General features: G+C 37.7%; 20 protein-coding genes, 1 long non-coding RNA gene, 1 other non-coding gene and 2 pseudogenes across 29 annotated transcripts; 16 read left to right on the forward strand and 8 right to left on the reverse strand.

Moving 5' to 3' along the window:
* Positions 1-2,104: 2,104 nt before the first annotated feature.
* On the forward strand, positions 2,105-3,003 carry LOC141826394 (putative CCR4-associated factor 1 homolog 11). The gene has a single exon (XM_074713641.1). The coding sequence runs from the start codon at positions 2,105-2,107 to the stop codon at positions 2,888-2,890; it is 786 nt and encodes a 261-aa protein (XP_074569742.1). The 3' UTR covers positions 2,891-3,003.
* Positions 3,004-10,821: 7,818 nt separating this feature from the next.
* On the forward strand, positions 10,822-13,192 carry LOC141826395 (uncharacterized; annotated as a pseudogene).
* Positions 13,193-27,031: 13,839 nt separating this feature from the next.
* Positions 27,032-28,130, forward strand: LOC141828387 (uncharacterized). Its single transcript, XM_074715813.1, has 2 exons — positions 27,032-27,529; positions 27,617-28,130. Exons 1-2 carry the CDS (start codon positions 27,065-27,067, stop codon positions 27,977-27,979), a joined length of 828 nt encoding a protein of 275 aa, XP_074571914.1. The 5' UTR covers positions 27,032-27,064; the 3' UTR covers positions 27,980-28,130.
* Positions 28,131-35,454: 7,324 nt separating this feature from the next.
* On the forward strand, positions 35,455-36,812 carry LOC141826396 (uncharacterized). Its single transcript, XM_074713642.1, has 3 exons — positions 35,455-35,622; positions 35,721-35,782; positions 35,879-36,812. The coding sequence occupies exons 1-3, from the start codon at positions 35,455-35,457 to the stop codon at positions 36,810-36,812; spliced, it is 1,164 nt and encodes a 387-aa protein (XP_074569743.1).
* Positions 36,813-36,950: 138 nt separating this feature from the next.
* Positions 36,951-37,910, forward strand: LOC141826399 (uncharacterized). The gene has a single exon (XM_074713645.1). It carries the CDS (start codon positions 36,951-36,953, stop codon positions 37,908-37,910), a length of 960 nt encoding a protein of 319 aa, XP_074569746.1.
* A 2,406-nt stretch (positions 37,911-40,316) lies between these two features.
* Positions 40,317-44,980, forward strand: LOC141827883 (protein THYLAKOID FORMATION1, chloroplastic-like). The gene is given in 6 exon segments (XM_074715222.1): positions 40,317-40,611; positions 41,275-41,545; positions 41,921-41,958; positions 41,961-42,118; positions 44,050-44,165; positions 44,636-44,980. Coding segments are annotated over 6 exon segments (846 nt in total). The 5' UTR covers positions 40,317-40,436; the 3' UTR covers positions 44,724-44,980.
* A 1,352-nt stretch (positions 44,981-46,332) lies between these two features.
* Positions 46,333-52,214, forward strand: LOC141826895 (uncharacterized). Its single transcript, XM_074714214.1, has 6 exons — positions 46,333-46,613; positions 46,795-48,112; positions 48,409-48,678; positions 49,692-49,847; positions 50,741-50,884; positions 52,037-52,214. The coding sequence occupies exons 1-5, from the start codon at positions 46,585-46,587 to the stop codon at positions 50,852-50,854; spliced, it is 1,887 nt and encodes a 628-aa protein (XP_074570315.1). The 5' UTR covers positions 46,333-46,584; the 3' UTR covers positions 50,855-50,884; positions 52,037-52,214.
* A 2,310-nt stretch (positions 52,215-54,524) lies between these two features.
* Positions 54,525-59,936, forward strand: LOC141827742 (equilibrative nucleotide transporter 3-like). The gene is given in 11 exon segments (XM_074715057.1): positions 54,525-54,657; positions 57,055-57,129; positions 57,229-57,333; positions 57,705-57,860; positions 57,938-58,081; positions 58,158-58,168; positions 58,170-58,261; positions 58,778-58,953; positions 59,039-59,196; positions 59,331-59,589; positions 59,677-59,936. Coding segments are annotated over 11 exon segments (1,350 nt in total). The 5' UTR covers positions 54,525-54,591; the 3' UTR covers positions 59,785-59,936.
* Positions 59,937-60,222: 286 nt separating this feature from the next.
* Positions 60,223-62,544, reverse strand: LOC141828678 (cytochrome b6-f complex iron-sulfur subunit, chloroplastic). Of its 2 annotated transcripts, none has more exons than XM_074716135.1 (5): positions 62,355-62,544; positions 62,009-62,220; positions 61,806-61,923; positions 61,011-61,193; positions 60,223-60,483 (listed from the first exon to the last, which is right to left on the reverse strand). In XM_074716135.1, exons 1-5 carry the CDS (start codon positions 62,394-62,396, stop codon positions 60,382-60,384), a joined length of 657 nt encoding a protein of 218 aa, XP_074572236.1. In that variant the 5' UTR covers positions 62,397-62,544; the 3' UTR covers positions 60,223-60,381. The 2 variants fall into 2 exon arrangements, with proteins under 2 accessions (XP_074572236.1, XP_074572235.1); XM_074716134.1 differs by having other exon boundaries at positions 62,009-62,259; positions 62,355-62,505.
* A 1,842-nt stretch (positions 62,545-64,386) lies between these two features.
* Positions 64,387-65,622, forward strand: LOC141827438 (cyclin-D6-1). The gene is made up of 5 exons (XM_074714681.1): positions 64,387-64,623; positions 64,687-64,782; positions 64,861-65,062; positions 65,136-65,266; positions 65,373-65,622. Exons 1-5 carry the CDS (start codon positions 64,387-64,389, stop codon positions 65,583-65,585), a joined length of 879 nt encoding a protein of 292 aa, XP_074570782.1. The 3' UTR covers positions 65,586-65,622.
* Positions 65,623-70,208: 4,586 nt separating this feature from the next.
* On the reverse strand, positions 70,209-71,861 carry LOC141826401 (uncharacterized). Its single transcript, XM_074713647.1, has one exon. It carries the CDS (start codon positions 71,859-71,861, stop codon positions 70,209-70,211), a length of 1,653 nt encoding a protein of 550 aa, XP_074569748.1.
* Positions 71,862-74,788: 2,927 nt separating this feature from the next.
* Positions 74,789-80,029, forward strand: LOC141827439 (universal stress protein PHOS32-like). Of its 3 annotated transcripts, none has more exons than XR_012601686.1 (3): positions 74,789-75,615; positions 79,592-79,649; positions 79,756-80,029. XR_012601686.1 is itself a non-coding variant. In XM_074714684.1 (3 exons), the coding sequence occupies exons 1-2, from the start codon at positions 74,841-74,843 to the stop codon at positions 79,597-79,599; spliced, it is 783 nt and encodes a 260-aa protein (XP_074570785.1). In that variant the 5' UTR covers positions 74,789-74,840; the 3' UTR covers positions 79,600-79,619; positions 79,756-80,029. The 3 variants fall into 3 exon arrangements, 2 of the variants coding, with proteins under 2 accessions (XP_074570785.1, XP_074570783.1); XM_074714684.1 differs by having other exon boundaries at positions 79,592-79,619; XM_074714682.1 differs by lacking the exon at positions 79,592-79,649.
* A 1,935-nt stretch (positions 80,030-81,964) lies between these two features.
* Positions 81,965-85,573, forward strand: LOC141826402 (receptor-like serine/threonine-protein kinase SD1-8). Its single transcript, XM_074713648.1, has 7 exons — positions 81,965-83,252; positions 83,623-83,757; positions 83,843-84,006; positions 84,077-84,287; positions 84,397-84,634; positions 84,753-84,903; positions 85,277-85,573. The coding sequence occupies exons 1-7, from the start codon at positions 81,965-81,967 to the stop codon at positions 85,571-85,573; spliced, it is 2,484 nt and encodes an 827-aa protein (XP_074569749.1).
* Positions 85,574-98,152: 12,579 nt separating this feature from the next.
* LOC141826279 (uncharacterized) lies at positions 98,153-100,388 on the reverse strand. Its single transcript, XR_012601630.1, has 8 exons — positions 100,152-100,388; positions 100,025-100,085; positions 99,692-99,766; positions 99,338-99,415; positions 98,801-98,863; positions 98,642-98,724; positions 98,274-98,347; positions 98,153-98,177 (listed from the first exon to the last, which is right to left on the reverse strand). It is a non-coding gene; the product is annotated as an uncharacterized LOC141826279 (long non-coding RNA).
* Positions 100,389-102,910: 2,522 nt separating this feature from the next.
* On the forward strand, positions 102,911-103,309 carry LOC141826403 (peroxidase 66-like). Its single transcript, XM_074713649.1, has one exon. The coding sequence runs from the start codon at positions 102,911-102,913 to the stop codon at positions 103,307-103,309; it is 399 nt and encodes a 132-aa protein (XP_074569750.1).
* A 1,253-nt stretch (positions 103,310-104,562) lies between these two features.
* On the forward strand, positions 104,563-107,335 carry LOC141826271 (putative indole-3-pyruvate monooxygenase YUCCA5). Of its 2 annotated transcripts, XM_074713516.1 has the most exons (4): positions 104,563-104,589; positions 105,920-106,561; positions 106,653-107,024; positions 107,105-107,335. In XM_074713516.1, the coding sequence occupies exons 1-4, from the start codon at positions 104,563-104,565 to the stop codon at positions 107,333-107,335; spliced, it is 1,272 nt and encodes a 423-aa protein (XP_074569617.1). The 2 variants fall into 2 exon arrangements, with proteins under 2 accessions (XP_074569617.1, XP_074569616.1); XM_074713515.1 differs by lacking the exon at positions 104,563-104,589 and having other exon boundaries at positions 105,893-106,561.
* Positions 107,336-108,872: 1,537 nt separating this feature from the next.
* Positions 108,873-111,077, reverse strand: LOC141826272 (5-amino-6-(5-phospho-D-ribitylamino)uracil phosphatase, chloroplastic-like). Of its 3 annotated transcripts, none has more exons than XM_074713519.1 (2): positions 109,856-111,077; positions 108,873-109,369 (listed from the first exon to the last, which is right to left on the reverse strand). In XM_074713519.1, exon 1 carries the CDS (start codon positions 110,940-110,942, stop codon positions 109,881-109,883), a length of 1,062 nt encoding a protein of 353 aa, XP_074569620.1. In that variant the 5' UTR covers positions 110,943-111,077; the 3' UTR covers positions 108,873-109,369; positions 109,856-109,880. The 3 variants fall into 3 exon arrangements, with proteins under 3 accessions (XP_074569620.1, XP_074569619.1, XP_074569618.1); XM_074713518.1 differs by lacking the exon at positions 108,873-109,369 and adding an exon at positions 109,437-109,590; XM_074713517.1 differs by lacking the exon at positions 108,873-109,369 and adding an exon at positions 109,437-109,593.
* A 667-nt stretch (positions 111,078-111,744) lies between these two features.
* Positions 111,745-113,642, reverse strand: LOC141826269 (proline dehydrogenase 1, mitochondrial-like). The gene is made up of 4 exons (XM_074713512.1): positions 113,151-113,642; positions 112,310-112,952; positions 112,003-112,243; positions 111,745-111,930 (listed from the first exon to the last, which is right to left on the reverse strand). Exons 1-4 carry the CDS (start codon positions 113,640-113,642, stop codon positions 111,882-111,884), a joined length of 1,425 nt encoding a protein of 474 aa, XP_074569613.1. The 3' UTR covers positions 111,745-111,881.
* A 484-nt stretch (positions 113,643-114,126) lies between these two features.
* On the forward strand, positions 114,127-118,839 carry LOC141826267 (uncharacterized). Of its 2 annotated transcripts, none has more exons than XM_074713510.1 (10): positions 114,127-114,201; positions 114,537-115,529; positions 116,538-116,622; positions 116,737-116,832; positions 116,933-117,085; positions 117,161-117,268; positions 117,718-117,837; positions 117,917-118,042; positions 118,150-118,233; positions 118,314-118,839. In XM_074713510.1, exons 2-10 carry the CDS (start codon positions 114,562-114,564, stop codon positions 118,437-118,439), a joined length of 1,866 nt encoding a protein of 621 aa, XP_074569611.1. In that variant the 5' UTR covers positions 114,127-114,201; positions 114,537-114,561; the 3' UTR covers positions 118,440-118,839. The 2 variants fall into 2 exon arrangements, with proteins under 2 accessions (XP_074569611.1, XP_074569612.1); XM_074713511.1 differs by having other exon boundaries at positions 114,168-114,201; positions 114,549-115,529.
* A 918-nt stretch (positions 118,840-119,757) lies between these two features.
* LOC141826278 (uncharacterized) lies at positions 119,758-123,347 on the forward strand. The gene is made up of 2 exons (XM_074713524.1): positions 119,758-120,045; positions 122,869-123,347. The coding sequence occupies exons 1-2, from the start codon at positions 119,799-119,801 to the stop codon at positions 123,186-123,188; spliced, it is 567 nt and encodes a 188-aa protein (XP_074569625.1). The 5' UTR covers positions 119,758-119,798; the 3' UTR covers positions 123,189-123,347.
* Positions 123,348-123,709: 362 nt separating this feature from the next.
* On the reverse strand, positions 123,710-123,783 carry TRNAI-UAU (transfer RNA isoleucine (anticodon UAU)). The gene has a single exon. It is a non-coding gene; the product is annotated as a tRNA-Ile (tRNA).
* Positions 123,784-124,936: 1,153 nt separating this feature from the next.
* On the reverse strand, positions 124,937-127,714 carry LOC141826274 (sphingolipid delta(4)-desaturase DES1-like; annotated as a pseudogene).
* A 474-nt stretch (positions 127,715-128,188) lies between these two features.
* Positions 128,189-132,278, reverse strand: LOC141826273 (clathrin light chain 1-like). The gene is made up of 3 exons (XM_074713520.1): positions 131,708-132,278; positions 128,965-129,118; positions 128,189-128,878 (listed from the first exon to the last, which is right to left on the reverse strand). The coding sequence occupies exons 1-3, from the start codon at positions 132,181-132,183 to the stop codon at positions 128,465-128,467; spliced, it is 1,044 nt and encodes a 347-aa protein (XP_074569621.1). The 5' UTR covers positions 132,184-132,278; the 3' UTR covers positions 128,189-128,464.
* A 2,113-nt stretch (positions 132,279-134,391) lies between these two features.
* Positions 134,392-139,362, forward strand: LOC141826266 (uncharacterized). The gene is made up of 7 exons (XM_074713509.1): positions 134,392-134,444; positions 134,507-134,608; positions 134,798-134,992; positions 135,080-135,175; positions 135,277-135,613; positions 136,885-138,350; positions 139,012-139,362. The coding sequence occupies exons 3-6, from the start codon at positions 134,846-134,848 to the stop codon at positions 138,339-138,341; spliced, it is 2,037 nt and encodes a 678-aa protein (XP_074569610.1). The 5' UTR covers positions 134,392-134,444; positions 134,507-134,608; positions 134,798-134,845; the 3' UTR covers positions 138,342-138,350; positions 139,012-139,362.
* Positions 139,363-139,415: the final 53 nt, after the last annotated feature.

Genomic DNA, 139,415 nt, shown 5'->3' on the forward strand with positions numbered 1-139,415 from the left:
GTCACTTCAAGGAAGCGAAAATAAAGTAAAACTAAAGTATTGTGCATGTGGTGTAGATTTTGATTTAAATTTCTATTGCATATTAAACGATGAGTTCACAATCAAGACGAGAAGTGATCAGAGCTATTCACCCCTAACACATAGTGCCCCGAACTACTGGTGATGCTAGATCGTTGGGTCGTGGACATTTGTACTTCTTGGATTTACCTTAATAGTCGATGGAAAAGTTCCATGAGATCATGACATTCACTTGCAGGATTAATTGGATTATAAGAAGTGAATATCTAGGTTAACAAAAAAACTCAAAAGAATTGGGATAGAAAAGTAAGAGCATTGGTTTCCTGATGTGCTAGTATCTTTCACTCAATGAGACAATGACCCCATGATCTCACTTGTCTAATTTTGACTAATTCTTGTTAGTGGTGTTAACAAATCGAGCTTGTTCGTTAAAAAATATTCAATTTGTATTTGAAATTATCGATTTTGAGCCAAACTCGAATATGTTCGATAAATTTTTTTAGTCGAATTCGAACCTATAATATTTTATTTAATTATTCATGAATCGCTCGTGAGTGGAACTCTAATCAAACTCTAGTTATTTTTATATAATTTTAATTTAAATATATTCAAATTAAGAATAACTTGAATCAAATTCAAATTTAAATCATTTGAACTATTGTTCGATTCCGCTCAAATCAACATTCAAATAATTTCAACTGAACTCGAATTCAAATTTTATTTCAAACCAAATTCAAATTAAAATTATTTATATTTTCAAACTAAAATTTAAATATCAATATTTCATACTATACAACTCAGATTTATTTTGTTTGCACTCCTAATTTTTACCAATCAAACATTGTTTTTTTTTTCCAAAGGTTCTCAATAAATCAATACATTTCAAATTTAATAATTGAGGCCATAGACTGTTACCTTAGGACTTTACCCATTTGACAATTTTAATTAAAAATATATATTAGTCGGACTTTAAATGACACCGTTAATTAATGGACTGCTCGGACTCGTTGTTCCAAGAGGCAATCTTCATCGGTTGCCTGTGCGGGCTGCTCGGACTCGTTGTTGCCTTGTGCTCTGCCTTAGTGCGGACCGCCCATCCACATCATTGGTTGCTGTCGATGTTGAGATGGTGGAGGTTCTATCAGTAGAGCTAGCCGCCTCGGAACTCTTTGCAGAAAGGTTGTAGCATTGGTTTTCCAACGTGCTAGTATCTTTCACTCAAAGAGATAATGACACCGAGTTCTCAATTGTCCAATTTTGAGTGTTTTTCTAGTGGTGTAGACGAATTGAGTGAGTTTTTCAAGTTGATTGAAAAAATAATCAATTTGTATTTGCAATTATTGAATTCGCGTCAAACTCAAATATATTCGATAATTTTTTTAGCCGAATTCGAATCTATAATATTTTGTTTGATGGTTCACGAGCTGCTCGTGAGTCGAACTCGAATCAAATTCTAATTATTTTTATATAATTTTAATTTAAAAAAATATATTAGTTGGACTTTAAATGACACTGCTAATTAATGAAAAAATAGTACTATGTTTTTTTAAACATGTGTTCAACCATGATATATTTATTTTTAAACTAGAAAATAATAATTATTCTACCATTTAAATGACTTATACGCAAAACAGTATAATTATTTGTTTTTTTAATAAAATTATAATATTTAAAAAATAATAATTAATTGATTTCCACTCCCTAAGATTTTGACATCAAATCATTAATTCACATCACATCACATCAAATCATTCCCATTATATAAATAAGTATGTAGCTAGGGTATAAATAAAATCAATATATTTTAATTTTAATTTTAATAATTAATTAGAGGCAACTAATTAATTCTGTTAATTCCATATAAATAAGTACTTCCGAATTAAATTAAACAGACTTTAACGAACTAATTAATTCCGTTTAGTTTTCCCGGCCGGATTTCTCTCTTCGATCTCTTCTATATTAAACGCTTCCATTTCCTTCCTTCCCTTCACTTCTTACTCCAACTGCTTCTTGCCCAACGTAACTGCTCTTCTCCTTCCGCTAGCTAGCTGCTATATTTCTAATTATATATAATATCATCCACTTCATGGCGGCTGCAGTTGCTGCTGGCAATATGCTCACTTCCCCTTCCGCTGCCACCAGCAGAGTCCAGGTCCAGGTTCGTTCCGTCTGGGCTCACAACCTCGATCAGGAGTTCGCTCTCATCCGCTCCATCCTCCCCTTCCATCCTTTCGTCGCCTTGGACACTGAGTATCCGGGCATCATCATCACCTCCAAGAATCCCTATTGCACCCTCAACGTTGCTCAACGTTACGACTTGATCCGCGCCAACGTCGACGCCCTCTGCATCGTCCAGGTTGGCCTCACCCTCTCTGATGCCGCCGGTAACCTCCCTTGTGACGGCACTTTTATGCGCTACGTGTGGGAATTTAATTTCTGCGACTTCGACATCGATCGCGACCGCTACGCCCCCTCCTCCATCGAGCTACTGAAGGCTAACGGTATTGACTTCCAAAAGAATAAAACATGGGGCATCGACTCTCGTCGGTTCTCTGCGCACCTTGCAGCCTCCGGTTTGCTTTCCTTGGGCCAATTCTCGACGGCGACCGTCTCATGGATAACCTTCCAAGGCGCCTACGACTTTGCGTTCCTAGTGAAGATGCTCACCGGTGGTAGGAAGTTACCACAGACCGTCCATGACTTCCTAGGCCTCGTTCGCTTCATCTTCGGCGAGAGAGTGTTTGACTTGAAGCACCTGAGCAAGTATTGTCGTGGGCTTTACGGTGGATTGGAGCGGGTGGCTTCTACCGTCCAAGTTGAACGGGCGATGGGCTGTCGACATCAATCTGGATCTGATAGTTTACTAACTTGACAGGTATTCTATCAGATCGCTTCTCGTGTGAATCCAGAGCTCATCAACCATCCAGAGCACGTAGGAGTACTATTCCAACTCAAATAACTATATTTTAAAATGAATATATTTTGTTGGTAGTTAGGATTATTTAATTGATAAAGAAATATGTTTGTGGTTATTTTTTTTAAATAGATTTTTTATTATCTTTTTTTTTTAAATTTCTTTTGTTGGAATATTTAATTCATCAAATTTTAAAGAATCAAAAGGATTAATTAGTTAATAATGCTGACTTGGCCGCTCAATCCAATTGCAATTAGCGAGCTTAAGCAGGAGAGTTAAATCAAGGATTGATTAATTAATTAATGATATTGTTGCGATAATTCGCAGGACGATTAAAAGAGTAATATTGCAGTTAATCGGACTGTTTACTTGATTTCCTGAAAATCAATCATTCTGTTAATTTATCAATTTTACACAATCGAAACATCAAATAGGCGATCGATCTTAATTTAGGTTTTGGCTAGTAAAAATTTCTTACTTTTTGATTATTTTTTTTAAATTAAAAAATAAGATATACTGCGCAACTCATTTGCGCGAGCCGTCCGCGACATCTGACGTGGCGAGAAGTTTCACTGTGCATCGTCCACGCATTGTCCACGGTGGCCGGCGAAACGAAGGAAACCCTACAAAATCCCGCCTCTCCCAAATCGCGCGGCCAAACCTCAAAATCGCCACGCTTCCCTCTCCCTCGTCTGCTCTCCACGGCGATTCTGAGATCCCAAAATCGGCCTCCTACGCTCGAAAGCCTTCCCGATTCTGCTCCGCTTCCTTTGTGTCCTGCGGAGTTTGTATCCCCGTCACCGTCGCCCCTCCTGCAAGTCGTCCGTCGCTCAAACCCTAGCAGCCGTCTCGAGCGACGACGCCATCCTCTCTCCATCTCAGCCGGCGTCGACGCTCCTTTGCCAACTCCGCCTCCGCGCTCCGCGTCGCATCTCCTTCGCGGTCGCAGGCGGCTCGGCCCTCCGGTGATCCTCTCTGCGTCGCGCGAGGGAGGAAAGCGTATTCAGTCTACTACTGAGGGTCGAGATCTTGCGTCGACTGGTGGCTTAATGAAGGTCTTCTCCTCACTGACATCATTAGGGTTTAGGGTTTAGGGTTTAGGGTTTACTTGTTGCTGGTTGGACTTTGAGGAAGATACAGTGGACTACTTGTTGAAGACAACAAATCGCCATGATATATTCTGAAGACGAAGATTTTCTATCATCTATATCGTCTACCAAGGTTCAATATTACTATCTCATAATACATTCTGGTTGTATGCATCTATAATTAGTCATTTGTCATTGATTATCCTTGGTAGTGAAATTTGTGGAAATATGAGACTAGTGTATACCAACAAAACATTTATTTGCTTCATTTGGCTTATGAAATGATTTTTTCTCATAGGGTTCACATTCAATTCGGGCATACATGTCTAGACAAAAGAAGTCCAAGGATCTAGATGAAGATAATCAGTTCTCTGGAATCAAAGTGTCCGAAGATGAGTTCATTGATGCGGAAGTATCAATCCATCCTAGGCATCTGAAGCTAATGGTTCAGCTTTATCCTTATTTGACTTCACCAGAAACAAGTGGTTCAATTATACTCTGCTATGACTTCGAGTATCGATTAGCGAGCTTGCAGCAGAAATCTAGTGCCGTTGGATCATACTTCTCCAAATCCTGGATAGTTACTGTGCTATGAAGGATCACCAGGTTCTACTATGAATTTGATCAGCAAATAATCCACCTCCCAAAATCTTAATTTCTATTCAGAATTAACTGTTTTGTTTGTAGGAGAGGAGTTCTACCATCGTCATTTAGAAAGTTCATCCTGTGAGCTTCCTTCCAAGAATATTTGCCATGGGCTCAGTCACTTGTGTATTCCAATGGTAGGCTATGCTGGTTACTGGAGCTGCTAGGATTCTAATATTAACATCTATTATTGTCTGTTATGTTTTGTATAGGTTCAAATTCACATGATGTTTATAGACGTCAGTCTTAGGAACTTGAGAATCTTATGAATTCCAAGGTAGGTAATAATATTATACAATTTCAGATCAATAATTTTTTTTGAGAATGTAGTTGTCCTTTGAAATAATATTTATTTATTTAAGAAAGCTGAGCTTGTGCAATCATTGTATTATAGGTGTAAACTGTTGACAGTGAATCAATATTTGGAAAAAAAAACGCAATGGTAGGCGCGTTTGGCTACAATGATGGAAAACTCAGAATGCATTGCGATGAAGATTCTTAAAAGAACAACGGTACATATCTCCAATCTTTTCAGATGGGTGTACCCTATCTTTGCATCATTTATAAATGTGGTTACTAATCAGTTATACTTTGTTGGATATCTCTAATGTTACGATTTCTTCCCTTGATAGAGAATCTTCTAAACCAAACAGGTGTTAAAAGATGAACCAAGTAACAATTGTGATGTTGCAATGGATGTTTCAAATGAAATGATTTTCATGACCTAAAATATCACTTATATAAAAGCATAGACCTGCAAATTTGTTTTTGCGCCTGGGCCAAAAAAGTAACGGTTTGCATATCAAACCTGGATTCGAAAATCGCCATGATGACCAAGGCAAGTTTGATATGCTAACCGTTTGGCTTTTTTGGCCGAGGCACAAAACAAATTTGCAGGTCTGTGCTTTTATATAAGTGATAATTGAGGCTATGAAAATTTTTTCATTTGAAACATCCATTGCAACAGCACAATTGTTACTTGGATCATCCTTTAACGGTGTAGAAGATTATCTAATATATGAACAGCCTCTTCGGGAACTTGGGGTGGCTGCTGTTGGAAGGGTGTGGCTGATGTTGGAAGGGTGTTGGCTGAAAATAAAGTTCTTAGGCAACTTCAAGTCCAAGGCCAAGGAGAAACGTTTCAATGTTTGGAAAAAAATAAACTGCTTTGAAAGCTGAAATAGATGAGATAAAGCAACATATGTAATATCTAAAAATGAGTGGTGATGAGTAGAAATGTTCGTTCAAGTTGGTATTTATATCTAAGATGTTGTGAGTATTTTATGTTGTTCAAACAAGAAGTTAATGTAATATGTTATATGTAAGTAGGTTTGGCACCTTTGAGTGCTTGTACATGTATGAGAATATTTAAATTGAATGATCAGTGTTAAATTTGTCACATTTGAATTACATGAATGCAAAGTGTATAAAGTGAAAGCTAAGTGAATGTCTTATTGCGATATAACACAATTTCTGATATATGTTTATTGTTTGATTGTGTGTATCTGTTTTCTTGCTTGGTATGGTTGTGCTAAGTGTGTCCGGCTGCAATGTTTGCTTGGTTTGTCTTTTCGTGCTGGGTTACGTACACATTTTAGAATGCAAGTGGAGGAAAAAATAGATTTGGATCATGCGCATTCTGTCTTTAAGTCCATCAGCCGGTTTTGTCCAAGACCGGCTGATGGCTAATGTTATAATTAAAAAATAAAAAATATATATCTACATGTGTAAGAGAGTCCAAGGAACTCAAGGGTGTGTGTGGAGACGTGGTAGCATCTATGTAGATTTGAAAATATGAATCCCACGCCATTTCACATGCGGGTCACGAAGGGGAAAAATCGTTGCTTCGAACATGATGTATCGTAATACATTCTGAGTTCATGTACACATTATAGAGTGCGAGAGGAGCAAAATTTATGTTTTGATCATGGTCATTAGAGGTCAATAAGTCCATCAGCCGGTTTTGATCAAAACCGGCTGATGGCTAATTTGATAGCAAAAAAATTTAAATTTAATATAACCATGACTGAGGGAGTCCAAACAACTCGTTGGTGTATATGTACAATGGTTATCATGTATTTAAATTTGAAAATAAAATTCCCACCCCAGTTGACATGTCGGTCCCGAACGGAAAAATTCGTTGCTTCCAACACGATGTATCGTAATACATTCTGATTTCATGTACACATTATAGAGTGCAAGAGGAGCAAAATTTATGTTTTGATCATGGTCATTAGAGGTCAATAAGTCCATCAGCCGGTTTTGATCAAAACCGGCTGATGGCTAATTTGATAGCAAAAAAATTAAAATATAATATATCCATGACTGAGGGAGTCCAAACAACTCGTTGGTGTATTTGTACAATGGTTATCATGTATTTAAATTTGAAAATAAAATTCCCACCCCAGTTGACATGTCGGTCCCGAACGGAAAAATTCGTTGCTTCCAACACGATGTATCGTAATACATTCTGAGTTCATGTACACATTATAGAGTGCAAGAGGAGCAAAATTTATGTTTTGATCATGGTCATTAGAGGTCAATAAGTCCATCAGCCGGTTTTGATCAAAACCGGCTGATGGCTAATTTGATAGCAAAAAAATTAAAATATAATATATTCATGACTGAGGGAGTCCAAACAACTCATTGGTGTATTTGTACAATGGTTATCATGTATGTAAATTTGAAAATAAAATTCCCACCCCACTTCACATGTCGGTCCCGAACGGAAAAATTCGTTGCTTCCAACACGATGTATCGTAATACATTCTGAGTTGATGTACACATTATAGAGTGCAAGAGGAGCAAAATTTATGTTTTGATCATGGTCATTAGAGGTCAATAAGTCCATCAGCCGGTTTTGATCAAAACCGGCTGATGGCTAATTTGATAGCAAAAAAATTAAAATATAATATATCCATGACTGAGGGAGTCCAAACAACTCATTGGTGTCTTTGTACAATGGTTATCATGTATGTAAATTTGAAAATAAAATTCCCACCCCACTTCACATGTCGGTCCCGAACGGAAAAATTCGTTGCTTACAACACGATGTATCGTAATACATTCTGAGTTGATGTACACATTATAGAGTGCAAGAGGAGCAAAATTTATGTTTTGATCATGGTCATAGAGGTCAATAAGTCCATCAGCCGGTTTTGATCAAAACCGGCTGATGGCTAATTTGATAGCAAAAAAATTAATATATAATATATTCTTCACTGAGGGAGTCCAAACAACTCATTGGTGTCTTTGTACAATGGTTATCATGTATGTAAATTTGAAAATAAAATTCCCACCCCACTTCACATGTCGGTCCCGAACGGAAAAATTCGTTGCTTACAACACGATGTATCGTAATACATTCTGAGTTGATGTACACATTATAGAGTGCAAGAGGAGCAAAATTTATGTTTTGATCATGGTCATTAGAGGTCAATAAGTCCATCAGCCGGTTTTGATCAAAACCGGCTGATGGCTAATTTGATAGCAAAAAAATTAATATATAATATATTCTTCACTGAGGGAGTCCAAACAACTCATTGGTGTCTTTGTACAATGGTTATCATGTATGTAAATTTGAAAATAAAATTCCCACCCCACTTCACATGTCGGTCCCGAACGGAAAAATTCGTTGCTTACAACACGATGTATCGTAATACATTCTGAGTTTATGTACACATTATAGAGTGCAAGAGGAGCAAAATTTATGTTTTGATCATGGTCATTAGAGGTCAATAAGTCCATCAGCCGGTTTTGATCAAAACCGGCTGATGGCTAATTTGTTAGCAAAAAAATTATTATATAATTTTATATCTACATTAGTGAGAGCCACAAATGTTAATTAGGATTAGGATCATAAACACAATTTTTGTAATATAAATTTATTTCATTGATCATTAATTATTATCTTCCATGCCCGGTTTATCCAGGGGAAGGTTTACACGGGCCATTGCCCTCACCCCGACCACTCCTTCAGTAAATTCGTCCCTTAACTCTCGGGTTTGCCGAAGATCTTGGGCTAGACTCTGCTCCATAGCTCGGGCACGATCGAGGGCGGCAGTGAGATCCCCCTCCAGGACAGCGACCCGGGCCATCGCTTCGATGTGCTCCAGTTCTCGCGCCGTGTTCAACGCCACGGCCTCATCCCGTTCCCCTTGCAGTATTAAGACGCGGAGGTGCAGCCGGGCCACATCTAGCGCCAAAGTCCTGGCTCGCTCTTCCGCTGCTTCCTTCTCGTGTATCAATTGTTGAACGAATCGGTCCTCGGCTCCACTGCCCATGATACTTTATCGGATGAGAAAGAAATGAAGGAAGAGGTAAGGAGCAATGCGGCGAGAAAAGTTGTGGCAGAAGGCTGGCTTATACCGGACGTATTTATAATGTGGAGGAATGGTTCGAATGGCCGACGTCCACCGTCTCGGCAACCAATGAGAGTCCAGCATATGAGGTGGTTAGGCCTTAATTAGGGTGCGATGACCGACGAGACAGCCATTAATTACTGGACGCAACGATTCGCTAATCGCGATCTCTTGGATGTATAATTTTACTGGGATTTGCAAGCCATCAGCCGGTTTTGACCAAAACCGGCTGATGGATTAGTGTGGGGGTTTAAAAAACATAACGGCTATTGTGGGGGTTTAAAAAACATACGAGCTAAAACCCTAACATAACCCTAGACCTGTTTCGCTAATTCCTGAGTAGTCGAGTGACATCGCGTTGTTCGTCTCCTCCGGCCAAGGTGGGGTTGGTATATTTCGGCCATCCGTCTCCGACAAGTTCACGTCTGTTCCAGCATCTCCGTTGTGTTTCCATAGGGCATTGCTCCGGCGACCGGAACGGCTCACACGGCTCTTACACGCCACGCCCTCGCTGCCTCACACTTAAAGTGCAAGAGTCAGGTAAACCTCTCCTCGACTATGTCAAAGATTTGTTGTCAATGTGAAAACCTCTAACCAACCTTAATGCTTCGCTAGGTAAACCTCGTTGACGGAGCGAGCAAGACTCCGGTTATTTCTGTTTTTCTCCCTGCACCTTGCAACCGGCTCGAAAAAATGTCTAAGCGGCCCCATTCAAGGTCTCCATCATCGGCATCTTCTCCAAAGGTGAAGTATCGTAACTGTGGCTTGTGAAGTGGGGTGCCATTTTTATTTTCAATTATACATATATTATACTTGGTGTCACATGACACCAATGAGTTCCTTCCACTTCCTCAGTCATGTAGATATAAATTTTTGATTTTTATAAATTTAAATAAGCCATCAGCCGGTTTTGGGGAAAACCGGCTGATGGTCTTATAGACCTCCAATGGAGATGATCAAAACATAAAATTTTCTCCTTTTCAACTCTATAATGTGTTGGTTACCTCAGAATGCATTACGATACGTCGTGTTGGCACCAGCGATTTTTTCCGCTCGTGCCGACAAGTGAAGTGGGGTGCCATTTTTATTTTAATCGCGCGTTCAGATGCCTCGTTATAACGCCCCACAGCAATGTGGGGCGTTAACGTCGTTTAACGCGTTCAATTCTTTGAACGCGTTAAACGACTGCGGGGTGGGCCAGTCTGGCCCACCCTGCATGCTTTCTTTTTTTTTTTTTTTTTTTATTTTTTTTATTTTTTAAATGTATTTAATAAATGGTTAATTTTAACGGCTATTAACGGCTAATTTTAATTTTTATTAAAAAATTATAAATTTTAAAATTAAAAATTAAATAAAACGGTTAGTTTTTTAACGGCTAATTTTAATTTTTATTAAAAAATTATAAATTTTAAAATTAAAAATTAAATAAAACGGTTAGTTTTTTAACGGCTATTTTTTAACGGCTAGTTTTAATTTTTATTAAAAAATTATAAATTTTAAAATTAAAAATTAAATAAAATGGCTAGTTTTTTACGACTATTTTTTAACGGCTAGTTTAAAATTTTGTCTATAAATATCTACCAATGACTCACTATACTCTCCAATCCTACTCTCTAAACATTCTCTCCATCTATTTTTAAAGTCCCTACAATCTTATTTTCTATTCGAAATGGATGAAAATAATAGGGCTTTTTTCTCAAATTTCTTGAATTCTACAAACAACCCACAAGAATATTCATCTTCCCAAAATCCACAAATTCCACCAAATTATCAATACCCATATCCATTTCCAAATATGTCGTTTCCTCCACAAAATCTTCAAAATTTCCAAGGTTTTGGAAATTCTTTGAATCATCCAAATTATGCCCCTCGAAGTCCATATCAACCGCTTCCAGCCGAATATTGGCAAAATATGAGTCATCCGTATTTCACGCCGCCGGTTGTTCATGGATATGGTACCCCACACACTACTGGTATGTCTTTCACTCCTCCAATGTCGAATGAACCTGCAACTCCAACTTTTGTCCCGGAGACTCAACTTTCCGATCGGGAATCCCCAATTGAGGTGGTCAATGTTGAAAAAGTGATTTCAAATGCTGAGGGTACAAGAAAGCGTTCAAGTTGGACAAAGGTTGAAGACGAGGTCTTAGCGAGAAGTTTTGTCACTATCAGTGATGATCCAATAATCGGCAATGATCAAAAGGCGGATGCTTTTTGGGGACGTGTTGCAAGCTACTACAATGAGAATCGTCCCTCAGGTTCAAAGACCAGAAGTGCAAATGTTATACGGTCACATTGGCACAATACAATCCAAAAGAAGGTATATCGATTTAATGCAAATTACAATAGTGTTTATAGTTCATATCGAAGTGGTCACAGTGACGAAGATATATTGAGGTTTGCGTACGAAAAATATCAATCCGAAAACAATGGCGTTGCATTCAATCTTGAGCATGTGTGGAGAATTGTCAAAGACCGTCCAATGTTTACTCCACAGTCTGCTGATCACTTTGTGGCGACAAAGAAGACGAGGACCTCAGAGTCAGGAGCAAGCAACACCTCTTCCAACCAAAATGTGAGTATAGACCTGGATGATGAAGATACTCGTCCAATGGGACAGAAGGCAGCAAAAAGAAAGGGAAAAGAGAAAGTAAAATCGACCATGGAGGATCTGGCAATAAACTACAATAATATTTTCGCAAAGTTCACTGAGTACACAAGCGTGAAGAAGTCCGAAGTCGATCTGAAGCAAAAACAACTCGAAGTAGAGGAGATTAAGGCAAAAGCTGCGTTGTCCAAATCTGAAGCTAAGAATCGTCACTTGAAGTTGAAGGAGTACAAAATATTGAACAAAGACACATCGCAGATGACAAAGGAGCAGCTTATCATACATGAATGTCTATGCCAGGATATTAGGGCGAGATGGAATATCTAAATTGTTTACTCAATATTCATTTTCTAGTATTATTGTATTTTCGAGTGATTGTAATTTTTAATTATTGTATTTCTCATTTCGATTAATGTGATTTTCAATTATTATAATTTTGTAAAATAGTCATTGTAAACTAGCCGTTGGAAACTATGGAAACTAGCCTAACCGTTACGAAAAAACTAACTGTTACAAATTAAACTAGCTAACTAGCTGTTGCAACTAAACGTTACAAATTAAACGTTACAAACTAACCGTTGAAACTAGTCGTTCCAACTAGCCGTTGCATGAGGAAAACAATATATATAGACACATTGTGCTACGAGATTTTCATTCGACTATCATACCATTTCTCAAACACATATACTAAAACGTGTTTCCTCTAAAAATGTCTCATTCTACAGGTAGCTCTAGCTCAAGTTCCAGCTCGACAAGTGAAGACGAAGTCCATGTTGAAATCGATGAGCAAGATCCGGGTGAAGAACTGATGTTATTGGTTCTTCAACAACACCAACAACTTATGGAAGCATATCAAAGGAGGGACGCACACAAAAGAAGAAGGTTCATCCAAAGAAATCGTGAAGCCGGGCATGAGAGGCTCGTCAATGATTATTTCTCTATAAACCCGGTGTATCACGATGAAATATTTCGAAGACGATTTCGAATGCGAAGAGAGTTATTCCTTCGCATAGTGAATGCATTACAGAATCATTCAGCATTTTTTCAACATAGGGACGATGCTGTGCGAAGAAAAGGATTGTCACCACTACAAAAATGCACCGCTGCGATTCGTCAATTGGCTTATGGAATCCCCGCCGACCATCTTGACGAGTACCTACGTATGGGTGAATCAACTGCCATCAGGTGCCTTTTCAAGTTTTGCAAATATGTGGTTGAAATATTTGGTGATAGGTACTTGAGAAGGCCAAATGCTGATGATGTTCAGCGTCTTCTTCAAATGCATGATGAGAGACACGGCTTCCCTGGCATGTTGGGTAGCCTTGATTGCATGCACTGGAAATGGAAAAATTGTCCAGTTGCTTGGAAAGGTCAATTTACAAGGGGACATGGGTCACCAACAATCGTACTTGAAGCGGTCGCGTCTCATGACTTGTGGATATGACATGCATTCTTTGGAGTCGCTGGTTCACGTAACGATATTAATGTGTTATATGAATCTCCCATATTCAACAATGTCTTGCAAGGAAATACTCCGGAGATTTCGATGTTTGATTAATATGTTAATTAAATATCAAGTAGGTAAAAATTGATTAGATACTTGATGGTGGAAAATCTAAGTGAGTCATGGAGGATCAGACACTTGACACGAGATGGAAAGTCGAAGTGGGTCATGAATGATTAAACACTTAGCACGAGATGAAAAGTCCAAGTGAATCATAGAGGATTAGACAATTGGCATGCAATGAGAAGTCTCGGCAGGTCAAGGTTGATCGGATGCTGAGCAAAGGAAGTTTTGGTAATAGATCATGATTGACCAAATGTTAGGCATAAGATAAGAAGTCTTTGCAAGTCAAGGTTGACCGGATATAAGACAATAAAAAATTTCAATAGATCTAGATTGGTTAGATGTTGAGCAAAGGAAGTCCTGATAAATTAAAATCAACCAGATATCAGCAAGATGAAAATACTTATTAAAGTTAGAACATAAATATTAGTCGATTGATAGGGCGTATTGATTGACCGATGAACTCTAAACTTCGAAATTAAGATTTTAAGGTATTTTTTGGGTTTGATACATTAATTAGGAATTTTGCTACAGTACTAAGGGTCCTGCAGTTCCAAGGGTTACTACAAACTCTATACCTTGAAAATTAAGGTTTGCTACAATGCCTGCGAGGGGTTGCTATAGTGCCTATGTTTACTGCTAGTATTTTGTTGCAGTACCAATCTATTGGTGAGTTCCAGCAATTGATTAGTGGCATTCTAGCAATGAATAGAATATTTTCGAATCGATTAGCCAGAGTGACTGGAGGCAAATAATCTATTGATAAGGTAAAAAATAGCTGTTTGACAGGTTTGAATGGTCGAATTCGATGGCAATCAATTGGTAATGGTTACCAATCGATTGCCCGGTGAAAATTACCCTGAAAGTAATCATAGAAAATGAGGTTTCGTGGAGATTTGAAGGTGTCGGCTCTTGGAGATTCTAAGGTGAAGTGTTAATGTATTTCTGATTCAATGGGAAGTTATTCTAAGCAACAAGAAAGTATCTAAAATAAAATTTCATTGTAAAATTATTTTTGATTTCTTTTGTCTTTGTATCTTATTCTTGTAAGAACGTATTGTAAAAGACTTTTCTACCTCTGAAAAATATCCGAAAAGGAAGAGTTTATAGTGGAGGGAGATCACTAAGAGTATGTCTTGAATTAGTCACCTCAATGAAGCAGAAATAAAGTAAAATCAAAGTGTTGTGCATATGGTGTCGATTTTGATTTAAATTTCTACTGCGTATTCAAACGACGAGTCCATATTCAAGACGAGAAGCGATCAGAGCTATTCACCCCCTAACACATAGTGCTCGAACTATTGGTGATGATGGATTGTTGGGCCATGGACATCTGTACTTCTCGAATTTACTCTAGTAGTTGGTGGAAAACTTCTATAAAATCGGGTCATCCATTTTGCGGGATTAATCGGTTTCGGGTCATCCACTTTGCGGGATTAATCGGATCGTAAGAAGTGAATATCTAGGTTAACCAAAAAACTCAAAAGAATTGGGATAGAAAAGTAAGAGCATTGGTTTCCCGATGTGCTAGTCTCTTTCATTCAATAAAACAATGACCCCATGATCTCGCTTGTCTAATTTTGACTATTTTTTGTTAGTGGTGTAAACAAATCGAGCTTGTTCGTTACCTTTTGGAGACAATTGAAAAAATATTTAATTTGTATTTGAAATAATTATCGACTTTGAGTCAAACTCGAATATGTTCAATAATTTTTTTAGCCGAATTCGAACCTATATATTTTGTTTGATTATTCACGAGTCGCTCGTGAGTCAAACATGAATCAACTCTAATTATTTTTACATAATTTTAATTTAAAAATATATATTAGTTGGACTTTAAATGACACCGCTAATTAATGGAAAAATTGTAGTATATTTTTTTAAACATGTGTTTAACCATGATATATTTATTTTTAAACTAGAAAACAATTATTTTTTGACTATTTTAATGAAACAGTTTAATTATTTGTTATTTTTTAATAAAATAATAATATTTAAATAATAATAATTAATTGATTTCCACTCCCTAAGATTTTGACTAAGATGCTTAAATACGTAGAGTAATTCACACATCACATCAAATCATTAATTCCCATTATATAAATAAGTAGCTTATAAATAAAATCAATATATTTTTTATTTTAATAATTAATTAGAGGCAACTAATTAATTCTGTTAATTCCATATAAATAACTTGCGAATTAAATTAAACTGACTTTAACGAACTAATTCTGTTTACTCTCTCCCGGATTTCATTGGAGACATGAAGTAGGAGATTGGGCATCGGTCTGATCTAGAGTTTCATTGGAGACCTAAAGTCAAGAGCAAATAGTTGGCTAAACTGTTTATTTTTCTGTTATGTTTGGACTAACTTGTAATGCATGAAAGGAGGGATTGAAACATTGTGTTCCAAGTGTTGGGATAGCCCTGGTGCAATGTACGTATTTATACGTCTGCAAACGTGCGCAGCAAAAATAGAATAATAATTAAAATTAATTATCATAATACACGCATGTAAATTCAGAAAATAACAGTGTACAAGATATGATTGAAAATTAAAATTTTATAGAGCAACAAATTATTCAACGTGTACTTTATTGATGATGTTGAGTGAAGTTGGCATCAATTGAGTGGTCATTGCTAAAGTTCTGCCTCTATTAGTGATCCATGTTAAGCTCTCATGTGGGCGGCTTCCGAAGCCACAAGTTATGTCATCATCTTTGGTACTAGCCGATGATCAATAACGATCGATTTGAGAGAAAACCTAATTCCGGAAACATGCAACAAGGTTTGTTGTGATTATTTTTCAGCGTTTCTAACTATCACTGGCAATCGTATTACCTAGTGTAGTTTTCGCTGGTCAACCTTTGATCGTCGATAAAGATAAACGGTCGTAACCTTTCAAACGTTGATGGAACAATCAACAATCACTTCATAAACTCTTGACAATGGAAAATTTCAATAGCTCTAATAATCCGACAGTGGCCCCAATGCTCCAGCAGCGACTTCTAGTGGCTGGAAATGATTTTCTGCCATCAAGGGCTCTCCGATAGACGGCGGTGATTGTTGATAAAACTCTCCACCCTTGCTTTCGAACGACTGTGCTGGATGGCACCAACCACAGGTGTCTAACTCTACTCAGCAACACTGAAAAAGAACCAGCCACCGACGTCCAATGCTAGTGGTCCCTCAACACAGTTCCGTTTGGAAGAAGGGGCATGCGTCTCTCCCATGCGACTGACTATCCTCCACTATTGTCTCCCGCTATTTTTCATAACAAGGAAGAAACCATCGTGCATGATTTTCTCCTCACAGCCGCAAGCCAAAAACCTAAAACCACCATGCTCACATAGGAAGGGCTAGCTCAGCCGGAGCAGGGGTGCGACGAAGGCCAACTACACTTGGAGGAGGTAGATCGTCCGACGCTAGGGCTTCCTCTGCTCCTATGCTTGTTGTTAGCACTCGACGCACCGACGACTTCGCATGGTCGGGAGCAACAGAGAAGACGTCGCGATCAAAGGAGGAAGAACACCGCTCAACAACAAAGAGAAGCGACAAAGCTAGGGTTTTTCCACACCAACTCTCTCATGCGATCGGTGGCTTTAAATCATGTGGGAACGCATTTTGACACCAGCCAAATCGCGATCTGGTGATCTGTGAGTTTGCGACAGCTGACGGGAAGAAACAGATTAAATTGGAGAAGATAAAAAAACTAAGAAACCCTAAACCAGGTTTAGCTTACTATAGCAAACCGAACCACTACTGTAGCAAACCGTATCGAGTTTAATGTAGTTCAAAACTAAATCGCTTGGTTCAATAACCAAATGACTTTCGATTTGACTCAAACTAGTTTTGTTCAATTTATCTTCACAAGACGAAGCCCTTCATCCCTTCTATTTTGTCTAAAATATTTTCCATCATGAACCAAAGCAAGTTGGTTTAATTTGGTTCAAAATTAAATCATTTGATTCAATAACCAATCGACCTCTGATTTAAATCAAACTAGTTTTGTTTATTTCATCTTCATAAGATGAAGTTCATTATTTTACTCTTTATTTGGTCCAACAAGACTTTATTTCTCTCGATCTGAGAATCTAATTCTCAAACTCATTTTAAGTCCTTCGAAAAACTTGTAGTGTGTGTGACCCAATAGGTTCCCAGTTATGTTGATCGTCTGTAATTAACCATTAATCGTGAAATGATCATGAGTGTCACCTAGTAGTATATCATGATCCCAAATTGATCGAAAAATCAATGATTGATTCCAGAATAATTTTTAAATCCTTCAGCAACTAAAATGAAACGTGCTTCGTTCCTTTCACCGTCTTATACTTGCTTAGTTTGGTACATAGTCTATATGTGTCAGCCCTCACTAGACTGACTATGCCACACCTAACCCAAGCTTGCTTTCTTGTCCCATGGATTCAAGTTACTTGTACATGTGTCCAAGAATACCATACTCTTGACATGTTATGCTTTGGCCAAAGACTTCTAGTAACAATCCTGACAAGCGGTCGTAGGATATACGTCTCTTTTTACAAAGAGTGGTGAATCCTCTGTGGGTTATTCAAATACCTTCGGGTACTTCAACTTTTACGGAATAATCCCGGATTCACATCTCCTGGAGATGTTTGCTTAAGATGTCAAAGTATAAACATCCATGACCAAGGTGACTTGAATACCACAAGTCAAAGGAAACTCACACTTAAGCTGCACTGAGATCTTCATTGACATATGTATAGAACCATATGAAGTCTCACGGCAGGTCACTCCAATGAACTAGTTACCTTTAACTAACATCCACATTTAACTCTCATGATGCAATGTCTCCAATAGTGAGATCGGCTGCTTGACAAACCAAAGGAGTTTAACACGTGCTAGTCTCAACAAAATTGATGACGACCGTGTTCATCAATTTTTTTGACTAAGGATTATTTCAATATATTCATAATTTCACATGTAGAGATGCTCACTAGTTGTGATCCAATCGCAAATTCTCTCATGCTATGAATCATAATGCGGGCATTCAGTAAATGAATTTAAGATTCAATCAAATAAATAAAAAATGTGCATTCAAATAATAAATTACTATTTATCCAATAAATAGTATAACCATAAGGTGATTGTTTTAGGACACCTCTAAAATATAACACCAAGTGCCCTTATTTGGATCCAACCGATAGAATGGTCAGGCGCCTGGATTGATTTCAGGTGACTGGATGTTTGCAAAATGGGCCAACGAGGCAGTGAGGTGGCAAAGTCACAGTGTCGAAACACCTCAGCCTTCGGGCGCTCAAAAAGGTTCCAAGTGTCTGGATCTGGATAAGACATTGCGGAGTCAATGCTAATCCGACAACCTCCACGTCAGCATCTAGGCGCCTGGAAGGGATGAAAGCGTTGGAAGATGCTGAGTTAGCATCAAAAATGAATCAATGGAGTGACATGGAGGCGCTCGAAAAGGCTTCCAGGCTTCTGGATCAGTCCGTATAAGCAACCTCGAGGGCAAACCCTAGAAGCATTTGAATACGACTCAATAATGACCGTATGCACAAAAATCTTCCATCCAAAACGCTGTCATCACGCCGACGAACTGCAATGAAATCTACACATCCATTACTACTCTGTTGGTAAACCTACTCATTACATTTGTACTAAAAGTTTTATAGGTCGGTATACGTGCTACTGATCCTAATTATTTTATAAAGTGATTAACTCTCTTTCGTAAGAGAGGAGTTATTTAGGGAATTGCCCATATAAAATAATCACTAATCGTAGGCCTTGAGTTGTAGCCTGTGGCTTTGAACCAAGTAAAACAAATCGTGTCATTTGTGTTATTTTCCGTTGTATGTTCTGATTTACTTATGCAAGTTACATGAGTTTTTTAAAAATTATGAAAATAGCAAGAATCGCTATTCACCCCCTATAGTGCTCCTAAACGATACTACAAACTCTTGCACTGCACGCTAAAAATTTGGCTCAATTTGTCTAATGCTGTGGTGAAGAACTTTGTCCCATACCCATCTAGGCCTGATGCCTTGTTACAGCCAATATCAAGCATTGTAGCCTTAATTTCCTCCAAAGAAACTGGTCTGATGAGCTCCTGTCGCTGGGAGTCTGTTAGCCATTGCCTCATCAATCGTACATGGTCCAATGGTGGGCAACTTGCCGCCTGGCATAGTAGGTTTTGGAAGTGGCTCACAAATTTCGTAGCAACCTCTTCAATGCTCGTGGTGTGTTCACCTTATGCTTTGGTGATGGCCACAATGGAGTTGCACATGTTGTTCCACTTTACGAGATCGTGATAGAACTTGGTGCATTTATCCCCTTCCCTCAGGAAGGTACATTTGGCTCGCTATTGGTAGAAAGATTTCTCCGTTTTTGCAAGCATTGTTGCATGGCCTCATATTTGCTCAAAGTCAGCAGGAGGCCTTCCCCCTTGCAATGTTGCTCCTTGGGCTCCCTCGAACGCTTCCTTAGCCCGCAACACTTGTTGTGATGGAAGTGTTGTTGATTTAGTGCCTATAACTTTGCTTTTAGCTTGTTTATCTTGCCTTTCAAAATGTACTGATTAGTACTAAAAATCGAGGCTGCCCAATCTTTCGACACTAAATCTTGATAGGTAGGATGCAAGGCCGACATATTGAAGAACTTGAAAGGCTTGAGCCTTTGTTGTTCACCTTCAAGTAGGCAGCATAAATGATTAGATAATCATCATATCCCAGGGGAAGGAATTCTGCATAGCCATTAACCAGTGCTAGTTAACTAAAGCACGATCAAGTTTGCAAGAGACCGTACCATTGGTCCAAGTCAAATGACAGTCAATGCTTTGTAGATCCACGATAACTTGGTTATGCATAAAGTGCTAGAAATCATGTAGTTCATAGTTGGTGACTAGTTGCTCGCCAACTTTATCCACAGCTGAGAGCAAGGCATTGAAATCGCCCACGATCAGCCAAGGCTCAAAGACACCACCAACAAGCTCCTCCAGCGATTGCCATGGCAGTCGCCGCGTGAAGGCCATATGCGAAGGTGACAAGTATTCGATACCTAGCGATAAGGAATCGAATCCGGTAGTGGATGAGTTGGTTGGTTGTCTCTAGCACTTCTAAGCCCGCAAGCTATTTGTTCTAAAGGAGAGGAATACTCCCACTGTTAGAAAGAGAAATTGTGCACCATGCCCTTACCTGGGAGTCATTGTTGCAAAATACTGCTCAATGTGTCTTGGTTGAGCTTAGTTTCTAGTAGTGTCATTACATTGATGCCTTTGTTTTTGAGGAGGTGTTGGATCCCCCTCTGTTTAAGGGCATTGTGAATACCCCTTATGTTCCAAGAGACAATCTTCATCAGTTGCTTGTGCGGGCTGCTCAGACTCGTAGTTGCCTTGCGCTCTGCCTTGGTGCGGACCGCCCACCCGCACCATTACTTGCTGCCGATGTTGAGGTAGTTCTGTTGGTAGAGCTAGCCGCCTCGAAACTACTCTGCACAAAGGTTGTAGCATTAGTTTCCCAATGTGCTAGTATCTTTCACTCAAAGAGATAATGACACCGTATTCTCAATTGTCAAATTTTGAGCATTTTTTCTAGTGGTGTAAATAAATCAAGCTTGTTCGTGAGCTTTTCGAGCCGATTGAAAAAATATTCAATTTATATTTTAAATTATCGAATTCATGTCAAACTCGAATATGTTCGATAATTTTTTTAGCAGAATTTGAACTTATAATATTTTGTTTTATTGTTCATGAGTCACTCATGAGTCAAACATCAATCAACTCTAATTATTTTTACATAATTTTAACTTAAAAATATATATTAGTTGGACTTTAAATGACACCGCTAATTAATGGAAAAATTGTAGTATATTTTTTTAAACATGTGTTTAACCATGATATATTTATTTTTAAACTAGAAAACAATTATTTTTCGACTATTTTAATGAAACAGTTTAATTATTTGTTATTTTTTAATAAAATAATAATATTTAAAAAATAATAATTAATTGATTTCCACTCCCTAAGATTTTGACTAAGATGCTTAAATACGTAGAGTAATTCACACATCACATCAAATCATTAATTACCATTATATAAATAAATAAGTAGCTTATAAATAAAATCAATATATATATTTTAATTTTAATAATTAATTAGAGGCAACTAATTAATAATTCTGTTAATTCAATATAAATAACTTGCGAATTAAATTAAACTGACTGACTTTAACTAATTCTGTTTAATTACTCTCTCCCGGATTTCGCTCTTCGATCTCCTCTAGCTATTTAAACGTACTCTGCCATCCCCTTCCCTTCACTTCTTACTCCAACTGCATGCTTCTCCTTCCGCCAACTGCACTTCTCCTTCCGCAAGCTTCCATATTTCTAATATTGTGGACCTCATGGCCGCTGCAGTTGCTGCCGAAGGGCAATATGCTCGCTTCCCCTTCCGTTGCCACCAGCAGAGTCGAGGTTCGTTCCGTTTGGGCTCACAACCTCGATCAGGAGTTCGCTCTCATCCGCTCCATCCTCCCCTTCCATCCTTTTGTCGCCTTGGACACTGAGTATCCGGGCATCATCATCACCTCCAAGAATCCCTATTGCACCCTCAACGTTGCTCAACGTTACGACTTGATCCGCGCCAACGTCGACGCCCTCCGCATCATCCAGGTCGGCCTCACCCTCTCCGACGCCGCCGGTAACCTCCCTTGTGACGGCACTTTTATGCGCTATGTGTGGGAATTTAATTTCTGCGACTTCGACATCGATCGCGATCGCTACGCCCCCTCCTCCATCGAGCTACTCAAGGCTAACGGCATCGACTTCCAAAAGAATAAAACATGGGGCATCGACTCTCATCGGTTCTCCGCGCACCTCGCGGCCTCCGGCTTGCTTTCCTTGGGCCAATTCCCGGTGACAACCGTCTCATGGATAACCTTCCAAGGGGCATACGACTTTGCGTTCCTAGTGAAGATGCTCATCGGCGGTAGGAAGTTACCACAGACCGTCCATGACTTCTTGGGCCTCGTCCGCTTCATCTTCGGCGAGAGAGTGTTCGAACTGATGGAGAAATATGTTTGTGGTTATTTTTTTATTTTTATAGATTTTTAATTATCTTTATTTTTTCATGTATTTTGTTGGTAAATTTAATTAATTCATTAAGTTTTAAAGAATCAAGGTAAAGTCAAGGATTAATTAATTAATAATGTTGACATAGCCACCCAATCCAACTCCAATTCGCGAGCTTAAGCAGGAGAGTTAATTATCAAAGATTGATTAATTAATTAATGATGTTCTTGCGATAGATTCGTAGGACGATTAAAAGAGTAATATTGCACGTTAATCGCAGCACTGTTTACTAAATTTTTAATTAATTGGTGACGGATTTAATTCCTCAAAATTAATCATTCTGTTAATTTATCAATTTGAAACATCAAATAACGTAACGATCTTTAGGTTTTGGCTAGTAAAAATTTCATACTTTTTGAATTTTTTAAATTAAAAAATAATAAAAACTAACATCGTTTATTTTTATAAATTAAAAATATATGTAAGGAAATTAAATTGAAAATCAAATTGCATGTACTAATTCAATTAGACGTACGAATTAATCATATTGAACGTAACTCAACGTTAATTTTAATTTTAAATCAAAACCTATTGATAATTGATATATATAGCTAGGTTAGTGTGACTGTACTTAATTGAATTTGATGAGAAAGACTTGAAGGGTGGAGCATCCACAAATTAAAGACATATATATGAAATGAGTGAATATCATTTTGGATAATTTAGAAAAGAGTTTTTTTACTTACACGTACGTATCTTCAATCAACGAATAGGTGTTTAGATCGAAGTTTAAAATCTAGCAAATTCAATTGACTTAATGGTTTACTGTTGCCTTGTTGCTTAAACATAAATATTTTATTTAGGTGGATTATTTTTTATTTTTTTATTTGAATTGACTAAATGATGGTAAATTATTTTATTTTATTATTATTATTTTATAATTTAAGTATTTAAGTTTTGTCTAATTAATCTTGAATGTGGATACTCCTTTCTTAATTCGCTCATCTAGTACATATGAAAACAATCACAATAATACGTCGGCAGTTGATCTCCGTAGTTTTTGCCCTCCTAGTAAGGATGCTCCAATATTCAATTAAGTACATTGTTTGTGAAGATAAACTCTCAGTAATTTTTTTTAATGTGGATATATACTTAGGACCAAGGCCGTCCAATGTAAGATTTCCATCAAATATGATATCGGATATGCCCTAATAAAGAATCAAATGTAAATATTATAAAATCAAAAGTTGTTGTACATGATCAGATATCTACAAAACAATAGACATGTGCTTGCACTTTGACAACCAATCTATCGACACGAGACACATCACTCTCATATTGACACTTATTTCTAGTTTGCCACAAAAGATAGATCATACACGAGATAGTCAAAATTCACGCTTTAATTTAGTCAAGTGCCCATTGCCTTGGAATTTGCTTAGACGGTGCGTAATAGCCTCGGGATGTTGGGCAGATTATGTCAGATTCATAGCCATTGCTTCACTTTTGTCCATAAATTCATACTCACCAGACATTGAAAGAAGAGGTGGTCCCTCAATTCATATTAAAGGAAGAGGTGGAATACCTTTTGGTGAGTAGCTATGCCCTTTGGGCAGGATCGATTTAGGCCGTTTGATCTAGAGGGTTGTAACCCTTCAGATTGCCCTCTTAATCCTATCCATCAAATCTGAAGGGTTGTGACCCTCAGATCTCCTCTCTGGTCATCAGCCGTCGGATCTGGATCCAAAGATCCATTTGATCTGACACTTCAAATCAAGCACCACCACCAATAGTCAAATCGTGACTCTTCGCGATCCAACGCTCTAGGATCACATCGCATGTGATCCATCATACCTCTTTGATCAACGGTTGTCATCCGTTCGCCCAATCAACAGTCCAGTCATCTTTTCTTGCCCACGTGGATGCCACATAGGCATTGTCACGTGCGCCGATAAAGCACTCATTGCGCACGTGCGCGCGTGGCGGGCTTCTCGCCCCTGAGAAGAGAGTACATGGTTTTTTGTGTTAACTCCATTAACACAACATTATTAATAAGAAAAGAAAATCCATCAAAAATTTCTGATGTGGAACTATTCCCCATGTATTTCCTTATATAACATTAATTAACAATTAATGTTATTTTGGACTGATTTTAAACAATTAATTTCTCATTCACCCTTAATCGATTTTGAGCGAATTAATAATCTAAATCTATCTACGTAAAACGTAGATTTCGATTTTAAAGTCAATTATGACTTTCATCAATTGATGACATTCTGATTTTTTTATAAAATCATATTGATCCATTAAAATTCCAATATCCAACATTGTTGACCTTGTCATCAGCGGAACATTTGTTACTATTACTGTAACTGTGTACACTCAGGGCCGGCTCAAGGCATAGGCCACTAAGGCCTATGCCTAGGGCCTCAATTTTAATGGGGCCCATTCTTATTAAAAAAATATTTTAATAAAAAAAATTTTATATCAATCAAACAATGCGTTCGTTTCGTGAGATCATAGTGCTTTGATTTCTGCAAGGCCACATCACGTTTGCATGGCTACACATGAGAATTTGATACCGCTTCGTGCATTTAATGTATTACTCACACTTGCACGCCTATATGCATGAGAAGTTGCTGTATGCATAAGAATTAAGCATGACTAAATTAATGCATCATTCTAAAAATAACAGTAAAATTAATTAATTTTATATTAATTATAATTATTATATTATTATAAAAATATAAAATTCTATTTATATGTCAATTTCCTTTTCTTTTATCTTATTTTATATCTTCATTCTCTCAAGAGCTAACAGATCAATACTGTGGATCTCATTTTATATGATATAAAAAATTTAAAATTACTTAATGATAATTTTTTAAAAATAAAATATTTAAATCTTAAAATTTTTTTAACACATGTTATCTAATATTGATGATTTAGATTTATTTTTAGAATTAAAAGTTTTTTAAAAAAATAATAAATCCAGAATTATAAATCACAATTGATGTATTAAAAAATTAAAGTATTTTTCTAATACATGAACAACTTATAAAATATTATTAACTATACTTATTAGTGTAACTTCAGCAAAAAGAAGTTTTCAAAATTAAAATTAATAAAATTTTATTTACGTTCAATAATGTTTTGAAAAAGATTAAATAATCTAGTAATTTTATCAATTAAAAAAAATTTATTAACAAAATTTTGAATATAAAAATTTAATTAATAATTTTGCATCTCAAAAAAAAATTTAAACCCATTGTTGTCGGTCCGAAATCCGAATGAAAAAAGATGAGGAAAAATTTTATATTTAAAAATATATTAAAGGTCTAAAAAAAATTTAGCCTAGGGCCCCATAAAATCTTGAGACGGCCCTGTGTACACTACCAAAATTAGAAAGAAAACAAATAAAATTAAAAAGAGAGAGAGAGAGAGTTGAAACAAAAGGTGAAGAAAATTAGGAGAAAAACGAATAGTAAATAAAACATCTTAGCGCATCCACGTTGATGTTAATATATGGATGTTATAATATCCAATTGATATTTATAATCAATATAAGTGACTATTATAACAATTATACATTAACAATGTTCAATTTTTTTTGCATGCAGTTAATGAGTAGAGTTTAAATAATAAATATATTTAAAAATAATAATATTATAGAATTATAAGTATAAATTTAAATGTATTTATTTATTTAATATATATATATATATATAAAATAAGAATAAATATGAATAAGTAGACAGTAGAATTCATCAATAATAATATTCAAATGAGTACGTGTTATGTTCAAATCAATATGGATGTGTATTAATAAAAGAGAGATAGTAATATAATGCATATATATATATATGACATGTGTAATATATATTAACATTCAAATACATACAATGCAACTCTTCATCCTCTCCATGCACCTCTTATTAGTTAGATCATCCATCATTATCTTAACTATTGCCAACAAAACTATTTACATAGTCATTCACTAAATTAAGATGTCATTATTTTTTCGACATTGCAAGTTAATTAATCTTGTTACACAACTTCATCCAAGTTAGTGTGACTTATTATCTTATTTTAACTGTTTGTAATTTAGTTATTTTTGGACGTTTAAAAAAATATGGCTATTATTGTAGCAAATATGGAAAAAAAAGTTGAAAAAATGGAAACAGAAAGACAGTTAAACAATGGGAAGAAAAAAATTATCTTATTCTTTTTAGCACAATTTCATCATCGTCCTCAATATCTTATTCTTTTTTAGCATAATTTCATCATCGTCCTCATTATCTTATGAATTTTAAAAATAAATTAAATTGAATTCTCAACTTTTTTTCATTTTCTCTGTTTAAGTCGTTGAAATGAGGAAGCCGCCGTCGTCGCCGTCGCCGTTTCCGTCGTCGGTGGCGGATGGGTTGGCACGTCTTCGAACAGCTGTCTCACAGCTCGAAACCGATCGACGTGCTACCCACAATCTACCAAACGGGCCCCACAAGCTTCTGCCAACTTTCTCACCTGCCAAGTGGCAGTGTGGTTCGCCTGTCTCTCGCAGGCACCCACCTCGAAAAATTTTAGAATAAGCCTCAACGTTTACCATTTTTAAAAACAACCTTAAATTTTTATTAAAGATATTTATTTCGTTGGTGAAGTTTTAAATGGTATTTTTAAAATATTACTAAATTTTGAGGTTTAAAAAAAATAGAGAAAACATGGATCTATTTTAACGGGCTGAGACAAGGCGGCGAGCGAGTCCCCAATCCATTCTCTTCTCCGGCGCGACCGATCTGACGGCCACGAATGGCACCGCCTCTGTTTGCATGCTTCGCCGGCGGGAGGGAGGTGGCTTCGTCGTCGAGGTCTCCGCCGGAGGCGAAAGCGACGGCGGACCTGACGGCGGAGGAGCAGCGCAGGATGGGTCCGGTGCTGGTGGAGCTTTTCTCGTCGCAGGGCTGCGCCACCTCGCCGGACGCGGAGGAGGTGGTGTCGCGTTTGTGCCGCGGGGAGCTCCGGCGCGGGGACTTGCCGCCGGTGGCGCTGCTGGAGTTCCACGTGGAGTATTGGGACTACCGGGGGTGGCGGGACCCCTTCGGCTCCAGCATCTGGACGGTGCGGCAGAAGGCCTACGTGGAGGCGCTGCGGCTGGACACTCTGTATACACCGCAGGTGGTGGTGAACGGCCGCGCCCAGTGCGTCGGCACCGACGTCGACGCCATCTGCGCCGCCATCCAATCGGCCCCCCGATTCCCTTCCCCTACGATGCAGGTTTCAACATTCTCACCGCAAACTGGAAAAAATAATCCCTAATTATAGAAACAAGTAACCGTCGATGCGCCGCCTGTGACTGCGCAGGTGAAATTGAACAGGGCAGCGGACGGAACAGTGCTGCAGGTGTCCCTTAGCGGCGCCTTGGGCACCAGGATCGACGGCGGCGGGGCGGACGTGATGGTGGGGCTATACGAGAGCGGGCTGGTGACGGAGTGCGCGCAGGGCGAGAACAGAGGCCGGGTCCTCAGGAACGACTTCGTCGTCCGGCGGCTGGAGAAGCTGAGCCACGTCAAGAACATCTCGCCGAAGAAGAAGGTGTCGGGCTCCGTCCGTTTCGCCCTCTGGGAAGGCTTCGACGCCGCCAACTGCGGCCTCCTCGTCTTCGTCCAGAACGGCTCGCTCCACACCTTCGGCATCCAGCAATTGCAGATCCCAGACGGCATATGATGAATCACCGCTCCACAACGGATCGCCCATTCCGTTCTTCCATGCATCGATCGCTCCCCTTCTTCTTCTTCCCCTGATTTATCCTGGTTTCATTGTTCATGGATATCGTTCGTAATATAGGGATATTTACAAAATTAATAAGAATTTTATTCGTCCATATGATTCACAAATACTTTATAATTTTTATTTATTTATTATTTCGATTTTCCGAGTCTGACTCCGATTCTCCGCTACCGATCGCGCTCCCAACTCCGGCGTTTCCTGTGATGTTCCCAACTCCGATAAGTTTCTCCAGCGTTTAGGGTTCGATGGCCTCGAGACTGGCGGGCGACCTCGTCGGCGTCGGCCCCAACCTTGGCGACCTCGCCAGCATCGGTTGCGGCCTTGGCGAGCTCGTCGGCGTCGAGCCCGACCTGGCCAAGCTCAACGGGTTTGGGATCGACCTGGTCGAGCTCAGCGGGTTCGGGGTCGGGCTGGCCAAGCTTGGCGGGTTCGGGGCCGACCTAGTCGAGCTCGCCGACGTCGGAACTAGCCTGGCCGAGCTCGCTGGGGTCTGGCCCGGCCTTTGGCGAGCTCGTCGCTGTCAAGGCCGACCTGTCTAAGCTCGCAGATGTCGAGGTCAGTCTAGTTGAGTTGGTCGGGGTCCAAGGACGGATCCAGGAATGAGAGATGGGTTGGACTGATCTCAAGTTGGCCGAGCCCGTCAAGAGGTCCAAGTTCATTTCATGCAAGCATGTTATCATCTCATTTTTTTTTCTTCATATTTTATTTATTTTTAAATTTTTATTGAATGAATTTTTTTTTATGAAATTATTAAATTAATTTACTAGTATTAATTTACTGATAATTATATAGATAATAATAAAAAAGGTTGGACTATAACTCTGGATAACCCATACGTGCATCCATCCCTAAGAAGGAAGGAGAAGATCAGAAGAAGTTGGCGTGTGGAGGCTTGCACATGAAATAGTAAGAGTAAGATTGCGTACATAGAAGAGAATAAAAAGAAAAAAAAGAATTTTTCTTAAAAATTTCTTAACTCATTTTAAATTAATCGAACCAATTTAATCCAATTAAATTTGAAGTATAATATTTGATTAATAGTTAAGAATAAAATAGTTATGAAAATTTTAAAAAATTAATTTTAATAAACAATTAGATTAGAATTCAATATCATATTATTTAATTATTTTTATTAATTTAAATTTTAAGTCATGTAATGTAGAGGAGCCATGCAAGGGCTGGGCTATAGCCCAGGATAGCCCTTGCATGGCTCCGTCTCTGTCGGGGTCGACCTCAACCTGGCCAAGTTCATCATCATCTGTTCAGCCCTGACTGAGATCGTCAGTGTCGAGCTAAGCTTGGGCGAGCTCACTACATCTGTGCAGGCCTAGTCGAGCTCAGTGACGTCAGGCCAAGCTTGGGCGAGCTCTAGATATTTTTTCCTGCTTTTTGTATTGACACCATATGATTGTAATGATGTTATAGAGTTTTTTTTTTGTTGATTTTGAATTATATGATCGATGTATGATTCTTAGTGCACGATACCAAAATAGAACATATGTTTAAAATAACTTGTCAACCACGAGGTTGTCCTCCCCATACAACCTATCAATCCTTTCACCATTAAATTTTATAGAATAGCATAATCTTTTCATTATTATAATGCAACCAACATTATAATAAGTATTATTTGTTGAAATTAAAAATTTATTTGATATACAAATTTATTGGACTTATAAATTTAGAGGACTTACAAATTTAAAAATGTTAATATTAACTATTATTTGGTAGACTTACAACATTAACACAAATAGAATAACATTGTCGACAATAAAAATACATTGTGTATGTTCTAGTTATGTAATTAAACTTAATATAACTTAACCATATAGTAGCTTGGTTGGTTGTGATATCGTACTTTATTGATAATAATAAGTCCGAGAGACGTCATTCCAGATACTCTAATCTTGTTCTTTTATTAGTATTGTAAGTGATATTTTTTCCGTCATTTATATTATATATTTCTTTATTGTTTGTATTGATATTTAAGATTATTATATGAACACTAGATGTTTTTTTTCTGCTTTTTGTATTGACACTAGATGATTGTAATGATGTTATAGAGTTTATTTTTGATTTTGAATTATATGATTGATGTATGATTCTGAGTGCACGATACCAAAGTAGAATATATGTTTAAAATAACTTGTCGACCACGAGGTCGTCCTCCCCATACAATGAAATCAATCCTTTCACCATTAAATTTTATAGAATAGTAGAATCCTTTTATTATTATAATGCAACCAACATTATAATAAGTATTATTATAAATTTATTTGATATACAAATTTATTGGACTTATAAATTTAGAGGACTTACAAATTTAAAAATATTAATATTAACTATTATTTGGTAGACTTACAACATTAACACAAATAGAATAACATTAACCTTGTCAAAACAAAAATACATTGTGTATGTTCTAGTTATGTAATTAAACTTAATATAACTTGATAAGAACCAAAGGCGACTGCAATAAATGAGTCGTGCAGCTTCGGAGAGAAGAGGGTTGACGGACTCGTTCTAAGTTATGAATCTTCTTACAAAAGTGGTACCAATAGATAGTTTAGGTCAAAGGCTATCCAAATATGTAATCAATTTTAATTTTTTGATGACTAATGGTGGTGAATCAATTGATCAAAATGGCGGTGTAAATTTTAGACTATTTTGAAGAAAAATTAGATATATTTTGATTTTAAAGAATCCACATGGAACTCTAATCTAAAAGAATTCTTGTTTAAGAAAATTAAATAGTGACTTTATATATATAGCCTGGATTTTGATTTATGATGTAATAATAATTTTTGCACTTGTATACTTATATATTTGTGAACCATTTTTTATATTATATTTAATATAATTTATATGAAATTTTCTTTTCTATACATGGATATCATTTATCTTAATTTTCCATGCATGTAGCATATACGGTTAGGTGCATAACTAAGGATTTTGTTAGTTTAAATCAAAATTGATTTGACCAAGTTATGGCCGAATTAAATTTATTGGTTTAAATTTGTTCAATCAGATTAAAATGAATTAGGAAGATTTTATAATAATAATAAATAAATGAACTGAATTGTCGAATACGAAGCAAGAGCGCTAAATTAAAATTGTTTGAGGTTCAAACTAAATCCAACGAGTAAAAATGTTATTGATTCAAATCAGAATTGATTTGGAGTCAATTTGGTCAAATTATGATTGAACTAAATTTATAAGCTTAAATAGGTTTGGTCAATCCATAAAATCTCAGAGGAGGTGGTCGTCCATGCTTATCCCCATGTGACTATGCCACTAGATGGAGTCATTTTCATTTGGTCAGGCTCTTCCTCTCTCTCTCGTCCTCCAGGAGCTACGATGGCGTGGGTCCTTCAATGTGCTTGCTATCGAGGTCTTACGAATTGAAGCATGTCAGTCAAGGGTCAGTGTTATCAGCGTGAACCCTCCAATGGTCAAGTCAATGACGGACTGAAGCGAGAGTCCCGCGCGCATGTGCGAGAGAGTGAAAGAGTTTGAAAAAGAAGAAGATGTTAAATCTAATGGAATTCATATATATCTCCACAACGGTACGATATTGTCCACTTTGAGCCCACGCCCTCATGGTTTTGTTTTTGGGCATTACCCAAAAGGCCTCGTACCAATGAGATATTTTCCATCTTATAACCCCAGGATCTTTTTCATATATTTCTAATGTGGGACTTTGATTGTTATCCCAACAATCTACCCCTCAAACAAAGGACCACTGAGAGCCCATCTTTAACGGTCTCAATAGACCCCTTATTGGTATAGATCCCAACGGACCTGCCCCCCTTAACGGTCCCAACGGATCCCTTATTGGTACAAATCCCAACGGATCTGCCCCCTTAACGGACCCCTTATTGGTATGGATCCCAACGGATCCGCCCCTTAACGGTCCCAACGGACCCCTTATTAGGAGCCCCCAACCATTTGTAACACCCCCCTCTTTCTTATACTAATAGGGAGACGTTACGTACTTTAAACTTTCTTTAACTTTTACTTATTAAATAAAATAACTCAAATAACTTTTCTTTTTCTGTTTAACATGCGGAAGCAAAAGAAATAAATAACTTTTTAGACATAAAATAAATATTTATTTAATTTCTTGATCTTATTCTCCGCGGTTCCGTCGACACCACACATCAAACACTTTTCCAGCTGCCTCCTCTTTCCTAAAACTTTTCCTTTTATTTATCTGCAATATGAGGAACACAAACTATAAGCAACGCTTAGTAAGTACATCATCTAACTCACAAAAACCATAGAAAACTTCGTAATAACTGATGCTATTATATGAAAGAAATGCTGGAAATGACATGGGAAAAACTTTATATTATATATAAGTTAAAATAAATAAACATCCTTCTTTGGGCCCAGCGAGGTATCACTTAAATTTCTTGTGGGCCTTGTGCCCAGAATTTTTTGTGGGCCTTGCGCCCAGAATTCCTTTTCTTATGGGCCTTGTGCCCAGAATTCTTTGTGAGCCTTGTGCCCAGAATTCCTTTTCTTATGGGCCTTGTGCCCGTGGGCCTTGCGCCCGATACCCGCCTGTCTAAAGTAAAATACTTTTCTTATACTTCTTATATCATGCAATTTGGAAAGAAACAATTTACACATGCTTTAAAATGATGTCATGGAAATAATACTTTATGCATGCTCTACATACTATGGACAAAATAAAGAAAACAACGGAGCAACTCATACTGCAGGTGAGAGATGTACTTACAATATCTTACTTCTTATATCATGCAATTCTACCATTTGTGTATGCTTTAACAAAATCATGCATATGCTTTAACAAGATCATGTTTATGGAAAAACACAGGAGACAATTTACACATGCTATGTAAAAGAACTTTATGCATGCTTTTAATAAAATCATACTGAGTCTCGCATGCGTGTGCGAGAGAGTGAAAGAGCTTGAAGAAGAAGAAGATAGTTGTCTTTGCCCAAGAAAAGAAAATTATACTTTCATTTACATTCGTGGAAACTTTTATAGTCGTGGAGGTGAAAGCTCTACTTGGATCACCACGCAAGCCTTAAGTGGGTTTCGTGGACGATCCTACGAGCACGGAGTCATCTACCGACCAATCATATGAGTCTCCTATTGCGCCAGGGGTGACAACCATTGATCTGTATTGCAGGTGTTGTCTGGTCATTGGCTCGACGTTGCTTTCCAAATAGGCAGTCTCGTTGGGGTTGATTTTGCGTCAAGCACTATCGGAGATTGAAATCAGAGAGAGTCCGCTTGACTAAGATTCCTTGCCGTCCTGAAATTAAACAGCCAAACAACTATGGCCACACGGATAGAGGATGTCGGGATTTGATGACACTCTATTGTTATGGAGGACGTCAACTAAATGTATAAGGTTCTGATAGGACGACGGACGATCCAATCGGATTCATGGGGCTGCATCAGGTGGTTGCAGTAGAATCATACAATTTTAATTTTTGTCAACATGTTTCTTCTGTTAAATCAATCTAAAGTTTGTCCTACCTCCATGTTGCCCACGCAAGTGTCACTCTCATTGTAGCATAAAAATGCTAATGTCTATCAAACGAGGAGGAAGGGATCGGAGGCATCCTCCTCGTGATAGCAACTTGATGACAATGATGCTAAGAGCGATCAACTTATGGAGTAGGGAGAGAAACTTAGGGTTACAGAAAATATTTTTTTTTAATAATTTGAAGCGTTTGTAGCAATTCACCCAGCGGCTGACCTTTATAGTCGAAAATTCAATGTATATAAAACCTATCTCGCTGCAATTGAGTTTTGAACTGTGATACTTTAATTTGTAAATCTACTAAACATCTAATCGCTAATCTTATCCTAGTCATCTATTTATAGATATTAACTTCTAATATTAATTATTAAATTCAATTAGTCGAGATTAATTAAAAATTAATTTCTTTTTTTCTTCAATAATTAATCATTTTTAAAATTCAAAGAGTCTTAATCTTGTAGGATTTTACAACTTAAAATAATTTTTACTCCTATTTATTTTTCATAAATTTTGTAAAACTAATTTGGACTCTTTTAAAATTCAAATTCAAAATTTTTTTATCTTAATTACTTTTTTATTTGATCTCTCATATCTTAATTGAATAAATTAATTTGTAAATAATCTCTTTAATTTAATTGGAAAAATAACACTTATTTTATTATAATTAAATTCTCTATTAGTTAGAAAAATTAACTCTTTAATACATTAGGATAATTAAAGCTTAAACATCCATAGTCCTCCCTCAAGCTCAAAGCACACAAAGGCAGAGCCACATGATGGCCTACTCAGGCTATATAGCTCGGGGTTTTGACGTTGACGGTATTGAAATGTTACTAGATTTGTGACGAGAGAAAGGAAAAAAATAAAAGAGAAAGAGAAAAATAGCACAGAAAGAAAAGAGAGGAAGATAATTCAAAGGCTTTTGTTTTAGATAATTCAAAGGCTTTTGTAAATTTAAGTGACTTATAATAAAAAGCTAAGGCTATCCACTACTCGGCTCTGATTAATATTTATTGTATTATGATACAATCAAGTGTTTATTCGATATAATCATGATCTACAAAACAACTTAAAAACTTTTCTCAATTAGATTTCATTATGTATTTAATCCAAATAGTTGTCAATCCACCTCACATTTAAGTGTAAATCTTAAGTGACTTATAATAAAACCGTGGCTAAGGCTATCCACTACTCGGCTCTGATTAATATTTACGCTACCTGTATTATGATACAATCAAGTGTTTATTCGATATAATCATGATCTACAAAACAACTTAAAAACTTTTCTCAATTCAGATTTCATTATGTATTTAATTCTTAGAGATTTTGATAGTTGAGATAATGAGATGAGATGTCGATTACTCCTTGATTAAGAATTTAGGTTCCTATGTTATTATTATAATTTGGCCTGATTTTTAAGTTATTTTAATATTATATGTAGATACCAGTTCGAGTAGAGCACACACATTTAGCAAGTAAAAAGTGGGTACTTCCTATCCGTGACTCTTAGAATCTTTTATGTGCATGAATAAATAAAATGTAAATAATTAGATAATTATATATGCTATAATTGTTTTCAAAAAAGGTTAAAATGACCTGTTTATTTTATTGATTTTATTTCCTGTTCATACATTTTAGGGAATGCAAAAAGGGTGTTTTCAAAACTTAAAGAAATACTCTGAAGTCTGTTGATACCTATCATTATGTTGCTTGACCTTTACTCCTTAGAAGATATAATTTTATTAGGATGATTATTTAGATTGGAATGGAGGACTTGTGTAAGAATATTAAAAGTGAATAATGATGTTTAAAGTAGATTTAGATTGGAATGGAGAAAACTCTGCTTGACCTATCATTATGTTGCTTGACCTACTTTTTCATAATTAAATGATGGGGAAGAATAAAACTCTGCATTCATTTTTCAAGAGAAAAAGAGATGAGATTGACTCAGAAGAACAAGTAGATGCTTCTTTTCCTCAAGTGCACGAGTCTGATGAAGTTTCTCCCACTATTTCACCATCAAATATTGATACTGAAAATCCAGAAAAACAAGAAGAAGTATCCAACAAAGGTGAAGTGATATTTAGAGGAATTGAATTTCTAGAAAGAGATCCTGGACTAAGACCACAAATTTGAGAATATCCAATAAATCAAAGAGTCCTATGCAACCACAATTGGATGAGTATAAACCATCTGGTCCACCATGGCATAAACGCAGGTTTCAATATTCATGGTTTAAGCAATATCCATCTTGGTTGAAATATTCTGTGAGCAAAGATTGTGCCTATTGCTTTGTTTGCTTTCTTTTTAATAGCAATTTGAATAAGAGATCTGGATTTGATGTCTTCACTGTACAAGGTTATTCTGATTGGAAAAGAGTGCGTAATGGAAAGAAATGTGCGTTTCTAACTCATGTTGGCTCTAGTCCTTGTTCTGATCATAACAATGTTTTGAGATCTTGTCAAGATTTGTTGAACCAATCTGGGCATGTGGAAAACATCATCAATGCGCACATCAATGAAGAAAGAGAAAAGAATCGCTTAAGGTTAAAAGTTTCAGTTGCTGCTGTCAGATGGCTTACTTTTCAAGGTTGTGCTTTTCGAGGTCATAATGAGTCAATTCAGTCAAGGAATCGGGGGAATTTTCTGCAGTTAGTGAAACTTTTGGCTGAATTCAATCCTGAAGTTGAAAAGGTTGTCATGGAAAATGCTCCAGGTAATTCTAAATACACTTCGCCTGATATTCAAAAAGAAATTTTGAGTATTTATGCTGTTGTAGTACGTAAGCATATCCGAGATGAAATTGGAGACTCTAAGTTCTCTATCATTGTTGATGAAACTTGTGATGTTGCAAAAAGAGAGCAAATGACTTTAGTGCTTAGATTTGTTGATGGAGCTGGAGTTTTGCAGGAAAGGTTTTTTGATGTAATACATGTCAAAAACACTAAATCTATAACGTTGAAGGATGAATTATGTTCTGTTCTACGCAATCATTCTTTGGATATTAAGAATCTTCGAGGTCAAGGATATGATGGGAGCAGTAATATGAAGGGAGAATTGAATGGATTGCAAGCTCTTTTTCTTAGAGAATGTCCTTATGCTTATTATGTGCATTGTTATGCTCACCGTTTACAGCTTGCTCTAGTTGCTGCTTCAAATGATGTGGTTCCAGTGTGTCAGTTTTTTCAGAAACTTTTGTTCATTGTGAACACTGTGGATTCATCTGCAAAACGTCATGATGAACTCTGAGACTCTCAAGTAATTCAGCTAGCTCACTTATTAGATATTGGTGAACTTGAAACAGGTCAAGGAGCAAATCAGGTTAGTTCACTCCAACGACCAGGTGACACTAGGTGGGGTTCTCACCTAAATTCTATTTCTAGCCTTATGAATATGTTTAATGCAGTAAGTTCTGTTCTTCAAAATATTGCTACTGATGGATCATCTGGTTCAATTCGTGTTGATGGAGATACTGCTTTTAGTTATCTTGTGTCTTTTGAGTTTGTGTTTATCTTGTGCTTGATGAAAGAAGTATTGGGAATTACAGATATGCTTTATCAAGCATTACAAACGAAGACACAGGATATAGTAAATGCTATTCGTACAATAGCATCTACAAAACAACTTCTCCAAAATATGAGGGAAGATAGATGGAACTATTTTTTCATAAAAGTTAAAGAGTTCTGTGAAGAGCATGACATTGATGTTCCAGATATGGAACAAACTTATATTCTACGTGGTGGACGTGCACGTCAACAACTTGATCATTTTACCAATGAACGATTCTTTCGAAGTGAAGTTTTCTTGGTTACAATAGATACTCAGTTACAGGAATTGAATTACAAGTTCAATGAGAAGGTAATGGATATTTTATCTATTATGGCTACTTTAGTTCCGAGAAATGAGTTTAGATCCTTTAATGCTGGAGAGATATGCAAAATGGTGGAAAAATACTATCCAGAGGATTTCAGCCTACAAGATAGGTATATGTTAGAGAATCAATTGAATCATTTTATTTTGGATATTTCTCAAGATGCTGAGTTGAGAAAGATTGGAACAATTACAGAGTTGTGTCGATGTTTAGTTGAAACTAGTAGACATACTGCTTATAACTTGATTGACAGATTGCTTCGTCTACTTGTTACTCTTCCAGTTTCCACAGCTAGTGCTGAGCGAGCATTTTCTGCTTTGAAGATTATTAAGACAAGATTACGCAGTAAGATGGAAGATGAGTTTCTTAGCAATAGTTTGCTTGTATACGTAGAAGGTGAAATTGCAGAGAAATATGATTATGATGATATAATTCAAAACTTCAAGAATTTGAAGACACGAAGAGTTGATCTTTAAGCATTTCTTAGATAATTGTTTACTTTTTATTATAATCTAAATATATTTATTATTTTTATTAATTTGTTAAAAAAAAAATTGGCCCACCCTTCCGAAGAACCCTGGCTCTGCCCCTGCATGTTGGATTTGTAAGGACCTTGTGAGCTAGAAGGGGGGTTGAATAGCTTCACTTGATCAAGCTTGAACTTTTGTCGATGAAAGATTTACTTGCTACACAACCTCTCAACTCAACAATGCTAACAAGAAGGATTTACTTTGTATCTGCCTCCTTGAGGCGACTAATCCAAGGGTCTTCACTCAGCTCACTCTTCCACTATATCCTCTCCTTCTCGGACAAACCTCGAAGGCGGAGAAACTTTCTTACAACAGATTACAAGTTGTATACAAACAACCAAGCAACACAAAGAAGAAGAAGTAAAGAGATGTTACACAATGTGATGAGAATGCTTCTTCTTCTTCAAGAGGTTGCTCCAAGCTTTGTGGATGAACACCAGCTGGTTTCTTGATCACTAGAGCACAAGCACTTGGAGCATAAACAGTGTTGGTGTCTTCTTCCATGAAGAGCTCTCACCATTTAAACCAGTTCAGTTTTTAAGTCATCAGTCGACTAGTTTTACCATGACAGTCGACTGATTTGGTCAATGTCAGAAAATGGCCACTGAACAGCTGAAGTCACGCTTGATTCTGTCGAAATTTCAAATTTCAGTCGACTGACTTTTTCCTATTCGACTTTATGATATCAGTCGACTGATGTGAATGATCAGTCGAGTCATTTTACCTTCTATTTGCTTCCGAAACAGAGATAGTCGACTGATGCAAGGAGTCGAGTTTATCAATGCCAGTTGACTGATGTAGAGATCTAGAGTCGATTCTCTTCTGTTTGCTCTCGAAACAACTTCAGTCGACTGACTTTGAGAATCAGTCGACTGATCAGAGAAACTCACTCGATTGGCATGACTTTCAGTCGACTAAGACAGAGTATCAGGCGTAGTATTCTAGTATCAGTCGACTGGTCCTACCATACCAGTCGACTGAGACCAGGATTGAGTGGCTGAAATGAAGTCTTACCAAGTTCTTTCCTCGCTTGATCAAGATTCTGGTCGTCGACCTTCTTGATCTTCATTTGCCTTACATCGTAAGGGCTTTCCCATGCCAAGAGCTCGCTCCTCGACCCTCTTGGACTTCTCCTTTTGCCTTACGTCCGGTCTTCTCATCCGCAAGGATTTTCCACCATTTGCCTTATCCCGTAAGGACTTTCTCATGCCAAGAGCTCGTTTCTCGACCCTCTTGGACTTTCCTTTTGTCATACGTCCGGTCTTCTCACCCGTAAGGACTTTCCTCCATTTGTCTTACCCTGTAAGGACTTTCCTGCATACTTGATGCACAAGTTAGATTTCTCATCTTGTACTCTAAAGTTTATGGATGTCAAACATCAAAATATAACTTATGGGCATGATTGCAACAACAGGATTAGCTATGAAATTGCAACTAATGTAATACATACTTAATATGTTCAAAAATATTCTTGTTGTAACTATTATGATTTCATAGTTATTATAATACGAATTCAATCATGTTCATTTACATTACACATTGTAACAGTTACAAAACTATAATTGTTACAATACAAATTTGACTTAATTATTTAACATTCATCTTATAGAAGTTATAAAATTGTAGCTATTACGATATATATATATATATAGCAGTTATGATTTTATCGATTTAGATTTTAGATGAAAAATATAAGTGAGAGATAATAATGAAAATAATAATATATTGAAGGACAGGTGGGTAATTATATAAGTTATTGATGGATGGAGTGTTTTTTTATTAAAAATAAAAATGAAATATCCTTTTAATAATTTAACAAAAAAATAGGATGCTCTTCTGATTTTTACTCATTATTCTAAATATAAGATCACTCACTGTTATTATATAGTAAAAAAATAGTACCATAAAGTTGATAGTCAATCTCAAAATTATTATAAGAATATTTTAATAGTTTTGTCTCATACTTCAAAACTTGATCATTTGTTAAAGAAGAAACGATATTAATATCTTTTATTATTAAACTACCAATTACATATAAAACTTAATTTTTTTATTTTTTAAATATGTAATTATATTATATAATGATTTTTTAAAATCAGTCTTTAGAGAATTTTAATTTTATTTTATTTTGACAATTATACTAAGTATGTTGTATATGTTAATTTTAAAAAAATATATATGAAAATTTAAAAAAATTAAAAATAACGGGAAGGAGACGCGCATTTCCGTTGGATATATAAAATGTGGACGGGAGGAGTCGAACGACCACGTGGCACCATGTTACTGGTCAATCATCCTGAGATAAGGCGCTCCCCTTCCTCACACCTCACACCTCACACCCTTCTCCTTCCGTCTCTCCTTCGCCTTCTCCCTCCCCGCGATGCAATTCCTGCGGCCGCCGACGACCACCGCCCTTCCCCAACAACCATAGTCGCGTTCCGTATCTGCATAGCCCTCTCCGACCAATCTCTAATGGCCTCCATTCCTTCCGCTTCCTTCTCCTCGCCGTGCAGACAAGCCTCAGAGAGAAGGCCGTCCTTCGCCGGCGTGTGTTCCTCCTCCGTTACCTCCCTCCGCGGAGTTCGATTTGAAGTTCGTAAGATCAGCACCCGGAGGGTCGTCCGTTGCGTGGCGGCCGCCGCAAGCTGTGAGCTTTTTTCTTTTTGTTTTGCCAAATCCTATTTTTGTCGATTACACTGTTCGATTCTATCCAGTCTTAGTTACGGTTGATGAAATTTTATGTTACTCTGCTTCAAATTTTCATGTTTAGCCATAATTGTAACCGGTTTGTCTTTGCTTAGAGTTCGAGCGTGCGAAATCAAATGCCTGTTTGAATTTTTTTTTCTTTTTCTCAGTTGCAAGGAACATCCTTCTTTATAGTATATGTTTTTCTTGGTTTTGGTGGTTATTGTTTCAGCTAACTGTTAAAGTACCACTAAATCTCGACAGGCTCAGGTTTGTGTGGGTTTACTTGAATGCAGAAACTCTTTGTTTCCTTGATTCATGTCAAACTTGTTTACTAATTTCTAAATATTCAGGATTTTGTATCTTTCTAGAATTTCCACAGTTTCATTATGTAAATTATGTTCAACTTTTCACTAATGTCTGCTGTTGATTAGAAAAATGAGCAAAGAAAGCAGTTTTGTGATATTGGGAGCACTCAGATTTTTCTTGTTATTTGGTGGCAAAAAGAATTACCATATATTATTCTTCCTGTTCTTTGTTACCTGTTCAATTAGGCAGGAATTTTGAGATGGACTTGTTTGTTAATATCTTTAATATTCTTTATTATCCTTTTTTTACTGATTAGATGTGCCACCCACCGTATCAGAGACGAAATTGAATTTTCTCAAAGCATACAAACGACCGATTCCAAGCATATACAATAATGTGTTGCAGGAGCTTCTTGTGCAGCAACATCTGATGAGATACAAAAGCACTTATCAGTACGATGCTGTCTTTGCGCTTGGCTTTGTAACTGTATATGAGCAGCTGATGGAAGGGTACCCCAGCAGTGAGGATAGAGATGCCATCTTCCAATCATATATCAAAGCTTTGAAGGAGGATCCTGAACAGTACAGGTACTTGATATTATTGCAACCCTACCAGATAATTTTTAAAATTTATCCATGCTTGAGAATTGTCCATGCAAGCCTTTGCACGAGAGTAAGGTTTCTCCCTTCCAACATGGGCTGGTCACTGAATTTGAAGCTAGAAAATTGGCTTGCTTACAAATGTGAACTTGCTTACATTGATCCTGGATTGCTAGGAGCCTCATGCACTTTACCACCCTTTTTATGCAATGACATATTTAAAAAGTGGCCCACGATATCCCTTTAAGCTAAGCCCATCTTTCTGTGATGAATTTGTATTCCAAAGTTATTCCATAATAGTCTTCAGGCCTTCAGATGAATTTTAATTTCTCTGATAATACAGATTAACTTTTGCATATGCAGAATTGATGCAAAGAAACTGGAAGAGTGGGCTTCTTCTCAGACTTTGCCGCTAGAGAAGGAGAAGTAGAAGCCATTTTGAAAGATATCTCAGAGCGAGCACAGGGCAATGGAAATTTTAGCTATAGTCGTTTCTTTGCTATTGGACTTTTCCGTTTGCTTGAGCTGGCTAATGCAACTGAACCTACAGTGCTTGAGAAAGTAGTCCCTTTTCCATCACATCAACTTACATTTCACTTGCTGGTTCCTTTTGATTCATTTTTCTTGTTTACTGTCTAATTTGTGGTATTATTTTAAATTCACTTAATGCTACTAGGCAGTAAGAAGTTGTAGAGTGAAAGTGCAAGTGAAAACCTCAGAAAATTGAAACCCATACGATATCTTAAACACAGGGAGCAATGCATAATATAATAAGAAGGAACCCAAAATGTAATTTGGGGATTGGATTGGTAGTGCAACAATGATCCTCTAGTGGAATGGATCGTTGTTGATGGATGTAGGTGTGTATTCGGGGTTGAATACATCCGTGGGATTAGATCAAGTTGCATCCATTGGATCAAAATAAATAAAGAGGAATAGAAGAGAATAGATTAGAACCGTTGGATGAGATTAAGTCGTCTCCGATGGACGAGATCTATCCGGTTCGGTTTTAATTCTCTTTGGAAGGAAGAACCGGTTCACGAGGTGAACCAGAGATGGTTCATGTGAACCACACGCCCAAGAGATTGATCATGGCCATTGGATTGATGTGATCAAGTTATATTAAACAAGATTATATCGTAACCGTTAGATGAGATTAAGTTGCATCCTATGGATGAGATCTCTTCGGTTCAAGTTTATTTTCTTTTTAATATAATTAATCATGGAAATAAATCAATTATGGCCGGCCATAATAAGATAATAATGGAAATAATTATTTTTGTTGTTTCCATAAAGATCTAACGGCTAGAAACCAAGCAAGCTAATCTAAGGGCCTAGATTTAAGAAGTTTTTAATTTGGAAATAATTCATGGAATTAATTCAAATTAAAATTATTTCTTAATGGCTAAGAAAGGGGTGCTTGGTCTTGGGCATAAGGCTATAAAAAGAGGGCTTGAAGGGGGTGGGCGGCAACAATTACAAGAAATTGAGAAGAGGTGGCCGGCGCCCTTTCCAAAACCCTAGCCTCCCTGTGCCGCCGCCCACCTCTCCTTCTCCTTCCTTCCTCTTTTGTTTTCTTCTTCCACCGCCCCTTCTCCTTCTTCCCTAGAGGTGGCCGAACCTCTTCCTCCAAGTGGTGGCCGGTCCTAGCAAAAGGGAAGAGACAAGGCGAAGTTGCTGCGAGAAGAAGAGAAGGAGATCCAGTTCTTCATCCGAGGTGTTGCAGTTCCTTAGTTCCTGGAGGAGCGTTGTCCACCCAACGTCCAGGAAGAAGACAGGAATACAGCGGAAGGCAGCGAGGTCGACAAAAGGTTCTGGTAATATTGTTTCCGCAGTTTTTATTTTACTAGAATCAATTAGTTAAATAAACCGTAGACAATAATTTAGGAATCGGCGATCCTGAAGGATCGATTGATCTAGTCTTCCTTATAGACTTTGTCAATCGATCCAAGGCGGGATTAAATTTTTTTTGTTCTGCGGGGTTCTATGTTCTTCGGAGCGGATAGAATCCGGATCGCAGGACGGAGATCCAGATAATGGAGTTGCATATTTGTTCATACCAAGCCATCTTATTTTTTTTATCATCATTTATTATATTGTAGACTTACATACAACTGCTTTCATTATTTATGGTTGTTGTGATTAGATTTATGAGATTTCGATACCTACTTATTCTTCAAGCAAAGCTTCATATGAGAAAGTTATGTTTTTTTTTTCAAAGAAAAATTATCAAATGAATTGTGAGTTTTTTGCTATTTTGAAAATAGCATGGGTACATCTTATTCAGAAACTATGCATCACTTAGGAATCATATAACCCTTCAAGCTTTTGTAGTTAATTTCTAGAATAAAATTTGATATTATGAGGCTGTGATTGTTGATTCATGGCCCAGATCATTCATTTAAAGGATCCTGACTTTGTTATCTTATGCATTCTTAATTCAGGAAGATTACTTCTGTCAAGCATTAACTCAAACCATTGTTGTTTTGCAGCTCTGTGCTGCTTTGCATATAAATAAGCCTAGTGTTGATAGAGATCTTGATGTATACCGCAATCTTTTGTCAAAATTAGTACAAGCTAAGGAGCTTTTGAAGGAATATGTGGACAGGTAAATTATATTCTTTCGTTGTCTTCAAATCACTTTTAAGGTTTCATCAATACCACAACTAGCCAAAGCTGTGCATTCTGTTCTCTACCTCATCATCGAACGATAAGTTTATGAAACTCCATAAGAAGTACCTTTTTTTTTAAAAAAAAAATTGTTTGGTCTTCAAATTACTTTTGAACATTGTTCACTACAGCAAGCCATAAGCCATATACCCCAACTACTTGGGTTTATTCACCATTAAGCAAGTGCAATTGATAAGTTCCATCAGTCCCTGCTCGATACTACTGTTCCAGGTGCTTATTGATAATCTGGATGGAGAAACCTCCATGAAGCTAAACAGAAAGCTTTCTGCGATAAAATTAAAATTGTGTGCATCTACAAATTTCAGTAGTTAGAATGAGGGTGCTACATTGATTGGGATCCACACCACTGAATGCTAATGTAGCTACTGTTGAATGTCTCTTCTGCAGAGAAAAGAAGAAAAGAGAAGAAAGATCAGCATCTCAGAAGGGGAATGAGGCCATCACACAGTTTGTAGGACATATTTCTGTCTTTTGAGCATTGATTTTGTGACATCTCACCATGAGCCCAGCGGCCATGGCCAGTTCCTGTTCGACAAAAGCTTAAGCCTGGTTAGAACTTTTTTTCTAATTGTATGTAGTAGCAGCTTCAGGATAACTTGGATTGTGTATGCGGCTATCTTTTACATAATTGCCATATTTGGAGAATGAGCAAGTTTCAGAATTGTATCCATCTGCTTCATTTATGTCGCTTGTATAGTTTGCAATATCGATAGTCTTTTATTTGGCTTTCAACCACCTTATTGTCATCGAAAATATTCAATCGACATGGTTATCATTCAATCTACCGTGGTGATATAGTTTGCAATAATAATATAGTATCATTCATTTATATTAATATAAATGATGACATGATGAATTACTTTGTAATTCTGTTTTAAATATTTATGATTATTTTTGTAAAAGGATGAAAAAATTGATAAAGATGTTTTACATATGTTATGAGTAGAATGATTGAAATAAAGGATAACGTTAGGTGTTCTTTGTAATCATATAGATAAGAATATTAAAATAGATACACGAATATATGAGAATGTATATAATAAGAAATAAGAAGATTAGAAAATAAAATAAAATTATATGTATTGAGATAAAACTCAAGAGTGATACTTTAAGAATCAATAAATATTCAATTAGATAATTTGAGATGAAATTTAGTTAAATATAAATAAAAATATAATAGGAGATGTAGGATCTAGTCCATCTTATTTAATAGGATAAAAGATTTAATTGTCGTTGATGTGTTATCATTATTTCAAATTAAATTATAAAAATAGCAAAGATAATTATATAGATTTTAAAGTTAATTAAACTTTTTAAACAATAAAATTATATTATGACATAACATGTTATCATTATTTTTAAAAAATTAATTTAATTCATCTTTTTTAACTTATACACTTAAATATTAATTATATTTAAGAGGAACGAAGAGGAACATAGTTTGTTGATCAACGCAACTACTGAATTTATTATCGTATGAAATTTATTAAATTAATTGATAAATAATATTATACTATTATTATTATTGTGTACAATACTAATAAGAGTGACATGAATGATGCACAAATTTTTTTATATTGACATGATTTTATCATTAATTTTATTTCTTATCTATTTGAAATTTATGTTTATTTGTTTATAGGAAAATATTTTACAAAATAAAATGATAGAGAGAACAATTATTTTCTCATATTATAACACAAAAAAATTTCATTCCCTCTTCTCTTTTGAGAAATCTAAGATTGGAAGAGGAATATATTAAAAATAAAAAAATATTTTTAATTATTTTTTATAGTTTAAATATTCATTTTAATAAATTTATTTATCATAATCAACTCAACTATTTCTCGGAACGAGTTTCAAACCATTTCATGCTCGCATTTTCTATTAACTAAGAATATTTTTTTATTTCATGTTGAAATTTTGAAAAGTATTTTCTAAAAAATATTTTCTCATATTTAATACATAAATTAATTTAAATTTTATAATGAATAAATTAATTGAAATTGTTTTGCAGGCTGGTCCGTTTAATAGGGCAAACATGGGCGGAACCTTCCGAAGACAATTCCACTGCCTGGCCCCGCGCCGCCCTATCGTGGCCTACGTTCCCACCGCCGACTCTGCCATCGTTAACCAATTCCTCTTCTCTCTCTACGCCCCGCCGCCGCTGTTGAAGCTTTCGCACGAATTCTTCCCTCCAGTTCATCTCTCGAGTCGAGGTTGCCAGAGGATCGGATCGCCTTCAGCTCTTTCGGTTTCTGCTGCACGCAATCTAGTAGCCTCTCTCGATTTTGCACCTCCTCATCTTTTCTCGGGGTTTTGATTATGAGAACGTAATGTTCCGCCTCTTATCGATTCCTGGAAGGTAACTCTTCGTCTTCTTCCATTCGCTGTTTCTCTCATTTTTTGGGAGGGTTCTACGTGTGTTTAAAGAAATCTTTTTTTTTTATATATTTTTTATTGGACACTGTTTGAGAAATTGGAGCAACGAAAGCTCAAATCTTTGCTAATTTACTCAAATAAATAAATATTGAATGATCTTGCAGGGTATTGGCATTCCATGAAAACAGGAAAGCTGGCTGCTTTTGGCAGTCCAGGCAGAGAATTGGCTACTCAACTTCAGGAACGTATGGGTCAGTTGCTAAGAAAGGGTTGCCCTTTATCTTGTTCAGGTTGTTTTCAACCCATAGGGTTTCTTATAGGGGAACTAACATGCTTGTACCATGCAAAGCTGTGGGTTATGTTCAACGAAGTAGTTTCTCTAATTATTCGGTAACCGATCATGCTCAATTGTCTTGGAAGAGGCTCAGTCTATTCTGTTCTTGTGACAGTCCAGCATTATCTGTTATCAGTAAGTTAGCTTGTGCGATAAGCTTGTCATTCACCCGGTTCCAAGTAGTGCCAGGTATTCTTGCTCTTGGTGTTGGGGAATTGGTGTGGGCTCAGAGAACCTTGGCAGAGGGCAATTACTATACTTTGAAAAATGGTCTTCTTTTGCAGGCAGAAGCTAGCAGCCTATACTTCTCTTCAGTAATTTCCTCTATCTTGGAAGGAATTATTTTGATATTCCGGGCAGCATATTTAACAATATTGTTCTTTCCAGCTGTAGTATTAGCACCTTTTGCGGATAGTTCTGGACCTGAATTCAGGAAAAGATGGGTACATCTTGTACATCACACTCTAGAGAGAGCTGGTCCTGCCTTCATAAAATGGGGTCAGTGGGCTGCAACACGACCTGACCTCTTTCCGAAAGACCTTTGCCTCGAGCTCACAAAACTTCATACAAAAGCACCTGCCCATAGCTTTGCATACAGTAGAAGTACCATCGAGAAGGCATTTGGCAGGAAACTATCTGAAGTCTTTGACTACTTTGAGGAAAAACCGGTAGCATCAGGGAGCATTGCCCAAGTTCATCGAGCTTCGTTGAGGTTCCGCTATCCAGGCCAACGTCTGAAGAAACCAATTGATGTTGCAGTGAAGGTTAGGCATCCTGGAGTTGGTGATTCAATCAAGAGGGACTTTTTAATCATCAATCTTCTTGCCAATGTTTCAACTTTGATCCCTGGTTTAAGCTGGTTGAGGCTGGATGAAAGTGTAAGGCAATTTGCAGTTTTCATGATGTCTCAAGTTGATCTCTCTCGAGAAGCTGCCCACCTAAGCCGATTTATATACAATTTCAGAAGATGGAAGGATGTTTCATTCCCGCAGCCTTTGTATCCGCTGGTGCATCCTTCTGTTCTGGTCGAGACATTTGAAAAAGGAGAAAATGTTTCTCGCTATATTGATGATGAATATGATGGAAATAGTCGGATAAAACAAGATCTTGCTCACATTGGCACACATGCACTCTTGAAGATGCTTCTGGTGAACTTCTATCCTATTATTTTGTTTAGATTTATACTGGCTTTGCTTCTTTAACTGCCTCTGCAATACCAGGCTGTTGGCTTAATCAATAATTGAAATTTAAAATACTCAAGCTATTCTTTATCATTTGGTACAAACCTTGCATGCTAATGAAAATACAATTTTTGACTGAAATGTCGAGATATACAAACTCTTAACAGGCACATTGATATGATTTATTTCCGTCATTTAGTTGAGTTGTGCTATTAACTTTACAAATATCAATACATGCTCTAAAGGTCTTTTTCCTATTTTAGGTGGACAACTTTATTCATGCTGATATGCATCCTGGAAACATCCTTGTTCGGGAACCTCAAAGCAACAGATCAAACAAAGCAATCTTTAGACCCAAACCTCATATAATTTTCTTGGATGTAGGCATGACTGCCGAACTCTCTAAAAGTGATCGTGCAAATTTGTTAGAGTTCTTTAAAGCTGTAGCTCTTAGAGATGGTCGCACTGCCGCAGAATGTACACTGAGACTATCACAGCATCAAAGTTGCCCCAATCCAAAGGCTTTTATTGAGGTTTAGTTTTAAATTTATTTATTTTATTTCTTTCTACATGTTTAACAATTCTGATCTTCCTATTCCACCATTTAGTTATGACAACATATGGATAACAATAAGAATCATGAGCACCAACTATCTCATTCTTCATTGAATTCTATATCAATCTCTATCACTAGTAATAGTAAGTGTGTGTATATATATATATGTCTATTGTTTTAGTAACATTTGTACCTCACATATTCATCTTAGGATTTTTCATTACACTACGCTAAATTTTGTATGTACTATTTCAGAGCTAGCCAATGCTCTGACGCATAAAACACGATTGTTTGTACCGTAGTTTTAGGAAAGCTTCCTTTTAGTCAAAGGGGCACACAATAATCACAAAGGACTCTAAAAGCTTTTTTTTTCACTTCAATCGTCTACATTTATGCTATTATTAAGATCTTAATGAATATTTTCTTTTTGTTGAATGACAAATGCAAGATGTCTAAAACTTGTAGAGGTTTTTCCCCCATTCATCTTCACTATTCACTCAAGTCACTTTTTCTTTATCATCGAAGCTACATTTTAATTTTTTTTAACTTTTTAGTTTGTAAAATCCCTCTACATAATTCAAGATTTGAGTATGCCTATTTATGTCTTCATCAATTTATCACAATATGGTATTCCAACAACAACCCTAGGAGATGTATCTTGAGTAAGACTAGTAAGTTCATAGTAATCAAAACATATAGATATTTAGTACTCAATGCATGGATCATTCAAGGATAACATGCCAGTATGCCATCATCACCGCAATATGTTTTCTACAAATACTAAGATCACCAAATGAGCTATAAGAGCAACTATGATTGTGCTCAAAATTTGCAAAACATAAGTACTGCCCGACATAGATCAGACATACTTGTTAAATTAAACTTCTACATTCTTAAATTAGGAACTTCTAGCTTACATATTGTCGAACTTCATATTTAATTTGGAACTTCTTGTTCATGTGATATTTGCATCTTTATTTCTGTAAGCAGGAGTTGGAGAGGACATTTACATTTTGGGGCACCCCTGATGGTGATATCTTTCATCCGGTGGAATGCATGCATCAATTGCTTGAGCAAGTACGACGCCATAGAGTCAGTATTGATGGCAATGTTTGCACTGTGATGGTGACGATTCTGGTTCTCGAGGTACGCACGTTATATGGTTAATGCTGTTGCTCATTCATATTGTCTTTTGTTAATGTGATGTTTGGTTATGCAAGACCACTGATTTAGTAGAGATACGAAAGTTAAATGGACATGTGGCAAGTTTACTTAGGATTTCTTGCATATGTTTTGCATACTACCATGCTATTGTGGTTGGATCACAAAAGATTAAATACTAATCTGATAAATTTATTAGTTGGCTGGGATCACATTGCCATGTAGTTAGATACAAGTTTGAATTCAGTCTGGGCCGATGGGGTCCTGTTTGGCCTGGGACAAACTATTGTGTAGGGTTGTCTGAGTTAATATGGTTTGGTCTAGACAATTGTTGGACTGCCCAAAGTGGATTCAGAGACTGGTCCAGATGTTCATCTGGAAGTTCTGAGTGCCAGTGTGGTTTGGCCTGTTGATTCAAGTCTTGAGTTTATCTGAGTTGGAAGCAATTCAGCCCGAAGTGGGTTGCGTCTTTGCTAAAATGAGTCCAAGGTAGATGAAGACTTGGCCCAGCGAGATTCCTCCTGTCTCTTTCGAGTGGTTGGTTGTATCTCGGTTGATACTAAAAAAAGGTGGTGGAAAAGGCAACTCAAAAAAGCTGCAAAAGCTCTGATGTTGCATTAGTTGGCCTTTCAACGACGAGGGGGCACAAGTTTTATAGAGGCCCCAACACACGCGCCACATGGTGCTGTCAAGTTGGTTCCTCTAAGTCGCCCATGAACACTAGCGTGCACAACTATAGTTCCCCTAGTTATCCTTGCGAGGTCTATCCATCGATTTTAGAACTTTCTAGTTGTTGTATTGTTGTAGTTTTTGATTTTATTATTATTATCACTTGTTGAGAATTCAAAATCTTACAACTGCAGCTTGTGTACTCGCAGGGATGGCAACGGAAGTTGGATCCTGGCTTCGATATAATGAACACACTAAAAACACTGCTTCTCAAAGAAGACTGGGCACGATCCATTGATTATTTTTTTCCCCAACAATTTTGAAATTGTATATATAAACAAACTTCTTATCAGGTATGTTATCAAAATCTAGTTACATGCTTCATTTTTTTTTCTTACTCTGTTTCCTTCAAACCTGTATAACACCTGTTTACTACATATTCATCCATGTCTACTTCGACAGTTGCAGATAGTATTCAAAGGAATCCTCATTACTCTGCTTAGATTGTTAGGGCACAATGCTAAGGACTATAAATAGACAACGCTATAATATCAAAAAGATCCACTTCTACCTTATAACCTGAAGTGTCTCGACCGAGCTACTTTCACCTTAAATGCCCTATTGGATCTTGACTGAACTCAAAACCCAAACTGTATTCAAGCTTGATATACTGAATAGATCAAATGAGCCAATTGAGTTAAGTGCCAAACTAACCGGGCATGAATAAATCAGATCTAACTGAAGAAATGGGTTAACAAAGAGTTGGTTGTTCAAAAGAAGTGAGCACCTAATGGCCTAGTCGCTTATCTAAGACTAGCTGCCTCCTTTAACCGAGATGGTGTGATTTGGATGCCTGGTTTGGTCTGGATTGTGTCCTCGTCTGAGCCGACTCTCTCGGCTACCTTCTGGTCCAACCAGCTTCTCCAAAAAACTGTTTGCTGCCTGGCTGCAATGAACAGTATCAACTTCAATTGTGCACTTTCTGAATGGGCAAAATTTGTAGAACATACACGGCTTCATATGTTAATTCATATGAATGGTGTGAATGATTCTTTTTTGAATTTTCAAGCCATTAGGGATTTTTAGTTTACCATCATTGTTAGATTTTGAAGTTTGGCCTGGAAGAATCTCAAAGGTATTGGGCAGGTGACAAAATGATTTTCATACTGGGTCAATACTACAACAATAATAATAATTAAGTTTTATGTTGCTAGATGAGATCGGCTATATGAATCTTTCTACGCACTCTAATATTATTTATATTTAAATAAATTTTATTTTATTTTATTATTATTAATTATTATTTTTATTTAATATGCATATTTATTATAATTTTATATCACTTAATTTAAGTATTTATTAATAGTCTAAATATATGTCTGTATTATTTTAAATATATTTTAAATTTTTTTTTATAATATATATAAATTTGATTTTTTTTTTCTAATCGGATATCCATCTTAATATTTTCATTTTAATGATTCATATCTTTTTATTTATTTCAGCAAAAGGTAGAATCTGTCATCTCAGTAGTTCCATATGATTGGTTTCTCGATCATCTATGAGAAGGTAAATTGAAAAGTTACAGTTGATCACGATGGAGAAAGGCATTGCTTCGACTTCATCGAGATTCGATCCTTGTCCACTTCAACAATTCTGTTCTGTTGAAAGCAATTCAACTATATCTCGAGGGTTATTTTTTTACTCATGTGTTCAAGTCATGATCGTCGTTAATGTCCTATTACTTTGTCAATATGAATATTTTTTTTTTGACAAAATTGAAAAATGCCCTTTTATTTATATTATAAGAAAACTTTATTTTTTTAGAAAAATATCAAAATAATACTCCACTTATATATTTTTTTTGTCTAAAATATCTTTTTCTCTTAACCCATCTATTATAGAAATATAAATGAAAGCGATTTTAAAGTGATGCGGCTTTGGTTAAATCAAATTTAAAACAGATAATACAAGAATATTTTAGATAGAAAATATGTAAAATGTTATTTTGATATTTTTTTTTAAAAGTAAATTTTTTGACATAAAATTTAAAAAGTACCCTTTTATTTATATTATCAAAAAGGCACAAAATACTTTGATGCTATTTTGATTAAAATAACCAAAAACATAAGAATATTTTAATAAAAAATTATATATAAAATATTATTTATATATATATATTTTTAAAAGAAGTTATTCATTGATAAACTTAATAAAAAACACTCTTAATTTTCTACCAATCCTTTTCTGCCTACTTAATTCACTTAGCAATTTTTTACACCATCCAATTTGCCATTCATTATTCTCTTTTACTTTGAATAATATTTTTTTTAAAAAAGAAAATCTCTGAAGTTGACTAGTGATGACTAGTTGGGATCAGATTCTAAGCCCAATCATCATCTCAGGTTATAAAAAATGAGATAGATATATAGGTAGATAATCGATAAATAGAGAAAGAGAAAAGGATTGGTGGAGTATAAATATTTTATATAATGACTTTTAATGTTTTAAAATTGATTTTGTGATTCTTTATTATGATCTCTCTCGAGGTAATTCTTTATCAAGTTTTAAAATTGATATTATGTTTCAAATGGTTAGTGAATTCAAAAATGCTGATTGTTAAGTTGGATTGCCATTTTTTTTTTATTTATTTTGATGGTTAATCAAAAACTTTTATAGGACTTGCTCGTTCATTCTAGAATTAATCGATCTAAAGGACTGGATGCGTGATGCCAATTAAAAAAATTGATATTTTGATTTTTTTTTATCATGATCTCACACGAGGTAATTCTTTATTTTGAACTGCTAATAAGATTATACTTCTAATAGTAATATTATACGATTTTGAACTTTTAACTTTGATTTTTTTAAAAAGGCAAACATTAAAATTGGCCCTTATTTTTATTATTATCGTGCCCTAAGTTGAAAATATTTTAAAAAATATCCCATCCGAAAATTTCTTTTAAAACTGTTATTTTTATTAGATTGGTTTAATATTTTTATAGCAAATTTAGCTAAAGCTATTAGTAATTTTGATTAAATCAGAATAATTTTAACATAATTTTGATCAATATTAAAATAATTTTAATAATTAATGACTCATATTATATTAATTTTGATTAATACTAGAACAATTTTGATCAAAATTATTGAATCATTTTGATCAAAATTGAAGTAATTATGATTAATATCGAAGTAATTTGGACTGATATTAGAATATTTTTTATTAAAACTATTTCACACTGTACAATTTTGATCGACCATTATTATAATAGTGTTACAACACTTGTGATCAACATCTAAACAATTTTAATTAATATTGGAATAGTTTTGATCAATATAAAGTAATCTTGATTAGAGTTGAAGTGTTCAACCAAAACTACTTTAATAATGTCCAACTAGTCTAATAAAACAAAAGGGTTATTTTGAAAATAAAAAATTATGATGAATACTTTTTATTTTTTTTTTTAGAAAGATGATAATACAATCATCCAAAAGATTTGATTTAGTAATAGAGGTATAGAGTTCGGACGATGATAATATGATCATCCAAAAGATTTGATTTAGTAAATAAATAAATAAGAGAATTAGAATTTATATTTAATAGAAATGAATTATTTAAAAATTGATTTTAAGTAGGCATAAACTATATTCTAAATCTATCAAACAAATAAATTAGGAAGAAAATTATACCTCCGGACAGGATTATTATAAAAGATAACTAATTTAATTAGGATGAAAATAGGGAGATCCACTTCCCCCGCATGGAAACTCTATGGATGGAGTCTCTCCATAAATAGCTTCTTAGTACGGTGGGAACGCAATGGAAAATTTTCAAACCTGCTCGTACGCCAAGTCTAGCCCATCATTGTCGCGCATTGACTCTTCCACACTTCGTCTATTCACAAAGAAGGTAGGTTTCGGGGTAATACAATTGGGCGTTTACTAACGGCTTTGACTTATCGTCTCCGAATCTTCAAATGGAAACGCCAGCCGTTGCCGTGCTTTTCTCCTCTCGCTCCCGATCGCTCGTTATAAGAATGCGAGCTTGGAATCGGCCATGGATCCATCCATAGTCGCCTGGGAATCTTCTTCGCTTCGGCTGTCGGAAAACCTCGTCGCCCGTGTAAGTGTCTTCACTCAGTGGCGGAGAGCCACTTAAACTAGCGATGTGAGGATCGTTTTAATCTCCTTTTCCCCCTTTTGTTTCCTTTCGCGATTCAATGTTGGCGTTTTCGGTTTTTGTGGGGAGCTCCGATATTTTGTCCTTTTTTCCCTGGAATTTTCGGCAAAAGAATCGATTTTGAGCTTTCTCTGGGATCGGGAACGGAACCGTTTAAGTTTGATCATCGTTCCATGATAGTTCATAGCGCTTTCTTCCTTTTTTGTCTTAGCTTCAACTGATTGTGCTACTGCACCGCGTATGGAATAAAAATCTGTGATTTGATTGGGCAATGGCCACATCAAGAAACTTACTCTCTACTTCCTGCCTTTCGGGTGATTAAGCTAAGCAATTGTGATGCTCTGAGAGGTGAGCGCGATATGATATTTGTCACATACGCTTTTTAACTTCATAACGAGAGAAAAAATGGAAAATTTTGAATGATTGTGTTGTTTGTTTAGGTAAAACCTAGGTTTTCCAATCACGTTATTCAGCATATCTTGAAACAGTAAGCGTGCAAATAGACTTATAGATTTGTGTCAGGAACCTAACTGAGAGCTGGTTGAGAACATGGAAGAAATCGTGTAGGGAAATCGATTGGCCAAAGTTGGGGAAATTCTCCAACCTGCATAAAATTCCAGTAAAAAATGTTGAGTCGCTGTTGCTTCTACAGCTCTCACAAAGGGGCATCCCCTGCACAACCTTGCTAAGGAAAGTAGCTCCCTCATCACATTCATCACATTTTGTAGTACTCAATTTCCCTACTCATCTTATCAGCCTGCATAGCACGTCAATGCCTCGTTCCTCTGACGGCTACATCACAGTGCCTCCTTCCAGCTTCTGACCATCAGTAATGTTTTTTTAGTATTGTAGTGCAAACTCAAGTCTGGTCATGTGATGACGTTTTCCTTTCTGCCCTTGATTCAATGTTTGGTGTGCTGATCCTTTGGGAAAATAATCTCTCTCAATTTAAATATCTTGGTGCCTTCTGATGATCCCCAGAAGAAAAGACTTCGATTTGTCTAGAATGACTTTATATCTTATTTAGTATGCTATGAATTTTCCTTTTGAAATACACCAGCAATGAATATCTTTGATAAAAATATACTAGCCTTTTGGAAATAACACACTGTTCCGACCAAATACCGTGGATGATCAAGCCACAGCCACCAAACTGTTGATGTGCACGCTCCTCGGAGATAGTCGTCGAAAAAATGAAGAGACCTGAAAAGTACTCAAAAAGAGAGTTAGAATGACACCGGAGATAGATCTCAGCAAGCCACTCCGACACTCAAGTTAGGATTTGACGTGAGGAAGGAGATTAAAAGCTTGGGGAAGTTAGGATTTCGTGTGTGCATACCTATGCCCATGGGTATCGGCAACCTTTTATAGAATTGTCAATATCCGTTTCAGATACATTCCGAAATACGCACTCTAATTTAAAAAGGTTTCGAAACATACACTTCCGTTTCGATATACTTGTTCCAATTGTCATTGTCTTCCAGGATATTTTCCTATTTTTCTGAGTGAAATAGTCTTAAGATTTTCTGATTTTGCGGGCTTAGATTCAGCCTGAGATTGAGACAAAGTCAGCATAAAAGGCCGAAGAGGTCGACACATGAGGCTGAGAAGACCTTGAGGTCGGAACCCTAAGTCAGGACCCGAGACCGAAAATAGGTTGGCACACAAGGCCGAGAAGACCCTGAGGTCGGAACCCTAGGTCAGGACCCGAGACTGAGAAGAGGTCGGTACATGAGGCCGAGAAAATCCTGAGGTCGGAAATCTAGGTTAGGACCCGAGACTGAGAAGAGGTCAACACATGAGGCCAAAAAGACCTTGAGGTCGGAACCCTAGGTCAAGACCCGAGATTAAGAAGAGCTCGACACATGAGGCCGAGAAGACCTAATGGATGCCAAGGTCGGAACTCGGGACGGAGATTTGTCAACTAACCACCCTTTGAACATCATTTTATCCTCTCTGATCTTACTTAACAATTTTACTCATTTCTTACTTTAAGGCCACGTGGTGGTCACGTGACAACCACATGGCGGTTGGGCGATTCCACCGTATCACATACTTTTATTGAGTTTTCATTTTCATAACTTGTGGATATTTGTATGGATTCATTTTATGATTACTGTATTGTGTAACATATAACAAAATTTTCTCCTAAAACAAGTATAATCGAGAACTTAGTATGTTCTTCAAGCATTTTTCTCTTGGATGGACACTTTTCATTGCCGTTTGTTTTTCCTATTATGATTATCTGGTTGGGTAAGTTTTCTTTTTGATATTAAATCTTATTAATTTAAGCTATAAATTATTATCATTAACCCAGTAAACAGGTATTGCTAGTGACAGTTAATCGGTGAAGTAATTGACACAGAATTAAGAATGAGTTACTCTACTGAAGAAGGAGCACCTATTATAAATGAGGTTAGTTCTTTTTAGTTCTCAACTAATTAGTTACTTGCACTTAACCAAATTATCCTTACTCTTCTACTTGTCTTCATATTCTGCCTTATGAATGGACAGGGAAGGAATTTGGCAATTTTAGTCTGCTGGCTACTAGGAAATGGTTGTCTTTTCTCATGGAACAGTTTGCTGACAATTCAAGATTACTATATGTACCTTTTTCCAGTATGTATTTTTTCTTTTACTCAATTCTGATAATGCTGTTTGTTTTTTTTTTCTTGAATTAGTTTTACATATGCAATTTCTCTTGCCTAACTTTGAAATGAAGAAGACTACTTAGTTCTGCTAGTGACTAATTAAGGGCTCCACTATCAAATTTATTTAAGTGCACTACTGAAGAAGTCCCCATGAATGCGGTGAAATTTTAAGTGAGTGTTTATAGACAAAATTCTAGTTTGTATCAGTGGTTCACATTGAGCTGTCAGTTGAACATTGTAAATTGTCTTTTTGTGTACTCCCTTGTGTTTTTTACTATCAGCAAGACAAAGTATAATTAGTTTTACAATTGATAAACTTATTTCACCACATTGTTGCAGGACTACCACCCAACTAGAATTCTTACTGTTGTTTACCAACCTTTTGCCCTGGGAACAATTGCTATATTTGCATATCGTGAAGCAAAGATTAACACCAGAAATCGCAACTTAGCTGGATACACTCTCTTTTTCTTGAGTTCATTAGCTCTAATTGTGGTAAGTATCAAATTTGTTTTTTGTATTTTCATTAGCATCCAAATTCTTGATTCCCAAAGCAAGTTTCTCCACTATAGTTGGATGTTGCAACTTCTGGAAAAAGTAGCATTGGAGCATTTATAGGTGTATGCTTTGTAAGTGGGGCATTTGGAGTTGCTGATGCACATGTGCAAGGGGGGATGGTTGGTGATCTTTCTTTAATGAGCCCAGAGCTTATGCAAGTAAGATATTAGTGTCGATCTAATTCATTTAAGGTCAGCCAAAGCAATCAGACATGAAGTTTTCTTGTGAGTGCAGTCCTTCTTGGCTGCTAGCAGCTTCAGGGGCAATAACATCTGCTTTGAGGTTAATCACAAAAGCAGCTTTTGAGAACTCCCAAAATGGTTTGCGGAAGGGAGCAAGTATGTAAGATGTTCAATTTTGATTAATAAACCATTTTTATTTTATATAAATATAGAATTACAATCCAAAGTATTGAGTAATTAGTAATATTTGATTGAAGTCTGAAACTTCATAACCTTGGTTTTCCATTCTAGTTGGCTTTGTTATTCTATTTCCCCAAATCGAGTCTTTCTCGGGCTCAACAGTTTAATGAAATATCTTCTAACATATATTCTCCAACAAATATGTGCTTATTGGATCTATTGACTATTGTACTGAATATAGTACAGGTTTGGTATCATGATCAACTACTAAATTGTTTTATTAGCCAATTTTGCATAAATTTATAGTAAAATTAGTTAGATCATGTCAAGTTTAACAGTTATATAGTTTTATTTCGCTTTCTTCTCTGATTATAGTTCTTATCATCATTAGATATAATAAGGACAATGACAATTCCTAATTTCTTCCACTATACCTGAAGCATTGAGTTCTTATAGGATGTGCTGAAGTTTCATTTGTGCTTCTTCTTGCAGTGATGTTCTTCTCAATTTCATGTTTCTTTGAGCTTGTGTGTGTTCTTCTTTATGCATTCGTCGTCCCCAAACTGCCGATCGCGAAGTACTACCGTGAAAAGGCTGCCTCTGAAGGCTCAATGACAGTTTCTGCTGACCTTGCTGCTGGTGGAATGCAAAGACACCAAGTCCAAGAGGTAAGGTTCCATTGCAGAGTTTTAGTCTACTAGTGCAAAACATACTCATAAAAACCTATCCTTGGAACTTATTTGGTCATTCCAGGTTGAGGATCCAAAACTTAAAGAACGTTTGAGCAACAAAGAGTTGCTCTTAGAGAATATTGATTATGCGATCGACGTATATCTTCTCCATGTTTTGACACTGTCAATATTCCCTGGATTCTTGTCTGAGGACACAGGCTCTCACAGCTTGGGCTCATGGTAAGGATATGCAAATGATCTATTTTTCACATCTCCACAAATCTCGACATTGCAATTGTAACTTCGCGAGCATCCATAGGAAGACCGATACATTTAAATGTTTTCAGCACCAGTTGCCTTTGAATTTGCTTCAGGTATGCACTTGTGCTGATCGTTATGTATAACGCCTGGGATCTCATCGGAAGATACATTCCTCTTCTGAAGAAATTGGTGCTATCATCTAGGAAAGGTCTTATGGCCGCAATTCTTTCGCGATTCCTACTCATTCCAGCCTTCTACTTCACAGCCAATTATGGGGACCAAGGATGGATGATCATGTTGACCTCATTCTTAGGACTAAGCAATGGTTACCTTACTGTCTGTGTTCTTACTGCCGCACCAAAAGGATACAAAGTAACATGTCAATTTCCTTGTTTCTTCCTTTCTTTCGATAATCAAAAGCATTCTTTCAAAGAGACTAAATGGAATTTGTTTGCACAGGGACCAGAGCAGAATGCTTTGGGAAACTTGCTTGTAGTATGTCTTCTCGCCGGTATTTTTACTGGTGTTTTGCTTGATTGGTTATGGCTGATCGGCAAAGGTTGGTAACAATGCTTCTATTCATTATCGCTAAGTTTAGGAGACTACTCTGGTGCCTAGTTAAGCTGTATAGTTATTGCTGTTTAATAAGATGTACTAAGAATGTTATTAGTTTGATGATTTGCGACTCGAGGAGTCACAGGACCGTCATCATTTTTTAACAGTCGAATGTTATATGACCGTAAGCTTTCTGTTGAATGTGTTATATATCAAAGGTTCAAGAGCTTCCGATCAATGCCACCTCAACATCGACATTCACCTAAACAAACCAGGTTTTTAGGCAAGGCAAACTTGTCCCCCAAACACTACAACCACCTAGGCCAAGTCCAATCCACCTCGGCGGAACTCTAAAAGCCTTACAAGGCATCTCAACCGACATGTATTGACAGGTATTGAAAGTGTTAGATCTCCAAATCCAAACACACATTTGAAGTAAACAAGCCTAGGTAATGCAGAAAGGCATGTTTAGTATTAGATGTTACAACATTTGTGCTAATGGCACAAGTCTTGTGACAAAAGCATAATATATCTTCAAAATAGTATGCGAAATTGGATACCGTTGAGTTGCATATAGACAATGATATAGCTGAAAGCAACAATGACATCTTAAGCCCACCATGGCTCTTCCCCTGTTCTAAAGTCTGTTTCCACCCACGGTACGAAGATAACCTTATCATCGTCGATATCAACATGGGCCAAAGCCAAAGACTGCCATTTTTGCCAGAAAAAAGAATTCACTATGCAGCAAAAGCTATGGAAAGATGCATCTTATAATAGCAAATCAAAGACATACTCTTGTTGGATGAAACAGAAATAAGGTGTGAAAAACAGTTGTTAGCCTATTTACTCATAAACTGTCTACATTCCTCTCAGCATCCTCATCTAAACCATGATAGTGTGGAGCTAAATACCACCACAAAAAACAATCATGGCTCAAACTTACTACTCTACCGGTTAAGATTAGATAGATTGCTCAACATATCCCTATATATATCCATCCTATGAAATTATGGTCACTTATTAATAAATCTAACTTAGTACTCAGTTTAATTGCAGGTTTGTTAGAGTAAAACATAACCTTCCAATACTAAAAGTGGGGAATGTAGTTTATTTTTGTTATCTTCTCATGTAGGTTATGCTATTATGTAATGGTGTACTCCACTTTATACCTACTTCAATAGCAAGTATACAAAAGAAATGAACATTGTGGAGAATTAGAGGAATTGGATACTCACCAAAGGCGCAGGTCCTCTCACAACTTTGCCTTGGCTGTTGTACTGTGATCCATGGCAAGGGCAAACGAATTTCTTCTCGGCAGAATTCCATGGAACAACACAACCAAGATGGGTGCAAACAGCATTAATGCCATAGGTTGCGATACTTTTGTTATCCTCCACAACAAGATAAGTAGGGTCTCCCTGCAAAATTAGTGAGTCAAGACTGCTGAAAATCTTGCTGCTTGTTCTTTCAAAATAACATATCAAAGTTTCAGATTGTTGAAGGTTCCTTCCTACAAACGGATGTCAACCCTATCTATATGTCATTAGTCGTATCAATATGCCATTGGTCGAACAAATCAAAGTCTCAGACTGGTGAAGGTTTATACTAGAGATTTGCAACTAGAATAGAAACTAGAGCCTAAAAACAGATGTTCTAACCCAAGAACAACAAAAATGGCTTAATTTTGTAACTTTGGTTAGGTGAGAAATTGAAGGGGAGCCTTGGTTTTGTGGTCACGGATTTGTGTCATGAAAACAACCTTTTGCAATCCAAAGTAATGATGCATACAATAGTCCCAATGTGATCCAAGTCCGACCTTTCCTTGGGATCCCGTATTAACGAGAGTTTCGTGCATCAGACTGTGTGAGAAATTAACTTTGTATTGACTGCCATGAAGCATGAAAAATGTGGTAATCAAACCAAACTACTACACATCATGGCTTTTTCTAAGTAGTTACTCAGGTAAATCTTCAACACCCAAACAATCACTTCACTTGCAGGACAGTGTAGTTAAGGCATAGAAGATGAACCTTTAAACCCTGAGTTAGGGTTCTATCACCAGGGCCATGAGTTTTGACCCACGCGGACGCAAGAACATCGTTCCCAAGTGCATCTTTAGCTACAGTTCCACTGCCAGATCCTCCTGAACTGTAGAATAGGATTCCACAAAGCTTAAGCGTGAAATAGGGAAGTTTAGGGTTTCAGTTGTGTACAATCTGCTTCTTGACCTTACCCAGGGGGCACGAAGAAGGCAGCGTAGGGAACCAGCATCGTCGCGGTGGGCAGCGACAAGGCGCCGAGGAGAAGAAGGTTCATGAGCTGCCTCTTGCCCATGTCCGGCACTCTGTCGGCGGAGATGCTGGTCGCCTGGCAAATGATCTTTCCCCTTCGCTCCTTCCCCGGACTGGGGAGCGCCGGCGCCCTCGCGGGCTTGCTCAGAAGCGACTGCGACGGAGCAAAGATGCCATTTTTAGCCGAGGAGAGCTGCGACAAGCCCAAAATGGGAGCTTTTAAGTATCCATCCCCTGCAAATTCGCTACTTTTTGAAGGGAAGAGGATGGAGTCGAGGTGTAGGTTACCTGAGATGGGGCGGAGGCGGTGGAGAGAGTGGTGGAGGCCATGGCGAGCGGTAGAATGCGGCAGCTGCTACCTGGCTTCCCTGCAATTCCTCCGAGTTTGCTGTTTATATCGTTGGCGTTGTTTGTTATCTGCGAGGAAGAAGATGAAATGGATAAGGTTGCGTGGTATTGGTTGATGGGAAGAGACTGCTTCATCCGGCCACATGTTTGGGTGGTCTTCGAAGCTTCTCCTGCTCTCATCTGCTGAGGAAGCCACTGGACGACTGACCACATTCCATGGGCCTTGGCCCAACAACCATTGTCGACTAGACCTACTTATGGTGGTGCGAGCCTAACCTAGTTGGGGCTTAGCATGAAGTTAGGTCAAGTCGAGCCAAACATGTCCCATGAGCCGAAAAGTAAGGCTATAAGTGAGTTAAGTTGAGTCAAATTTTATATTGTTGAATATTATTTGATAAGGTAATTGAATCAAGTCAGACCGAATTTAAAATGAATAAAGTTATTAAAATAATTGTTTATCTTTTTTTATGAGTTTGATTCATTTACATGTCATCGAAATTTTAATTTGAGTTTATTTGATTGTTTAAAATTTTTTATTTTTAAAATTGTTTGGTTAATTAGTGAGTTTAATATTATAAGTTTATTTATCCATTTTAATTTATATTTATTTATATCTAATAAAAAATTTATTGATGAATATAATTTATAAATTTTATTTATGAATATTATTCATGAATATTTCATAATCTATATTATTAATATTAACGAGTTGAATTGAACGTGAATGTGTTTAAGATTTTTTATTTAATTTAATGATTTATTTAAATTATTTTATTTAATTAAATATATTGAATGATTATAAATAAATTTTTATCAATCTGAATATTAAATTTGTTCACAAATGAATTGAAGATGTTTGCCTTTGTTCGAACACTCGTCATTTTCATATTCAAAAAAAAAATTTGAAAAAGATTTCTTTTAAAGATTAACCAGAAGGTAGTTGGTATTTGTTAATTAAATAAAGCTTCAAGAAGATTTTGGATGAACTTTAATTTATAATCTGTTCAATTACAATGTGATATTGTTTAAGTTAGGGTGCTCTCGTCTTAAGGGCATAGTTGAGTTAGTTATGACGGATAAAGTTACTGAAGTGGACAAAAGTCGAATCTCGATGAAGTCGAAGTAATGTCCTCCTCCGTGTGATCAATTACAGCTTCTCGATTTACCTCCTCATAGATGGTCAACCTCTTTCTGATTTATCTATCGAGTAAATTTAAAAGTACAAGCGATTCTTCATCCAACAGATAAAAAAAAATTTATCTCATTTGAGAAAAATATTCTGCAATATATCGTATTAAGAATTCGAACTATGGATGCTTAGGTATCCATCGTCACATCCAAACAATTACATTGTTCATCTCTTGCAAATCTCATCCCCTCCCAACTCAAAGATCATAAAGGGGGAAAATTTATGTGGGATCAAGCCAGGGGGAAATCTCATGAAACTCATATTATCACAATCTCATTCTAATTAGGAGTGCAAACAAATTAAATCGAGTCAAATAATATAAAAATATTAATCCAATTTGATAATTTTAAATATGAATCAAATATTTTCCGAAGCAACTCGTGATTTGGGTTCTTCAAGTAAATCCAACTAGACAATTCCATCAGTAATTCAGTTAGGGCGATGAAAAACCGACCACCTCGAATCACATGCATGTTCCTTCGCTTTCACAACCAGACCATCTTCTTGCAGGGGTGGGCCAATCCTTTCTCAGGCCTGACTGAAGCTGGACCTGGACTAGACCTGGTGCTCATGAATACGTACAAACATTGTTCTGTTCCAAAAGTTTAACTAACCGAACCGAACTGAATTAATTCAAAATTTTCAGAACTTAAACTGCGGCTCTGCGATCTCCCGCAGCGTCCTGTCCCCCTCTACGACAGCGACACCTGCTCGCTTTTCACGACGCCTCTCCTTGCCTCTTCCCTTTCCTTTCCTTCCCAGTTTCCTTCCTCCGGGACAAGAATGGATTTCGATCTGGAGAACCCGCTGATCAGTTGCGACGACGAGCAGCAGCGCTCCGGCTCCGTCGCCGCGCTCTTCGCCGCAGAGTCCGACCACATGGTCTCCTCCATCGGCGACGTTGCCGCGCGGAGGGACGCCGTCGCTCTGGTCCTGCAGTTCGGCTGCACTCTCGACCCTCTCGTCGCGTACCTTGCGATCAACTACATCGATCGGTTCCTTCGCAGGCGCGAAATCGCGGTAGGGATGCAATTTGGGTGGTTTCGATCGCAATGCAGTTTGCTGATCCCGTTTCGGTTGCAGCAGGAGAAGCCGTGGATCGTTCGTCTGCTCTCCGTCTCGTGCATCTCGCTCGCCTCGAAGATGAAGAAGAGCGGATCGGTTCTGGCGGATCTCCGAGTACCCTAAATCCTCTTTTGTCCTTGCGAGATTTCGGGGTTGGATCGATCGGTCTCACCGTTCTATTTGGGAACGCAGGGGGAAGGAGGAATCGTCTTCGACGCCCAAACAGTTCGGCGGATGGAGCTGCTAGTGCTCGCGGCGTTGGATTGGAGAATGCGATCGATCACTCCGTTCTCCTTCCTCCGATTCTTCGTCTCCTTCTGCGCCCCTGCTCCGGCGCCTCTGCTCCAAGCTCTCAAGTCCCACGCCACGCAGATCATCCTCAAAACCCAAAGCGGTAATCGAATTTTCCAACCCTAAATGCCGCCAAAAATCGTGCTTTTTTCTAATTAGTCCGAGAATTGCCGCAGAGGTGAAGATGCTAGGGTTCAAACCTTCGGTGGTGGCGGCAGCCGCGCTGCTCGCCGCGGCCTACGAGCTCTTCCCCGCCCAGTTCCCCACTTTCCGCGCCGCCGTCTACTCCTGCGAATTTGTAAATGAAGTAATAGCCGATCGAAAGATTCTTTGCCCCAATTCATCGATCCACTCTTCTCGCCATTAATTTCTCCCTAAAAGTTTCCATTTTTGGTTCTGAAACAAAAAAACAGGACGAGCTGTGGGAATGCAGCCATTCGATGAGCAACCTCACGGTGGACGTCTGCGACGTTCCGGCCTCAGACACGCCGGTGACCGTCTTCGGCCGCCACTGCTCCAGCTCCGAGAACGAGCCCGTCGTCGGATCCTCCCCGGACGTCGGCCGAGAGATGAAGAAGCGTCGATTCTCCCCCGGCCACGCCGCCTGCGGCTCCGGCGAGGGATAGCGACCAGGATTCATATTCTGAGAAATAACAGGAAAAAAAATCTCTTTTTTGTGGAGAAGAAATCGTGGTTTATCTAAATTATAATCAAATTTCATAAAAATTGGAAATATATAAATAGTCTAATCCATTTCCTTGTTCTTCGGCGGATTAAACATTCAGTAAGGGTAAAAGCATGGTGCAGGGGAGCAAGTGAAGTCGCCATTGACCAACCCTGCAATATGAGAGGACACAGACTGGACTGGACTGGACTGGCTGGAAGATATGAGATCTGCGGTGACAGTGCGCGCAGTGAGCAAGGCAGGCGTACGAACTTCTCTGACCACCTCCAGACAGCTCTCCCTGCCAGTCAAACGCCACGCTGCACTGCCACTCTGTTCTTCCCTTGTACGTACTATTCGGCGATAAAACTCTAAAGCCCCAGTCTGTTGCAGCCTAAAGTTGATCGGGAGCTTTTTTCTGCTTTACAGTAGGGGAATGCTGTGCAACGAAGGTGTTTGCTATAATGCCTCAAAGGATCAAGAGAAAATTGCGACTGGTGCAGTGATCAAGCATTCAGAGGAAAGGAAAGAATATTTTAGAGGGATGGCTATTTGGACGTACTTCTATATAAGTTATATTTTATATTTATTTAATAAATTAATTAAAAATATATATTTATTTTCAAAATTAGTCGCAACAGTCCAATTTACACCTCTATTCCTCTTATTCTTCCGACCCATAACTCAATTTAGAGGTTAAGTTCACTCTCTTCTCAACTTGTACGGCAATAGGTTCAAGTCAACATTTGTTTAATGTTTGAATTAAATCCAACTGAATCGAATTGAACTATCTCCAATGAATCAATCATTAACTCACTCAAATCTGTATCGATCAATTGTAGAAGGGCTGAAAACAAGATCAAGTGTGTCAATTGGGGTCTCGAGAAGCTGCAGTTGATTACGACAGTTTTCATCGCCATCCTCAAACCATAAGCTTAGCATTAAAATTAATCTTTCGTGTCAATTGGAGTCTCAACTTTTCATCGCCATCTATTCGATTGCGAATAGCTTGATGATCGGGCATTGGATCAATGAAGACATGATGCATATGTTCTCTCCACTTCCATAATTCTCTTCACCCTTCACTTTTTCCATCGATAATGGAATCAATTGTCTTCCCATATTGAATTTGCAATGTCATCCCTAATGAAAGCCCCCATCCATGTGAAAATCAACATAAAATACAGCGGAAGAGGAATCCATCAGAAAGATTTAGGACTTTGATTTAGGCTTTTTGCTCATTAGACATATTGTCATGGAGAGACCCTTCGTTCTAGAAAATAAAGAACTTGATTTAGGACTTCCATATAAGTTTGTGGTTAACTTCAAAGTGTAGGGCAAAAATATTGTTAGTTCTGTCTTTTTCTATTTGTTCATTTCAATTTCAAGCTAGCCGACCCTTGTAACTAATTAAGCACAAAGTTTGCTTAAATTTTGCATGCCGAATCATTAAGTAATTCGTACAAACTAAATGTTTTTGTGAAGGATAGGATTGCAATATTCTCCTAAAATTTACATTGTTTTAAATCTTCAATTCCTATTCCATTCCATGGTCTAGCATTATAATGGTATCACAATTATAATTTCTAATTCTTTGATATTTTTTTAAGACGGAGAAATCATTTATAAATTTATTATACAAAGATGAAAAAAATTAAATAAATATAAATAATAATTTGCACAACTGATATTTACTTTGTTTTATTGATGTTTGATTGTTTTAGATTACGTCCTAATGATTTGAAATGCAATAACATTTCTCCTTCAAAAATTTTAAAAATTGACATCTTAAATCCTCCATAAATTTTTAAAATAAATTTTAAATCTTAATTAAAAATTATTTAACAGTTAACTATTATTAATAGTCAATAATTGATTTTCTTCGTCAATTAATTGATAGTTAATCCTTTTCATTAATTACTTCGTGTGACTATATCATTTAGTATGGATCGATTGATTTTCTTTATCAATTGATTGATAACGATCAAAATCAGTAGACATTCTATTTGTTCTAATAATGTATCTCTTTTACAAAAAGTAAAATTTGTCAGTCCAATGGTCCCACACAATCGATTCCACGACTGTATGTAAAGAGGTAAATCGATAAACTACAGTTAACTCCGACGAAGAAAAATATTATCTTAACTTCGTTGAGATTTAAACCCTTATTCACTTCTACAATTATGCTCCATCGTAATAATATCATCTCTAATAATGCCATCGATGCATCCAAAATGGAAAAGAATAACATTTACTTTCAACATCTTAACAAGCTCACGGCCAGCTCGCGACCTTGTTACATGCTCGAATGGCCGTCTAGCCGGAAGCTTGTCGCTTAATCTGCGGGCTTCCCGCATATAATATATATATAGGGTCGATTTATTGTCCGTACATCGACTTCATCGCCCTTGACCTTGTTGCCGCCCCCTGCGACTGATACTGTGCATATCTTATATAACTACCAATCCCGATCACGAACGTTGCGTCCCGATCGCCATGGGAGAATGGCAGAGGAAGCGAAGCGGCGTCGGCTTCTGCTTCGGCGCCGAGGGTTCGGAGGGAGAAGAGAAGGCGCGCAGGGGTGGCGGCGCTATCATTGCGGCAGCGCCCCGCCGCCACTTTCGGCGTCGCTTTTTGGCTAAGGTCTTTAGGTTGCCGGCTATCTCCCCTTGCCTGGCTCCGGTATCCAGCTTTTCTTGCGTGTTTCGGTTCGAATTTCAGCTAAAAATTGGATTTTGATCGGTGTGCTCGTCGCCGCGGCGAGTGGAATTGGTTTCAGAACCGATGCGAGGGCAAGGAATCGAGGCGATCGGTGGCGCCGCGGAAGGGGCTGGATTTGGGGGAGAAGAACATGACCGGAAGGCGGCCTCTACCTTCTCTTCCTCGACATCCTCTTCTTCCTCTTCCTCCTCCTCCGCCTGTCTCGTCCTCGCGCTTTCCTCCGGCGTACCTGGCAGCGTTCCAGGAGCCAGAGGAGCCGAAGAACCCCCGGCTGAAGAGATCTCCGCCTAAGTCAGCGGCGGAGGAATCGAAGACTCCTCCTCCAGATTCTTGGGCCTCTCCCATTGGGATGCTTCTGCTCGTGGTGAGCTTGTCAGTTGTGGTGATCTACGGTCGGGTTTGTGCGATCGCGTGGACCTCGTCGTTGCTTTTCGTGGCGGCGTGCTTGTGCTGCGTCCTCGAAGATCCGGCACAGAAAGACGGAGAGGAGTGTGCGCCGGACGACGGAGCTCCGGCCACGGTGGGCAAACGTGGCGGAGGAGAAGAAGTCGGCCGTATACTTGGAAGGCTTCTTGCAGAGAAAAACAAAGCTTTTAGTGATTAATAATGATTCAATAATTACGAACATAAATCCTATTATTTATATGCTAATTATGAATTATTTTTAAGTAAATTATTTAAATGATTATTTTAAAATAATTATGGAATCAATCATGTAAGTAAGACCATGTATGTAAGACCATTGGTGGCAGATTTATTGAAATGAATTATTTTAAAAAATTAATATAAAATATTATTAAAAAAGTCAAACAAAACTAAAAAAATATTTTTTTTGAATAATAAAAAAATAAAAAATATCTCATTCTATTTTTTATTTCTAAATATCTCAATTTTAATATTATTATACGTGGAGTGGAGTGAACTTATTTTAACTTATCAAAATTATTACATATAAAGTGAAATTACTTTTACTATATCATAATATTCTTTTTTTAACTTATTAGAATCACTCTATTATTATTGTATTATTTTGTTAAAAATACTATATGTTGTAACATATTTAATAAAATTATTGCATGTATGATAGGCTAAAATAACTAAAATGATTATATATTGTAATTAAAATTATTATAATAATGTTAAATAAAAGTAGTTAGAATGAACAATAAAATGAAGTATATTTCATATAGAATATCATTAGAATGAAAAATAAAATGAAGTATTTTTTATTATTTTAAATATAGATTATTTTTACGATAATAAAAAATAATGATATTTTACTACATATTTAATTTTTTATTAATATCTAAATCACGTTCCATATATACTTTCGTATTTATCAAATCACTCACTTCTTTTCTAAAATACTCTTTCTTCTATCCACGTATAAAAAATAGATTACTCTATTTCTCTCTTTAAAAAATTATTTTTTTAAAAACTTCACAAGGCAAAATACGAAATGGAATTGAAATTGAGGACATGATTACATGTTTCAAAAATATAATAGTCTTGATTTAAATTGAATTTAATAAGTCTAAAGTCATTAGTGAATTTAGTCAAAATTCGTTGATAGCTTTAAACACTTCTGAATCAACCTAAATTACAACTATTTCATGCCTAGGAGCCTCCTGAATTTCATCACTCCCTCAAGCCTTAATTCCACAATCTAAATAACAAGTTATGAGTTTCTAAAATTTAGATAACTTAGTATAATTTTAACACAACTCAATATTAAACTTAAATTTATCATATCAGGGACGGATCCAGAAATTAGAGTTAGGGGGGGCTTGACTTAATATAATGAATTATATATTATTATCCATATATATATTATAATAATAAAAAGTCATTTACACTATACCATTCAACAAAGTTGTGCCCTACGAGATTTTGAAACATAAAATTCATCTATAATAGAATCTACATCTATATCCTTAGTTAAATCTCGTTCAATATAAAGTGTCAAGCAATCTTCAAGAAAATCATCCTCCATTTTATTGCGAAGTGACGTCTTCACATGCTTCATTGCTGAAAAGGCTCGCTCAGTAGTGGCGGTAGAAACAGGTAACGTCAACACAAGATGAATCAATCTGGTCAACATAACATAAACCTTTGATCGCCCACTCTCAGTCAATTGCTGACACAACTCAACAAGTGTAGAAACCTTCAAATTCTTCATCACGTCAAGTTTATAATGAACCAATTCATACTCCAAAGTAACAATGTCTTGCTCTGTGAAATCTTCAGGATAAAATTTTATTGCAAGCTTGCAAATATCATCACTGTTAAATGAGTCAAATAAATTTTTCGGATCTAAAGCTGTACTAAGAGAAAGAAGTTCCACTGATGACTCATTGAACCGAGTATTTAACTCAGTCAAGATGAAATCTATTGCTGCATTAAAAACATCAAAGTGGTAATGATGCTCAACTGTAATTTGCTGACGGCAACGACCGATCTTATATGGACAATTAAGGTCGGGCACATCAATTTCATTTCTTGAACAAAAAACTTTCACTTCATTAAGAAATTCTTCCCATCCACATTCTCTAAGATCTTGGAGGATAGTTTTGGTAGTAGAGACAAATGTAATAGCAGTCAAAATATCTTGAGATTTTCTTTGAAGAATCTGACAAAGAGTATCTGTTGTTCTCAGAATTTTATGCATTAAGTGCAAAATGAACACAAATTCAAAGCTTGCCATATTTCTGTAAATCCCACGAACTTCAGCCTTAGCTCTTCCATTTGGAGAATGGTCACTAAGAACTTCAAAAACTTTACAAGTTGCAGCGTACTTACCTATCAAGCTTTTTACTGAGTCATAGTGAGAACTCCAACGAGTAGTTCCTGCTCGTTGTAAATTACCAATCTGATTGGCCCCACTTCCAGAATCACATTCTCCAATTGCCAACATATACTCAATTTCATTTCTTTGTGCAGCATGTAACTCAGCAATGCGCTTAGTAGAAGAAGTGACAATATTGATAATATTATCCAAATGAGAAAAGAATTCCCAAATAACACTGACATCCTTAGCTGCAGAAACCAATGTTAATTGTAATCGATGAGCAAAACAGTGGACATAATATGCATAAGGACAATCATTGAGAAATAATGCCTGAAGTCCATTCCATGCACCCCGCATATTACTAGCACCATCATATCCTTGGCCTCTAATTTTTTTCACCTGGAGATTATGATGAACAAGAACATTCGATATTTCATTTTTCAAATTCAATGAAGTAGTATCACTAACACTTTTGATGGCAAAAAATCTTTCTGTCAAAATTCCATGATTATTCACAAACCTCAGGATAATAGCCATTTGCTCTCGTTTAGATATATCTCGTGCTTCATCAACAAGAATACAAAAGTATTTATCTCCAACTTCTTCACGAACCATCTTTCGTACTCTATTGGCCATAATATGTAAAATCTCTTTCTGAATTTCTGGAGCTGTATATTGGGCATTTTTTGGAGCATTCTCAAGTACAACTTCATCAATTTTTGTATTCATTTTTGCAAAAGCCTTTATCAATTCAAGAAAATTTCCACGATTAGATGAAGATAGAGACTCATCGTTACCTCTAAAGGCACAAGCTTGAAGTGCTAACCAGCGAACAGTTACAATTGAGGTCCTCAAACGCAAACGATTTTTCTCCTTTTCCTCTTGAGATTGAGCATGCATCACATTATCAATATGTTGTGAGGGCTTCATCAAATTTTCAGCCCTTCTCTCGCACATAGTATGAGGCGAAGAGGCTGCAGAACCAATATGTGCAAGAAATGCACATGTTTTTCCTTGATTTACCCTTTTCCAATTGTCAAATCCTTCATTGACCAATGCCGAAATATTAGACGAATTAACTTCATTCAAAAAAAGAAAACAGTAAAAGCAATATGCCTTATTCACTGAAGGTGAATACTCCAACCAATGAAATTTCTGGAACCATTTTTTCTGAAATCGACGATTTTGACTTCCAAATTTTGTAGCTGGATACTCCAACATATCTGGTTGATAAGGCCCCATCTTTAGATATGAACGTCTTATCTCATCTCGTACATTAACATGATATTCACATATCTGTTTTCTTTTTCCTGGATCTCGTTCAATACAAGTAGAAGATGAGTGATGGTCGTTACTAGGAGAGAAAATAGTAGGAATTTGGACGGTTGAAATTGGAAGACTTTCATTAGATTGATGTTGCATTGTCGGAACGATAGAAATTGAAGTGTTTTCACTGGTTTGATGATCTCTCTTCTTAAAGAAATAGGATATCTTTCCTTTCTTTGTAGCAGATTGATGTTCCATTTTGAAATAGTTCAAGTAATATCCCTAAATAAGTAATAAAACAACAGTCATATAAATGAACAAGTAATAGTTAATCAATGGTCCAAAAGTATAATGAATCATATGTGAAAAAGATAAATCTGCCAGTTAACGCATAAAAAGCTTTAAATCTGCCAGTTAACATATTGAATCATTCATTCTTATCCAATATATCTGAATGAAAATTTTACATCTATCACATAACTTAGGAGATTTATCAACCAAATAATACGGGAGAAAATTTTATGCCTAACAGATAACATATAAAAAACAGATATATTGATATGTCTTTTTAATGGTCATGACTCATCACTGTGTTTAATGTTCATATCACTGTACTATAGATTCTTTATACAAGATTTTCATATGCTTCTGTGTACTGTGTGATTGATCATTTATAGGAAATAATTTATCTAACAAAATCTAATATTATATTCAATGTATTCTTCTTTACCAGAACCCTCAATTTGACTTGGAGACACATGTAGTTAATCTCATACCAGCTGCAAAAATAAGGATTAATTTCATCTTGGTCCCTAAAGGTTTTACTTTATCTCAATTTGACATACAAAAAAAAATTCAAACTGACCTCATAGTTAATAAAAAAAGTCATTCAATTTTGTCCTTACAACCCTAAAACCCAAATGGATCCAACCCTTCAATCCATCAAATTTTCTCTTGGTCTAGCGACAGCAGCAGGCCGGCAGCGGCCGCGGCGGCAGGGCTAGTAGCAGGCTGGCAGCGGCAGCGGCAGGGCAACGACCGTGGCGGCAGGCGGCAAGGTTCCACAGACCGCAGCGGCAGGCCGGTAGTGGCAGCGCGAGCGGCGGCAGGCCGGCAGGCCGCGCGAGCGGCGGTAGGCCGGAAGTGGTCGCGTGAGCGGCGGCAGACCGGCAGCGGCCGTGCGATTTGATCGCGCTCGACGCTCGCACTGGCGGACGCGCCGACGCGGTAAGAACTAAGAGAGGAAAGAGGAGAAGAACGGAAAAATTACTTGAGATTTGAGATTCGTCGCCGACTCGCCGTCACGCCGTGGAGTTCCTCGTCGCCGTCACGCCGTGGAGAAGTTGTCGCGCACTCCGCACTCGCGTGGGTCACGAACCAACGAAAAAAACCTAAACCCTAAAAAAATTGTAGGAAACAGGGCTGGGCTACAGCCCAGTATAGCCCATATTAAGATCCGTCTCTGAATTCAAAACTTATTAATGATCCTACAAATTTCAGAATTTGAAATTTTAGGCATGATGAGACTCAGGAAACTCTTAAAAGTGATTGGCTATGATTTATGTTGATTTTGATGTGTTTAAGGTTATTAATGAGTTTTGACTAAAATTCATTTATGATTGTATAATTTTCAGATTTTAAAATTTTGGATATAGTAAAAGTCAGGAGTGTTCCAGAACACATCAATGTTATTACTGAATGAATATTATAGATTTAAGTTTAATAGTGAGAGTCGCCAAAATTATACTACGTTGTATAAATTTTTAGAAATCTCATAACATAATATTTAGGTTGTGAAATTAAGATGTAAGGATATGATGATATTTCATAGGAGGCTCTTAGGAGTGCAATTATTTTAATTTGAATTGATTCAAATGAATCTAAGATCACAAATTGTGAGTATTAACTAAAATTTAATAATAACTTTAAATTTATCATCTATTATTATATTCTTGAGATTTTTTGAGCTTAATTATATCATCTAACATGGATTCCATACCTAATATGAATTCCACTTTAATATTCAGCTTGTTATTATATTTTAAATTTTTAAAGAGAGAAATAATATTTTTAAAATTAAAATGTTATTATTTTTTAAGATTTTAAATGTACTTTTAAAAAAGCAAAGTATTTTAGAAAAAATTATATGATTTAATAAACATAAAAGTATGGTGCATAATTTGGATATTGAAAAAAAATAAAGGCGTCCTAATTTTTTTTTATAAAATGTTATAATATGTGTGTGATTTTTTTTTTTAAAAAAATTGCTCTAGGTAAATTACGAAAGAAAAATGAAAGAAAAGGCGTTTCTATTAAATTTGAAAATTATATGGGTATTTTAGTCATTACATGCTGGTCGTCTTCGCTTTATCATCCCCAGTCCAGCCGCTGAAGCTCAAGTTTGTCTTGTGGAGTCAACGAGAAACCCTAGCATTCGCCGCGATGATGCCAACGGAATCCGACTTGCAGGCCGATCCCCCTCCGGTGAGGGTGAGAGCCGTCACAGCGGCCACGCATGCCGCGATCCAGCCGTCCTCCCCAAGCTTCTTCTTCTCCGCCGCCGCCGCTGCCAACCCCTCCGCTGGATCTCAGCGCCGGATCGCCATAGCTGTCGACCTCAGTGACGAGAGCGCCTACGCCGTTAAGTGGGCCGTGCAGAACTACCTCCGCCCTGGCGATGCAGTCATCCTCCTCCACGTCCGCCCCACTTCCGTCCTGTACGGCGCTGACTGGGGTGCTATCGACCTCTCCGTCTCCGCATCTTCGGACGCGGAGGAAGCCGGCTCCGAGGAGTCGCAGCAGAAGCTGGAGAGTGACTTCGATGCCTTCATGACCACCAAGGCGGAGGATCTCGCCCAGCCTCTTGTCGAGGCGCATATCCCCTTTAAGATTCACATTGTGAAGGACCACGACATGAAGGAGAGGCTTTGCCTAGAGGTGGAGAGGCTTGGGCTCAGCGCCGTGATCATGGGCAGCAGGGGTTTCGGAGCCTCTAGGAGAACCAGCAAGGGGAGGCTTGGCAGCGTCAGTGACTACTGTGTTCGCCATTGCGTGTGCCCGGTTGTGGTGGTTCGTTATCCGGATGAAGATGGCGCAGCTGGAGGCATTGCGGAGGGCGGAAGTCCTGTGGTAGCCAGGAGATCTTTTGATAAAGACACCCAGCTGCATCCAGTCCCAGAAGAAGACGAGTACCATGATGCCTCCAATCAGCATAAAGGTCATTGCTTTCTCTGCCATACTATTTTACCCTTAATCTTTTCAGTTCCTATAACTGTTATGGACTTGGCAAGTCGTCAGATCACTTTTTCTCTGCATGAATTTATCTTTGAAGTCCTATTTAAAAGGTTTGGTAGAAACTAGGCTAAAACAGGTTTTTTGTTCTATATCAATTTGATGGATATCAAAATACTAGATGATTGACGTGTTTTTTGGAACCTATGCATTAGTTTTTTTTGTAAAATTGTTTAAAGTAAGAGGTAGTAAGTAGTGGAGTTTTGCAGTACTACTTATAGATGATACCAAGCCTTCATAAGGTACTTTATTATTGCTCCATATCTATGCCCACGATCATTATTACCTGTAACTTTGCTGTGCTACAGCAATTACACTGTCAGTCTTCTCTTTTTAGAGAATCCAGTAAAGTCTCTCTTATCTTCTTGTTGCATCAGCTACTCACAAATGAAACACAAATTGATTGTTAGAATATTGACCACTATCATTCACTCATTATTATATCTAATATGCATGTGTTTCCCATCACATGAAGCATAGAATTACAACAAGAAGCCATTTGTATTGACTATGCAAGTTGATATTGTTACTATAAAGATTATTTTAACTATGTTAAAGCGTTTTAACAATTTGGTCTTGAACATCAATAGGTTCAACTTGTATAATTATATAATTGATTCATCATGTTGGAACCAGATGTTGAATATAATTAGTTTCCACATATCTTTGCAAAAAGGTCTTACTAATCTGATTTATTTTTTAAATCTATTTGACATTTTTTGAATGGTGTGTGGAAATAATCTAGGGAGAGATTTTGTTTATTCATGTCTGAAAATAGAGATAGCCTTTTAGGTCTTCATTGTCATGTATCAATTATATGCAAAATGTGCCCCCTAGGGCATGATGTGGTGGTAAGAGGTAGGGTGCTTTTTCCAAGCAATCAGGGTTCAAACCCATGCAACGCATGCATGCGGTGTTTGAACAACTAGTGACGCCGGAGTGCCATATCAGGAGTCACCTCGTTTTATAGATTTACTTGGTGGGCGGAGTGTGGGTCGGACTGTCCACCACAGGATTAGTCGATGTAAGCTTGATATCTGGTATATATATATTTTAAATGTTACAACTAGGCAATGATTATCTTGATTACAAAGAAATTTCCTTCTTAGTTTCCTTTTTAGCTTTCACATATGGCTGCATATGTAGCTGCATAGACCACTTGATCTTGCATATTGAAGTCAACTGCAAACGTCAACTCTTCATCTCCCTCCTCCATACTTTATGTCAGATACTGACAATAGCGGAACCAAGATTTATAATCAGCCCGGGCTAAATTTTTTTCAATGAAAAACAACAAAGATTAACCCGGGCTGATCCTGTAATAATTTTGTTCATCCGCCAAAGTCAAGGCAATCTTCCATCAAAATCATAATAAATCTTGGGACAGACCCTGGGCTGAAGCCCAAGTACGTTTGTACCTAGCTCCGCCCTTGGATATACTGACACACTGACACCAACATTGTGAGTGGACACTCAATATCCTTTTTGATCATATTGTAAAAGTATTTATTAATAATGTAGAACACTTGAATCCACACCAACTTTGGATACTTTTACCCGACTCTGATTAACATAGCCGCATATAGGGGACTGGTGATGCTATTGTGGTGTTGACCTTATATTACCTTCTTGATCTTTTGCCTTCATATATGCACTTGCCTCCATTGCAAATCCTAGACCAGCAAATCCTAAACCAGTGAAACTGTACATGCTTCCCTGAGCTCTATCTGTGTCTTTTGCTGTTCCTAGTTGTTTGAGCCATCAAGGACTAGATGTAGCAACTATCCCCTTCCTTCACCACTTGTCACTATGAGCCCCTCACTAGCCACCATGATGACTCAATGTGTTTCTATCTTGTATGCACACCCTCTTGCAACACTAGCTCTCAGTTTGATACTCACATTAGGTAGTAGCAGATCACAACCAAACAGCAGTAGGTGGCCCATATAAGTCAAGGCTTAGGTGAACCCAAGTGTTACCCATGCTAACCAAAATAGAGGTAGGACTAATCTTTAAAAAAATAATGTGGCAGATAAATAAGAAAAACATTTGACAAGGAAAAGTTAGAATCTAAAACAACAGGCAGGGAAATTCTAAAGAATACAAAAATAATCTTGAAGTATTGAGTGTTTTTGTTGCAAATTTTCTCCAGGAACCGGAACTGTGTTATACACAACTTCTCACGAGGACATTTTCTTTTTCTCCTGTAGATAATAAATTTCATCATTAGCAACTATTTAAGTTTTGAAGCTAAATTTCTTCCTCTCTCCTCCCTTTCCTTCAAGTTAAAGTATCACTAGATTCCTAATAAGATCATCCTTCTTCTGCATTCATCTTCTTATCTATTGATTGCAACATTTCATTGATATTAGTTAATTTCTTTTTTCTTCTAACATCCGTTTCTTCTTTCGGTGTCAAAAAAAGACTTCTAACTCTCTTCCTAGAATCTTCTTCCTCTATCAAAGTAAAATACTTAGAAATTTACTTATTCTCTCGCCATTTCTCTTCTAATAGAGAATATGCTATAAACTTATAACCCTAATCTCATTTTTTGACTATAATATTTTTTGTCAAGTCTCTTTTTTGTTTGCAACTTCAAAAGGTATATTACTTATTCTTTCTCTTCTAATAACTTTTTCTCTCTTCTTTTAACACCGGAGCTTTATTGTTCTTTACTATGAGATCATATTCTCTGTTAGTGTATCAAACTTTATTTGTTCTCTTTACCTCTGTTTTGTCCTTTTTTTTTTCTATTTGAAGAGCAAACAATTGAACTCTAACCTATCTCTGTTGTGCAGTTCTTTTTATTCTTTCATTTTTATAGAGATGGATATATTAAGTTTTAAACAACACATTTCAAACGCATACTTTATCATCAAACATTCAAAGCTCTCAACAACTCCAATACTAAAGCTTCTCCGAGTTTGATTTTTCAATGGCATTCATTTTTCTGTTGTATAACATGCTGAACTTCTGTAGATGTCTATGCTTCATCTTGAGGGTGGTAGAATACATAATTGTTTAAGTTTTAGTTGTCTTATTGCAGTCTTATATTTAGATGAAATCTTTTGGTTTTCGATTAATACAATTTCTCTATTCTTTTCAACTGAACAGATGAATGCTTCTATTGCCTTCTATATACTGACTAGTTAATGATACCTGTATCTTGTTAGTGCTTGTACAAGAGTTGCATCTTTCAATCAAATTGAGATCTTTGGGTTTAGTTCAATGATGTTTTGATACATCTTTGATTTCCTACTGTGACTTCTGTGGAGCAATACTTGAGCTTTGAAAGAATATTTTGATGTTATTGTAGTTTAATAAGCCTATCTTCCTTGTTTGAAAGTGTAACTAATAATCTCAGCTGGCTATTGACCTTAAGTAAGCAATATTCTTTTGACAGTAACTATAAAAGTTAGAACCTGAATTTATGATAACTTGGCCTTGTAAGATGAAAAACTAATGTCTATAAGATACGAGTATATATGCAACACTTGCACTGTCTAACACATATATATAGTTTGTTGATTTAGTTGTCGACAAGGGTTGTCTTCAAACTTATGCCACTTCTAATCATACATTAATTCCACTGTTTTTGAACTCTAGTTTTATCCATCTTTTCTTCGACATTACTTCAGATTGTTTGCGTGTTTTTGTGTTTTAATAGATGTATGCCATTCTGAACGTTGTAACTTTTCTTTCCTTCTAATTAATTACACCTTGGGGTTGAGATTTGTCTTCTTTTTTATCGAGAATGTAATCATCTCTTATGAGTATTGTTTCTCTTACAAAATCTGATAGGCTTTCTAGCATTTCAATAATCTCTCAACCTAATAAGAACTATAAAGGCATATGATTATTGTAGCAAATTGATGAGCGTTGAATGCTTGTGTTACTTGCAGGTAACTGACGCCGCCCTCTCTCATCTAGGTAGTAAATATTATCCATAAGCTCATCTATGTATGCAATGTATCGTGCTACAATTCCCTCTCTTTTTCCTCGGAGAAAAGTGATTATTAAACCAAACATGGCCAAATATCTTATTGCTGTTGTATGTTTTTGCTAGACTTGGAAACTCAATGCTGAGAGGATAGCTCCAATTGAGGAAGCAGAGGTGTATGATTCATCACTGTTCTACTGCCTTTCGTTTCACATGACAACTATCTAGGAATCCGGGCGACGCCCGTGTATCGTTTGTGTTAATTGATGTCCGATTTGTATCGTTCATGGTATTTGTTATGGCGTGCGCTTACACTGTTCGCAGGCTTCATGCACTGTTAATGATCTTCCAGTGGCATGTATAGTGTTCTTTGCTGAAATATAATTTATTTATAAATAAATGGTTTGTAAAAATAAATTATTTTTTATTGGTTAGATGTGATATTAAAAATTATTTAAAATATTATTTCCTTTATTTGGTGCAGGTAAATTATGGGTGGGCTGATGGGCAGTGGTCGAATCGGACCTGACTCAAAATGGAAACTGGATTAATAGGTTGATTACTCGTTGACTTAGTTAGATGAGCTAGAATCATAATCAACCTGTGTGGGCTGGGTCGGTTACGGTTCTGACCTCAAGTTAATCATGATAATAATATGATCATTGGTTCAATTTTTTTTTATGTATAATATGATCATCGTGGTTTTGATCGTTTAAAGCTTTTAAGTATTTTTTGAATGTTTAAAATTATTTAATTATTTTTTTAATCGATGATTATGATTTAATAATTATTATTTTTCAAACTGCATAAATGAGTCATTTATTTCATTATTTTCCAACTATCTTTTTTATTATTGTCTTTGAATTTCAAAATTTGGATCACTTTCAATTTAAATTTTTTAATTCTAATGGACATCTCGATCTCGAAAGAGAAAGAAAATAATCATTTTGAATGTGGATCTGATATTCAATGAACCAGTAATTTTTGACACTTAGATAAAAGAAAGTATTGGAACTTTTAAGATTTAAATTTCTTCACCTTAAAATTATTTATTTTTATTAAATATAAAAAAAAAATCATTCTTTTGTTTGGAGAATTATATGTAAAATATAAGTATTGTAAAGCTATAAATTTTAATTGGACGATGATTATGAATTGAAGCATTTGATGGAATTTGGAGTTGAATATTTTCAAACATAATTGTTCAAATTTTTATCCACTAATGGTGGTTTTGATTCAAGTTTATTTGGAGGTTTTGATTCAAAGTTTATTTAAATAGTTTGATAATAAATTAAGAGAATCATTAATTAAATTTATTTATGTAGAATTTTTTTTTATTCTAAATGTATATTTTAAGATTTTTGTTAAGAATTATTTAACTCATTGTTAGTGTTTTCTGAATTATTACCATTAATAAATTAAATAATAAAATATTTTTATATTATGATATTTGAAGTAATTATTGATAAATTTATTCATATTTAAGTATAATTTGTCATTATCGATAATTCTAAGATATTTTAAAAATATTTATTAACATATTGAATTTTGTATGAAACACAAATTGCTCACAACATCAACTAATTATTATTATTTTTAATTTAAAATAATATAGATTAATTGTTTTAAAAATATTTTAATATTATTTGATAATATTAATTTTAATATTTAAATATTAATGAACTTAAATTTATAAGTCAATTTTTTATTGATGATTTATTTTTTTAATATTTATTATATATGCTAATAGAATGAAACTTAAATTTTCGTGTCATATATAACATTTTGAATTCAACTTATTAATCAAATTTTGGACGACGTCATGACTTTGTATAGAGTTTGGACGATCTCATAACTTTTCTATCGACCTAAGAACACATCAACTATGTTTAAAGTTAAGTATTCCATTAAAATTGAATCAAATTAAATTAATTAAAATCAAATAAATTAAATTTTTTTTAAATTAAATAAATTGATCAAATTTTTAAATAAAAATTAAATAAATCAAACTGATAAAATATCTATAAATTCAATCAAAAATTAAATTAATTGAATTAATTAAAATTTTAAAATATTATGAAAGATTAATTAGTTAGTTAAGAATTTATAGATTTATTTAAAAATTTATTGATTATTTTTTTAGATATTTTAAAATTAAAAAAATTAACGAATATAATCTTTTTTTTTTAATTTAAAAATTTTGTAATAACCTAACCGAATTTTAAATTCGATCTGTTTTTTTAACCGACCGACCACACTCACTCAATCATGTTCGCCGTCTCTCGCCTCTCTGCGTGCTTCTCCTCCTCTCTCCAACCACTAGACAAACACAAACATGATCTTCAGCCTTCCTCAGCTCCTCCTCCTCCTCCTCCTCCTCCTCCCCTCGTCTTCCCAAATCCGCACGGCAGATGCCGCAGGGGACACTCTCCGCCCCGGCGACACCATCGGCATCAACCGGACAATCGTCTCTTCCGCCGGAACGTTCGCCCTAGGGTTCTTCGCCCCCGGCCACTCTCCCTCGAGAACCTACCTTGCTATTTGGTACCTCGACGCCGGAGACGACGCGGCGGTGTGGGTGGCCAATAGAGACAGCCCCGTCGCCGACTCCGCTGCGGTTCTGGCCTTGCAGTTCGATGGGAATCTTGTGCTATCCGCCAGCGACGGCAGCAAGATTTGGTCTTCCAATACCTCGTCGACTTCGAATGGCACGGAGGTCGTGCTCTTGGATTCTGGCAACCTCGTCTTGCGATCGGGCGGCGGCAATACCATTATTTGGGAAAGCTTCGATCATCCCACCGATACCCTGCTTCCCCGCATGAGGATCGTTTCCTACGGGATCGGCGTCACCACGAGGATCGTGTCGTGGAAAACATCCAGCGACCCGGCCACAGGTACTTTTAGCTTCGGCATGGATCCGATAACTTCCATGCAAGCTTTCATATGGCGCGGATCGGAGCCTTACTGGAGAAGCAATGCGTGGAACGGGTCGGCTATTTTAACGGAGAACGTCGACAACGAATCCATCTACATTATGTTGCTCGCCGCCGGCGAGCAGAATTTGTCCTGGTTGTACACGGTGTCGCAGGGTTCGCCGGAGACGAGATTGGTGATTAACGAAACAGGGTTCATCAAGCTGTTCACTTGGCAAGTGGTCAGCAGGAGCTGGGTTACTCAAGCTTCATATCCGAACATGGAATTGGGGGCTTGTATTCTCTACAATCAGTGCGGTCCAAATGGCGTGTGCGATGGCAGGAGCATCACACGCTCGTGCAAATGCTTCGCTGAGTTTTCACCAAACAACTCCACAGAGTGGGCTGCTGGGAATTACTCAGGTGGTTGTGTGAAAAATACTAGATGGGATTGCAGCAAGGGAGGATTCTACAAGGCTTATAGCAAGATGAAGTTACCCGATGGCATGCTGCTAGTAAAAGATGCCAGTGAAAGTGAGTGTGAAGCCAATTGTTCGGCTACCTGCAATTGCACAGCCTACTCTTTCGCCAGGATGGGGAACATTGGCAGCACAATTGGATGTTTGGTTTGGTTTGGAGACATGATTGATCTCGTGCAAAATTTGACTGGAACTTATGAACTTCATGTGCGTGTCTCTGCAGCAGATCTTGGTAGAGTTTTAATTCTTCTACATATGGAGTAGATATGATTGCATTAAAGAATCAACACTATACAGTCTTTTTCTTTTGCTTGAGAAAGTAAAACTGTAGTATTTCTTACCATGTAGGATATTGTTGGTTGCTTATACTGGTCTAGTTACATTCTTTCAGGTGTAAAATTATGTTTGCTTATAGAAGTAAACCACTTCTAATATAACAGTTATCTAAAGAAAATATGATTTTGATTACATACCAATGAATGCAAATATCGATACTGCTTGCTTATTTTGATACACTTCAATGTTATTTTATTATGGTTGTATATATGTGTTGAAGGAGCTGCTGTTAATAATTTGACTAAAAATTGCTTTGGCTCATGCAGATAATAATTCTCAATATGATGGACATTCGCATAAGAGAAAACATTTACTTGTTATTATACTTGCAGTAGGCACTGCTGCAATGCTTCTCTTCGGAACAACATGCTATTTTACGTGGGTGAGGCACATGCGATTGGGTGAGGTTCTAATAGTCATGCTATATTTTGTAGAACTTCACAAAATCAATCATCTCTAGGAATAAGATTGTCTACTTGAATGCAGGAAAAGCAAGAAGATTGCGCGAGTTAAGAGCTCTTGATACTATTGGATCTGATAAGGGAGCCATTAATGTCCCCCTGGTTGATTTTTTCAGTATTCTTAAGGCAACAGATGACTTTGCGGTTACAAACAAGCTCGGTGAAGGTGGTTTTGGTTCTGTCTACAAGGTAAGAACAAACAAATTCTTCTTTGTTAAGCTTTATGGGATCTTATTTGACACAAAACTATCTATTTCAGGGAAGACTAGAAGATGGTCAGTATATTGCTGTAAAAAAACTATCTGAGAACTCAAAACAAGGCTTTGAGGAATTGAAAAATGAAGTTAAGCTAATTGCTAGACTTCAACACACAAACCTTGTCAGGCTTTTAGGTTGGTGCATTCATGAAAATGAAAAAATGCTCATCTATGAATATATGCCCAACAGAAGTTTGGATAAATACTTATTTGGTTAGTCATCTTACCATATTTCTCACTCATTTGATTCAATTTCATGAGTTCCATTTATTTTAGGTAGGTAAATCTGATCTTCTTGAGTAATTAAGACATAGATTTTCAGATTCAAACCTTTCAGCGCAATTAGATTGGCATACGAGATTCTGTATGATACAAGGTGTTGCTCAAGGACTTCTTTACCTCCATCGCTATTCAAGACTACACATCATTCATAGAGATTTGAAGACAAGCAACATCCTACTGGATGAAAATATGAATCCCAAAATTTCAGATTTTGGTTTGGCAAGGATAGTTAGAGAAAGTCATATGGAACAAAACACAAGGAGATTAGTAGGCACATAGTAAGTATTATCTTTTATTAACTTAATTGATTTTTTGTTTTTTTTTTTGCATAGCACTACAATGACAAAAAGGCATTGTATGGTTTGTGTGTTCCTTGATAACTTTGTTATATCGCAGCGGTTACATGGCACCAGAATATGGCTTGCATGGCCGTTTTTCTGAAAAGTCTGATGTATATAGCTTTGGGGTGATTTTGCTTGAGATCATTTCTGGTAAAAGGAACACTGGCTCATACTCGATGAACGATTCATTCAATCTTCTTGGATATGTAAGTAGATCATCGCGCATGTTTGTATTCTTTAACCTGATTATTATGATTGATAAGATGATCAAAGAACTGTTCCAAATATATTTGCAAATCATTTGTTATTTGTATGTTCTTTATAAGCCCTAATTTGGATACATGGTTTCTCAATCATTTTTAAAGAGTAAAGATATGTTTACAAGAAATGAATATCTTTCAAAAAACATGATATTAGATTCTATGTCAGACCTATTCTGTCATAATATCATTCTTGGTTGGTTTCCTCTGATCTACAAGGAACCAACCAACCTAAATAGTTTCAAAGTTTACATCTAACTCAGTGGTTTACGATGAGATTTAGCACATTTGATTTCATTCTGGGCTTGACATCTCATAGGCATGGCATCTTTGGGCGGAAGGAAGATGTTGCGAACTGGTAGATCCACAATTGATCGATTCATTCCCGGTTTCTGAAGTGGAGAAATGCATTCAACTCGGCCTGTTATGTGTTCAAGATAAGTCCACCGACCGACCGACCATGGACGCTATCACCGTCATGTTGGTGAGCAAGAACCCAGTTCTACCATCGCCTCATCAACCTGTGTATGTCTTCACAACGGATTCACCAACACGGGTGCCAATCCCATCTTCCCGGGCACCAGAATTGACCATGAGTACCATTGAAGGGAGATGAATTATCTTCTTCAAACCCTATTAATTGTATTAGTTTGAAGGAATTACATTCGATTCCATAGTTTCGTAGATTTGTATATGAAGTTATATAGGTGGAGTTCTCAGTCCTTTACCAATGCTTGGAGAATATGTTTTTCTTTGTAGATTCATGTTGTGACTGTGCTTAAAGGAATTTACTATTGTGCTTTTTTTTGGTTGCTTCTGAATTATTATCCGCAGCAGAAGCTGGAGAGTGACTTCGATGCCTTCACAGCCACCAAGCTGGAGAGTGACATCGTGGTCAACTGGTCCGGACCACGACATGAAGGAACGGCTTTGCAATCCCAGGAGATCTTCAGATAAAGACACCGAGCTGTATGCAATCCCAGAAGAAGACGAGTACCATGAGACCTCCAATCAGCATAAAGGTCATTGCTTTCTCTGCCAAATTATTTTTCACTCAATATTTTCAGTTCCTATAACTGTTATGGATCACTTTTTCTCTGCATGAATTTATCTTTGAAGTCCAATTTAAAAGGTTTGGTAGGAACTAGGCTAAAGCAAGATTTTTGTTCTATATCAATTTGATGGATACAAAATACTAGTTTTGATTTACAACGGTTTTGGAGCCTATGTATTAGTTTTTTTGTTAAATTGTTTGAAAGTAAGAAGAGTTGGAAATTACTGGAGTTTCACAATGCTACTTGATGCGGATTGGGACTGTTCTCCTGCTCGACTGCACCGCCTCCCACATATTCCTATCCGGTAGAGCTCCGATCTTCTTGTGCCCTGCGGGTCATGAGCCTAGACGTCAACACTCATTAGCAGGCATCGACATGGTCGGTGTGACCCCTTCGAAGGTCAAGGCAATGCTGACCTGATAGGGAAGAAAAACGAAGAGTTCTCTCACGGAGAGAGAGGCTTGTGTGTGTGTTGTGAAAAACTTTCCTATAGCCCTCCACGCTTGCTCTTTTATACTGTCGAACTCGGCCTCCAGGTGGTTTGCCATGTCGGTCTGCGAGCGGTCAGAAATGTGGGCCAACATGGGATTGCAGCCGCCTGCTACTTGTCAGAGGCATGGGGCCGTATAGGTCGCTTAATTTGTCAAGGGTGCAGCGTTGACATCACATGCCTGTCGTTGAACGAAAGTCGCAACAGATCACATCCACTGCGGTTGGTTTTGTCCATGGTAATTGATGGCAACCCTACATCAGAGTCACAACTGTTAGGAATGGTTGATGTTGCAGGTCAAAGAGATGGGCCAAGGATATTCTCGTAACTTGAGCGCAGCAGGTTGAGGATGTCATCGGTTCGGAGATGCTCGCACGACTAAAGTCTTGTGTATTTTTTGAAGATGTTCTTGATTCCGGGAATGTTCTCAAAGTGAAATGCATCGACTTCACTAGATGTTCTCAAAATGAAATATATAGTTGAAGTCTTTAGTCTTGTATGATCTTTCGTTGAGCCTCTTTACATCTACCCCGTGCGGGCTCTCAGAGGCATGTGCCTGGTCGGAAGAGCTACGCTTGGACAGAATAACTTCCCGACAGATTGGTGCTTGGACGAAGATTGCTAGGTATGCCACTATTATAGATGATAAGCCCTACGTAAGGTACTCTATTATTGCTCTGTATCTATGTTCATGATTATTACTTGTATCCTGAATTGCAACTTCTCTATTTACCTCCTCATAGATACCTATGGGGTTGATCGTGTAGGACCACTGGAATACTGATTCTATCTTTTTGTTGAAATGATTATTACTTGTAACTTTGCTATGCTACAACAAGCACATGGTCAATCGTCTCCTTTTTAGAGAATCCAGTAAAATATCTCTTATATGCTTGTTGCATCAGCTACCTAGAGCATCCTCAATGCTCATCCGTTATAACACTAATAAAAAAATTAAAAAATTAAAAAAATGCATGTGGGGTGGGTCAGCCTCTAGCTGGCCCACCCCACTGCCACATGAACGCGTTCAAGACATTGAACGCGTTCATGTGGAGAGAGATTATTAACATCCCATTAACAAGCGTTGCAGATGCCCTCACAAATGAAGCACAGAATGATTATTAGAATATTGACCATTATAAGTCACTCATTATTATCTCTAACATGTATGCGTTTCCCGTCACATGAGGCATAGAATTAGAGCATCCGCAATGCTCCTGTGTTATAACACCTTAAAATATAATTAAAAACTAAAAAATTAAAAAAAAAACATGTGGGGTGGGCTAGCCAGGGGCTGACCTACCCCACTGGCACATGAACGCGTTCAAAATATTGAACGCGTTCATGTGCCACATTATCTTTTCTCTCCCTTAAGGGTGTTATTAACGCCCATTAACGGGGCGTTGCGGTTACTCTTACAACAAGAAGCCTTTTGTACATACTATGATAAAGCCTTTATAACAATTTGGTCTCGAACATCAATAGGTTCAGCTTGTCTAATTGTATAATGGATTCATCATGTTGGAGGCAGATGTGGAATATAATTAGTTTTCACACATATATATATATATATATATATATATATATATATATATATATATATTTGCAAGAGGTCTTACTAATCTAATTTATTGTTTAAATCTCTTTGACATTTTGAATCACTACAAGGAAATCATGAAATGATGACGGAATTATTTTCCGTCGCTATTTTAACGACAGATATATTTATATCCGTCGCTAACAGATCATTTAGCGACGAAATTAAATATTCCGTCGCTAAGTAGCGACGGACTTTTATTTCCGTCGCTATTTCAACGATGGAATTTTATTTCCATCGCTATTTCAGCGATGGAAATAACCCCTGAATAGTGGCGATCGTAGTTTAGCGACGATTTAGATTTAGGGTAGCGCAGAATCCTTTTCTTCTTCCTCCGTGCGTGTTTCTATGTGATCTCGGCAATTTCTCTCCCGCGCGTTCTCTCCTCCAGCATTTTCTCTCGCGTTCTCCCTCCCGTTCTCTCCTCCGGCGAAAGCTACTCACGCGGTGCTTTCCTCCGGCACTCTCTCGCGGCGATTTTCTCCTCGCGCGGCGTGCTCTCCTCCCGGTAAGCGAACCCTTCGGCGACCTCCCTTGGGCCACCTATCCTCCCGGCGACCTCCAGCGTCGTTCTCTCCACCGACCGCGCAGAACCTCTCCTCCGGCCTTTTGTCAAGGTAAACCCTAAAATTTTCATCTAGGGTTTATGGATATTTAAGGCTGAATTTTTCAGCTAGGGTTATTTAGGTTTAACCTTTGATTACAGCTAGGGTAAATTTATCTATGACTTGATTTATGCATATTTACGACTGGATTTAGGATAAATTTGTGGTTAAGGCTGGATTTATGGATATTTAGGGCACAATAAACCTATTAGATAATTAGCTATGGTTATTTAGCAGGATTGATATCCTGCGCGACGAAAAATCCCGACTCCCGTGCGCGACACCCGACCCACGCCCACTGCCGCCGCTCCCGTTTCGCCATCCGGCCACCTCCGGCCGTCGGACCGGCCCCGATCGACGCGCTACTCGCCGGCGCGTCGATCGGCGTCGGTCCGGCGGCCGCCGGTGGCCGGACGACAGCGAAATCGGCCGGAATCCGAGACCACAGTGGCCGGCGGCGATTCCGGCCAAATCGCGGCCAGAATCCGGCCGCGATTTGGCCGGAATCGCCGCCGGCCACTGTGGTCTCGGATTCCGGCCAAATTCGCCGCCGTCTGGCCACCTCCGGCCGCCGGACCGACGCCGGTCGACGCGCCGGCCAGTGGCGCGTCGATCGGGCCCGGTCCGGCGGCCGGAGATGGCCGGACGGCGATGAAATCGCGGCGGCAGTGGGTGGGAGAGCGGCGGTTTCCGACCGATTTCGCCGTCGTCCGGCCACCGGCGGCCGCCGGACCGACGCCGGTTGACGCGCCGGTGAGTAGCGCGTCGATCGGGGCCGGTCCGACGGCCGGAGGTGGCCGGACGGCGAAACGGGAGCGGCGGCAGTGGGCGTGGGTCGGGTGTCGCGCACGGGAGTCGGGATTTTTTGTCGCGCAGGATATCAATCCTGGTTTATTTAGGGTTAAATTTTGATATATACAATTAGGTAAAGAAGACTATAATGACCTACAACAGAACTTCTCTAAGAAACTTCAAATATATTTCATCATCCTCAAGTTAACATTTCCATGAAATGTTTAAACCTTCTACATGAAGCTGCCAGCTTCAAGATTTATGCTAAAACCTCCTACTGGTTGATGCTGACCAACGCCACCTTGTACCAATAAATGGTAAAGGTCGATCACCACTAAACCCATCTCATTTTTACTATGCATCAAAACCCCTATGGAAACAGATTGTAAACCTTGCACTCCTTCCTTAGCAGTATGTTGAATATAAGCTCATAGGGTAAGGGGAGAAATCAACAACCCTACAGAAACTGCCACTCAGGCATCCTTTGCTTCTAATTGAGAAAATAATGTTATTTCGAACAAGTATATCATTTTTATTTCGAACAAATTTTGTGTTATAATGTTATTTACAGATACAGATATGTCTGATCAAGCAGTAACACCAGCTGGCCGAACAGTTTTGAGAGTTGTTGACGGATGGTAAGTATTGATGTTATTAGTACTTTTTAATTCATAATTTATTTTATAACATATGTCTAACATTTACATGGTTTATAATACAGTTTTACGTCAGAGGGCCATAAAGTTGCAGTCTATATTTCTAGTAAGTTCCGTGAGCGAGTATGTCGTTCAGGACATACTTGGAGGCATGTCGACGAGGACATGCGAACCTTCTACTACGACGAGTTTGTGGTAAGTCATTTTAAACACCTTATAATAAAGTTGTTTTTGTTTCTATTAATTATTTTTTTTCTTGTAGAAAAAGTATACTTTTGAGCCAGGGCATGAGCAAGAGTTTCAAGACACCTGAAATGCTGCTTGTGCCAAACTATATAAAGATATGCTATATAAATGCAGAAGAAAGGGTACCAGACCATCTTGGATCCCAGAGGACATTTGGGCTGCATGACAAGCAGTATGACAACCAGAAAGATGTCAAACAAATGTAGCGACAGCTCGGTCCAACAGAAACACCGAACTAGCTGGCCCTAGCACCGGATCCACAAAACATACAGCTAGATCCCGCTCTATTGTGGAGGATACCTTGGACTTAGTAAGTTTATAATTAATATATTTTTAATTAATTAGTAATGATTTAATTTTTATTTAATTGTATTTTTAATTTTTCAGGAGCATGAGTTACAGCGTCCTCCTACTTGTTGGGAGATTTTTACGAAGACACACAAGTCTAAGGATGACACTTTTATCGATCCTCGCTCGCAGGCATTAGACGTAAGAAAATAATTTTTAAATTTATTTCACATTACCGCCATGTAATTATTTTTTCTAATCTTAAATTTTATAATAATTTAATTTTAAACAGGCTGAATATTCTGCTAGAGTTACACAGGCGTCTGCGCCTGCAGTTGAGGGAGGAGAGAGGTAGGAGCTCTCAACCGACCAGTTGAATGAGATCTACTATGATGTGGTCGGTGGGAGGAAGAAGAGCTCCACCCACCACTGGCGTAGCCAGTGGTGGGCTGCACTAGGCTGGAGCCCAGTGCAGTCCAGCAATTTTCAATTTAATGTATTAAATCAAAATTTAAAAAATTAAAATACTCTGATTCAATCCTACTGATTAGCCCAGGGTAGCTATTGATTTTGATTACGCCATTGGCTCCACCCTTTACGGTCTAGGGTCCCAGGCGAGAGTCATATATGATCGTGTGATAACCTCTAGAGCCAGGGGTCTTCCCAGCGGATCATCTTCTGTGATAGAAGCCCTACAAAAAGAAAATCAAGAATTAAAGGATCGACTGTCATGCCCCGAGAGACGGCTGACCGGCAATTTCGGCAGTATCTCCTCTGTAACAATTCACTTTCCCTAAATACAATAATACTAAGGCCTACCCGGCCACAATTCACATGTGTCAAATAAATAACAAGCACTAAACCATATGTATAAAATCCACTACCAACAATTATAACATGCACCAGTCTAGAACAAGAATACTAACATACTTACGACATAAAATAGGTTTTGACACAATAGACTCAAAAAATGTAAGCAAAATAAAATAAGCAAATTGCAACTCGAAGCGGGACTAGCAGCACCGCTCTCCAGACAGACCTCAACCTGAAAAAAATAAAAATCAACGGGGTGAGCTCAATGAACTCAGCGGATATCTAGCAAATATGTATAATAAGCTAGCCACCAGTAATAGTCATGCTTGTACATAATTAAATATAGAACTGAGTTACTGAAAAGCTGTATATACCAGAATTATATATAATAACACAACGGTATAAGTCCTGCAAATAGATATAAGATCACAATCCAAATGTATAAGGTCTCCTGTATGTGCATGTCAACCATATGCAGCAAATAAATGCAGCAAACAATAATAAATACAATCCATGCAGTATGCACATGATGGAATGTCCTGTCGGACTACACCTATCCTCCTACCCCAAGTCATATGGGGGAGCAACGCTCTCATCTCCTCGTCATAATGCGAAGGAGGGATCCCTGTAATGCTACCACGCTATGACACTGCTACCTCTGGTGCGGCCGAGCGGAGCCCTAATGCTACCACGCTATGGCACTGCTATCTCTGGTCCGGCCAAGCGGAGCCCTGACAGAGCAACTACACACACCCTCCTGATGTACCACTATCTCATGAGTGGTTGTGTGTGCAGATCCTGTAACTAGCGACGGGCTCAGACTACAAAGGAGCCGATGATCGCTAGTATGATATCCTGTAGCGACGGGCTCAGACTATAAAGGAGCCGGTGATCGCTAGTATGCAATCCTGAAGCGACGAGCTTAGACTATAAAGGAGCCGATGATCGTTCGTATGCAATCATGCAAGAATGATGCATGACACTAATGCACATAATAATAACCAATCTATGCCAGTAACGAAATAGTGTAACAAGGAAGGCATACCATATGTACCAAGTAGTAACTTACCACAACAGAAATAACGCATAAATATTACTACTAAATCTAGCAAACTATACACATCAATAAGACAAATCTAAAAAGATAAGTCGAGATACCCGCCTTCCGAATGTAGTCCGTATCAGCAAAGAACCTCCGTCCAGAAATCCGGTTCAAGTCAATGTCCTCATAGGTTTGTGCCCTAAAACCCTTTCTTATGTTAGGCTTGCACATACGTAGTTAGAGTCTAGTCTTGAATTCGGTTCCATTCCCCTGCTATAACTAAATCCATCATAGCAGTTGCTTAAGTAATCAATGCCTCTAGTAGAAAGATCAAACCTGTCACTGCTTGAGCCTCATCCTTTGTTGCTGCTCCAGGTTTTCAACAGCCGTGCATTGTCCTCCTCTAATTTTGCAATCGAGATTTCAAGTTAATTAATATAGGCCTGTTCCTTCTCCCTCGATCTTGCAGCAAACTCCCTATTTTTGATCATTCTCTTCTCTCGTTGCTTCTCCGGCAGCCAGCGAGAAGATCAGCAACGACGCGGTGAGGGGCGAGTCGTGGTCTTCTCTTGCAATCGCGAGCAGAGGGCGCACAACCGCCGCTCCTCCCTTTCTCCTCTGGCTGGCTAGGTTTCTCTCCTACGAGTGGCGGAGCTGGGTTGCACCACTGGTTTCTTCTCCGATGGTTGGCAAGGAGAGAAGATCAGCGGGCGATGGCACCTCGTGCGATGGGAGAAGAACGGAGGCGCGGCCAACAACGAACAGGGAGGAGAATAGGGACGGGAAACTAGGGTTTCTGTTGGATTCTCCTTCTTCCGACGCGATCAGCAGCCTTAACCGGACGGAGCAGGCAGCGCTCAATGAAGGGGCAGCAACGTCGGGCATGGGATCGCGGTTTGGGGAGGGACGTGCTTTTAATTATTTTGAGGAGTTATAAAGGTTTAGGCGCGGCGCAATTAGGGTGGCTGAACCAACTGAAAACCTAAGTTTACTGTAGCGTTTGGACCAGTTACTATAACAAACCGAGTTCAATCTTGGTTCATTTGGTTCACTAACCAAACAACCTCCGATTTGACCCAAACTAATTTTGTTTGATTCGTCTTCACAAGATGAATTTTCTCATTCCTTTTATTTTATAAAAATCATTTCCATCACGAACCAAACTAAGTTGGTTCAATTGGATCCAAAACTGACCTACTAAACCTAATGGGTTTAATATAATTCTAGCTCCGAGCTCATTAACCTAAATGGCTTGGCTAATTTTAGGGTTGATTAATTCTAACCCTAAAATTTCTAGGAGATTACATCGACTCTCCGCATTTGAGGCGCAGCAGCACGCCGCAGATGAGACGCAGCAACATAGGTACGATCAGCTTGCGCGGCAGATGACGGCCTTCATAGAGGCCTTCGGTCAGACGCCACCCATGCCTACTTATGATGCGATGCGAGGTGCGGACCCTGATACGGAGACTCAGGACCCTAATGCTCCTGATTAGTAGCTATCTGCAAGGTATGTTAACATTTCTATTATTTTTATTTTTATTTAAAGTTATTACTTGTAAGCATGTTTTTTTCAAATACGTTGTTATAATTAAGTTATTATTAACCTATCTTATTGTCTTTTTGTAGGATCTTTTATTTTGGCTGGGCTCGTTTAGATATAATTTTGATATGTTATTGTATTTTGACATTTGATACAGTATCAGTATATGCAGATATTTGTATTTATGTTATTGTATTCAGATTGTATTAGAGTGTATCAGATATTTTGACATGTGTGTTGTATTCAGATGTTGTATCAGTGATGTTCTTTACCATTTTTGGTTTATCAGTATATTATTGTTATGTTATATTATTGTTGGTTTACCATTGATTGATATGTAAACAAGAAATTTCGAAAATAAATATTAAAAATAAATAAATTATTAGCGACGGAATTTATAATTCCGTCGCTAATAAACAAATTTTTTTTTATTTTTTTAACAATTTAGCTACGAAAATTTTCTATTCCGTCGCTAAATAGCGACGGAATAAAAAATTCCGTCGCTATTTGCCTTCCAATTTCCATTCAAGTCTTGTGGTGAGAGATACTTTAGTATGACTATTATAATCAGCCCATATAGGTTCATCTGCAGTATTCAACATTTCTTGAAATTTGAGATATGTCTTATTATTCATGTTTTCATAAACACTTTGTTCTTCTACCTCTTCCAACAGTGATGTATAAGTAGTAAACATTTGTTGAACTGTTGGAAGACAATTAGAACTTGCAAAACTTGATTCGGGAAAGAAATGTTGACCCATGCATCAATTACCATCTTTTGATATGAATTTAATTGATTATAATAACTCTAATCACCACTAACTAAGATTTGTATATTTTGTCCAGAATCCTCTCGTCAGATATGAACAGTTCACTATGACATGTTCAATTATAGTAATTCGAGATAAAACTAAATCTATAAAGATGTTCTCGAACTTTATCATACTATAAAAAATTACTATTATGGCACTTTCTGCACGGACACCTTATTTTATCTCCATCCATTATTCAACATTACTACAAGTAAAATTCATAAATTATTCCAACTCACAAATAAGCTCATTAGTCAAACTTCGACGTTCAAGTATGTTCTTTTTATATATTCAATTCTTTTTTCTGTATTTTTCATGTTTTTAATTTATTAACATATTAAACGTAACTACTACATATAAAAGCTACTATCTCATTAACAACAATAACATAATTCATTCCTGCTAAATTTTTAAATAATAAATAAAATTATACCTAAAACAGGTGAACCAAAAGCAAGTGTATCCAAATACATGAAACCCACGTCAAAATGAGACTTGCATAAACAATATTACGAAGTCAACAATATAAAATATATAAATTATATGTGTAATTGTATGTATTGACTGATAAATAGCAAGTGATTGCTAGTTCAAATAAGACTGAAATGGTTGCAAGGCTTGCCTCAGTGTCCGCGCGCGGATCGCCTCAGCATTCGCACGCAGATCAACTCATCATCCGCGCGCAGAACACCAGATCGCCTGCGCCGAGGCTCGACAATGCTCGCAACCAAATTGCCTCAGCGGTTGTTCAACCGGCCTGCCAGCGCCTTAGTGGTCAGACTAGCCTCATCGGTCGGCCGACCGGCCAACGGCCTCAGTGGCTGGCTAGCCTCATCGGCGAGCCCCCCCAACCTCACCACCGCACCCCTGCCATTCCCCCAACCTCACCACCCCCTCCCCCACCTCAGCGGCCAGTCGGCTAGTGGCCTGCGACCTCATCGGCTGGCCAGCTAGCCTCCTCGGTCGGTCGACCAGCGCGTGGCCAGCTAGCCTCCCCCAATTACCTCACCGTTGGCGCACGCCCAACCCCCAATTACCTCAGCGCCTGCTCGCGTCCAACCTAATTGGTCTGTAGCGTCAACGGTCGATCGGTTAGGCAAAATGATATGACGACCGACCTTAGCAGTGGCTAGCTAGCTTGATCGACCACCGGTAGGGAGAGGGGAGAAGAGGGGAGGGGAAAGAGAGAGGAGAGAAGTTTATCGAGTTTTCGTCACCTAGGACGTTGCTGTCACCGTTACAATCACCGAATTCGTCGGGATCGAGATCACCGGATTAGGGGATAGAGCAAGGATCGGGGGGAGGGGAAAGAAAATAGGGATCGGGGGAAAGAAAAGAGGGATCGGAATGACTAAATTAGGGGTTTTGGCGGTGAATGGGCATTCCCCATCAATTTCGTTGGCAATTTGGCTATGAATCTATGATTCGTCGCTAATAATTAATTAGCGATGAATCCATGATTCATCACTAATAATTTATGATGAATCACAGATTCATCATTAATTTTGTGACGAATCATGGATTCGTCAGTCAATTTACAACGACTTTTATGACAAAAATAAATTTTACAATGATTTTAGTGACAAAATTTATACATTATCTAACTCCGCAACTAAATTATTTTTTTCGTTATACAATTCATTATCAATTAGCAATGAAATAATATTTTATTACAAAATTTGATGCTAATTAGTGATAAAAATTATTTGTTGCAAAAAAATTCATTGCTAATAAATTATTTTTTTAGTGATAATAATAAAAATAAATATTAAATTTTATTTCGATTAATTAGAATGAGCTCCTAAATATCTATTTGACGTAGATAGCCGCAACATGAGAATAAGAAAAAATGAAGACAAAAGCCACACTCAAAAGTAACACAATCAATGCCAATAGTGCGATTAAACGCTTCACTAAAATTGAAAAAAGGAAAAAAATTGATATTAAAAAGATTAGCATTCTACTTTCGTTGTATAGCTTATCGAGGAGGAAAAAGAAAAAAATGAGAAAAAAAGATTACCAGTGAGGGAGGAGAAAGATATCCTTTGAGAGTATTATCGATAAGGGAGGAGAAAAGTATGAAATCGTTGATGAGGAAGAAAAAGAGCGTGGAACAGTACTGATGAGAGAGGAAAAAATTATGAGATAATTGACGGCTAGGATTTTTTCATGAGATATTGAATAAGAAAGAGTTAATTAGGTCTTATAAAATTTTTAAGATATATAATTAAAAATAATAATTAAAAAAATCTATGACAAATGAAATAAAAATAATAATTAAAAAAATCAATGACAAATGAAATAAAATAATTTAATATTAAAAGTGAGCGTTTTCTTTAAAAAATTAACTAAAAAAATTTAAAATCTTAAAAATTATGGATCCCAATTTAATATTTTCTTTTTAAATAATTAAATAAAAATAAATTTAAAATGTTAAAAATAATGGATCTCAATAAAATTGGACCCTAAGCATTAAGGCCTATGCCTTAAGCCGGCACTGCATGGAAGATCAAGTATGTGTTTGACTCGTCCCATTCTATTACCATAAACCTTCATCATCTAGTTCCTTGAAGCTTGTCACACATCGTCGTTGCTAAACCTATGAAAGTAGAACACATTCTCAAAAATCCTACTTCTCTCAATCCAAGTGCCAACCATTAGTTAACATCCTCTAGGACTTGTGCGAGTTCAAGATCTTTAGGCTCTATTTACTTGGATAGAAGAAAGTTAGGATGGAGGGGGAAATTTCCCAAGAAAATTGGGTAAAAAACCGTAAAAAGCATGAAAACCGTGGGTATAGACCTCAAAAACCTATACCTACGGACATCTATAGCCGTCATTTTTAATATGCCTTTACCTACAATTTTTTTACCATGGGTGTAACATATAGTGACGGTATTCAGTACCATCAGAAAATACTTTGATTTATACCTACAAATTTCATTGTGTCACTATAGGTATTTTTTCTGTGGATATAGATTATAACCACAATTTTATTATAAAAAATTAAAATTTAAAATTCAATTTATATATTTAAATTTACATAAGAATAACAATCATCTTAAAAAAGACTACAATTATATTAAAAGTAAATCATGTCTTAAAGTAATATGTATCAATATTACAAACAAATGGAATCATAACAATATAAAAAAAATACATAACATGTTATGCTCCCATAAAATACATATATATGGTGCATACAAAATACAATTCCAAAATATGATAGACATGAATCACCAACAATCAACAAAATGAGCACCTTCGCTTCTGGTTATCACCTGCAAATTAAATTATAATGAAGCATTAATATAAGTGAATGTATTTAACAAAATTAACATCAATATTAATGAAAGTTAATCAAATTAAATACCTACTATATTCATGATCTTCATGAACTTTGAGATCCTGAATTGCTTTGATCATTTGACTTACTTGAAGCATCCGGAACCTATAAAAAAGTATGCAAATTTTGAACTAAGATATCAATTTAAGGAATTCATTGTGATTAATGCTAAAACTAATTAAAGTAGCGGACAAAACTAATATAGTGTTATTTAAACAAGTGATAGGGATTTTAATATGTAGATAGCTATCCAAATTACTGCTAAGTAAACTTGCACTTTGGGTGATCAACTTCTTTCAGATCCATACAGTGTTAAATTCAATTATATAGAAAGTATTATACCATCCTAAGTGAAAAAGTGCTTCAAAAAAATTACAGGATAAATATCTAAAAATTTACCTTTGACATTGTAATGGTACCAAGCAAATTAATGGCACTTTTCCTAGCAGTAAATAGATCTTCAGACCATCCTAAATTTCATCCTGCAATATTACATCGATGACATCATCACAAAGAACAAATTACACAATATTGTGAATTTTAGCTAAATAATCATACGTTGTCAGATGGGAGATTCTTCCTTATATACTCTTCAGTATCCTCTTCCCATTCCACGATATCCTTCGAATTAGAAAATATGATTAGCATAAATACTCAGAGAAACTAGTTTACACTTGCATACATGTTATATAACACTCAAGGAAAAGTTTAACATTAATCAGATACCAATATCTTACATTCATTTTAGGCATTAATGTTTAAGCATTTTGTCATACATATAGTATACCAGAAAATCCAAGGGAAAACAGGAAAAACTAGGAAAAATAGCACCAATTAGGAATTTCTGCCCCAATTGGCATGCACCTAAATCTAAGGCATACTGATATTTACCAAGATTGTTTAACCTTATACAAAGGAACACTTCAATATTCCAATCAAGGATCATTAGCCTAATAAGAGAGCACTTTGCTTGCTAGTCATCATCTTGTCTTAAAAGACAACTCACACAAACAACTAATATATTTTTATCAGCTTGAAAACAAAATAGAGTATTATCGAAGAGGGCATGAGAATGATATTATATTCCATAAATACCTTCTGGTTCAAAGCTAATGCTGGAAACACTGCACTATCAAAAAGTGAAGAAAAATGGGGTGAAACAAATCTCCATCCCTGTAAAAAGGTTAGACAAGTTATTAAATGAAAAACACAATTTCTAGAAGATAAAACTATAAGACCATGAATCACAAAAAGAAAGTAGCTTAGGCCTCTTTTCCGGCTCCCATGATACATTGCTAGGATTTCTTGACACATGACTAACAGATCTTAAAAGTAAGACTTTGAGTTAGCATCATATGTAGCAGCGGAAACAATTCCTATACTATGATTATATCCAAAATTACCATTCTTGTAAAAGTTCAAACTGATAGGGAAACAACATGCACTAACCGGACCCGTTTCTAATACATGTGAAATGACATCAAATGCCAAGGAGATAGTCCGCTCCGATAGGAAACCAAAGTTCTGCATTTCCACAAATTTTCAGGATTAAGAGAAGAAGACACAGAATTATAGGAAAAGAATGAGGAAGGGAATATCTAACCATGCCAAAAATAAGAAATTAGGAACCCTATTGTAATTTCATCAAATGTTAAAGATCTATCATGAATGCATTGTGCACTTATTGACAAATAACAAAAATACATGTAGATTAAGATGGTGAAAATGAGAGGCATTAACTGATTAGCTGTAATTGAAGAAAAGGGCATGCTTAAAACTTACACTTATATAAGCACTTTGCTCAGCTATTTTGAATGCACTGTCCACTATCCTAGGTATTAACCTGGGAAAGGAAAGAAGGTATAACATGTTCATGAACCACAAAATTGATGGGTCATTGAGGGGTTACCTGTCAACCTGTTTCCGATGGCGGGTTACTAACCCAGAAAAAAAATATCAAACTCCTCTTTGCAAAAAAAACCAGCAAGCTCCAAAATCATCGGAGGAAACCCGATCATTCCGTGCAACATCCATCACGCCGCCGCACGATTACGACGCCATTGGTGTCGCACGTTGCAGGATGGAGAAATAGGTAAGAGAAGAAGGTTAGGATTACCAGAGAAACGCCCGTGGAGCTCCTCCGCCGTGCGTGCCTTAGCGCCGTGCAAGCGTCGGTGGAAACACAAAAGCACGAAACGTGAAACAGGGGCTACGGTATTTAGGGTTTTATTTAGGATTTTAATGAATTAAAATAATATAAATTTATAATTATTTAATAAATTTCTTTTCAAATTATATTTATTATAAATGGAGTATTTTTTGTTTAAAAATATTTTAAATAAATTTGTGGACAAATACAATTCGGTAGTAAATTTCATTGTTAATTCATATTTATTTTTATTTATAAAAATTTAAATAATAAATTTCATATCTAAGTTATTTTAAATTCTATTTTAAAATTTTAATATATATTATTTTTTTTAAAATAAAATGAATTAGTTATGATTTAATTTTTCATTAATAAAATTTATCATCATAAATAATTTAATATGATATTTTAATATTTAAACTAATTTATTTTGATAAATATAATTAAAAATTATTTATAATAACAGTGAAATTTATAGTGACGGTAAATTATAAGTATAGGTATATGCTACTTATATCCATAGTAAAAAAAATTATAGTGACAGTAAAATATAAATGTAGGTATAGATATCCAATAGCCACAGTATTGAAATCTGTCCCTATAGCTTATAGTGACAATGTCATATATCTGTGGCTATATGTTATCTTTACCTACAGTTTATATATGCGTAGCTAAAACTTACCGTGGGTATATGACAATTTTCTTGTAGTGAAAAAGCTAATAAAATTACATACGAAGCTCTATCATTATGAGATAAGATATGCATGAAAGTCTTCTTCAACATTATGACAAAGGTGATATTCTCACCTCGGGGGCCCCTCCAGTACTGTCCATCAACTCCTAGACTTTATCGTAACAACTCTTATTCAGGAATCATTTGAGCCAACACGTGGGGGCGAAGGTCTTCTTTTTTTTTTCTGCATAAAGGTGGATCCGCCACCTTAGCGGCCCCACACGGTCGGCCCCACGACCATCTGTGAGGTGAAGGTCTTCTTTGATCATACAAAGTGAAGCTTCTCTACTGTATACAAATTTTAAAATAAATCTAGCCATAAATCTTAAAGCACTATTAAAAAACAATTACTGAGAGGTTACAATAACAATTAAATTTTTATTCCTACTAAATAGAGTTAGCTATATAGATTCTTCTATATTATTTAACTCAATTTCTTACTTACATGTTCATCAATATTTAAGTAAATTTTATTTTGAAAAATAAATTATAATCTAAAATTAATGTAGAAGAAAAATCCAACAACATGGAAAAGAAATGAATTTATTTTGTAACCTATTGCGACATGCTTGCTACTTTTAAGAGCAGCTAATAACATTAGCAATAAACATTTTGAGAAGAGAATCAAAATGGAGTTGAACTAGAGTGAAGATGAAAAAACAAAGGGAACAGCATTCATGTCAATGATCATATGGTTGGAAAATAAATATCAAAACATATTCCCTTTATAGGTCAAGTTATAATTTTATGGAACGAAGAAAATTATGGACTTGGGGAAATTAGGGTTCTATGTGTACATACCTGTGTCCATGGGTATGAGTAACATTTTATAGAATTGTTCTCCAAAATATAACGCATGTTTAAAAAATATTCTGAAATATGTGCTTCCGTTCCAATATACGTGTTTCAATTGTCCATGTCTTCTAAGATATTTTCTTTATCTCCAGGAGAAACAGTCTTAAAGTTTCTTGATTTTAAGGATGAATCAGTTTTACATGCCTTGCCTAGAAGTGAATGACAACAAATCGGAGACCGGTATGAGGTGGGTGCTTGACACTGAGGTGAAGTCAAGGTTGGGATCCGAGATTGGGATGATGTCAGCGTATGAGGTCTAGTACACACAGAGTTCGAGTTCGGGCTCCAAGATCAAGTAAAGGTCGAGGTCATGACTCGAAACTAAGATGAGGTTGGCATATGAGATCCAGTAGATACCGAGGTCGGGATCCGAGACCAAGTAAAGGTTGAGGTCGAAACCCGAGACCGAGGTGACGTTGGTGTATGAGATTCAATAGACGTCGAGGTCGAGATTCGAGACCAAGTAAAGGTTGACATATGAGGCCGAGGTCGGGATTTGAAATCTGGATAAGGTCGACACATAAGACCTAGCAAAGTTAGGCACATGAGGGTTGAGGATGTCAACTAGCTACCCTTCGAGATTTATCTAATCTTCACTGATCTTGCCTAATAGCTTCACATCATTCCAAATCTATGGTTACATGGTAGTTGTGGGCTTTTGCCGTATCATAGATAATCTAAAACAATTTTAAAAAGATCAAAGTTAAGATTTATTGTTGTAAAATTATTTCATTTGTATTGATCGTATTTACTATTGTATCTTTGTATTCTTACTTATGTTGCTTGTAAGAACATGGATGGTAAAAGGTTTCTCCATCTCCAAAAAATATCCGCGAAAGAGAAAGCATAATGGTTCTAACTACCGGGGCCTTCCTCCGACCTGTCGGTCCTCATCTCTATGTTTCGCGACAAAGGCTTCACCCCGCGAGAAATGACGGCCCTCTCTGGGGCGCACACCATCGGCCAAGCGCAGTGCTCCCAATTTGACGACCGCATCTACAACGACCGCAACATCAACGCCACCTTCGCTGCCCTCCTCAGGAGAACCTGCCCGCGCGGCGGAAGCAACGCGCTGGCGCCCCTAGACGGCGAGACGCCGTACCGGTTCGACAACGGTTACTACCGGGAACTGGTGGCGCAGAGGGGGCTTCTGCAGTCGGACCAGGTGCTGTTCAACGGCGGGTCGCAGGACGGGCTGGTGAGAAGGTACAGCGTCGACGGGGCGGCGTTCGCCAGGGATTTCGCTGCGGCGATGGTCAAGATGGGAGCACTTAGCCCGCGTCCCGAGACGGCGGGAGAGGTCCGGTTGGTGTGCAACAGGGTCAATTGATCACATATTCATTAATTATTTATTTTTTTAAAAAACTACGTATTAATTTTTTTTCCAAAATCATAATGGCAAAGTTAAATAAAATTTTTATTGTACATTTTCATTGTACTTTGAATGTTTTAAAGAAACAAACATGCGTGAAAATCATTTGTTACTGTGAAGTGTGAAGCAAAACAAGTGTACTAATCAATTATATATATTTCCTTGAATAAAATCCTCTTTGTGCAATATGTTGCTGTGTGTTTCTCGTTTATTCACTCACGTTATTTTTCGATTCCTCACCTTTGTAAAATAAAGGATTGAAAAGTATTTATATTTTTTCAAATAATCTAAAATTTTAAAAAATTATATAATTAATGCAACTTAATTGATATAAATTTGACTTAGCATTTAAATTTAATTACTTTGAGTGCATAAGATTTTGGATGATTGGAAGTGTGTTTTGAAACCTCTAAAACTTGATTTGGGCCACTTAGGAGTCCAATATACTTCAAGAGACAATCTCAAGAAAAATAAAAATAATAAAATAAAAAAAATGACAGCACAAATAATTAACTAGCACATAAAGTCAATGAACTAAAGATGTGTTCAATGAACTAAAGATCAAAACTAGTATAATATCATCATATCACTTATGGCAAGAGGAGCATGAACCCATTTCTTGAAGAACTACAAGCCCTACACAATTTACAAGGAATTACTCTGCCCTAGATATTCATTTGTCCATGCCATCTTTGTATCTGAATGAAACACGATACAAACAAGCGTGCAAAGTAAAGGTAACACACATCAAAATTGTTGCAATGTGCTCTCCTCTGCCCAATGCTAATTTTTATATATCCACTCACCATGTGGTTCACTTTGGAAGTAGGTTAATTTTACACATAAGGGCACCTCCTCAAAAGCTCATGTCTTTGTTCATTAATTAATTGATTGATTAATCAGTCCTAATTAAATTAGTTCAGTTATAACTTATTCAACACCACACATCAGTCTAACTCATGTTCTTTTACTGAAACGATCAAAGTATATATATATATATATATATATATATTCTTGATCACTGATCATTTCACATGCTCAGTTAATGAATCAGAATCAGTGAGGCTAATACCACATGTAATTAGATTAGACAGTTGAATACCTACCACACAGAAGAGGAACCTGACGGTTAGTCGTTGAAATATTGTAATTTAGGATGAGCCAATGAATCTATGCAAATTATTAAGGCAACTTGATTCTCCAATGGCCTCATGCCATGTGACAAATTAAATAACATGATTTTGAAGGTGAGATAACTAATTATATCACAATTTTCCATGCATATGCATATGCCGATCCACATGCAGGCACAAAAGCATATTTCAACTTGGTCAATGCTACGAACGAATAAAGGTTAGATTCATACAATAATATGGATCACTTGGCTCTCGTTATTAAGTTCAGTTTCAGCTTTGGCACTTTGTTCATTGGCTTTATTCATTCTTTCCTCTCACACCTTCTTTCGTTAAACTAATCCTTCTATTAGGATTCGGCGATTCGGTTGTTAAATCGCACCTAAAGAAACTGTGCCAGCTCGGTGCCTTTCATTATTGACGTAAATGCAAATATTAAAGCTGACCTACCATCCCAGAGAAATCTTATAGAGCATATATATATATATCTAATCATCAACTAGGATAGAGTATTTCGGAATATAAGTTAGTGGGTATTAGTCATGTGGTATCGAAAGCACTTTTTTGATTGATCTTTGACTCTCCTTCCCCCTTTTGAACTGTCTTTCTTTGATCTGATTAAAAATATAGCATATACCACAACAAGAGCAGGCAATGCACAGCTTGTTGGAAATCAGCATGCAAGAAGGTCTCACTTGGTTGCTAGTGATCGTTGATCGCTAATTTTTAGCATGTGTTTTGGGACATCAATGTTCTTCCATTCATTTCTGTCACAAATTTCTTCTTTTTTTTGTAATTGCTTCTCGAGTGAATTGATCAAAATTTGAGAATGTTGAGCAAACATCTTGTGTCCATTTGTATCAAGATTGTAACCAGTCCTAAAACAAACTCGATCGGTCCATTTCCAGCGATCTGTGACCCAACAATTTGCAAGCACAGAGAATCGAGTCGTCTGTTGAGATTCAATCAACAGTTTTACATGTTAGGAATCTGACTGATGAACACTCGATATTTCGCCAATTATCTTCTGTTCACTGCTCTTCCTTAATGCAGCTTCAGCTTTGTTTTATTGTGGCATCATAAAATGACATAACAGAAGTGTTTTAAGAACAGGGGGATCAATAGTAACTGCGGGTGGTTGTTATCTTCCAGCATGATGATGTTTGAAGTTTTCTCCTCGAGATTTTGAAATTAAACCTTGCCTGATCAATATTTTAGAAACGTATACTGCTCCCGAAGCTTTAAACAAGTCGAGGCGGCCGCAGTTCAACTCACATGCAGCTCCCAGACGCCATGGGCGAGCTGTCCACCACCTATTTAAACACCTCCACTCCGATCTCTTCCTTGCCCACTGCACCATAAGTATCCAGTGCTGCATTTCACAATCTCAGACTGAAACTAGCAACTAATGGCGAGTATGATGGATCGAATTGACTTCTCGCGGAGGTGCGTGTTGGTGACCGGGCCGGTGATCGTCGGAGCCGGGCCGTCGGGGTTGGCGCTGGCGGCGTGCCTCAAGGAGCACGGCGTACCGTACGTGGTCCTCGAGCGTGCCGACTGCATCGCCTCGCTGTGGCAGAGGCGCACCTACGACCGCCTGAAGCTCCACCTTCCCAAGCAATTCTGCCAGCTGCCGAGGATGCCGTTCCCGGAGGACTACCCAGAGTATCCTTCTAAGAGACAATTCGTCGAATACCTGGAAGAATACGCTAGATACTTCGAGATCAACCCCCGGTTCAACCAGGCCGTTCAGTCGGCCCGGTTCGACGAGACCAGCGGCCTGTGGCGGGTGAGGACGACTGGCGCTGGCGCCGAGGCTGGCAACCGGAACCTCGAGGTCGAGTACATTTGCCGCTGGCTGGTGGTGGCCACCGGCGAGAACGCTGAGATGGTGGTACCCGAGCTGGAGGGGCTCGGGGAGTTTGGCGGCGAAGTGACGCACGCCTGCAACTACAAGTCCGGCGAGTCCTACCGCGGGAAGCGCGTGCTCGTCGTCGGATGCGGTAACTCCGGCATGGAGCTTGCCCTCGACCTCTGCGACCACAACGCGTTCCCGGCCATGGTGGTGCGCGACTCGGTGAGTAACCTTTATCTTTATCACTAAAAACGACGTCTTTAACAATTTTATAGCATGTCTCTGATGAAAGATTGCTCTCGATTGGTTCAAGGTTCATGTGCTACCGAGGGAGGTGATGGGGAAATCAACGTTCGAGCTGGCGGTGCTGCTGATGAAGTGGCTTCCGCTGTGGCTGGTGGACAAGATCCTGCTGCTGTTGGCGTGGCTGGTGCTGGGCGACATCGCAAAAAATGGCCTGAGGCGGCCATTGAAAGGTCCCCTGGAGCTCAAAAACAGGGAGGGGCAGACCCCTGTTCTGGACACTGGCGCCCTCGGCAAGATAAAATCCGGCGACGTCAAGGTTGTACCCGGCATCAAGCGGTTCTCGCTGGGACGAGTGGAGCTCGTTGACGGCCAGGTGCTCGACATCGACTCCGCCATCTTGGCCACCGGATACCGCAGCAATGTGCCCCAATGGCTTCAGGTACAGAAAACGACCAGCTCGAATTCTTTTTCTTTACCGGTGATTAATATAACTAAACAGTGATTAATGGATGGTTGCAGGGATGTGATTTCTTCTCCAAGGATGGATTTCCAAAGACTCCATTTCCGGACGGGTGGAAGGGGGAGAACGGGCTCTACGCGGTGGGATTCACAAGGAGAGGCCTTGCCGGAGCGTCCTCGGACGCGGTGCGTGCGGCGTCGGACATTGCGAGGTTGTGGAAGGAGGAGATGAAGCCGTGCCGCTCGCGGCCTGCCGCTGCTTGCCATCGCAGATGCATCTCCCAGTTTTGAAATGTCTTTTACTGTTCTCGTTTGCTAATGTGGTTGTAGTAGACTAGTGCGAGATAGTATAAGAGTAGCAGAAGTGCATGAAACCCTCTCTCAGATGGAGCCCGAGTTTTGAACAGGAAGGGGCTTATTGTACATTGGAGACGATGTGGTTTTTCTCCACAACTTCTGCACCAGTTAAAGCATTTACTATAGTGAAAATAGCAGCATATGAACTTGTCACAAGCTGTCTGATGCATCAAGAGACTTAACATTTCTGCCACTTTTTTTTTTTATCATCAGAAGGATGTAGGAATTCAGTGAAGTTTTAGATCATCTGAAAGGCCAGATCTTTACGAACTGAAAGTGGGGATCATGATCTACGCATCTCAACAGGTCACAAATCATTATCTGCTCCAACATGCTTCTGGATTGTCCAGAGATCCCTCATCTTGTAGGTTTCAGTCAGATTTTCTGTAAACATTTCGTCTAGCTTGCGTTACTTTGATCAATTGCTTAGACTATCTGAAACAATTGCATAGGAACACTGCTTTTATCTCTTAGTTACTATAAATTAGTGGAAATGAACATAATTATTCTTACAGAATACTTGAGGACAATTACAACAACAACAAAAAGGTATAAGTATGTTGTAATTTGATTTATGATATCACAATTCCAACATATAACAATAAGCATAATGAGTTGGATACAAAAGAATATCATACATGTATAATAATAAGTTTGTAAGAATTCATATCTCAGATTCTTGTGGCAATCAAACGCTGGAAATTGTTCCGTCGACGGCCATCGGGAATGAGAAATAGCAGGATGACGCTCCATTGATGATAGTCAATCGATATAAAAGCATCAAGCACAAGTTGTTGTATCTACGATTAACTTCAAGCTGAACTTGCGCTCGTTGGCAGCGCCTGGTGCGGGTGAAGGGCAGCAAACCTCGATGATAAAACAAAGCGGGCATTCTTCTCCTCCTCGTCTTCCTGGCAGCCTTCGTCGAAGTTCCGGGCATAACTCAGAGGGTCATACCCGAAGCTGCCTCGTCGGACGCCCAACCGGTCGCGGCGGAAGCGGCTACGGCAGCGGCGCCGCAGGCTCTGCCAAAGAGAGGGCAGTCGAAGCTTGCCCCAACACGAGAACAGGCCGTGCAATTCCTGCTCCTGCTGCGTATGGTCCATCTCCACACTATCCATGCATGAAATGATGGTCAATGACAAGGTACTGGATAGGCTAGCCAGTCATTGAATCACAACAACAGTTGCATGAACTCACGCGTAAGAAGAGTTTGAGACAGACCGATTTGTGGAAGGAGAGCGAATGGGATAAGAATTTGGAGTGGTAGGGGGTTTGGGGCCAGCAAATTTCGGAGTAGATGGTGTGTGACCAATGTTCACAAGAGTCCTTTTATTTGCTTTTGTATTTATATGGCGAGGGTGGAAAGAGAGTGATGGCCGGTCTGGAAAGGGCAGAAGGGTGGGAAGCAAACTATAAATGGAGCGGATGAGCTGGTTCAGTCAATTAACACAACGATTGATGAGACACTATCAGAAGTTTAAGCATTTGGGATTATCCGACAAAGAGATCGACAAAAGAAGAGAACCTTTAGCGAACAAAAGGAAAGCATGGAACATGGACAGCACTGAAACTGAGCACCACTGGGTCTTATCCAGGGATGATAACTTTGCTGACCTCCAATATCAACATTGTTATACTGAACATCAGGTAAAAGTTTCAGTTACTTCTTGCAGCCTCTCCGTGGTGTGATCTTCAACTGCTGACAACAATCACTAGCTTACCAATCAAATCCTTGCATCAGCTTCACCAACTCTGCTATCATATATACTCTGCGTCTTAAGTCTCTGCTTATTGGTTACAGCAGCATAAACAGTATCCTGGGAGTGATTATGGATCTTGTTTTCTTATCATCTCAGGATGAAGAAATGAAGAAATAATGTTTACGGGAATTGATAAGTTCATCATCTAATAGGCTCATACTTTGTCCAAAAGAAGGCCCTTCGCCACTTTGAAAAGCTCTATCACCTGAAGTAGGATGGTAAACATGGTTTCCATTTATGTTAGTTCGAACAAAAAGCAAAACTTACAATTTCATCATCTTATTATTGACAGATATTAAAAAGAAATAATGATGGTTCTGATCCATGTTCCACTTCATGACAACTCCACGCACAATCCATACATAGAAGAATCTGTATCACTCTCTTCAAGGATTTCTTATAGCATCAACAGAGAAATTGGCTAACCTACTGACAAAACAAAAGAATGAATACATCAGTACCCATGTAAGACACCCTTATTAAGCACACGTAAAATCTTTTTAAAAATTGAGAAGTCCAAGTCTTTGATCAAGACTCATTAGAAAACTGATACTCGAATTTGAGGAACACAATGTAGCATTGAAGTGGTAAATTGGAGCCCATATATGATAAGCTCAACAAGGTTCTTCCATGGATGTGTTAATTATAAAATTGATGTCAATGCAAGATGTATATATATAGTGATTCTTACCCAGTTAATCTTGAAGGTTGCTTAACTAATCCATCTCCATATGTGTTTCCCTGGTTCTTCGCTGAATTGGATTGGTATTTCTCTCCAAGTCTGCGACAGAGAGCTCATTAAGCCACCTCACCACCCGTGAGGCAGCTCGGAACTCATAGACAGGTTTATTGCTTGCCACCACCACAGAACTCATCCCAGCACTGGTGGCAGCCGTCACTGACAAATCTGAGTTGCCAATTACAATGCACCGTTCCGGGGCAAGCTCAAGTAGATCTGCTGCACGTTTGAACATCTCAGGATCTGGCTTCCCCCTATCTAAATCCTCTGCTGCCACCACACAAGAAAAGAATCCTTCCAGCCCAACAGTTTTAATGGCTTGTTCAAGGCTATTTCTAGGGCGTGTAGATACCACTGCCATAGGTATGCCGTAGTCCAAAAGTCTGCTCAAGAACACCATAGTACCTTGTCGTAACTGATAGTCACAACCACGCAAACAGCAGTATATTTCTTCCTTCCGTGCAGCTAAGCTTTGAAGCTCCAATGGATCTTCAGACCAGCCGAGGACCTCTGAGATGGCCTCTTCAGTCAGCATTCCCTCCATACACCTTAATTCATTATCTGACGGAAATTGTTTGCCTTCTTTCTTGCACATCAAACACCAAGCGCATCGTTCCAATTCAGGATCATCACCCTCCACAAGAACTCCATCCAGTTCAAATATCACTCCAAATCCCATACGCCTACAGCCTCTTGGTGATAGATCGTCCATCGAGTTCGAGAGCGACCACAGCCAATTGAGGCTAGGTGGGAGTGCAGGCCCCAACTCTAATGCTAGACCATCATCAACTTCTGAAAAATTATCATCCACCTCGACATCGAACTCTGAAGCATTTACTCGAACATCTCTTGACCCTCTCGCAAGGTTTCTTCTTGAGTCCATAACGAGCAACGACGTCAGCAGGCATGGCCTCAACCCACAGCCATACAACCCATTCTTCTTCTTTCCCATCTTCTTGTAGTTTTTATGACTACGAATTTCATCGAGCAGGTTGTGGGCGAGGGTGAAGTTGCTTGTCGCAGCTGTACAACCAGCCATTGTTGACGAACGGGAAGAAGAAAATCACGCCAAATTCTTCAAAATCATTCCTAAAATAAATATAGAAAGCTTCAACCAGAAGTCAGAACACAAATTAGTTGTTTTCCAATGAAGGTTTATCAATCATACGCCAAACAGCAGGAAGAATAACCTAAAAGGCGAACAAATCCTGGAGAAAAGTTTGGAGTTTCAATCTCCCGACGATGCTGATTATGGCGAAAGCGTCAGGAGCAGCGATTCACAGATCGTCAACTCCATCAATGGATTGCGGGTGCCAGACGTTGTGATGTTGCCATTATCCAATCAATCAGCCATGGACGCCGCGTGGAACTATTTTGTTTGACTCGGATCTCACACAGAATAACAAAATATTTTATTTTACTCATTTTTACCCTCCAAATGATCTTCTAGTAAATAATAATAATAATAATAAATACATAAATTTCACTTTTTTTTCTTAAATAATAAATAAAATTCATCATCCAATTCTACATAATCGATCTCACAATTATAAATCGAGAAACTATAATTGACCACGATAAAAAAGATATTATTTCAACTTCGTCGAGATTTAATCCTTGTCCACTTCAATAAATCTGTCTCTTGTAATCAATTCAACCATATCTCTGAAACATCAATTTCACTCCCAAATCCAACAAAAGGAGGATCCAACAAAGGAGATTGATTAATCGATTTGCGTCTATCTTACAAAGATTATAATAAACTTGTTTGTGCCATTAAAAATAAGTCCAAATGACAAAATGGTGGCAAACCATGAATTATATGAGATATGACCATATAATTAAAATTTCTTCAATAAATCTGCTCATTATCTCGGGCACTAAACTACGTACAAATGTACAAGCTACTTTGCCTAGAGCATCGATTACTTGCGTATATAAAATACATTCTTTACAAATTTCCCTTTAGATATGTAATTCAAGTTCTTCCAGCAATTGCTGCCACAAGCCTTCTCATCAGCTCCTTCCTGTAGAACAAATTAACAATTCGATATCAAATACGTAAACATTTTTCGAACTAACAAACATCACAAACAAACCTTATGAATTTTCTGTCTGCTGAGGAGGTGGAAAGGAATCCTCTGTTCTCCTCCGCTCTCCTAAGGAGGTAAGGTATGACCTGCTCCACCGGCCCAAAGGGCACGTACTTGCTCACTTGGAAACCTGCGTTCTTGAGTCCCAACGAAAGCCCATCTGCCATCCCCATCAGCTGTGCGAATTGCAGCTTCTGATCATCTTTTCCAATCCTCAGCTCCTCTGCCTTCATCGCAGCCGCTTGCCCTGCAAATGCTCATTCAGATCACTGCGAGTTCAATTGTCAAGAAACTAACCAATTTGTATAGTTACCAGACTGAACGTTGTGGGTGGCGAGAACAACTGCACCGTGCCTTCTGCTGACTCTTTCCATCATGAAGGAAGCGCAACTATCAAAGCACTCATGTGTTTCTTGAATGCTCCCGTGTAGAGGAGATGGCGCGCCCATGGAGGATGACAATTTGGTCTCTCTGGTCAAATAGGCACCTCTCACAAGCTTAACCCCTAGAGAGAACCCCTCTTCTTCTGCAGCTTCAACAACGCTCACCATCCTCTCCTTGGCATCCCTCAAGTAAGTCTGGATTGTGCCGTACACTATAGGTTGCTCGCTGTGGTTGAACTCTTGCATTGCCGTGTATGTGAAGTAATCGATTGCAGGTTGCACTGACGTGTACTCTGCATCAATTAGGAGAGGGGTATTGGCTTCTACGCATCTTTGGCAAATCGTTGATAATCTTTGGAGGGCGAGTAGGAGGCCGTCCACTTCGACCTCTGTGAGGGGCTCTGGCTCACGAGGTGTGAGATAGAGGGGACTGGAACGGCAAAGAACCGGGAATGAATTAGTCTTCCATGGAAGTGGAAATGATGGATCTCTTTGCTCCCATCTCAATTGATCACTAACTCTTTCTAGCAGTGAGATGGGGCAAATTGCTGTGATCTTCACACATACACTTGCCTGATGAGAAAAAAGACAAACTTTTAGATTACCAAATGGTTTAGGAATTGGGATGTGAAGGAACAATTTATCCAAAACGAGGAACACATGCGATACAAAAGCAACACGATACGCCTCTTCGCTAGCGACGTGCGCTAATGAACACGGGAATAAAGAAAATGAATTTACTTGCCCGGGAAGGGGAAAAAAGACACTTACGGAGGCGATCGGAAGCGACGATGCCATTTCGACGGCGCGGACGAACCCGGCGAGGTTGCGGTCGCAGGCGGTGCCGTCGTCGGCGTCCTCCATCCCGTAGTCCAGGATCGACCGCAGCCCCGCCCCCGCCCACATCTCCCGCACCGTGCGGGCCGCCTCCTCGACCCCCTCGCCGGCGCAGAAGTGGCGGTGCACCGTCGCGCGGGCGGTCGAGAATACGACGGCCCGGAGGAGGTTCCGATCCGACGCCGCCGTCGAGGCCCGGAGCGCCGCGGTGCCGAGGTCGACGAGCGGGGCGGCGGCGAGGGCGGAGAGGGTGGCGAGGGAGCGGACAAGGGCGGAGGTGGGGACGGAGGCGAAGAGCCGGCGGGTGTCAGCGAGGTCGAGCGGAGCGGACGGGGCCTCGGCGGCGAGGGAGGAGGCAGAGGAAGAAAGGCGTCGGGCGGAGAGCGCTCGGGAGGCAATGGCGGAGAATTTGGTGGCGCTTGCCATTCACGGCGTGTAATTTGGGAATCGACGGGATCCCTCCCGTTCCTTATTTATAGTCAAGGAATCTTTCAGGACTTAAATTGGGGGGAAGGCGACGTTTGCGGGGCAATTCCAACTTGGTCAAAATTTATAGAGAGCTTTGACCAAGATGGGCTGACTCATGGCCATGGTGGGTGGCTTAAGTTGGGATAAGCACAACGACTGTGGACTTACGTAATAGCTCACTTTTACATTAACATTAATATCATTTAAAATGTTATTATATAGTTTTTCAATAATATTATCATATAAAAACTATCCTTATTTGAAACTATATTTCAAATGTTTTACCTTTGTCATGCGCGTTACACACGCGGTTAATAGATGTGAGATATTGTATTTTTATTTTACAAATTATTAAGAATAAAATATAATATTTTAAATCATGAGAAGTAAAATAAAATAAATAAATATAAACGCTGCGATCTGACGCGGCACGCGTTCTCCACTTCTCCTTCTTTTCCCATTCATCCTCACTTTAACCCAGATCTCGTCGGATTTCCAGACCAACACGCAAATTAAGGTTTTGGACTTCATTTGAATTTTTTTGTGATTCTTGTTGGATAGGCATCTGTTCTGAGGATTGTCAATTCATGCAAATTAAGGATTCAAATCCATCTTCGCTTTTTTCCTTTTTGTTTTCTTTTGGGTTTTACACGTCTTTCTGAATTTGGTTGGGTTTTTATTTTCCATTTGTTTTCTTGTAATTATTATTGTTATCACGGAAGTACAGGTTTCAAATCTATCGTATCTCAATTTTGGATGGTTGCGAATCAATCATACTCTCGATCAAATTGTGATCTTTTCACTTTGTGTTTTGTTTTGATCTTGTTGAATTTCTTTTTTTTTTACTTTTAGGGAATTGTTTAGAACGGATTTGAAGATGTTGGAACAGCTGCTGGTCTTTACGCGAGGTGGGTTGATCTTATGGGAGCTCGGCAAGGCGCTGAGGGGCTCCCCCATCGACGCCCTCATTCGATCCTGCCTCCTCGAGGAGCGGTCGGCCGACGCTGCTTTCCACTACGATGCTCCCGCCGGTGGCGCATCCTATACCCTCAAGTGGGCCTTTGATAACGACCTTGGTCTTGTTTTTGTCACCGTCTACCAGCGCATTCTTCACCTACTTTATGTCGATGATCTTCTCGCTGCCGTCCGTCGCGAGTTTTCTCAGATCTACGACCCCAAGCGCACAACTTATGATGATTTCGACGAGACCTTCCGCCAGCTTCAGAGGGAGGCAGAGGCCCGTGCCGAGGAGATGCGCAAGTCCAAGCAGGTTGGTCGGGCCTCTACAATGGCCCCCGGAAAGAAGCAAACCCCTAGCGGTGCCGCCAGAGGATCTGGGAAACAACGGAATACTAGCAGTGGTGGTTCTGGGAAGGACGAGTCTGATGGCGATTCAGGAAAGCGGCGTTCTTTAGCTAATGGTAGTTTGAAGGGGCAAGAGAATGAAAACAAGGAGAATTCTCATGCCCCAAACATTTTTGTAAAGGGAAAAGAGAATGGCGCCCCTGAAGTTGGGGCTTTTGATGTAAATAAGTTACAGAAATTGCGAACCAAAGGTGGAAAGAAGACAGACACTAGCGGTGGTGGTAAGACCACAAAGGCTGAGCCAAAGAAGACTGTGAAGAAGAACAGGATTTGGGATGATTCACCTTCCGAGTCAAAGCTGGATTTCACAGATCCCACCAATGAGAGAGGGGATATACCTATTGATACTGCTGCTGCAGATCAGGGAGAGAGCATGATGGATAAGGAGGAAACTGTAAGCAGTGATGAGGATGATGAGGAAGTGGAGAACGAGAAAACTGGCACTAAGAAAAAGGGCTGGTTTTCATCTATGATCCAGAGGTAAAATTCTTTGATCTCAATCTCTTTGTATTTTAGATGGGGTATTTTTGGGTTTACTTAATTATCATTTGCTTTTAAGTTGTAGATTTCCTTATCTTGCGCTAGGCTATTTCACCTTGTCTGTAATCAGTTCTCTGATGGGCTTCACCACTTTCCTTGATTGAACATTGACAGAAGTATTTAGGGTTTTCCAAAATTATTGGGCTTGAAGATCTTGGACTTATCCAAGATCTACTACTGGTAATTTTTTATGTGATTCCTTGGGGCATGATAAAATTTCTGAGTTGAATTCTATACTATTTAGCTTGTTCTTCTATCAGCATTTTAATTCTCCATACCAAACTGTTTGGGCTTATGAACCATTTTGATCTGGATGTCTTGTTATGGAGAAGTCTTCCCTAGCTTCTTGAAATATCTTTTTCAGTGAATCCAATCAATTAGCTTTTCTCAGGATGATAGCCTTTATTTTCTGAGACATTATAAACAGATTTCATAATCCTTTTGATGTTTTTTGAATCTTCGCTGAAGAATTCCTTCTGGTTGCAGTGTTTCTAACTTAAATGAGATCCTATATTGGGTTAGCTTATAGTTGAAGATTCTAGTTAGTCAAATTATTGACTAAAGATTAGTAGTACGTAGCATCCACTAGCAATTTAGTTTTTTCTGGTTCTTATTTTATATTTCTATTTCTGCTGCTGCACATCATCAATTGATGTATTTATGGTCTAAAATTGTACTGTACTCATCAATTGGATAATGTCTCTAAGGTAGCATTTTGTTAGTGGTGAAAATGTTAGTTGGTGATTCCACCATGGAACTCCAAAACAATAACTCAATCATGCTTTGCAATATAGACAGACATTTGGTGATAAAAGAAAGTTTTAGGGGTCCATAATAGTCTGGTGGACCAGTTCCTTGAAACCTAATAACCTCAACTACAAAACTGGATAATATCATGCACCCTTGCAACTGTCAAATGTTTCATTTATTTATTTATTTTATTTTCAGCATTTCTGGCAATGCTGTTTTAGAAAAATCTGATTTGCAACCAGCATTGAAAGCCCTCAAAGATCGGCTGATGACTAAAAATGTGGTATGTGTCTTGTCTTATATGTTTGGTTTTCTATAAAAATTGGATTACCTAGTTTAATCAACAGATTTACAGTCCACTAACTGCCTACTGTTGCCTTTCTTATGCCATCCTTAGGCTGAGGAAATTGCTGAAAAGCTATGTGAATCGGTAGCAGCTAGTCTTGAAGGGAAAAAACTGGGTTCCTTTACAAGAGTTTCAACCACAGTCCAGGTTTAGGACTATAACTTGTCGATATGCTCTGCCGCAGGTTTAATTTTACTGCAGAGACATCTTTTGCAAATTAATAAAATATTGCATGATGGAATCTCAGGCAGCTATGGAAGAAGCTCTGCTTCGCATTCTAACACCAAAAAGATCCATTGATATACTGCGAGATGTCCATGTCGCTAAGGAGCAAGGAAGGCCTTATGTTGTGGTTTTTGTTGGTGTCAATGGAGTTGGGAAATCTACCAATCTAGCTAAAGTAAGTGATCTTCTCCTAGTTTGCTTAATTTAACTGGCATTGGGATTCTTTCTTGAGGACAATTTTTTTTCACAGGTTGCATACTGGCTTTTGCAACATGACATTAATGTCATGCTAGCAGCCTGTGATACATTTAGGTCAGGTGCTGTTGAACAGCTTCGCACACATGCACGCAGACTCCAGGTGTGCAATTCTCTTATGATTGTTTACTCAAGAGTTATGCTGATTTCTCATCATGTTGTTCTCCTTTTTTATTTGCATCAATTTCCAAATTCACTTATTTTATAAATAATTATTAATTGGTAGAACTAGATTATGTAATGCTACAAATATTTATTCAGGCATTTTCAATAATACTTGAGATCATAGGCCTCTGTTATGTTTCCATTAATGTTATTTCAGTATATGACCTTTGTTATTCTGATTGTTTGTTGAGCTTAAGTTTATATTCGTTAGAAGCCCTGATCTCTGCTTAACATAGGTCAAATGCTGAAACTAGAATTGATTCTATCAGCTTTGATGAATGCTAGTTAGATTCTGGCATTTGTTTGACTTGAGCAATTCTCCTACTTTAATTATAATAAAGCTTAACTGAATAATACTTTACTCAAGTAAACCAAAATTTATCACAGATACCTATATTTGAGAAAGGCTATGAGAAAGATCCTGCAGTCGTAGCAAAGGAAGCTATACAGGAGGCTAAACACAACAGTTCTGATGTCGTGCTTGTCGATACAGCTGGTCGCATGCAGGTTAGGCTTGACTGTTTAAAGACTTTTCTGTCGGCCAAACATTTGGAGAGATATCTATCCTTACTCTCTGATACACCAGGATAACGAACCACTGATGAGAGCCCTCTCCAAACTCATCAATCTCAACAACCCTGACCTAGTTCTTTTTGTTGGGGAGGCTCTGGTTGGAAATGATGCTGTTGACCAATTAACAAAATTCAACCAGGTGCTTTTTGTATATTATTCATAAATTTCTGACCGTCGTGAAAGCTTAGCGATGTGAAGGAAATGTAGAAAGTCCATCTTTTAACACTTGGCTCCTCATATTTGCAGAAATTAGCTGATCTCTCGACAGTTCCTAATGCCAGGCTGATTGATGGTATCCTGCTCACCAAGTTTGATACTATCGATGATAAGGTCAGTTAACTGCAAAAGTTTGCGTAGACATTATCAGCTATGTTTTCCTGGCTTTTGTAACATGAATATTTCACCTGCAGGTTGGAGCAGTTCTTTCCATGGTTTATGTTTCTGGAGCTCCAGTGATGTTTGTTGGATGTGGCCAGTCTTACACAGACCTGAAGAAGCTCAACGTGAAGTCGATCGTCAAAACTCTTCTGAAATGAATGTAGTCTGTTTGTTCGCCTCATCACTGTTTACTACTTTATTAAAATTAATATCCCCAATGACTTCATCCTCGACTTGGGAAGCAAATGGATCATGAATGGTTCAATTCTGGAAGCAAATGTTCATCTCTCTTACTTAGGACTTGCTGGAAATACACTACGTTAGAACTTATTAAGTCAACAAACCCCTCACATATGTTGCATATTGCTTACTGTATGTTGCATTCTTACATTCATTAGAGTGCTCTAGGAATTCGATGGTCCATAACACAATTTTTGTAAGTGTGGGAATTGAAACCATCCAGACGATGGTAATTGTGGCAGAGGGTTTAAGGTTTTGATGAAATTACAGAAATATAGTGGACCAACTGTTCTTGCCAATGTCAGAAACTATCCTCAATTGGTCATATGTAGTCCTACGACGTTTAAATTTATTTGATAATTCACTTTAAAATTAATTTAGAGATATCTATTTATGAATTAGATCTACATGAGTCATAGATGTCAACGGTACATGAGTCCCATGTGAGGTCTAATTGTTCTATTTATTCTACTTGTTTTACAAGGAAAAAAAATCTAAACCAAAAATAGCATGTTATGTTGTTAGATACAGATAGATTCTTACCCAAAAAGAAAAATATAATAGTTTTTTTAAATCAAAAACAGCAAGTGCTTACTTTTGTAAAGTTCCTTATTACTAGAAAATGAAAATAAAAAGATAGATTTTAGTTTCCTAGTTAGTGAAAAAAAATTATTTTCTAATTTTATTTATATTGTCGACAAAATATGTATGCATCCCTTCTCCTCTCTTGTAATTACTTTTCTTGTCCCTATCTTTCTTTTTTTTTTCCTATCAATTTCCAAACAGTTTATTCCATTTGCTTTTGGCTACCTGTCTTTTAGAAACTGCGGGGAAATTGCTAAATCTAACATGAAATTTTAATATTCAAAAGAATTCACCATAAATATTTACTTTTAATAAATCTATGCATTTAATTTTATAATAAATGTGGTACATTATCAATCTAGCATGTTAATCGTCAAAGCATAAAAAACGATTTATGTTAAATTTAGATTCGTATATTTTCTTTATTTTCAAAATGCTTTAAATCTCACTCGTTCGTTTTTGTCAGATTATTTTATACTTTCTGAATTTATTCTGATAATCTATTAAAAAAAATTATGCGGCCAATCGATCCTATCTGGATTAATCGAAAAGTTATACGGATTAAAAAAATTACCGTGCGGAATTAGTTTGCGTGGGGCGTACCTTTCCCATTTGGTTCGGCCTTTCAGCCCGCTGCATCACTCCCACTCCCACTCGCCGGCCTCTATCGATCTCGCAGGCGTCCGTCCAATATGCTCTTCGCCGTGGTCGATTCGACGGCGGTGCCCCGCCTTCCGGTTCCGACGGCTAGGGCCGTTGTAGTGTCTCCGATTTGCTCTTTCCTTGGGCCCCGATCGACGAGGCCTCTTTCCGCATTCAGCGGCCGGAGGATGTTGGCTCCACTAGTAATGGGCTTGCCCCCGAAGTTTCGGAAGGAGAGATCGGGGGATTCTCGCCTCGTAATAGTGGTTTGCAAGGCCTCGGAGGCGACAGCCGAGCGTAATGATTCATATTCTTAATGCATTTGACTTTTGTTAGATCCCTTTTTGTGCTGCGTTTGTGCTATGTGTTTGCGTTACATTACTCGAAATGTGTAGATCGTTTACTTTCTTATCGTTTGATGTTTAATTTTGGTCAATTGATCTTGGCGATTATTTTTAAAGGTGGAATTACTCTTCACCGTATTGTTCGTGTGAATGTCTAGAAACTGTGAGACACTAGACCAAGATCAGAAGAACCTCTGAATTCTGATTCTTTTGTAGAAGATGCGATTCTTTTTCTTCTGCGTCAATGGGAATCAATTTTCTTGAGTTCCTGCGCTAACCTATTTGATAGTCTGATTGGGTAGATATTCAGTATGTAGGACGTAGCAGCATCTCTGTTCCAAAATTTTATGCTGTTTGCTCGGTGTAATAGAGTTTCTTCAGATATTTAATTTTAGTAATTTGGAAATCTTGAATATGTTCCGGTTGAGAAGTGCGTCTACGCTCAAGTTAGAAACAGGGGGAGGAGGAGGAGGAGGAAGATAAACAATAACGAGCTTGAGCGTAAAGAGGAGTAGAAGTTGAAGAAGCTATTTTCGGAGGAGGGAGTGGTCGTTTTAAAGGGAGATGAGTGTGTATACCTGTCACGTCATCATTTAAGGAATGTCCCATCACGATCAATGAGGTATCAGGAACAATCGAGTTCCTTGTCACATGGGGGAAAAGGGGTCATCTTATCACAAGTTGTACAGATGTTAGAAGGATGATGATATTTAATGGGGGTGTGAGCTTGTCAGAGATCATGATAGGATATGCCAGGGCACTGTAAGGCGCTTCGTCTAGTCAGTTCGATTTAGCTGGATAAGAGGTATGCACCGCGAAAGGGGACGAAAGGGTGATTCGGTCACAGAGGGGATTGAACGGGCGATTCGGCGTTGAAGGTGCCGAATGGGCGATTCGGCAGCGAGGGTGCCGAACGGGCGATTCGGCAGCGAGGGTGCCGAATGGGCAATTCGGCGACGAAGGTGCCGAATGGGCGATTCGGCGACGAAGATGCCGAATGGGCGATTCGGCAACGAAGGTGCCGAGTGGGCGATTCGGTCAGCGAGGGTGCCGAACGGGTGATTCGGCAACGAAGGTGCCGAATGAGCAATTCGGCCACGAAGGTGCTGAATGGGCCATTCGGCAGCGAGGGTGCCGAATGGGCGAGTCGGTCATGAAAGAGACGGAGGGGTGATTTGGCTCCTTTTGAAGCACGGAAGGAGAATGTGGTTGTGGCTGAATGGACTTGTGGGAGGGACCAAGATCGAACTCGAGTCACCTCAGGGATCCCATGGGTTATCCCCGTAACATCTTATTTCATGAAATTGGATTTTCTAAATTGCAAAATTTGAATAACGAGTAACTCAGTTGTTTGCTTTCTAATCCGTCTGAAGATTCTTCATCCAGTTAACCTAATTAGGTACAAAGTGGAATTCAATAAGCAACAATTTTCACCCTTGAATTTAACCTAAAGTTTATTTATCATCTTTGTAAGGAGTCAAATTCAGTGTATCATGAAACTTTGAATTCCTTGATTAGGAATCTAATAGTTACCTTGTTTCATTTTGTTTACAATTGCTCCTCTCCTTTGTACAATTCCCTGAAACAAATATATGAACAAATTAACAAGTTCTTGTGGTGTATGTATGACTAGTGTCTTTACTTGGATGAATTAGTATGTACGACAATACTCTTTTCTTGGTGACTTGAATCCAAGTTATCATTATTTCAGGCCTTAAATCAGTTGCTTGGGAGTAGAAAATTTCACTGAGAAATTAGTGCACGTAGGGTTGAGTATTCGGTTAAAACCGAACCGAACCGAATTAATCAAAAACCGAATAAACCGATTTTTTTCGAACCGACCGAATTTTTCAATAAAAACCAAACAAACCGAACTGATTTTTTATCATTAATTCGGTTTTCGACCGAATTAACCGAATTAACTGATTTTTTTAAATATTATGAAAATTTTACTAATTAATTAGGGATTTATAAATTTATTTATTTAAAATTTATAAATTATTTTTCTAGTTTGGTTTATTCGGTTTAACCGAATAAGGAATTTTAAAACCGAAACCAAACCGAATTAACCGATTTTTTTAGAAAAATAATCGAAATTCTGAAATAACCGAACCGAATTTTTTAATTCGGTCGGTTTATTCGGTTTAACCGAATTTTTGCTCACCCCTAAGTGCACGTATGATGAGGAAATTCTAAGTCATCAAAACTAATTATTGAATGTGTAAATTTTAGAATGAAAAACATCTCACGCATAACTGCTATCAAAACTAACTCATAAAGTTAAGCATAATATAGCATGACTAGAGTAGGCATCAGGAACTTCCAATAAGAGAATCATAGAAAAAGAATATGGAAGGAGTTGCATGGTCTCATGTTATTGTTAAGAAGAGTCGATCAACCATATAAACCCTATATTCTCCTAAGCCTGGCTATCATTTTCCCTCTTTCATAATTCAAGTATCCACCAGCTTCCTCAACTTCAAATGTACCAAGATTGGCATAAATGAGCTACTTAGTTTAGTAAAATAGGTCATCAGGATCTTCAAAATTTAACCAAACACTACTGCACGTTCCACAGTTCAAGTTGCATCATCATGCTTTTTACCATGTGCTTTTGACATAGCTTTATTTTAGTCTGTTTCTTATTCGGTTTGGTTCTCAAATGGCTATGAAGTTATCACTATCCATTATCATTGCAGTTAAATTCAGCAACAATTTTAGTAATTTCAGGGTTTATTGTTTTGATGCTTAACAATTTTTGTATATTACTCGGCAGTTCCAGAAGTCACCAAGTCAACATGGCACTCTCTTGTTCTGGAGTCAGATATCCCAGTGCTTGTAGATTTTTGGGCCCCATGGTGCCGACCTTGTCAGACGATTGAGCCAGTCATTGTCAAATTAGCAAAGGAATATGAAGGAAAACTCAAGTGCTATAAGATGAACACTGATGAAAACCCCGACATAACAACACAATATGGTATTCGAGGCATTCCCACCATGCTACTCTTCAAAGATGGTGAGAAGAAAAATGCTGTAATTGGAGCTGTACCAGAAACTAAACTTGTTTCATTAACGGAGAAGTTTATAAATAGTTAAGTAGACGTTTTGTCTCAAGGAATTGGAGGTCGTCTCAGGGCAGTTCCTTAACCTTTGACATTGAGGAAATAAAAAGTTGTTTGGATCGGAATGTGCTACTGTATTGTACATTTATCTTCTTGTGGATATGTTGGCTCTGGATGGCTAGTTTACATCTTACTTTGATTAAGATTTTACTTCTTGTGGATATGAAATTCTATTATTTGGTGCTTTTGAAGTAGCATTGTGGTCTAATCCTAATCCTGTTTATCATGTATAAGCATTCGGGGTTGGTTTTGGAGCTTGATTCAACAGCGAGCTCTAAGAAAATTATGGTAAATCCTCACCATTCAAATATCTAAGACATTAGGTTTAGGTTCAGGAAAATTCTCTATTTTCAAATTAACCTTTTTTGATAAAATGAAATTTTAAATTAAAAAAAAACTTTGACGCATTTCTTAAAAAAAAAAGCTTTAAAAAAAGTGGAAAATAGCATTAACTTTCATGGACTAATTTATTCCACTTGATATTCGAACCGAAGATGGTCCCGGCGGGGCTCGAACCCGCGACCTTCGGCTCATAAGACCAACGCTCTAACCAACTGAGCTACGGGACCATTGCGTGTTTTGGTATTTAATTATAATATATCAAAATTAAATATAGGTTAAAATCCCTAACAGCTAATTGCTGGATTTTAGTAATTAATTAAAAAACAAGGAACAGATCGGAGGATTATAATTTTTTTTTTAAAAATGAAACGGTTAGTTGGAGGTCCAAAAATCATTTTTTTTAAAATGCTTCTCAATGAATATAGCAATTGTGTGCGAATAGTGTGATGATAAAAGGTAAAATATATTTTTAAATAATCAGATTTAAAACTAAATGTATGTAAAGTTAGTGATATTGAATTATCATATAAAAAGCATCTCGTTTCTTTAATTTATTTTGGGCGGACTGTGAAGGCAATGACTAATCCGTACAAATTGAATTTCTGATTAAAAAAAATTGTGTTGGGGAGGACAACTAACAGATAGATATTCCATCATATTTAACTAAATAAAAGTTGCAGCATCAATTTTGAGGTTGTTTAAAGACAATTTTTAAAGGAAAAAACTCAGGATTGGCAAGGCTGTAAATGAACAAAATATTATTTATTTAACAAATTTTAAAGATGTGTATAAATGATCAGGATTTGCATTCAAAAATTAACTATTTGGAATTAATCTACAAATTTTAAAAAAGATCATAAAATGTATAATTTAAGGATATTAATATACTATTATTTGGGTTTAAAAATAAAATCTGTTTTATCATTCAATTAAATTGTAAAAATATATAAATATAAATTGAAGTTTACAATTAAAACAAACGAAGATAGCGAATAAATTGACCATGTTTAAAAGTAGTTTAGTTTGATTATAATAGTAAATATGTAAAATAAAAGCAAATTTGAATACGTAAAAAAGAGATTTGATATACCTGAATTTTCTTATTTTTTTTAATGGAACATTGAGAAGGAATAAGTATAATTATATTGTATATTTTAGTTAATATTTAAAATTACTATAATATTAATGTTATTTCTAATGTTATAATTCTTTTTCACCTATCACAATTGTTGATTAATACTTTATAACTAAATGATCACATGGATATGATTCAAGTATCCCACGATTGTTTCTAATAAATTTTTATACATGATCGAATGTCCACTCGAAGTGTTCATGTTCAGGCCACATTAACACTAATGAAGCATTTATATGGAGAAAATGAATTCCAGCATCAAAATCAACTCAATTGTGCTGACAGCAATCCAAAGTGGCACAGGGCATCAACAATGACTAGGAGAAAAAAATCAAAAGATCTGCTGAAAATTGGTTTTCTGAATCCCAAACAATCTAAAAGAATGAAATGATTCACCACCAAAATCTGCAGTTCTACTCTTGCTTGATTGTCTCAGTACCCTTTGATGCCTTCCTCTTCATCCTGCTGAAGGGTCCAATGGTGTGGTCCATTGTGTACATGAAGATCACCTGGCTCCACGATTTGTATGATTTCAAGTTGTCATAGTACTCAGGGGCAATTTCTTTCAACTTATAGAGCCTGCTGCCGGGAATTCTAGGGAAGTCGTGGTGCTCGTTGTGATATCCCACACTCCAAGTCATCAGATTCAGAGGCCCATAGTAGGAGTAAGTTTCCTGATCAGGGTTGAAGACGTAGTGTTCAGAAATGAAATGGCCTGCCATTGGGTGCATTCCTCCTCCAACAAAAGTTGCTAGTATCAGGTACGCAAGGGATTTCCATCCCCAGAAATATGCCAGGGAAGCGTCAAGAGAAAGCTGGATTATCAGATTGGTGAATTCCCATAAGCCAGGTGGTTTGGGCTTGAGGAAGACTGGTCGTAAAGCATAGAAGAAAAGCTGGAAAATAACCCAAATGGACTTGGTGATTGCATTGGTGACTACAAGAGCCTCAACGCGGCTAGGAATATCCATATCCATCCCATCAACGCCTTGGTACCTATGGTGCTCCAAATGATACTTTTGGAATGTAATAGACATGGGAACGCCGATTGGAAGATTGGCAAATATCCCTAGCCATCGGTTGTACGATGGGATTGAGAAGGCTAGGTTGTGGCTGAGCTCATGGATGGCCAGAAATAGGTTGTGGTTGAGGAAAGAACCAAAGAAGTATGCAACTGTTAGGATCTTGAGCCAGCTTGCATTGTGAAGGTAGGTAGCAGTCCATAGCTGAAGAAGAACAACTGCACTTATCTGCAAATTGTTGACAAAGAAAAGGAGAGAAAACTATCTTAAACAATGTGCTATGGATAGAAGGGAAATGAGAAACACTAAAATTGAAAAGGTTTTCAGAACCATCAGAGGAGAATGTCACATGATGTTTAAAACTGCTATTGGAAAGAAGTTTCTGTTACTATTTCTTCACATTCTATGAGCATTAGAAAAATCTTTGTATGCTCATAACTTTGAAATTTCTAGAAGCTGCAATGAGATGATGGGTTTGATAAGTATTATACTAGTAAAATTGTTCTTCACTGATGAAACAGAATTTTAGTTGTTGAAAAAAGTGAGTACAGAAGAATAAAAAGTATACAAGATGCAACAAGATCAAGCATTAACATATAGTTATAGAGATTGTTAAAAACCAAAGAAAATCTCTAACTATATAAGATATATCTAATACACGCTGAAGCATCAAGTGATCCTATTCTATTGTCCGTTATCATTTTGAAATATTCAACTTTTTCATGAGAATTCACTAAAGAATGTAGATAAGAGAAAATATTGCATGTAATAATCAATAAGCTGTAATTATTTGATTTAATAAACTGTATCACTTAGATTCTAAAATGTTCAAAATCCGAGCGAAACAGAAATGGTAAATTGAAAGCCCCTAAAGGGGCATGAATAATACGTCGAAGACTTTATTCCGAAGTAAAGTTCAGGTAGTGAAAAGATACTCAAATTTCCTATAACACTCAGATATTGCTAGAAGCCAACAGGCAGATCATAGGTATAGAAGCAACTCAATTAGGTGTAAAGAAAAGAAGAAAGCTGAAAATTGTCTGAACACAACTAGCAAAGAAAAGTCGTACACTATAGTGTATCCCTAAATCCAGGGTCTTCATTGCATCAAACCAACAATCGTTTCTTTCCCAGGTAAGTAAATCGCAGGATTATATGAATACAAAAGTTCCAGAACAAAATACCATAAATCTCATTCTCTCACAGACAAAAAAAGAGGCTATGATTATACATATTGTAATGGGGAGAACGACACGAAAGGGGAGGTTATCAAATCAAAACCATATAAGATAAAAGTGATTGCAAGAGCTAGTTCCTTGATAACAACAAATCTACTCGATAGCAAATCAATCAATCTCAAATCTTCAGAAAACACATCGCAATCAGTTTTATTTTTGTGAATAGTAGGAATTATTAGAGAAAGAATCAGAATTTTGGTAAAGCATGAAACGAAACTTTCTATATATTCTCAAAGTTAACGTCGTAATCAACCTAGAAAAACCATTCACATAAAATGCTACAAAAAATCTCATCTTTGAAAGAAGAGTAAAGTCCCAAAAAATGCACTCCGCAGAAAAAGAAAAAGAAAAAACTCCAAAATCTAGCTTTTGCTCGAAAAAGAAAACAATGAAAAAGCAAGATCCAAAGGTTGTAGGCGCGAGAAGAGAAGAATGTGGTGGTGACCTTGAGGAAGGCGAGGGGATCAGGGCCGAAGAGCTCCGGATCTGAGGGTATCGGGCGAGGATCTCCTTTCTGCGCGAGGCGTGGGGTTCGTCCGTGTACGACCAGAAGAAATCCGTGGCCATTACTCCTTCCCCGGCGTCCGCTGCACTGCCTCCCCTACCCATTTCCCTGTCTCTCTCTCTGATGGCATAAGATTTCAGAGAAGAGACTCAGAGAGAGAGAGAGGATGGACCTTTATTTGCTCTGCGATCTGCCTTCTTCTCTATTTGTTTCGTGTATTTATAGGATGGAAGGTTGTTATTAGACTTGATTGCCATGGTTTTTGGATGGAGTGAGTTCATCATTGAATTACTACCAGTCGACGTTCTGAAACTTCCTGCTGCTATTTTGAAACTGAACCCATTCTAGGGTTTCCCGTTCGTTAAACAAAAATATTACAAATTGTAGCGAAGTGTTTTACAATTAACAAGCACGAAGAAGTTGATTGGTTTGCACTCCCAAATCATTTTTCTAATCATTAATTTTTTAAAAGATTAAAACAGATCAAAACACAAAAAAGTTAAATTAACATTGGTATTCAAATGAAGTGTTGCCATTTTATTTTATAAAACATTATAAATTAGTGACTTTTTTTAGATTAACTCTTTCGCCTGCGTGTAAAAATAACAAAGCTCATAATAGTGACAAGAATGTGTCATAGCCCGACTATTCTAACTATTTTATTTATTTATTTATTCGCTAATTAAATTGGTCAAACTTCGGTTTGTAGAAATGCTAACCTAGTAAAACATGTTCGAATTACGATTACATACTAGGATTGATAAATTTTGTTGCAACATCAATATGTTCGGCTTAATAAAATCTCATACACCAAAATGCAGACATGGACAGTGACAACGACGAATGGAGTTTGAAAGTCCTGGAAACCTGATCACAGACAAAATATCACAATAAAGGTGCAAGGAGATTATCTTTTGTGCAACCCTCATGAATAGGCAAAGATAGGCAAATATATGAATTATGTACTCCTTGCTTGCCACTCAAGACGTGGAGCAGTTAAAGTGAAGGTCAGGCTGCGGCCACTAGCTCAGGTGCTTTGACTGCTTGCCCTTCTGCTGCAGATGTATCTGTCTTTGCTGAAACTGAAGGACCATTAGCTTCGGCATCACTCGCAGAAGAAGCTGGTTTTTTCCCTGCAGCTGAAGTTCCATTTTTGGCTTCTGTTGAAGCCGGAGGTGTTGGGGGTTTCATGTGAGGTGGGGGATTATGCTTCAGCTTTATCAAGATCTGGCGTAACCTTGAAAGATCAGTGGGCTTTCCAGGTTTTGGTCCCTGAATCACGACAATTGAAGGCTTCTTATCCTTCTCTTTCTTCCCCCTTTTCTCGATGTTAGCTATCTCATGGGGGATAAGTTCGGCAATTGATTTCCAGTATTGTTTATCAGCATTTGCATGGAACTTCTCCTGGTTGGCGACATACAGCTGCCAATTACCATAGATGCTTAGTGCAAGCTTCAGACTATATTTTTGGATGCAAGGCGTTGGAGCATACATATAAAACTACTTACCTTTTCCTTTTCTCTGTTCTGGACCTTGTTTGTTTCGCAGTTTAGTTTCCGTTTCTCATAAAAAGCTTTCTTGAAACTTTCAGCTTCAATAAAGATCTCGTTTCTAAGCTCTTTTTCTTTCCTTTCCTTCTCCTCGAGAAGGATGGCATTTTGGCTGATGTAACATATCAATTGAAAGTAGCAAAATGCTCAGGATCACCGAGATAGGATACAAAAGTAGCTGATTAACTAAAGAACTATTGATAATTGACATCAAATATTCCTAATCTGATTATTTTTTTAAAAAGTTACATAAAGTTTGTGAAAGATGATATATACACACCAAAACAAGAAACCATTGTATCAAAGATAGTAACAGTGATGCAAATTTAGCACAACCCATTATTGTAAAGGAATTAATAGCTTTACTTCAATGGAATACTATATTCTAGTTTCAGGAAGCTGATAGATCTATGACAAAAGTAATTAGCATAATGGTTTCAGTTTTCAAGATGATAAAATCATGGTGATGCATTATTATAGTAGGTGCCTAGAACAAAAAGTAGCGAAAAAAGAAAATGTGATGTTATTTAACTTATTACCAGACAGTCACTGAAAAAAAAAGTTATGAAAATTTTCACAATATTATTGGGAAATAATGCAGCAGAAACAAATGCCATGTAGAAGTTTTAATAGATATCAGTGTATAGCAACAAAATAGAATATGCATTTCATGTTCACCAAGTAAGGGTTAAAGGAAAAAACTCACAAGACCTGGTTAATGCCATAAGTAAATGATTATTCCCTTGAGTAGATTATGAAGTTCTTAAAAAGTATGCATCATTGGTCACTCCAGGTCATAAAAAATTAGATAACCATCCTAAATTACCATGTTCGATGACTGAAGAAATATGTAATAAAATAAAGGCTACTTCAAGTCATATGTAAAAAAGGCTGGAAATACATACCCAATGCTCTAGACAGAATTGAGAGAGAAGTCATGGGCAGCCTATGTTTAGTGTTACTGTACTTAAAAACTCTAACAGGAAATTTCACTGCGTAACTTCTAGAGAGATTATTTTATGCTATTACATCATTGGTCACATATTTGTGATGAAAATTAATTCCATATAAAATAAAAATTAGACAACCATCAAAAAGTACCAGTTTTACAAGTACCCTTACAACATGAAATTGAAAAGTTCAATCAACAAGTGAACATCTGATTGCCTGCCTTTCTGCTTTGTCAATGACTTGAATGCTCATGTTGGTGTATAATCAAATTGTTAGCAAGCATTTTTTTAGCTTTATAATCAGGGAAAGCCTCATTTTAATTTCAAACAGTGATTAAAAAAAGAAACTCAGGATATCTAATTTTTCTTTGGAGATCACAATTGCAACTATGGTTTCACTAAATTTCTTAACACTAAAATCCCTCCTTTTCGATCTGCTTCCCCACTTCCATGACAGTGATAGAGAAGAATGAAAACTGTAAACATCACAAGTGCATAGAGAATCATAAGTGCCTAGTGTGACAAATGCCATAAAATACAATGTTTGACCAACAGTTAGTCTTCGTTTGTCTCTACAATTCATCTGTGAAATCCCATCATGTTTTTTGCAGGGTTCTGTCAAAATATCGGCAGAGAACAACTGGATGCCTATGTTCAACCAACCAACCATACTTAGGTATCAAATGTCACAATTTATTCACGTCTAGGTTACATTTGAAGCAGATCATAATAATTAATCCTTAAATATTTCATAATAATGAACCAAAGAGCATATAATAATAATTCCTTATCGGTCTGGCAACTGCACTTGATTTTACAGTACCATGAACCTGAACTTTCTCCAAGTGTTGAGCAATAGTTTCTTGTTTTGTTCTGTAGCAAAGGTGTTGTTGCTGTAATCAGCTGGTGACCAGACTCAAAACGAGAGTGAATCAATTCAAAAACCCAACTTTTCCTCCAAAAGTTAGAAAGTAGAATAAATTTAGTCTCCACAGTCCACACCCTACACAACTACGCTTGAACGTTGGAACACTCAAAAGCAAGTATCCGCATAAGAGAAGTTAAAGATTATCCTTGATGTCATATATAACTCCAAATCAACTGAGCCATGTTAATAACTCATGTTCCCATCTGTATTATGTACACAATTAACCTTAGAAAACGTTCATACCAGAAACTAGGGAAAACAGATAACTTATGTTTTGATCACAATTAACTTCAGTTTGCTAAATTCATTGTTTCCCTATAAGACGGACTAGGATTTCATCCAGGTTACCAGGATCCGACCTGTGTTGCATATACTTGATAAATATTGTATCAATCTCATCGAACCATGGGGAAATCTGGGAAGAGTAATTAAACATATTGGATTGTAGCTCACTCGTTATACAGAACGTTTATAGTTGTACAGATATGTTTTATGACCATATCGACAAAAAAGTACACCGGTAAGCATAAGCCAGGAAGAATAACATAGAACTAAATTAAGCAAGTAATTGACAAGATATATCACAGCATCCTTCAATCACATAATAATAACGGAGTTATGGAGATCCACTCTAGTAAGATATAAAGAATCCAGAGAATCGCATCAAAAATTAAAATACAAGTAGCAGCATACTAGATCTATTCATCAAAAGAACCGATCTATGAACATCGGAATAATTATAAACGACCTCAGGAAACTAATCGCCATGAAACAAGTAGAAGTGAAACAAAGTTTGGCTAGATCTAGAAGAAAACTGACTTACCGGCGCCACTCCCTTAGGATGAAACCCTCCTCGTGCTGCATCTCGTCCGGATCTGGAAGAATCGGTCCATCCGAAGTGAAGATCTCGCCGTTCTCGACTCCGTATGACATTCCGTTGGCAAAAGGGGCCGTCTCCGCGGAGAAGCCATAACCTTCGGGGGAAGGGGGGATACTGTCACCGCCGCCTCCAAAGGCCGGGTGGTGGTGGATGGGGACGTCTTCGGGCTGGAGTCCGAAGCCTGCGCTGGCGGCTACATCGGCGGGGAAGCCTTGGGAGCCCGGTTGTAGGTGATCGACGGAGTGGTCGGCGTCGTCGGAGGGGGAGAAGGTGGAGAACGCGTCGAAGCGCTGGGAGGGGAGGCGGGGGTCGTAGCCCAGATAGCCATCATCGAAGGGGCGGGCGATTCCGGATCCTCCTGCTACCGAAGCAGAGATGTCATCACCATCGATGCCGAAGCTGTCCAAGGAAGACGACATGCCGTGAACTGGAAGACGAGTAGACGACTGCTCCCCTCCTCGCTCGCTTCTCTCTCCGCCGAGATCTTTCTCTCCTTTGGGCTAGAGTGAGGAATTAGTCCTAGAATTTTCTTGCGCAAAGTTGCAAAAATGTCCTCCCAAATCGTCTGCCTTCAAATTTTACCCACAAAAAACATAATAAAATAGTATATCCAATAAAAAACGAGAGAGCATTATCAAAATAAAATTAAAATTATTACTAGAATAAAAATAAATAATTTGTAAAGCAATTTATTAATTATTTATATCGACATACTTTTCTGGCATGTGTTATGCATTACAACCGAATTATTATATGTGATCTGTCGACGTATTTTAAACCAATGATGGAGTAAAAGGCTTTCAGAATTTTTGACAATTCTGCTATTTCAATAAGTCATTAGTCAATAATTGATCATTTTAATTTTTGTGAATCCTGTCAATAAGAAGAACCTGAGGGAGGAAGAAAAAATTGAACTGACGGATTAGCAAAGCGTCGGAGATTTCCGACGAGGTCACTTCGACGTTCAAGTCAGAAGGGAAAAAATAGAAATGGTAGTATGCGAAAAGAATTCCAGATGATTTTCTTTCATACATGCGGAGTTTATATAGCGGTAGCGGGAACGTGATCTTCGAACCTTACTACTTGCGATTGGTTGTGACGGCGTCATCATCGGCCCGATCTTTGACAGTTCCCAAACATCTAATGGCTCAGCGGTGTTGATTATCTTCATTCGACGGCTGAAATTGTCATGGACCAAATCTGGGAACTCAGTCATTGCGCTTATCCTTTGAGATGAGATGATAAGCATTAACCGAAAAGAAAGAGTCAATATGAGGTCGAAAGATGTGTAATCGAACTGAACTGAGTGTATGACCGAACTTATTTGTGGGTGGCCGGACTGACCTAAGTCTATGATCGAGCTCTCCTATAGGTGGGGCATGTTGCCGAGCTCACCTGCATGTGTGATACTGGGAGTCATGAGATCGACATACGATACCAGAATCAGGTCATGAGATCGGCGTAAGATACTAAGACTAGGTCATGAGGTCGACTTATGATACCGGGACCAGGTCATGAGGTCGACATAGGATACCGGGACCAGATCATGAGGTCGTCGTATGATACCGAGACTAGGTCATGAGATCGGCATAGGATATTGGGACCAAGTCATGAGGTCGGCTCAATACTTAAGGTCACATTTCGAGACCTGATAGAGCTCGGCCCAATGTTAACGAGAGATCGTGGCTTCCTTACTCGATGAATGCATATTTTTTATTCTTTTTCCTTTATTTTTGACATATCCACGTCATCACTATTGGATCACAATATGTATTTGATTTCTTCATATAAATTTTATACTGTTAATTTTTCTTAGAGCTCATATTCATTTTTATAAATGTAGACATGTTTTGTTCAAACATTTGATTGTTTATTATTCTCATTATTAAATTGTACGTGATTTTAAGATGTGTGTGTTTTTTTTGCATTTTTATTTTTGATTAAATTATTTAACTCATTTTAATCTAAAATATATATTAAAAATTAATTAGTCCTATTAATTTTATTGTCGAATTTTTTTAGCATTTGAGGAAATATTTGAAGATACTAAAATTTTAAGAGTAACTGATTTTGTAATCAAATGGATTTTTATATAATATTAAAATTACAAGTAGGAAGGAGTTCAAAGGTATATATTACAGTGTGAATTTATATTTATGAATTTGAGTTGCGGAAAAAATAATTATATGGAATTTAGGTTCGGATGGTATTAGAACTAAATCTTTGTCGTTATTCGTCTGATTGCGATTATTGGACGAATCTTAAAGTCCCGAGGCTTTTGTCTGGTTAAACAACGATCGCCGAATGAAGAAGGAAATGAACAAGTTTGAAGGGTACAATTGTCCATTCAACTCATTTTTTTTTTTAATAAATGGGTGTGTGCGCCGTAGTGCGAGATTGCGAAAGAGCAACGTTCGTTTTAATTCCAATCCCTGAGACAAGATGCTCCGCCCTCCTCGAGATCAGCAGCGATAGTATCGCGATCAGCAGGAGTCGATCCCGATCCAAATCCCCCCGAGGAAGGGCGTACCGGGGCAGAGGCGTGCGCAGGCAAGGGCACGACGCAGTCGCTGTCACACTGTTCCAACGAGCCGACGAAACCCCTCTCTTGAGTCTCTGGGGTGGAAGTGGAATAGCAGCTGTAGACGAGATCGCTGCCGCTGCCGGACAATCTTGATATGTTTGTATCCACTCTCTCGCTCCTTCTGTATGCTTTCTGTCTGTTGACGTTGCTTTTAGCAGTGATCTCGACATTAGATTAGAGCAGAAGATGCCGAGGCCGAGGGAGTTGGGCCAGAAAGAACATTAGTTTCAGAAGGATGACGACCAAAAGGGGGAAGAGAGGTAACATTAACTTAGTCTCCAAAACTCCTTTTGTTTTTTTCTTTACCAACTTCATTTTTTTTCTAGTTCTGTAATCCCATTTGTATGCGAATCTTCGACTCCTTCCATGGTCGGTGGCTGCTTGTTTTGTTTGAAGAATGTTATGTCAGAGTCTGTCGTTTGATTAATGTACGTGGTCTTTGTGCCTAGGTTTGTGAGAAGTGGTTAATTAGGCGTCAAGGAGTGCACATTGGTGACATGACGGCGACGGCGATGGAGATGGCAATGGCGTCAAGGAGAGGAGATTTGAACCTAAACCTCACGCCACCTCCGGAGTACGAAGAACACGTGAAGGAGGGATTGAAGTACGCCATGCTTCAGCACGAGATCCTCTTCAAGCATCAGGTTTTTGGTTTTGCTATCCTTTTGGGTTATAGATGCTTGTTGTTGATTGTTAAACTATGGACGGTTGCGTGGGTTTTTGATCCGTAGGTGCGGGAACTTCATCGCCTCTATTGGACTCAGAAGGCATTGATGAATGAGATTCGCTGGAGACGAACCAATTCAGTTCATGTTGAGGTGCCTGTGGTGAGATCTTCCGGCAATGACATCTACACAGTGGCAACACCTTATCTGAGATATCTGTTAGTAAATTCTTGAATTATTCCTGATTGGATTCTGTTGTGCAGGTCGATTTAGTTGACTTTGTTAGCGATTCTTCTGATGAAATTGTAAATGGGTCGACAGAAGAAACTAGGTCTGGTACCTATCAATATGGTTTTAGTACAAGGCATGTCAAAGTCAGCTTCAGTGCTACAGAGGCTAAGGTCAATAAGGCATCGGAGTTAAAAGTGGTGGAAGATGCAAATAAGAACAAGACTCATTCTCAAGTTACTGCTTCATATATCCCATCTTTGAAAATTAGAATGTTGAATGAGTCTGGTTGTATGCCGTTGGAGAAGTTTTTACATACAGAAAATTTGACTGACAAATGGAGAAACATTAAATTCGTCAACTCAGATGTAGGTGAGTTGTTATAGTGAATCTGTGGCTTGTAGAGAAACAGTATAAAAGTAAATGATATGGTGTATTTTATGCCTCACTGGTACAGTGAAGGATTTAATTTGAGCTAGTTGTATCAAAGAATGACTAGATCTGGCATTAGGAGGCTAAAAGTCATCTCTTGTTATTCATATGGCACTCATTCTAGTTATAGCTGTGGACTGAAACTATATGCTTATATTCTGTTTGATCTTGATTACAATTCCTAACACTAAATGAGCCACCAACCTAAGGAGCAAATCTCATTGATTAGTTGTGGCACAAGTTGTAGAATTCGGTAACAGTTGGGTTAAGTTTTCATTCAGCTTGTTCATCCAGTCAACTAGTAGGTGAGGAATTTCAGTTTGAATTTGGTGGGGATCAAAGAAGTACTACTGTGAGTCAATTTGTTGGACAGATGTAATATCTTAAAGGGAGTTTAGTATAGTGATAGAATTAGCTCTGCTCTCATGAAGCTCTACCAATGTATGGTTATCTAAGTGCTCTATATAAGCTTGAAATTAACTCTTTTATTTCTTGTAATCTTCCATTTACTCTTTCCTTGATTTCTTCTCTTTCATTTCCCTTAGTTTCCCTGTTTATTGGCTAAGACTTGTGCTTGATAGATGTGATTATTCTCTTAAGTAAATTTATATCTACTTCTTTATATATCCAACATGAGTCTAAAACATGTGATAAGCATTAGCTAATGTACTATGTAATGTTTGTTTGATGCATGCACTTCGAAGTATGAGAATCTATGTTGTTACACAAAAGCTTCAAGTTTAATAAACTTTAGAAGTTTCTGTTTGCAGTTGTCAATACAAAATTTACATGGTTTAATATGATCTTTAGGTGTAACAACTCTGTCAGATTCGTAGTATCATGGACTACTCCTTTTGAATTGCTTTTGAGAAAGAAAAGAATTATCTGGAAAAGATCATGTTGTTTGATGCTTTTTCATTTGTGTTTGCAAGCATGAGCTGGTTTTCTGCTTACTTGAAGTTGAAGACAACATACTGTTTTGGAAAGATATGTTCGTCATGGAAAATCTGTTGTGGAGTCATTTATCAATTTTCTAGCAGATACTTTCCTAGTTTTGATTTTTTATGTTTTGGAAATCAGATATAGTTTGTGAATTTTTTATGGGCATCCAGAAGGATTTTCATCTTCTAGATGACCATTGAAGTTTTTTTGCTTTGAAAATTAACTGTCATTGTTCTGTATATTAATCCAGCTCTTCTTGGGATAATCAGGATTAGAAGAACAAGGAAGATCTCAATTTGTTAATTTGCCAACTGAGAAGCAACAATCAAAATACAAACTTACTTTTATCGACCTGAACATAGCCCAAGATGATGAGTTTGTTAATGGTTTTCCAGATAGTGTGGAATCATCAACTTCACCATCCACGAGATCTACAATTATTCTCCCTGGAGCTGATTTGAGTGTATCAAATGTTGAATACTTGAAAGGATCGACCAGCATGGTGCAGCCTGGGTTTCTATCACCTGATTTGAGAAATTCAAGTCAAAGGAATGCCAGCTCATTGCATCACGATGTTAAAGTCTCTCGTCCTTGTTCAGCACAAACTTCTGTACAGACTAGTGATGCCATTTATCATATGAATTACCAAGGTGTAGACAATGAATTTCTCAGATCCAGCATCAGGAGTCCTGAGGCATGTTGCCATGATTTGGTTGAAAGTATTTCTAATGCCCGCAAGATCGGAACTCAGCACACTGCAGATGTACCAATAATTGAAGAGTTATGTAAACCTGGAAAAGGAAGTACTTTTTCATTATTGGGCCAGCCAATTATTTCTGATAGCAGAAGTATGCTTCCTATTTCCTGCAGTTATTTCGAAAATGATTGCTTACATGCACCAGCTGAGAGTACCAATTTACCGCCAAATACAGGAGGTTTGGAAGAGAAAATGTTACATAAAGAAGAAAGTGAAGAAGATACCTTATCAAGTCACGTCAAAGTTGCACATGGAGAGCAACAAGATGAACCTGAGTCCCATGATGTGACCAAGAACAATCACTTTGAATGCACCTCAGAGAACGGGCATGTAGCAAAGCATGTAGTTGTCTCCAATTCTGCAACTGAATTAGATTTGGTAGTTCCTGAAAATATTCCCATCAATGAAATTCCACCTGTTGAAGAGTCCGAAACATTCTTGGGCGTAGAAGATAAAACATACCATTTCTGTACATCCCAACCTAAAGAGCATTTAGATCAAAGACTAGCTCAAGTGCCACTGATGGATCATATTGTTGCCAAAGCAGCAAAGACTCTGCTATCTATTTCTTCAAAGAACCCATTATATGCGGTGGACCATCTAATGAGTAACAGGAAGATTAAATCTGAGTCTGAACAAGGCATGGATCAACCACAGTCTTCTGATTCTTTTGAGACAATAACTTTGAAGCTAAAGGAAATTAGAGATGATGGAAGCTCAGTCTGTGACAAACTAATAGACAAAGATAGTAGGAAGGATGCAAGTGGGTATAGGCTACGAAGGGGACTAAGGGATTTTCAGAAGGATATATTGCCGGGAATTGTATCTCTTTCAAGGCATGAAATATGTGAAGATCTTTATGCCATTAAGTATGAACTGAATCAGTCTAGCAGAAGTTCAGAGGAAAATTGTTTAATTCCTACTAGAAGTAAACGTTCAAGGCCTTATAGCATAGGTAGAAGGTGTTGATGGTTTCAGGTATTTATGAACTTGCAATTATGGATTTTTTAATTCAAAATTACAGTCGACTCAATTTCTCTAATGTATATTTTTCTGTTCTATGCAGTTATATATGGTGGTGAAGATTCTTTAATTTTTGTTATATGACATCTGTTAGTAGAACATTGCAACTTGCTATTTGCAAGTCCTTTGGTTAGTTCAGCATAGTATGCCTATCTCAAAACCACCCAGGACTTGTCGGCAAACTTCCAACAATTTCTTCACCCACATTTTGTTTGTTCCATCTAGTAGTATGCTTTTGGATACCCTAGTCAGCCCTATTCACATAAGAGAAACATGCAGTAACCTAGATACTATTCAACAGAATAGGGATACACCATGATAAATATTTGTTGTATTGTAGGTTAACTATTACGCCAAACAATCCAGCAGCTTCTCACATGCAAAATTTAAGACACATTTAGCTGCTGTTTTGTGAACCATTCATTCAATATGAAATTTAGTTTGTAGTAAATAACGGTTTTTTCTTTTTAGAAAATATATGATTTCACAGTTGCTATTTATTTATTGATTCATGCTAGTTGATGTTCACAGAAAGCTAGATGTGAAGATACGAGTAGCGTATATAGTTGTTGCTACCTCCATTTGCGCTAAGGTTTTATGATTCAACATTACACAGGAACATCTTATTAATGACTAACGAGATCAAGAACTGCTTTAGAGGGGAAGTTAATGAGATCCTTGTAGAAGAAACTTGAGGTGGCTGGAATTTGCTTTCTAAGTACAGCCTTCGGTCACATAATCTTAAATTGCATCAACAGATCATATTAATTGAACCACATGATCTTTGATAAAATCCCAAGACTCTGTCGAGTGTGTGCTGAGGCCTCTTACATGTTTCCTACTGTGAAGTTATAATATACTAAGTAGATGATTGTTGATCATGAACAAAAGCATTCGACGAGTATGCAGATGAGCATCACGCTGGTAAGAAAGTATATCTACTTCAGTACTTGAGGATGTGGATAATTTTCAGGTTAGATAACGTGCAGTAATTTTCCATTTGAAATTTGCATTCTTCAG

This window comes from Curcuma longa, chromosome 4 (genome assembly GCF_044706935.1).
Source record: "Curcuma longa cultivar G26 ecotype Majalengka, Jawa Barat chromosome 4, ITB_CL_G26_1.1, whole genome shotgun sequence".
Classification (NCBI taxonomy): Eukaryota; Viridiplantae; Streptophyta; class Magnoliopsida; order Zingiberales; family Zingiberaceae; genus Curcuma; species Curcuma longa.

Excerpts from the sequence above, each read along its gene's own strand:
- LOC141826271 (XM_074713516.1), top strand. The coding sequence starts at position 104,563 with ATGCCATGTGACAAATTAAATAACATG. Across the intron at positions 106,562-106,652 it reads CCATGGTGGTGCGCGACTCG|GTTCATGTGCTACCGAGGGA; the intron begins GTGAGTAACCTT and ends GATTGGTTCAAG. Across the intron at positions 107,025-107,104 it reads ATGTGCCCCAATGGCTTCAG|GGATGTGATTTCTTCTCCAA; the intron begins GTACAGAAAACG and ends GGATGGTTGCAG.
- LOC141826402 (XM_074713648.1), top strand. The coding sequence starts at position 81,965 with ATGATCTTCAGCCTTCCTCAGCTCCTCCTCCTCCTCCTCCTCCTCCTC. Across the intron at positions 83,253-83,622 it reads TGTCTCTGCAGCAGATCTTG|ATAATAATTCTCAATATGAT; the intron begins GTAGAGTTTTAA and ends TGGCTCATGCAG. Across the intron at positions 83,758-83,842 it reads GGTGAGGCACATGCGATTGG|GAAAAGCAAGAAGATTGCGC; the intron begins GTGAGGTTCTAA and ends ACTTGAATGCAG.
- LOC141826266 (XM_074713509.1), top strand. The coding sequence starts at position 134,846 with ATGACGGCGACGGCGATGGAGATGGCAATGGCGTCAAGGAGAGGAGAT. Across the intron at positions 135,176-135,276 it reads TTCATGTTGAGGTGCCTGTG|GTCGATTTAGTTGACTTTGT; the intron begins GTGAGATCTTCC and ends TCTGTTGTGCAG. Across the intron at positions 135,614-136,884 it reads ATTCGTCAACTCAGATGTAG|GATTAGAAGAACAAGGAAGA; the intron begins GTGAGTTGTTAT and ends TGGGATAATCAG.
- LOC141828678 (XM_074716134.1), bottom strand. The coding sequence starts at position 62,396 with ATGGCCTCCACCACTCTCTCCACCGCCTCCGCCCCATCTCAG. Across the intron at positions 61,924-62,008 it reads GCCTTCTTCGTGCCCCCTGG|TTCAGGAGGATCTGGCAGTG; the intron begins GTAAGGTCAAGA and ends CCTATTCTACAG. Across the intron at positions 60,484-61,010 it reads TGAGAGGACCTGCGCCTTTG|TCTTTGGCTTTGGCCCATGT; the intron begins GTGAGTATCCAA and ends CAAAAATGGCAG.
- LOC141826403 (XM_074713649.1), top strand. The coding sequence starts at position 102,911 with ATGACGGCCCTCTCTGGGGCGCACACCATCGGCCAAGCGCAGTGCTCC.
- LOC141827438 (XM_074714681.1), top strand. The coding sequence starts at position 64,387 with ATGGATTTCGATCTGGAGAACCCGCTGATCAGTTGCGACGACGAGCAG. Across the intron at positions 64,783-64,860 it reads CGGTTCTGGCGGATCTCCGA|GGGGAAGGAGGAATCGTCTT; the intron begins GTACCCTAAATC and ends TTGGGAACGCAG. Across the intron at positions 65,063-65,135 it reads CATCCTCAAAACCCAAAGCG|AGGTGAAGATGCTAGGGTTC; the intron begins GTAATCGAATTT and ends GAATTGCCGCAG.
- LOC141826278 (XM_074713524.1), top strand. The coding sequence starts at position 119,799 with ATGCTCTTCGCCGTGGTCGATTCGACGGCGGTGCCCCGCCTTCCGGTT. Across the intron at positions 120,046-122,868 it reads CTCGGAGGCGACAGCCGAGC|TTCCAGAAGTCACCAAGTCA; the intron begins GTAATGATTCAT and ends ATTACTCGGCAG.
- LOC141826401 (XM_074713647.1), bottom strand. The coding sequence starts at position 71,861 with ATGAATACAAAAATTGATGAAGTTGTACTTGAGAATGCTCCAAAAAAT.
- LOC141827439 (XM_074714682.1), top strand. The coding sequence starts at position 74,841 with ATGATGCCAACGGAATCCGACTTGCAGGCCGATCCCCCTCCGGTGAGG. Across the intron at positions 75,616-79,755 it reads TGCCTCCAATCAGCATAAAG|ACTTGGAAACTCAATGCTGA; the intron begins GTCATTGCTTTC and ends TGTTTTTGCTAG.
- LOC141826267 (XM_074713510.1), top strand. The coding sequence starts at position 114,562 with ATGTTGGAACAGCTGCTGGTCTTTACGCGAGGTGGGTTGATCTTATGG. Across the intron at positions 117,086-117,160 it reads AATCTACCAATCTAGCTAAA|GTTGCATACTGGCTTTTGCA; the intron begins GTAAGTGATCTT and ends TTTTTTTCACAG. Across the intron at positions 117,269-117,717 it reads CACATGCACGCAGACTCCAG|ATACCTATATTTGAGAAAGG; the intron begins GTGTGCAATTCT and ends AATTTATCACAG.
- LOC141826396 (XM_074713642.1), top strand. The coding sequence starts at position 35,455 with ATGGGGAAGAATAAAACTCTGCATTCATTTTTCAAGAGAAAAAGAGAT. Across the intron at positions 35,623-35,720 it reads ATCCAGAAAAACAAGAAGAA|AGTCCTATGCAACCACAATT; the intron begins GTATCCAACAAA and ends AATAAATCAAAG. Across the intron at positions 35,783-35,878 it reads CCACCATGGCATAAACGCAG|CAATTTGAATAAGAGATCTG; the intron begins GTTTCAATATTC and ends TCTTTTTAATAG.
- LOC141826895 (XM_074714214.1), top strand. The coding sequence starts at position 46,585 with ATGTTCCGCCTCTTATCGATTCCTGGAAG. Across the intron at positions 46,614-46,794 it reads CTCTTATCGATTCCTGGAAG|GGTATTGGCATTCCATGAAA; the intron begins GTAACTCTTCGT and ends ATGATCTTGCAG. Across the intron at positions 49,848-50,740 it reads TGACGATTCTGGTTCTCGAG|GGATGGCAACGGAAGTTGGA; the intron begins GTACGCACGTTA and ends GTGTACTCGCAG.
- LOC141826273 (XM_074713520.1), bottom strand. The coding sequence starts at position 132,183 with ATGTCGTCTTCCTTGGACAGCTTCGGCATCGATGGTGATGACATCTCT. Across the intron at positions 129,119-131,707 it reads ATCCTAAGGGAGTGGCGCCG|CCAAAATGCCATCCTTCTCG; the intron begins GTAAGTCAGTTT and ends ATGTTACATCAG. Across the intron at positions 128,879-128,964 it reads AGAACAGAGAAAAGGAAAAG|CTGTATGTCGCCAACCAGGA; the intron begins GTAAGTAGTTTT and ends GGTAATTGGCAG.
- LOC141826394 (XM_074713641.1), top strand. The coding sequence starts at position 2,105 with ATGGCGGCTGCAGTTGCTGCTGGCAATATGCTCACTTCCCCTTCCGCT.
- LOC141826272 (XM_074713519.1), bottom strand. The coding sequence starts at position 110,942 with ATGGCTGGTTGTACAGCTGCGACAAGCAACTTCACCCTCGCCCACAAC.
- LOC141826399 (XM_074713645.1), top strand. The coding sequence starts at position 36,951 with ATGAATATGTTTAATGCAGTAAGTTCTGTTCTTCAAAATATTGCTACT.
- LOC141826269 (XM_074713512.1), bottom strand. The coding sequence starts at position 113,642 with ATGGCAAGCGCCACCAAATTCTCCGCCATTGCCTCCCGAGCGCTCTCC. Across the intron at positions 112,244-112,309 it reads CACCCACAACGTTCAGTCTG|GGCAAGCGGCTGCGATGAAG; the intron begins GTAACTATACAA and ends GAGCATTTGCAG. Across the intron at positions 111,931-112,002 it reads GCAGACAGAAAATTCATAAG|GAAGGAGCTGATGAGAAGGC; the intron begins GTTTGTTTGTGA and ends TTTGTTCTACAG.
- LOC141828387 (XM_074715813.1), top strand. The coding sequence starts at position 27,065 with ATGGCACCGCCTCTGTTTGCATGCTTCGCCGGCGGGAGGGAGGTGGCT. Across the intron at positions 27,530-27,616 it reads TCCCTTCCCCTACGATGCAG|GTGAAATTGAACAGGGCAGC; the intron begins GTTTCAACATTC and ends GTGACTGCGCAG.